Source organism: Psammomys obesus, unplaced genomic scaffold (genome assembly GCF_907164565.1).
Source record: "Psammomys obesus unplaced genomic scaffold, mPsaObe1.curated_primary_1811, whole genome shotgun sequence".
Lineage (NCBI taxonomy): Eukaryota > Metazoa > Chordata > Mammalia > Rodentia > Muridae > Psammomys > Psammomys obesus.
In genome coordinates this window covers 16,948,776-17,088,012 of record NW_026596051.1, presented here as the reverse complement: position 1 = coordinate 17,088,012, position 139,237 = coordinate 16,948,776, and the positions used below count along the sequence as shown (strand labels likewise).

At 50.0% G+C, this 139,237-nt stretch overlaps 5 protein-coding genes and 1 pseudogene across 10 annotated transcripts in view; 3 read left to right on the top strand and 3 right to left on the bottom strand.

The window, feature by feature from the left end:
- Fgfr3 (fibroblast growth factor receptor 3) overlaps positions 1–9,969 on the bottom strand; it is a 15,254-nt gene extending 5,285 nt beyond the window's left edge. For 2 of the 4 annotated variants that reach the window (XM_055623831.1, XM_055623832.1), the window contains exons 1-8: positions 9,828–9,969; positions 9,293–9,497; positions 4,029–4,298; positions 3,673–3,726; positions 1,843–2,012; positions 1,632–1,755; positions 1,360–1,550; positions 330–480 (exon numbers count right to left, since the gene is read on the bottom strand). In XM_055623831.1, the coding sequence (XP_055479806.1) occupies positions 330–480; positions 1,360–1,550; positions 1,632–1,755; positions 1,843–2,012; positions 3,673–3,726; positions 4,029–4,298; positions 9,293–9,395 (1,063 nt within the window). In that variant the 5' untranslated portion in view covers positions 9,396–9,497; positions 9,828–9,969. The remainder of the gene's footprint in view (positions 1–329; positions 481–1,359; positions 1,551–1,631; positions 1,756–1,842; positions 2,013–3,672; positions 3,727–4,028; positions 4,299–9,292; positions 9,498–9,827) is intronic. The other 2 variants (XM_055623833.1, XM_055623834.1) reach the window with 1 other exon arrangement.
- A 45,995-nt stretch (positions 9,970–55,964) lies between these two features.
- Tacc3 (transforming acidic coiled-coil containing protein 3) lies at positions 55,965–69,369 on the bottom strand. Of its 2 annotated transcripts, XM_055624000.1 has the most exons (16): positions 69,203–69,369; positions 67,032–67,194; positions 66,767–66,909; positions 63,357–63,435; positions 62,936–63,131; positions 62,471–62,905; positions 61,370–61,422; positions 60,966–61,069; positions 60,080–60,167; positions 59,899–60,000; positions 59,407–59,483; positions 59,287–59,330; positions 58,268–58,428; positions 56,752–56,858; positions 56,539–56,659; positions 55,965–56,368 (listed from the first exon to the last, which is right to left on the bottom strand). In XM_055624000.1, the coding sequence occupies exons 2-16, from the start codon at positions 67,191–67,193 to the stop codon at positions 56,303–56,305; spliced, it is 1,938 nt and encodes a 645-aa protein (XP_055479975.1). In that variant the 5' UTR covers position 67,194; positions 69,203–69,369; the 3' UTR covers positions 55,965–56,302. The 2 variants fall into 2 exon arrangements, with proteins under 2 accessions (XP_055479975.1, XP_055479973.1); XM_055623998.1 differs by having other exon boundaries at positions 62,471–63,131.
- A 534-nt stretch (positions 69,370–69,903) lies between these two features.
- On the top strand, positions 69,904–74,601 carry Tmem129 (transmembrane protein 129, E3 ubiquitin ligase). Its single transcript, XM_055624001.1, has 4 exons — positions 69,904–70,295; positions 72,114–72,588; positions 73,014–73,173; positions 73,278–74,601. The coding sequence occupies exons 1-4, from the start codon at positions 70,091–70,093 to the stop codon at positions 73,524–73,526; spliced, it is 1,089 nt and encodes a 362-aa protein (XP_055479976.1). The 5' UTR covers positions 69,904–70,090; the 3' UTR covers positions 73,527–74,601.
- Positions 74,602–75,697: 1,096 nt separating this feature from the next.
- Slbp (stem-loop binding protein) lies at positions 75,698–89,188 on the top strand. The gene is made up of 8 exons (XM_055624294.1): positions 75,698–75,896; positions 75,979–76,095; positions 78,992–79,096; positions 82,571–82,630; positions 83,011–83,148; positions 84,950–85,099; positions 86,767–86,848; positions 88,305–89,188. Exons 1-8 carry the CDS (start codon positions 75,838–75,840, stop codon positions 88,419–88,421), a joined length of 828 nt encoding a protein of 275 aa, XP_055480269.1. The 5' UTR covers positions 75,698–75,837; the 3' UTR covers positions 88,422–89,188.
- A 6,181-nt stretch (positions 89,189–95,369) lies between these two features.
- On the top strand, positions 95,370–130,134 carry Fam53a (family with sequence similarity 53 member A). Of its 2 annotated transcripts, none has more exons than XM_055624251.1 (6): positions 95,370–95,682; positions 96,032–96,157; positions 113,039–113,271; positions 118,431–118,485; positions 120,796–121,541; positions 129,613–130,134. In XM_055624251.1, the coding sequence occupies exons 3-6, from the start codon at positions 113,194–113,196 to the stop codon at positions 129,922–129,924; spliced, it is 1,191 nt and encodes a 396-aa protein (XP_055480226.1). In that variant the 5' UTR covers positions 95,370–95,682; positions 96,032–96,157; positions 113,039–113,193; the 3' UTR covers positions 129,925–130,134. The 2 variants fall into 2 exon arrangements, with proteins under 2 accessions (XP_055480226.1, XP_055480227.1); XM_055624252.1 differs by having other exon boundaries at positions 96,032–96,161.
- On the bottom strand, positions 101,238–102,036 carry LOC129689100 (60S ribosomal protein L7a-like; annotated as a pseudogene).
- Positions 130,135–139,237: the final 9,103 nt, after the last annotated feature.

The following is a 139,237-nucleotide window of genomic DNA, read 5'->3' as shown; positions in this document are numbered from 1 at the left end:
GTGCGGATGGGAAGCCAGAGGCATCAGTCAGCCAGAGACAGGTATGAGTTGATGCTCGTAAGCAGCACAGGACTCCAGCCCTGGCAAGCTCTAAGGGTCTTCTAAGAAGTACACAAGTGGGGGATGAAAAAGGACAGCACAGGCCCGGGGGGCTTTGAAGCGGGTGGTCAGCTGGGGGCTATCAGTATTGCTGGGGCATCACAAGTTCAGTGCGAGCCACAGGCAGGATCAAGCAGGATGGGGTCGTGCAGGGCATGCAGGCAGGTGCATGGCTGGGGCGTTGGAGCTGGAGCTCAGCGTGCCAGGCAGGTGTGGGACAGAGTCGTTACCTGCTTGGGGCCCGTGAACACGCAGCCAAAAGGCCTTCTCAGCCACGCCTATGAAATTGGTGGCTCGACAGAGGTACTCGCCCCCGTCCCGCTCCGACACATTGGCCAGGCGGAGGCGTGCGTCTGCCTCCACATTCTCACTGATCCAGGACTGCGGGGACAAGAGACTGGGCTCAGGCACACCCCGAGCCAGCTCAGAAGGGTATGTGGATGAGGCAGGGCAAGGGAGATCCCCAAGGATGGGCTGGGGGCTGGGCAGCAACACCTGGAAGGCTGCCTGGAGGGGAGGCACTTCATGGCAGTGGCAGACGTGGTTTCAGAAAAAGAGATCTTCTCCATGTCCACCACCACACACACACTCACTCACACACAGAGAGAGAGTGAGAACGAGAACCCACAGCCTTTAAACCCCTAGCCGGGGAGTCATACTAGGGCAACTAGCTTATTCCCATGAATGGCCACACCCACGGTCAGAGGCACACTGGACAGGACCCCAGTGATCTCTCTCAACAGCCAAGATTCCTGTTCCAGCCAGTTCCTGGTCCCCTCTACCACCAGACCTCCTTGTCTCTGAAGAGCTGTTTCTCTCTGGCCTTCCAGTGTCGAAAAATCCCAACTCCCGTGGCCCCCACCCAAGGCCACGGAACAAAGCTACAGGCACAGGAAGGCAGCACAGGGCCAGTGCAGCACTGCAAGCAGAGAACATCAGCCAATCCAGGCCAGCTGGGGACTATCTAGCCAGTCCCCTGGGGCCCAGAGATTACTAACTCGGCAGTCATTCTCCTGCCCTGGGCCACCATAACTGTCACCCAAGAGAAGATTGGCCCTGGTTGCAGACAGGTGCCCATGGCAGGGCACAAGTCACACAGAGCCTGCTTGGAGCACTGGGACTCTGCTGTCCCTTCTCCGAAACTGCAACACCTGGGCCTAAAATCCAACATCTCCCTCAGCCAAGAGGGACTTACGAACGAGAGCCAAGGCAGCCCCCGATGACCCACCTGCCCACCCGCCAGAAGGCAGCGGAGCCCACCTTGAGGACAGTGACGTAGGGCGTGCCGTCAGGGCCCACCTTGCTGCCATTCACCTCCACGTGCTTCAGCCACTGGATGTGCGGCTGCGCATCGCTATACACCTTGCAGTGGAACTCCACGTCGCTGCCCAGAACGGCTGTCTGGTTGGCCGGCAGCCCAGCCTGCAGGATGGGCCGGTGTGGGGAGCGCTCTGCAAGAGGGAGCCAGGTCAGGAGCAGTGGGCCGAGGGACCCAGGGACACCCTGCCTTAGCCACCCGGCCTGGCCCTCACCCAGCACGTCCAGGGTGTATGTCTGCCGGATGCTGCCAAACTTGTTCTCTACCACGCACGTATAGTTGCCACGATCAGAGGGCACCACACTCTCCATGACCAGGCTCCACTGCTGATGCCGAAGCTGCGGGTAAAGTTTAGTCTGTGAGTGAATGCAGGCTACACCCCGTGTCAAGGCCATATCCCCTCCAGGCCCCTTTCCCAGACCCACCTTGATGCCCCCTATGCGATGTTCCCCTCGGAATTCTTTGCCATTCTTCAGCCAGGAGATGGAGGGGGTAGGATTGCCAGCAGCTGGGCAGCGGAAGCGTACAGTGTTCGCAGCTGGCACAGCCAGCAGTTTTTTATCCATTCGCTCCGGTCGGGTCCAGTAAGGGGCCCCTGGTGGCAGAATTGCCCATGACAGCTGTAATCAATGCACTCTTCCAAAACTCCCCTGCCTGCCCACCCTCTAGCCTGTTTCCCCTTCTGTATTGAGAGTCACTTGCTCTGCCTCAACAGGCTCCTTGAAGCCTTGGACACTAAGTGTTTACAGCTGCCCTACGCTCAGATTCGAACATATCTTCTCCTTGACCTTTGGTGCAGGCCCACAGGTGCAGGTCCCCAGAAGGGAGAACCCAAAGGATGCAGATCCTGGGAGGCAGCTAGGCCAGGTCATCCCACCAAGCTAGCCTCTGCAGTGCCCAGGGCCTGGCAGGCTCCCTTAGGTCATGCTTCCCCCCTCCACTGAGCTCCCTCCTTCCTCTGGGCTAGGTGGAGGATGCCAGCCTGCTGGGACTCATGAAGCAGCTGAGGGACACAGAAGGGATTCAGGATAAAATAGAGAGGCAGTCACAGGCAGGAAGCAGAGGCAGGTGGATCTCTGAGTTTGAGTTCAGCCTGGTCCCTGTCCAGAGTGAGTTCCAGGACAGCCAGAGCTACAAAAAGAAACCAGGCCTCGAAAATAAATAAACAAACAAACAAACAAACAGGGAGGCAGCAACCTCACTGTTCTCATCATAGGACCGTGTGTACCTGTGGGAGGAGGAGCCAGCGCTCAGGGTAGGAGAGAACAGTGTGCAGACGCCAGGGGCCCCTCCAAGCTGAGCTGCCCTCCCAGGCTCCCAGTAGCCTTGGCAGAGACTGCCACACTAGGAGACAATGGTAACTTAATATTGCCCACTGCCAGGCAAGGTCCAGAAGGCGACCCTTTAGTCACCTCATAGCCTAAGGCCATGTGGGGCAAAGCCCATATAGGGCACAAACACCAAACAGAGCCTGGAAAGGTCAGGAAGACAGAAGCAAGCAAACTCAGAGCAGGGGCCCTGGCAATGTGGCTAGGGCAGGAGCCATAGGGCGAGTGGGTTAGGAATTTTGCTCTTAACAACTTGGTAGCCAAAGGGAAAAGGGAAACAAGAAGTCAAGACACTCATCAGGACAGTAGCCTTTGTTGGCTTCAGTCCCAAATTCCAAACCTGCTTCCATGTAGATTCCACACTCTCAATCTCACAGAAGTCCCTACGCCCACACTTCTTGACCCCACACACCCAAAAGACTCATTCCTGTTTTCCCATAAATTTTGTCTGAGTCCTCTCAACACCTTGTCTACTCTGTCCCAGAATTCTGCAGATGGTCCAAGTACTCAGTCCACACAGCCTAGTCTCAAATTATAGCCACCATGATGGCCCTCACCTGCATACACACACACACACACACACACACACACACACACACACACGACCCATCTGAGACACCCCTCAGCAAGGCCCAGCCAGTCTCCCCTTCTCCTGGCCTCCTGAACCAACAGCCACTGGTGCCCCTAATCCCTGGGTCTACTTGCTCCCCAGCAGCAACCTGAGTTCCATGCCTGGCTATACTCACACCCGTGACGCTCCTTCCCACCAGAGTCCCTACCAAATTCCCTGCAGACCAGCCCCACCCCCTCACCGCTCCTGGAGCACTGTACTCCGGTCTATCCACCTGTGGTAGTGTCTCCATCAAGTCTACAGAAAGGAGGCAGCCCGGCCCTCAGCAGCCCAGTGTGCCCAGGCTCTCCTCTCACCTGTGTCCTCAGCCACGTCCTCCCCATCTTCATCATCTCCTGAGGACGGAGCATCTGCAACAGTTCCAAGTGGGCAGTGGTTCTGTGATACCCCATATCCAGAGACTTGCTTCTTTCCCTATTTGGGGTCCCCACTGCTCTCCACCTTCAGGGCTCACTATTCCCTGCCTTTGGGGTTCTGGCTTCACAAGGCCATTCATTCAGAGAGCATGTACTCGGGGATGCCTCCTCCTATCTCCAGCTAGCAACACTTGGGCCAGGGACGCTGCAGCCACGCTGGCCCCTGGGATTGCCCTGACCTTCCTCACCACGAAGCCGCCCACCACACTTGGCAAGCCGACCCACCAGGTACTTACCTGTCACACGCACACTGAAGTGGCACAGCACACGCTGAGTGAGCCGCTGCTGGTAGCTATAGAGCCCTGCATCCTCGTGGGAGGCGTTCAGCACCTGCAGCCTCTGCGGCCCCACCACGATGCGGCGGGAGGCCACCAGCACGGCGCCATCCTTAGCCCAGACAGTGGGGCCTGTGGGGGTACCTCCAGGTGGATAGCAGCTCAGCTCCACGGTGTCCCCACTGCCAAAGGCCACCTGCTCCTGCTGGCTAGGTTCAGGCCCTGGAACCTCTGTGGACAAAATGGAAAGAAAGCTATTTAACAGGTTCTCTAAAGGAGCATACTGGAGGCCCAGCAATTTACTTTACAAACAGACTAGCAAAGGCTGTGGTGGTCAAGTGAGGGGTGTGCTCCTAGGGTCTGGGGTCCTGCCAGACGATATTCAAACCAGGGGTGAGAAACTGTTTTAGTTAAGAGCCCAGGTGCGTATCTCAGCTCTGTCAATGGTCGGTGTAAGGCTTCTGCTCTGCCCTGTAGCAGGAAGCTGTAAGATGTTAGGGAAGAGACACAGCAGCCCTCCCACTAACTGGAAGATCTTAACAGGCCAAGAAGGTTGGGGGATAGCTCTGTGGTATAGCACCTGCCCAGAATGCCTGAAATTCATTCCCAGCACCAGGAAAAAAGACACCAATTCTTCTTCCTCTGATCCTGCTACCATTTGGAAATGTAAAATCAATCCTTAGCTCACAGAGAGGCACAAAAGCAGGTTGGGGACAGGCTGTCCTTCGCTGGCCTTTGGCTCAAAGCGCAGAGAAGGAATAGGGAGCCCTTTCAGGGCCCTCTTAGCACCCCACCCTCATCTTGGCTTCTGAAGCAGTTTGAGTGGAGAGCCAAGGAACAGAACACACTTTAACAAGAAAGAGAAAGCTGGGTATGATGGCTCATACACTCAAAAGACTGAGGCAGGAGGATTGCCTCATGCTCAAAGCCAGCCTGGCTTCAGTGAGAGACTGTCTCAAAAAACAAAATCAAGGTAAATGAAAAGAGCGAAAACCACAGAAGGTCATGCAAAAACATAGGTGGGCATCCCTGCTTGCGTAAACCACAAGGGCTCCTTTTCCCAGGGGCTGTGCACCTCCACTAGCAGCCTAAATATACCAGGATCCTCAGTCTAGGGACAATCCGTGCCTTGCAGCTTATATGCCCATTCCAAATAGCAGCCAGTTAGCTAAATAGGGCGGACATACATCAAGGACACCAGTCTGGTCACTTGTGTCTCGTCAGTGGTCTAAGAGACTCCCATGAGTTAACAGGGTGGCTGAGGACATGGAACTCCACCCCTTCACTAATGAGAACCAGGTTTGGGGGGTGCTGTCAAGAGTGGTGGCCGTTGTGAGCCAAGGGGAGCAAGCCACCCACTCTGAGGACTAAGAGACTGGAGTAGCATAGCTTCTCCACTGGACAGCACAGGTAATACACCTCTCCTCTGCCCAGGTGCTGCCCAGCTCAGGAGGGGGCCCAAAGACCTCACCCTCAGGGACACCCCACCAGTTGGGCTGTCTCCTCCAGGCCTCCCTGCCAGGGCCTGACAATGCCCATCACAGAGCAGCTGGGCTTGGGGCCCAGGACAGGGGTGGGTGGTCCTGCTGAGCAGACCTCCTTCCTCAGATCCAGCTGGACTGGCTATAATGTCACTTGTCATTCCACCGTCGCACGGCCTAGATTCGAGGCCCAGCTGTCCACTCTGGCCACACCAGTCCTTAGTCAGGCCGAATTCCGTCCATCCCAGAGTCGGCCCACAGGCTCAAAGCCCATCACAATTCCGACAGCCAGAGGGACCCATTATGTCCCCAGAGCATCCACAAAACTCATGTCCTTCGGAGCCCCACAACTTTCAGCGGTCCTGAGTACAGGGTCCTACAGTCAGGAGCCTTCTATCCCGACTTCCAGCTCTCCAGTCATGCCACCATGTCCTATGGGGACCACCCATTGCTGGAAGCTGTTTGAACTCTCCCCCCACAGAAGAGCAAGAACAGGCTGGTCAAAAGCCTTAGCCCAGGCCTTGGCCAAAGGCCAACAGCCAGTTGGTTCCGGTTTGGTCTGGCCAAGACAACAGGTCAAGCCATTCACGTAAGTATTTGCTTTAACCTAATCCAAAAATGAACTGGAAAAGGACATAGCAGACCTCAAGCCAGAACCTTGGAGAGGCAGATGGCTGTAGGTATGGGGTGGTGAGGGGAAATGGCTCAGTCAGCTCAGAGCTAACCTTTGCCCTGTCCACCCATCTTGTCCACCAGAAGCTCGAAGAAGCCAGACACTTGGACTTTGGGGTCTCAGGCAACAACATGCCCACCAATAGCAACAGCCCCAGGTTCACAGGGCTTAGAGGAACTTGTGTCATGAGTCAGGCAGGTACAAGGGAAGGGCAGTGTAGGATGGTACTTCAAACAACCCAGAATATGGTCACGGAATATGGGACACCATATTCTGAGGCAGCAGTAGCCTATTCAGCACTGACCAACCGAGCTCCCACGTCACCAGCCGCCAGCTAACACACCAGTGCACGCCAACTCCCTAGGCCCCAGCAAACAAAAGAGTCAAAAGCAACACACAGGCATGGATATTGTGCCCATTAATGGGGCAATGTCCCCACCGCATGAACCCCACTGCACCTGTCCCCACTGCCACATGATACTGACATGGACCAGGGTACCACTCTCTCACTGGTGCAGACTATGAGACACTGTGTCCCAAGTCAGACTGTGCCGAGCCTAGGGTCTCCCAGATTGCCTCAGTTTTCCCCACTATGGCACAATGTGCAAACCTCAACCTGCAGATCTAAGGTCCAGAAAGGTGTGGTTAAGTGTCTGAGGCCTGTAAAAAGAAGTGTGGGCATGAGGGAGGGGGACCTCCGCCTGGGCCTCTTGAATCAAACAATGTCATCAGACCATATCTGACCAGCTACTGGGGGGGCTGTATCCCCCCGCCTGAGGGACCTGATACCCAGTCCTGGTCACTACTGTTGAGACACAACTGCACACCAGACCTGTTTCTGAGCTTGATCACCCTAAGGGACTCCAGGGACTTTGACTTCGAAGCAAGACCAGAATGTGGATCTGAGCAACGTCTGCTCTGGTAGTGGACTCGGCCGGGAGTGTAGCCCAAAAAAAAGGAGGGTGCCCGAAAGGGCCCCACAACCAAGGGTCTCTTGTCTTCCTCTTCCCCACTCCCCACCATCCCAACAGGAGACATTCCACTTTCGGCAGTTTCACACCAAAGTCAATAAAGAAAGTAAGTTAGGAAGAAAGAGAAGAATCCAGAGGCTGGGCGGGCTAATGAGGGTTTACCGGGGATTATCTGGTTTAATCCCCGAAACAACTCTGCCATTACCAGTCCTCTTTGGCAGGACAGGTGAGGAAACTTAGGCTCCGGGAGGACACCCAAGTCTAGGCAGGCCGAAATCCCAGGTGACTTCGCTCATAGCTCAGTCATTACTCAACCTGGCAGGCCACCTCTCCCCGAAGACCTCATCTTCCCTCTAACCCACCCCCGGGGAACTCATTTCTCTTCTAGGTACCACTGCACAAAAAGAGGGACTCCAGGACCCAGCAGGTCCCAGTTTCGGGCCCAAGTGAACCCTGAGGCCTGGAGGCAAGGGGCTTCTAGACTCGGCATAGGATCTGAAGCTTCAGGGTCTAAGACAGGCCCAGGTTAATGAACCACCTGGAGGGCCTGCAGGGCTCAAAGTCCAACCTGGGGGGTGGAGGTGGGGAGGAACCACACAGGCAACGCCCAAAATGGTGGACGGCCAGGCTCCTGCCTCCCTTTTACTACAGGACGGAGTGGGAGTCAGCCTCTGGCTCCCCTGTGGGTTACCCCAGGGGTTACCCCACCCATGAGCGCACTACCAGAGCTGGGCCACCAAAGGTGGCCAGGTTAGGCTGGGGCCCGGCCCCGCCCTACAGCCCTTGACCCCAGACAGCTCCAGCTTGGTAATTTATGTTCCCGGGGAAAGCGCCAGCCCGGACCTCTGTAAACTTCACTAAGTCTTTGTATTTTTACTACCCGGCCCGTCTCGTTAAGGAACCGGATTAAGTTTATTGGCCTATCAATTCCCTGTCTCACCAGTTCCAACGCAGAAGCGAGGGGCGGGCGCACATCCCACCGAGCCCCGGCCGCCCACCCCAGCTTCGGGTTCCCGCAGCAGGGGCGCGCCTGGAGGCACGGAGAGGGCGTGCACCCCACCCCACCGCCCTCGCTCGAGCTCACTGACACCCGACTCAAGTAATATCTTCATCTGAATGCACATGCTAATGCGGTCCCATTCGGCGTCCGGGGAGCCGGGCTATCCTAACAGGCGCTAAAAGCGCGCGCTGACCTCCCGACCGCCTCTGTCACGCCGCTGAAAGACACGCACATTCAAGCTCCCGGCCCACTTTCATTCATAAAACATTGTTTCGGGAGGCTGCAGCCGCTGAAGGAGAAAAGGGCGCGGGGGCGCCGGGAGGGGCACGCCGCCATCTGCCTCCTCCCGCTGCGCCCGCCGCGCTCGCACCTCCCCGAGAGGCCGCGCCGCCATCAATGCGCGGTCTGTGGCCGCCGGGGTACAAAGAGGAGGCTGTTCGGGCCTCAGCTCGGGTGGGGCGACAGCTTACCGGGCGAGAGCCTCCCCGCGCGCGGCCTCCGGCCAGACCGCTGCCCTGCTTTGCCACGCTGCCACCGGGCACGGCCGGGGGCCGCGCGCCGTCCTACCTCCCGGCGGCCGCGGGACGCGCTGCGGCCCCGTCGGGCGACACTCGGCGTCCCAGCGGACTTCGGCGGCCAGCCAGGACCCCGGGGCGACCGCCGCTCGCCTCCCAGAGCGCGGCCTGCGGGGCGGTCCGCGCGCGTCGCTGGGAACCGACCCCTCGGGCCGCCTGCGGGGTGAGAGGGGAGCGGCGGCCCGGACGCTGTCACCTTGTCACGTGGAAGACCGAGAGCCGAGCTCTGCCCGGGACGCTCCGACCCAGCCCCGACGTCCAGCCCCCCTCGGCCGCGACAGCGCAAGAACTGAGCCGGGGTTTCACCCCCGCAGACCCGAGAGACGACTACGGGAATCGTGGGAAGTCCCCCCGGCGCCTCGCACTTGGGCGCTGGTTCTGCGACTCCGGACACCCCCCACACCGCCGCGGACGATGACAGCCGTCTGCGGGGCGGAGGACACCGCAGGGCGCCCTGACCCCGGTGCTGCTCCTCAACCTGACAGCCCCTCCTCGCCCAAAGCGATACCTTGGCTCGGCCCTTACCTGCTGCTCTCCGCACAACTCGCTGTCCCGGGCCGGGAGGCTCGGAGGTAGCTCCGGCCACGGCCGCCACGCAGAACGCTAACACGCAGGCCAGGACTACCATGGCTCCGGAGCGGGGGCCGCGGCGTCCTCAGGCGGCGCGCGCCGGCATGCTGCACCCCCCACGCCCGGCTCCGGCGCCGGCGGGAGGGCGCCGCTCCGGAGTCTACGGGAGGAGACCAGCGAGTTACCCGAGTTACCCGGGAGGGCAACGGGGACCCCGGCCGCCCCGCCCGCCGCCTCCTAGCTCTCCCGGGCTGCCTGGCGCCGGGCGCCTCCTCCCAGCCGCGGTCCCTCCCTCCTCCTCTCCTCCCGGGCTGCCGCAGAGCCCTCCCAGGACGGCGGCAACGGCCACAAACTTTCCAGAGCGGGAAGCCCGCGCCTAGCCGGGCGTCGCGGCACTCTCGGGCCGCTCCGGTTCCAGCCCGCCGCGCGCCGTGCCTGCCTTAGCGCCCGCCCGGCCCCTCCGAGGACCAGCCGGCTCCTTCCCACCCACCTGGCGGCCGCTAGAGCCCAGCTCAGCACGCTCAGGTCCGGCTTCGGCTCCCGGCTCGCCCTCCCAGGGTCAGCTCTGTCCCAGCGGCCGGCCGCCCACCGGTGAGTCCCTGCGCCGGAGCGGACCGCACGGCGCCAGCCGCTCCCGCCACCCTCGCTGCCACAGTGCACTGAACTGGGGCTGCCCGGCGCGCAGCAGCCGGTGGGGGTGGGGGGGGGGGGACGGCCTGCTCCCGCCACGCCCCGGACACTCCCCTTCCCCGGCGGCCAAGGGGCGGGGGACCCGAGGGGGCGTGGTCAGGCGGGGGCGCCGGGCGGTCCCGGAGGGCGTGGGAGCCCAGCTGGGGCGGGGCGGGCGAGGCCGGGGTCGCACACTCGACCCCTCCAAGCAACGCAAAGCGGAGCTCAGGACTGTCTTTGCTAGCACGCTCCTACGTGCGATAAGGCTGTGCCCAGCGGCTTAGGGGGTGACCTCAGTGGGGGTCCAGGTGTTAGGGTGGCTTCACAGCGAACCAGACCCTGAGCAAAGAGCGGTAGTTCCTCAGGAGCAGAGCCTGACAGCATTCCAGGAGAACAAACGCCTGGGAAGCAAGCGGCCTTGCGATAAAGGATGGAGCAAAGTTTACACGGTGGAAGCTTGTGTAAATACTTTTTGCAGGGATTGCACCCTGAAAAAGGAGGGCACGCTGCTCTGCTGCTATATTTATCTAACCAGCCAGTGGCCCGGGCGAGCTCAGCTGCTGAGTGTCCTGCTCAGGGGGTGATGTCCACAGTTCCCCCGGAAGACACAAATTTGAAAGTAACTTACTGCGCAGCCTCGGAATAACAAGAGCTGCGGATACCAGGTGGAGGAGCCTGCCCTGCTCTAGGGCTGCCTGAACTCCAGCCTGTGGAGGTCCTAGCGTTCCACATCCATCCTGGGGACACACACCATCTGGGGAGTGTCATACTGACAGCTGGTTCCTGGAGGATCAGCCTCGCCACCCCGTCATGCTGGCAAGCCGTAAGGGCTGCCTTACAAACAGCACCCACCACGCTGGTGGCTTCTGAATCTACCCTTAGAAGACAGACGATCTAGTCTCGCTTTCAACCAAGCTCCACAAGGTCAGAGGCCTATGGGAGCCAGATAGGTGGGGTCTTGGCTCAATGCTTCTGCCCAGTCTGGCTGTGTGTAGCTTGAACTCTACCTACTGTCTCTTGTGTTGCCTTCTTTAGCCAAGCACACCTCCCTGAACACTGTCTAGAATCCAGTCCCCACAGGGGGTCATAGCGGAGGTTCTCTCCTAATCTACTGGCAGTTAAATTAAATCAACCAGAATGTGAGCTCTGACCCCTCAGTCCACCCCCTTCTGGACAGTTTACCAGAGCCCTCCACACCCGGTACCAACTAGGAGCTGAGCATCCGTCTGAACAGCGGTACTTTATTTCTGGGATGAACTCCTTGGTGGAGACATCGAGTCAGACTCCCAGAGGAGTGCTGGCAGTTCTCTGAGCCCCATGGCCCAACAGACCATATCGCCCAGGCTACCTTACATTCCATCTTCCGAGTAGATTTGGCCAATGGGTAACGTGCAGAAAAGAGGACTCCAGGCAGGGTACTTCTACTCTTCGGCTCCTTCCCCAACTCTGTGGCCTGACATTGGCCAGCTCTTGTGGACCCCTGCTCAACTTCAGTAGTGTGGGGGACTTGGCCCCCCTCCCAGAAAACTACCTGTGTGGGGTTCACAACTTGTATTCCTGTCCTGAGCCTACTGCCAGATTAAAATCCCGTTGTCTTAAATTTACCGTCACAATTCAGGACAATAGAAGTCTGAGGTCAGGATGGGCTGTCTGTGGGCCCTGAGGAGTCTTCTCCTGCCTATTACAGCTCTGGAGCCTCCAGGTGTCCATCCTTGACTGACGGCCGTCTCACTCTGGGCACCTTCACACGGCTTCTGTGTCATCTCTCCCATGTCTCCCATCTCTCATAAGGACACTTGTGGTTGGATTCAGGGCTGTCCATAATGTGTGGGATGACCTCACCTCAGACTTATTCCCACCGTTATGCTTGCAAGACTCTTTCCAAATAAGATCCCATTCATAGATCCCAGAAGGCAGCACACAGACCCACCTTTGGGGGAGCTGCCTTCTGCCCACTGCACAGCTGACAGTTTCTTTGACACATGCACATCCTGACATGGCCTGGTGGTTACAGACTCTCCAACATGGCTGCCACTGTCTGGTGGCCCTTAGATCAAAGGGGCACAGAGTTTTCGAGACTCCACTGATTCTGTGGGAGTTGGTCTCAAAGTAGCTGCACTCACGTCACCTTACCCTTGATACCAGGACATAATTTCTGGAAGGCATCATCTGTTGTCAGTGTGATTTTCTTACATGAAATCATTCTCCCCAGGTCAGTTGGCTCAGCAGGAGTCCACCTGCTTCTTAGAGACTTTCACAAGATGTGGCTGAGCCCACCATGTCTGTGCCATGATGGTGCCAACCCTTAAATCTCCATACTGCTGTCTCTGACTTATCCACCATTTTATCCCACTCCCCTCAGCTGAACTCCAGGCTGCTGCTATTACCAGGCTCTGAGGAGGTGGTTCTCTTTGGCCCATGGCAGGGGACAAGGATTGTAGCTGGCCAACAGCTAGTGCTGATGATAGGGAGGGTCTCCTGATGATAAAACCCCTTTGCCCACCTCCCGAGCCCCACCAGCTTTCTAAAGCTCACACAAACGGATGAGCATGAGTCAGTGAACGTGAGTCGAGGAGGGCAGAGGCCAAGTCAGGCACACCAGGGACCGCTCAGGGACTCAGCTCGGTGGCCTCAGCTTTCTGGGGCTTATGCTGCTGACCAACAAGGAGAGAGACTGTGGAGGGGCCCTTCCCTGACCTCCGCAGCCAGGCCAGGGCTGAGGCTGGGAAAATGGCATCAGGGCTTTCCTGGACCGACCTGGATTCACAACTCACCTCTTCCGCACAGAGCTCCTGGCATGTGACAGCTGCTATAGGCCACATGGGCCTGGAACCCAGGCAGGGGAAGCCCTGGGATCCTGCCAAGGTTGCCCTCAGGGATGTCACCTGGTCGAGCAGGGGCCGCTGCCATGAGACTAAGTAAAGGAGAAGGGAAGCTGAGCCCCAGTGCTCTCTACTGGCGGAAAGGGCCGAAGGCTTTCTGAACCCCAGAGCTGCTCTGCCTCCTCCTAGGAGTCCTCGGTCTCCCACCGACTGGGAAACATCATTACTGTGTGCTGATAACTCAGGAGCCAGTGCAGCACCGTGGGGAAGGGACTCAGGATTCCCTCTTAGAGGACTGGCCTGACCCAGCTCCCCAAAAGAAGAAAGAGCGAGCAAGTTTGAATAGGGATGTGGCTGTGAAAGTGTAGGGGTAATTTTAAGCCTTTCAAATTTATTCTCAGATTTTGAGGATTAAAATAAAAAGAACATTTGATTTGCACATTATAACAGAAATGGAATTTTAAAGAGCATGAACAAGAAGAGAAAATATTCCAAAAGCCTTCAGTCAATACTAGCTGCTATGTAAGATCCTTAATTTTAGCTGTGAGCTTCCTGGCAGGTTGAGCAAAAAGGGCAATAACATGAATCATGCACTGTCAGGAGCCTGGATACGCTGTGATATTCCAGACCAAGCTTTCTGGCCTTCTTGCCCCTTGGTTCACTCAGACCACTAGACCTCAAGCCCGAACTTTTGGTTTGGAAAATGTGCCTGGGTGAGGAAAGAATGGAGATCAGAGCTATGGAGAGATGCAGGGCAAGGGTAGGGCTACCTTGCATAGAAGAGCTTGGCAGAAAGCAGGAGGAGTTGACAAAGGGCAGCCAATGTGCCTGGGAAACCCCTGGGAGCAGCATAGGCATAGGGCAGTGCTGAGCAGAGAGGGTTAAGGCCTCGACAGCTCAAGGGGCTGGCAGGGCCAGGCCAGTAGCTGCTGAGCAGTTCAGAAATCTATTTTCCTAAGCTCTTGGCCTGAAACCTCAAGTGTATTTTCCCTAAGTTTTATTTTTTCTTTGACCCCAAACTCTGGTAAATTTAAGGGAAATTTAATTATGGTGTTTTGGGTCCATTTACACTTAAACCCTCTCAGCATTTTTTCCAGGACCCTTTTGCAGTTCAGCACGCCTTGGGAGCCTTCTAAATGAATGTTTTATTATTATTTTTTTTTTAAAAAAAGGCCTTGCCCCCCCCCCCCCCCCCCCCGCCTAGCCTCCCTGCCAAGAATAAACAAGTCCTAACTCTGCAGGCTCCGGCAGAACTAGGAATCTAGGCCCCAGGGCCCAGCAGACCTTGCCACGCCCTCCTCCTCCACCCCAGTGGGGCTCTATTGCGAGGCACCCCTTCCTCTCAGTCCACTGGCCCCTCCTGGCATCACCTATGGCAGTCTTGCTCTGTCCCCCTCTGCTGGTTGGACATCACACCCATCATCCACATGTGACCTTCAACCAAGTAGCCAGCTCAAGTCTCCAGAGTTTAGAGCAGCCAGCTTGGGTGCATGTGTGTGTGTGCCTGTGTGGCCAGGAGAATGTGAAGTTAGTAGTCCTAGTAGCCCCTCACAGCAGCCCCATTTGACAGATGGGGAATAAGGAGGCATTGTCCTAGTACTCAGTCACCAGAGATGTTTCAGCTGAGTTTGGGAATAGTAGAATGCTTAGGGAGTCCTGAGAGCAGTCAGGACCCCACCAACCCTGGGCTAAGCGGCCCCCCATCAGCCTGAGGGAGAGAACCAGCCCACCCACAAGGCCTGGTGAGACTCAGAGGATGCCGGAGGTGGAGGTGCTAGCACACAGGCTGCTCACAGCTACTTGGAAGAGGTAGCTGTTTGCAGAGAACTCATCAGATACAGGCTGCCAACTCACGACCCGCAGCCCATTCTGGAGCTCACTTTCCAGGAGTGTCCCAGCTAGGGCCCAAGGGCCATAGGCCCAAATTTCAGCACCTCTGTGTCCAGCAGAATCCAGTAAGAGGATAAGGCCTGCCTAGAAGTGGACCTGGGTCCCTAAGCTAGTCCCTGCCCCATTCACAAACTAGGCATGCTCGGCCTGGCAGTTAACTGAGGGGAAATAGATGAAGGGGTGAAGGACAGAGGCCAGCTCTCTCCAATCCACATCTGAAGGTGCTTTTGCTGCTGGACTCCACCTCTGCTTAGGTATACAGTGCTACCTGCTTAAGCCCTGCACCCCATCACAGGCGAGAAAGCTGAGGCATGTTTTGTGATCATCCCTTTTCTGTGAGAATCCATTTTCTCAGGGTCTTCTCAGGGGCTAAACAGAATGTGCACCCAGGATATTCCTGCCTAGAGGGCACCTGTAGAGTGCAAGTACGTTAAGAGGCCTGAGCGGTGGGCAGGCACCTGTCTCCACCATGGTTTCCAGCTCCCTACTGATCTTGCTAACTATTCTGGCCCCTTCTCTCTGAGTCACCACTCGCTCCCAACCCCCAGAGAATGAACTGCAGAGGATGAACAGACAGGGTCTACAGCCTATAATAGAGATGTCCTTGCTTCTGAGGCCCTCGCCTAGCCACGCCCATTGCCTGGCCGTGGCCCTGGCTGCTGACAGCTTTATTGTCCACTGGTCTGGGAGGGATAGGGACTGAGAGAGTGGTGAGTCAGCCCTCTGGGGTGTGAGAGTACCGACCACCACTGAGCAGTTAGGAGTCTGATAATGGGGTTCCCAGGCAGTGTGCACATACCCCCAATAGGCCACACCTGTGTCCCTGCTGACCCCTGCCTAAACTAGCTGTCTGTCCTTGTAGGTCCCAGCTAGGGAGTAGTGGGTCCCAAGTCAAAGACTCTTAACAGCTGGCTGGGAAAGGGATAAAAAAAAATTAATTCAGAGGAAGGCAGGGTCAAAAAGGACCTGTCTATTCCTGAGTTTGGCACACCAAACTCCTATCCTTGGAGCCTGGTGGGCCTCATGTTGTCCTGCCAGCTCGGCTTAAGAAACATGCCCCCGCTGGGCATTCCAAAGGCAGGTAGATCTCTGTGAGTTCCCAGCCAGCCTGATCTACAAAGAGAGTCCAGGACAGCCAGGGCTACATAGAGAAACGTCTCAGAAAAAAATAGGGGGGAAAAAGAGAGAAAGAAAAGAAAGAACAAAAAACAAAAACAAAAGAATCCATGCCCCAGCCTTCAGGAGAGCCTGCTCAGAGAGCCAATCACCACCTGGACCAGTGTCTCTCCAGTGCAGGGGAGAGGTGAAGCCCGGGAGGGCAGCTGGGGCCATGGCCCAGGTTCCCAAGCCCACGTTATCTTAGAACTAGGGTCTGTGTTGCCTCAGTGTGGATCAAAGCGGCTTACACAGTCTGCTACCAGAGCTGGGTTCCCACAGTCCCTTCTACCCTCCACCCCTCCCTGCTTCCCAGCAGGCTTCTTGCAGGCTTTGCTACCCCAGCCTCCTTGTCCATAAGCACCCTCCACCCTCCCCTTCCCTGGAATGTTTTTCTGAACCTTTTTTTTGTGACTTCGTGGCTTATTCCCACAAGTACCTGTCACCTAAGGGTCCCCCTCTTTAGGAAGGCCATAACTGGCTTCTAGGCGGGCGTTAAAGGAAACACCACCAGGTCTGTGGTAGAGGACTACAGGGTCTGTCTCTGAACAAGGTATCAGTTCTTCTAAAGGCAGAGGCACAGAACAGAGACTCCAAGGAAGGATCAGGTGAGATCATTGGCAACTCACTGCTGTGGGCTAAGGTACTGGCATTCCTGGAAAAAGAAAAAAGTTCTGTGAGCTCCCACTGCCCCTTGCCTGCCTGCCTGTCTGCCTGGGTGCAGAGGACTGGGTTGGGCTTGGAAAACTGGGTCAGAGCAAGGCTGGGCAGGCCCCTGTGCCAGCAGTGCCTCATCTCACCCAGCAGAGCACATGCCTACGGCAGGACAGGGACTCTCATGGCGGCAGCCCAGGACCCATACCTGTCTGGGAACACCTGGTTCTGTCCTGTGTGCGCTCGTGTACAACCATCTGGAAGCTACAAGAGCCTCAGTTAGAATTCTAGGCTTCCATCAGTCTCACATGTGCCTACCCTAGCTCAAAAGCATATCCTAGCATATTTTACTTCCCAGGCTAGCCCACCAAAGCTGGGTAACCAGAGTTTACTGGACAGCCAAAGTGACCACTGTCCTCAGGAAAGGACTCCCTGCCGAGACCCTGAACCTCTGGGGTTCCTTGAGATGAAGATAAGGTAGTTGATGGAAACTTAAGTCTTTAAAATGGCAGCCAGCCTCCTGCCCTGAGGCACATATCAAGTCAAGAACCACCCCTTCTGCCTGCCCCAGGAAAATCTATCCCAGATCCCCCTGGGGCAGCACATCCTCCCACCCAACAACTTTCTGGGTACCCAGGACAGCCAGCTTCACCATGGACACCCTAGAGAAGATGCCAGGATCAGCAAGGGCTAGCCTATGGCTATGGTACCAACCTCACCCGGGGGTCCTCTCTGTGCCCAGTGTTCATTCTGGTTGCAACCTTGGCCTGGATCACAGAAGAGCAGGGCTGCAGCTAGCCCTACCCGGTATCCTTCCCCACTTTCCTTACTCCATCTCTGGAATACCCTTTAGCCGCACAAGACCTGCGTTTTCCAGGCTTGCCTGTCTTCACACCCCACCAGAAGTCGGTCCCGGTTCTCATTGCTGGGTTCATTAGAGCAGGCAAGTTCCTCAAATAATGACCACCCATCATCCACCCACCTATCAGCATTAGAAGACCCTCCTCTAGCTCCTAAGACAGAGAAGGTCCGCCCAAGACCCTTGCTACATTCGCTCATGGGCTGTACCAGGGTGAGGCTCCTTGTCACTCTGAGGCCTCTCTTCTGATCCCAGGGGCATCCCAGACCCAAGTATCCTAGAGTAGCACCCTAACCTAACACAAACACACACACACACACACACACACACACACGTGCGCGCGCTTTCTCGTTGTAAAGGGCTTAAAGGCTTCTGCAGCCTGCTACTGTGGAGCTCACAGAACTGGTAGTGCCAGAAACCATCAGGTTGGGCAGGTGGAGACTCGATGGGTGCCGCTCCCCAAGGCCTCTCTGTTCAGCTTCTCCAGGCCTGCCCTGAACCTCCTGTTCTGGAAGGGAGGGTGAAGAGAACTCCACCTGCCTCCGCTGTGGTGGATATTGAAGGTTAGACCACCTGCTCTGCTACCATGCCCCTCCCCCAGGCCTCTACTCTGGATCTCTGAGTGTCACACACCCCCAGCTCCTTATTGGAGGCTCCTGAACATTTTTAATATGCAGGATGACCAACTCCAGCAACACCAGCTCTGAGGCGGTCCCTACTAGCTTCCAGCCTTGGCCCCCAGTAGACAACCACCTAGCTACCCATTATTAAACAGTGTTGGGCTTGAGGCCCCAGCTCAGGAGAAGTCTTAGGCTGCTCTGCTCTGCAATATTATTTACAAAAACAAAACAAAAAAAAACAAAAAACAAAACAAAAAAAAAAACTATGACTTGGGATGAGGAGAGGTCTTAGTAACTAAAGACTTCTGAAGGAGGGCACAGGTTGGATCTTGGGCACATTGAAATCACAACCATCAACCCTCAGGCCACCCTCAGCCCCGGAATAGGTGGCCCATGAGCAAAGAGAGGGAGGATTCGGAGGTGGCAAAAAGCATCTGAGGAGTGATGTGTGAAAGCAGGAGGCTAGGACGGGACAAGTTCTGAAAGGGGTAGCCCAAACCCTACCACAAGACAGAGTCAGAATCTGCAACCTCACTCTCTTTCACAAGGAGGTCAGTCCTGCCCCCCTGTCCTCTGCCAGAGTCTACCAATGTCACAGAGAAGGAGCCTGAAGTCCCTCAGACTATGGCATCTCCCAAACCAACCTGTGTCAAGAGCTGATGAGAAGGGACTGATGAGAAAACCATAGGTGAGTTCTCAGGGTTGTGTACCTTGTGATTCTAGAAGAGTTGGGTTGTCAGAATCCACTCTGGGGGTGGTACCTCCATAGTATGCATGCTACTATATGCCAGTCCCCATCCATGGGGGACATTACTAGTCAAATACAGCACAGTCTATGTGGCTGCTCCCTTGGCCTTGGAATCCTTCCCTACACTTCTGTACCACAATGGATAGAACCTTGTGGCCAAAATCTGGGTTTGTAGCTTGGTGGTGGTGGTGTATGCCTTTAATCTCAGTACTCAGGAGGCAAAGGTAGGAGGTTCTCTGCGAGTTCAAGGCCAACCTGCTCTACAGAGCAAGTTCCAGGATGGCCAGGACTACACAGAGAAACCCTTTCTCGAAAACCACAGTGTGGGTCCGTGACTTTCAGTCACCAAGTCAGTAGAAGAAAGCCTGCTGCTGGGTTTCAGCTGAGTGCCCATGCCACCCTAGGTCTCTAGTGTTTCTCTCAGGGGCTCTGTCCTTAGTTACAGACCCCTAGGTTCCCTAACCAAGGGGGATGAGCTAGAGACTAATGGCAACAAGCTGAGCCAAGCCATCAGCCATAAGCATTTTCAGAAGTGCTGAGGTCTGTGGGTGAGGCTGCAAGCTGAAGTGGAATGCCTTGGGGCTCCTAAAACTCAAGACCAGCTCATGAGATTAGTGGGCGACAGTGGGGTGAGACTTTGACAGGGCCTTACCTGTGCACAGGCCCTTCAAGAGCCAGGGTGGCCCCAAGCACAGCTGGCTAGAAGCAGGGATTAACAGGGTGAAGAGTGTGAATAATGCACTGTATAGGAGCCCCTGGGCATCCAGAAGAGCACCATATTCTGACCCAGTGTTACGTGGCAAAACTTCTCCTGGGGAGACGCAACATACATGTTTGCTCGCCCCAGATAAAGACGCTACAACAGACTAAAGCACAGATAGCACCGAAGTCCAACTTGGTGAAATGTTTTGTTGGGGTTACTTATAGGAGCAGAAATGACTCAAAGACAGCTACCTTTCCAAAGCCCATCCCAGCACAGGAGGCAGCTCAGAAAGCTGGGACCCTGGAACACAAAGTACAGCCTGCACGCAGCTCAACAGGCCAGAGAGTTTCCTTTCCACGTGACTCAGTTGGTCTAAACCTCTTCCAGGCAGTGCCACTGGTTTCTGTTTTTTTTCCAGGCCTTTGGTCTGATCTCAAGAGTTGTTTTGCAGCTTGGTTTGTCTAAGAGGGTACTCTCCTTTTTCACTGCTTACACTGGTAGGAAAGGGCCTAGTGAATTTGGTCAGTTTCAGGGACTTCCCGAAGCTTTTTGAGTTGCTTACCTTCCTGCTTAAGGAGCGTCCCTGAAGGAGGTAATGTTTCCATCTCAGAGGATAAACAACAGGTGTGTGTGTGTCCAGGATTATCACTTGAGGTCCTTTCCTAGTGTAGAGCCAGTTGCTGCACACTTGTAGGAGCTAGCTTTGCTGGAGCTTGGGGGGAGGGTGCTGAGGGGGCTAAGCCTGTTGAGGCCTTAGGCTGCCAGAGAGGAAAAGTGCTTGTTGGAGAAGCAGACACAGCTGCTGTGCAGGATGAGCCTGGCACTTCGTAGAAAATACAGCTTTTACACATCATATTTATTTAGGCCAAGAAAACAAAAGCATTCCAGAACTCCAGAGAGGGAGGATTATTGCTCTTGGGCCTAGGTGTTTTTTGGGGTTTGTTTTTCTTTTTGAGATAGGGTCTTTCTGGTATCCCTGGCTGTCCCGGAACTAACACTATAGACCAGGCTGGCCTCAAAGTCAGAGACCCTTCTGTCTCTGCCTCCAGAGTGCTGGGATTACAGGTGTGTACGCACACACACCCTGCACTCCTCAAAGCTCATTGACTAGCTTTGAGCTCCTGGCAGCCAAAACAAGGACAGGAGAACAGGGCAAGGGCTGGGATAGAGCTCAGCTAAGAGAATATTTGCCTGGAATGTATGAAGCCCTGGGTTCAATTCCCAGCACTGCATAAAACCAGGCATGGTGTTAAGTGCCCATACTCCAAGCATTTAGGAAACTGAGGCAGGAGGATCCAGAAAAGTTCCAAGCTAGCTCGGGCTAGAGAGCATGTTCCAGACCAGCCACAGCTGTATAGCCAGACCTCGTCTCAAAAACCAAAATAAAACAAAAAAGAGCCAGGCGGTGGTAGTTCATGCCTTTAATCCCAGCACTCGGGAAGAGGCAGAGATAGGTGGATCTCTGTGAGTTGGAGGCCAGGCTGGTCTACAAATTGATTTTAGGACAACCAGGGAAACACAGAGAAATCCTGTTTCTAAAAACAAACAACAACAAAAGAACAATATAGCCATGCATGTTAGCTACACTTATAATACCAGCACCCAGCACCTCAAATTCAGGTCAGCCTGTGCTACATAATAGAACTATCTGAAAAACAACAAGCTGGGTATGATGGCACAGATTTAAAGTTATTTTAAATCTAACAATGGGCAGAGGCAGATTTATGTCTGTGAGTTCACATCTAGCCTGGTCTACAGAGCAAAGTCCTGGACAGGTAGAGCTACATAATGAGACCCTGTTTCAAAATAGATGAAATGTAGAGCTCATCTCCACCTTGGTAGTCTATGTTATTTTCCTCTCCCATCCTAAACCACACATGGAGAACAGCAAGGACCTGGCAACCAACAGAAAGGCCAAAGGCACGGTGTGATCATATTGGGACACTGAGTTAACAAGACAGGTCATCCAGAGGACAGCTGAAGGACACTGAGCAGGGGAACCTGTGACTGGTACTTGGCCATAGGTAGGATGGAATTCCCCTCACAGAGCTGTTGGCTACTGCATCTGCCCCAAACCACCTGATGTCCTCATGGCTTCCTGACATCACCCTTTAGCTGTCAGGCAGTCCTGGAACCTATGCAGCTCTGAGTGGGCTTGTGGCCACTCTCTGACAGATATGTGGCTCTTGGGCTCCTCACTAAGCCAAGCTGGAGTTTCTCTCTGCCTATACTCCCACCACAACCATAGCCACAGCTCCTTAGACCACCTCAGGCCTAGTCTGCTGCTGCTCTTCCTGGAGCTTTCCCCACTCCCCAGCACCCTCTCTCATTCCTTTTTTTTTTTTTTTTATGGTTTCTTGAGTCAGGGGTTCTCTATGTAACCTGACTGTCCTGGAGCTCACTTTGTAGACCAGGCTGGCCTTGAACTCATGAGATCCACCTGCCTCTGCCTCCCAAGCGCTGGGCTTACAGGCATGTACCACCACCCAGCTTCCTCTCTCATTCCTGCCTCACTGTCATCCCTAGGGCAGAGGACGGATGTGCCTTGGGCTTGACCTCCTGATTTGGGGCAGAGCCTGTGCTTAGACCTGGAATTATCAAAATGACCCAACGAGTAAATGGCTAAGCCCCAAGGCATGATGGATGATGTCCTAACCTAGCACATGAATACCTAGCTAAAATTAGCATCCTCAGGGGGTGGACAGTGCCTAGAGCGTTTACCCACAACTTGACTTCCTAGTATGCCTGGCTGTTGCTTGGCTCCTACCACCAGCCCAGACCAGGCAAACTATGAAGGATGATGGCCTAGAAAGCGGCTCCTGAGCCCAGCCTACCAGAAGACACCACATTCCACTCTGCTGGTCCAGCTGACCAAGGGCTTTTTTCCAGAGACATGTCTGATGAGGTGTTCTTTGAAGTTGACCATATGTGGCCACCCACACACAGAGGCCTGGGGGACTAGACTGGGTCAGGGCCTCCTCGCAGGGGCCAGGCTAATGCCTGCAGCCTGCTCTAGACCCTGCTCTAGACATCTTGTTAGCTACAACTAGATGTCAGTTACTGCCCAGAGAGAGGCAGAGAGACAGAAGAGGCAGAAACAGGGAGAGATACAGATGGGTGGATTTGGGTCTTGGGCTTCTGACAAATTAGAGCAAGGGTGGCCCAGGCCTGGGGCTTCACTGGCCTGTATTGCAGGCCTGTTGGGCACCTGCTTACTAGCTCCCTTCGCCCCATCTCTCTTTACTCTAGCTGTATGATCAGCGGTCACTCATTTATTTGTTCGTGTCCACAACCACTGCACATCTGTCATAGCTGGGTTCATCTGAGCCATACAGGCTAAGGCGTTGTCCTTCAAGCCTGAGAAGCATGGCTAACCTGAAGCTGGGTTCCAGACATCTTGTACAGGGAGGCTGGCTCAGCGATCCCCAGCAATGCCCCCACCCTGTTTTTTTATTGTGCCACTCTGAGTTAGGATGGACAGCAGGTAGTTCTACAGAGTCCTGCAGGTGACGCTAGAGCTGGGGGTGGTGATGGAATGGGGTGCTGCCAAGAGCTCCTTATTAGTTGCTCCATTTAGCCTGCCTTTTCAGCCTGTTATACTTTAATGTTTGGGGACCACTGATACTGCACGAGTAGCTGCCATGTGTCTCTGTAGGATGGGTGACAGACTGCCTGTCCTCAGACCTTGCTCAGCCTCTTATCAGAACCAGGACTTCCTGCAGCCCTGCAGAGCCTCTGCACTTCCTGGTAACTGCCAGTCCCAGGTTCCAGTTCCCCGATACCCTCCTGGTGCTTTGGCCCTGGCTGGCAGGAGAAAACAGGCTGTACACAAATAGACATAACCAGCACTGCAGTCAAGTCCTGGGCTAGCCCAAGCTCCGCCTGGGGCAGTACAGAAGTTGATGGGCACAGCTCAGCTTAGTGCCTGGTCAGTGGTGGACCACAGGGCAGGATACAGAAGGCAAGTCCAAGCAAAAACTGGGGTTCAGGCTTCTTAAGCCTCCAGCCAGCCTCACAGCACTGACCTCAAGCCACAGGGACTTAGTGGGGCTGATATAGACCACTCTGCCCTTCCCTATATAGCTGCCTTGAAGATACCATGCCTTGTCTGGGGTCTCTAGGTCCAGGGACCTAGAGGTCCTGGGAAATATGGGCAACGGGGTTGGCATTCAAACCTTGAATACTTAAATATGTGTTGGTGTCCCTAGTGCTAGGCAGGAACAGTTACTACACAGAGAAAGGGGCCCTGGTTTCAGAGGGGGCTGAGGGGGGAGAACACGCAGAGCAAAGGAAAGCAGGGTCAGCTAGCCTGCCTTCAATAACAGGCTTTACTCAGGGGCATGACATGATATGATTAAGGCTTCGAGAGTTCCCTGGCTGCTGGGTAGAAGGGGCCAAGAGGGCAGAACCTGCAGTCAGCCAGATGGACAAGGCCCATGCTCGCTCAAGGACAGCCACAGGAGGTATAAGTGGGGTCCCAGGAGCAGCCCACATCAGTAACACCAGGGAGAGAGGGTGGGGGCAGAGGAGGGGTCCTGAGTTGGGGGGGGCTGACAGCTCAATCCTGCCCGTCACTGTTCAATGGGCCCTTGTCCCCCTTCCATTGAGTGCTGCATTCCCGGCCCCCTGGAGACGGCCTGGCCACGGCCATCTCCGGGGAGGCAGGAATGCGGCAGGCGGGGCTGGAGCTGGGGGTGGGGGCTCCTGTTCTCACGCCCGGGGCCACTCTGGCCGACTCAATTGGAATTTAAATGCTGGCCATTGTTGTCCCAGGAATGGCCAGGAGTCAGCTCTGCCCTAGGGGCTTGGCCAGGCCAGGACTAGAGGGGCTAGCCGGCCCCACAGCCAACCTGCCAGCTCTTACCAGACCCAGCCAGTCACTCCTGCAGGCTGGTCCCCCCACTCCTCCAGGCAGCCCTCCAGGACAACTCCTGCCATCTTTCATGGCTTTCCAGCTTTGATGGGTTTGGGACAATGGGCTAAGGAGGTGCTAACTGTAGGATGTGCTTTCCCATGCCCTACTATGGTCCCTCAGGGGGACAAGGATGAGTGGACAGACTACAGGACTACACCAGAGACTTGACACTCTGCTTGGCAGGAGGTTGAGATATGGCCACCTGAGGATCTGATTCAGGCTGAGCTGAAATAAACCCAGGTTCTTATAGGATGTTCTCATGATCTGGACTCAGAGGGGAGGGGCATAAGAAAAGAGGTAACATTCCGGCCTCTAATTCTGGAAGGCATCTCACTGAGGCCTCCAAGTCCTGCTGACTCATCCCAGCCTCACCTCTAACAGCAGAGTCACCCCCCCTTCCAGTTCCAAATAGGGACCCCCAGGAAGATGTGCATGGCTTTGAGGGACACACCAAGCATCTTATGCAGCCTTGCCAACCCACTTTACCATGATTGGGACTGCTGTTTTTCTGCTCTACATATCACCCAGGGTGACAGTGGCCACACAAACTCCAGGCCCCCGCCAGGGGCCATCCCTCTGTGGGTGAAGTTCCTGTCTGTGCCTAGGCCTCACATTCCAAACCCTCACAAAAGCAGCTTGAGCCTCCAGAGGGAGAGCACATCCCTTTATCTCTGGGAACCTCTGAGAGCTGGGCCAGTTGATGGGAGCCTGGGGCTGCCTGGTCCCTGCCTTGCCCACCACCTCGTTCTCCTCTTCCTCCCTTGGACTTTATTCATTTATTTATTTGCTGAACCTCTGACGTCCCTGAAAGGGGCCTTTGTCCAAGTAGACAATCATCAGCACAAATAGAAACGGAGTTGTGTTTGAGCAAAGTCTGGTGTGTGTTTGTGGGGGTGGGGGAGTGGTCCAGGCCAGAGGTGGGGCACACAGCCAGTGAGCAGTCTGCCAAGGGGGTCCTCCAGAACACTAACACATGCCTGACCCATGGCAAGCTGGGAGCCTTATAGAAATGACCCATACTCATGAGCCCTACCACAGATCCATGCTTCTGCTCCTGTCAGTCCAGTGAATGAATAAAAGAGAGAAAATCCCAGAGGATGTGGCTGCTACACTCCCAGACGCTGGACTAAGCTTGAGGCTCCGTCCTCACGAGATACGGTGAGTGGAGAAGACACCGAGGAAACGATCCCATACACTGCTGTTTCTAGAATAGCCCCTGCAAAGGCCCAGAGGCCTTGGCAAGTAAGAGGAATAGCAAGGAGAAAGGAAAAAGCCGCCCCACCCCACCCCACCCCTGCCACCTCATCAAGTTGCAATTAAGATTTGCTGGAGGACTGGAGAAAGAGATAGCTCAACAGTTAAAAACACTTGCTTGTTCTTGTGGAGGAGCAGGGTTTGCTCACAACACCCACAGCCTTCTTTAATTCCAGTTTCAGAGTGTCTCTTCTGACCTTCCAATGCCCCTGAATGCATGTGCTAGACATACATACTCACTCAGGCACACATATACTCATAAAATAAAATATTAAAAAACAAGAAAACTTGCTGATGTAATGGCACATCATTTGCAAAGTAGAAGCTCGGGAGTTGAAGCACAGCCTCACACCTGAACTGCATGAAACCCTATCTCATTGTCTCAAACACACACACACACACACACACACACACACACACACACACGCACACAAGTGTGGGAGGTGGGGTAGGAAGACAGACTTGTTGTATTGGAGTGAGGAAGGAACCCTTGGGGGGTGTCTGAAGAAAGACATGACCTAACAATTTGATTTGGGGAAGAGGGACAGGGTCTCAGGTAGTTCGGGCTCTTCCCCGATTTGCTACATAGCTGAGGATGGCCTGGAACGCCTGCTCTTCCTGCCTCCACCTCCTGAGCACTGTGCTGCCATGCTCGGTTTATGTGGCCCGAGAGATAGGCGTCAGGGCTTCCTGAATGCCAGGTAGTCACTGGACTAGCTGAGTCACATCCCCAGACCCCAACCTAGGGTTTTTAAAAACTATTTTTTGGAGGGTCTCACCACAAGCCATGTGGTAAATGCAGGGTCTCACCACAAGGAGAGGGATCTTGACCCAGGAAGCAGCCAGGGAAGGCTAACGGTCTTCCAGTGTGTGGGTATGGCCTTTTATTTGCATTTGTTTTAGTTGTTACTTTTTATGGACAGTGTCAAACAATGTAGCTCAGACTGGCCTTAAATTCAAAGCAATCCTCCTGCCTCAGCCTCCTGAGTACTAGGACTACAGTGTGATCTACCACGCCTCTTCCAATGTGCTTTTGAATTTTTATTTAACTGCCAGGCAGTAGTGGTGCTCGCCTTTAATCCTAGCACTTGGGAGGCAGAGGCAGGTGGACCTCTATAAGTACAAGACCAGCCTTGTCTATAGAATGAATTCCACGACAGCCAAGGCTACAAAGAGAAACCTTGTCTTGGAAAAAAAAAAATTAACTTCTTTAAACTCTTTATTTTGGTACTGCCCTCTTAAACCCAGCCTGGTATCTTGTAGGCAGAGTGTGCGAAATTGCTGACAGATTATCTAGTATGAGGCCAGTGGAGGTACATTCAGGAAAAGGATTTGGGTACAGCCTAGCTGGCCCCTAAACAGACATGGCACATAGTCCCTCCTGATAGCACTGGGCTGCTTGGGTCCCAGAGTCTATCAGCTGTAGGCTTGTCTGGCCCGGACGCCCAGGTAGTTCTGATTCCAGAGAACTTTCTGGTGGAGGTACACTGTGGATAGATGCAGAGCACAGCTGACCATCCAGGTTGAATGGTTAGCTCCCTCCCTGGCATAGTGAGGCCAGTGCTATGTCCTGGGCCCCAGGCCTAGGGCTCTGGGGAGAAGTAGGGGAAGCTTCCTGTCACTCTCAGGCCAAGCAGTGCTGACCCAGCATTGGCCACGTTACCCCAGCCCTACTCTTGCTACTGCCAGCACTCACACACACAAACAGGGCCCTTTCACAGGCATCAGAGGCAAGGTGGGAGAAGTGGGTACAAGCTTGAGCTGTCTGTTCAGTGTCTGTGTGTCTACATCTGATGAGATGAACATACCACTTCAAGGCGGGACTCTGGGGTCCTCAGTCTGTGGCTATAGTCACTATAGCTGAGGCAGCAAAGACAGGAAGGGTGGCACAAAGCCCCCAAAACCGGTCTGCCTGTGCCCAGAAACCCCCAAAGTAAGCCCCAAAGTTATCTTCCTCCATTTGATGCCATCTAGGACCTTCGGAGCTGAGCCCAGATGTGAGAGACTGCTCAAACATGCCGTCACAGTGTCCCCTGGCAGAGTCTTATATTCTGCTGCCCACAGATCTGCTTAGCTAGCATATTTGCAGGCAGTAATTTCTGCTTCAAGCTGTATTCAGCCGCTCACTCCAAAACTACCAAAGAGTTCCCAAATCAGACCTGGGATGGAGGCCACAGTTCCCACAGCCTGTAGCAGCAGCCTCAGCCCAGGGGGCCCTTTCACGAACCCAAAAGCCACACGGCTGGCACGCTTCTGGTTGGTGTTGGAGAAGGCACAGGGTCTCTTCGGAGACACTGATACACCTATTCCTCCTCTGGCCTCATTCTGGGAGTCACTCCCCTTGGTGCTGGAGAGGGCCAATGTGACCCTGCTCCTGCAATTCTGGAACATGACAGGAGAGCTCCAGGGGCACCTGATTAGCCTCCAATGTACCTGTGGCTTTGGGCTCCTTCAAGTATCAGCTCTGGTTGCAATGGGAATGAGAACTGAGTACAGGCCAAGATCACACAAATCCTGCTGAGGTGGCTAGGGCACAGCTCCCAGAATGAGCTGTCCCAGAGGAACATCATGGACAAGAGTGGAGAGCCAATCAGGTAGAGAGAACAGAGGCTAGATGTGGGGTTAAGAGTATCATTCCACTCAAGAGAATTGGGCTAGAGGATCTCTTGAGTCTGGGTGTTCAAGACCAACATGATGCACAACATGAGGAGACCTCATCTCAAAGAGAAGAGGACGGGAGGAGGGAGAGGGACGCAGGGTGGGTGAAAGATAACAGTATTTCCCAGTAGCTATCTGCAGAGGTATGAACACAGAGGTGAGCTTGTGGGACACTGGAGGACATGGGGGGGGGGGGCTGGGTAGCACAAAGTCCTAGGACCTGTGGTACTCAACTCAACTCCCAAGGGCCTGAAGTGAAAATCAACTGGGTTTTGTGCTTTCAGTAAGAGATGCTGCAAACGACCAGGTCCCCATTGCTACCTCTCACATCTCCTGTCCCCAGAGCCAGCTCTGCTATATGTGTGAGGGGGTGGGTAGCACGTCACCTAGACAGCTGCCCATACCCCACCACCACCACCAAACCAAGACTGAGATGCCTTCCCTGTAAGCCCAGGCTGGGCCAGCAGGATACTTGCAAGATGAGCACCTAAGGTCATCGAGAGGTCCGATCTTCCCAAGCGGTCCACATCTGAGTCAGGGTCTAAGTGATGAAAACCATGTGGTTAGTAAAGGGGGGTTCAGGATACAGATGGAGGACACTGATGAGCAGAAACCCGGCTGCCCATCTGTAAGCAACGTACTGTGGCTAACCCCTGGGGACAGTCTGGGTCTAGGATGCCCAGGGGGAGGCAGTGTGAGAACACCAGGTAAGTTAATACCGGCCCCAGCCCTGTCCCAGATCTACTGCCATCTGATCAGGAAGCTTACCCCCCTGGGTTTTGGGAGTGTGGGCCACAGTGAGATCAATCCCTGTCACCCCCCACCTATTCCCTCTGCCTCCAACCCAGAGCCTTCCTCCCCAGGGCTTGCTTGTTCTGGAAAGTGCTCCAGGCCCCTGTTGCTATCTGGGACTGATCGGTTTTGGGAGAGGCAGGGACAAGGGTCAGGCTTATCTCTGTGTCTCCCGGGACAGCCCTCCAGTTTTGTAGCCAGTGAGGTCGGATTTCTAGTTGGCCTCTTCCCAGGCGCCGACACCTCCTTTGGGCGCGACGTGTCCATTCTGTTGCTGCCACAGATAACACCTCTAGCGCTCACCGGCTGTCCAGGGAACAAGGGCTGGCACCAGGCTCCAGTGAGGCAGAGCGGAGGCACCAAGGGCCAAGGCCCAAGGGAAGGACGGCTGGAAGCCAGCAGCTTGTTCCTCTTCCTGTGTCCCAGCGGCTTTTCTCCAGGGCTCAGACTGATCCTGTCTCATGAAGGTCCCAGGCACCTCCCTTGCTTGCTTTCAGCTCAACAGAGTCTGGTGGCCCCAGGGGACCCATGGGGAGGGGGTGCTGACCTAAGGGTGAAGGCACCGCTTAAACTCTAGAACACAAAATGCCCTTGTACCCACTGGCTTTCCTCTCCAGACACACAGAGTGTCCAGAAAGGAGGCTATATAGATATACTGAGGCCTGGGCCAGCTCTATGCACTCCCATAGCTTCCAGCCATGGCCTTGTGCCCACAGAAGGTGACCAGGAGCATCTTGTGCTGACCTAACGTATTCTCATGGCCTTGCTCTCACAGTTTGAGATGGGGCAGGAGGGAGGGAAATAGATGTACAGGCCAGGAACTAGTCTGGGGATGCACCTCAGGTCTCAGGTTCCAGTGGTCTTCCCTGGGTCCCCATCACTTCTGGGTCTTCGGGCATGTGTGAGAAGCACTTAGGACTCTGTGTGCCCTGGCGTTGGCTTCTGTCAACCCCTGCCTTTGCCTGTGCAGCTCAGGCTCTCTCAGTAAACTGGGTCATCCTGTGGCCTCCAAATCTCAGCATACAAATTTGGTCTCCACTGCCACACACCACAGATATTTACTGAGCCCCAACCCAGCCAGAGCTGGGCCAAGACACCCCCCCCCCCGCAACACGCACACCACGGTCCCAGGCATGAGGCCCATGCTTTCCTGGGAGCTGCGTGTTCGTGTGTGCTTTTGTGTCCGAAGTCTTTAACAGTGTCCCTAACAGACACTGGGCTCCAAGAAAGCTCCAGGTTAGCAAGGTCAGGATTCTGATACAAGTTGCTGGCACCTAAAAGATAAGGTCTGTGTTTTCAGCCATATCCTAGCCTGCTTGGAGGCCCCAAAGCTGCCTGTTGCTCATCTGCTCTGGTTCACTCTTTTTCAGTTTAGAGCCCCAAAATGGCAGTGTATAGGTGGAGGAGGCTACCAGAGTACACCACAGTTCAGATTTGGAGGCCCTAGGAAAACCACGAGGCACCAGCATTAGACAGGGCAAAGAGGACAAGAGTCCCTGACCATAGTGCTGGCTCCTGGGGCTCAGCCTCTAGACTTCATCTCAGAAAAAGTGGCACTTCAAGACCACACAGGACAATATAGCTTGTTGGGGGAATGCTCCTGGCACACACAGCCGTTTTGCCAGCATCCATCAGCCATCTATCCTAGTCTGGTAGCATTCAGTGTCTCCAGGGACCATCCTAGAGGCCTTCCAGTGTCCTCTTCACTACATTAACTGTGAATGCTGGGCCTTACCCTGGGGCTCAAGGCCAGGCCTGGTCCCTTGCCCAGACCTCAGCCCCCAAGAGGCCAGATGATCTTGGACTAGAAGGAAGTTTGCAAAACCCACCAGTGCTCTCAGGAGCCTCCCAGTCTCAGACGGGCATGCCAGGTGGGCCTTAAAGCCTTTGGCAAATCCGTGGTCTTGCTCCTCTGTCTACAACTATTGAAGGGACTCTGAGGGTACGCCTGAGGCCCCAGAGTCCAGCCTCTCACTGACCTAGCAGCCCCTACCCTGCTGTGCAACCTGACTCCCAAGCACAGTTCCCAAGGCCTTACCCAGACAGGCCTTTCTCTTGGGGAGGGGCAAAAAGCTCATCCTGCTTGCCCATCCTGCCAGGTGGGCTAAGTGGGGGGTGTCTTTTGAGCCTCTCCCTGGGAATGGACCCAAGTCACCCTTCCAGGGCCGACTCCAACCCCCACCCCACCCCCGCCCTGCGCCCCCTGGCGCTGAGCCCAGCAGCCCACAGAGCTCATTAGCACAGCAGCAGCCCTGCGGAGCTCGCTTTAATTGGGGCTGGCTGGACGTGAGAACCCGGGGACCCTGTGCCCGGCCCGCAGGGGGAGGGGGCGCCCGCCTGAGCTGCCCACAGAGGAGGCCCCAGATTAGCAAGAGCTCAATGGGCCCAGCGAGAAGGGTAATTAAAACTGCCCGCCTGGGCTGTAGCAGTTGAGGGGGGGGGTCTGTTGCTGGCCTGTCTTGTATGGTGTGTGCCCTGGTGCCTAGGAGTCCTGTGTGGCCACCTCTATCCCCATCCTCCATGCCAAGATGACAGACAGGGTATCTGTTCATTGAGGTGCCTTCTTCAATGTTCCCTTTTAAAAGCTGGGTTCACAGGGCCCTGTCTCAGGGTGCTTGGGGATGGTGGGTTAACACTGTACAGAAACAGACCTTGGTTCATGGTGGGTGAGAGGGCATGGGCAACCACTCCAGATCCCCTAGGACCATCTCTGTGCTGGCTCTCTGGGGACTGCGGAACTGAGTAGAAGGTCCAGGCCCAAAGCCACCCAGCTACGACCCTGGAGCTCTATAAACAGAGTGAACAACCCTTCACACTAGGACTCTTGGGCCCTTAGCTGATCTGCTGCTATTTCTGGTCCTCACCTAGACCAAGCAAGAGGGGTCTAGGTCAGGACCTACAGGTTGACGGTCTGTGTGGCCAGACACCCCACCCTAAAGGACTTACAAGAACAGTCTCAGCTGACCCAGAAGCTTCAGAAAGTTGTTTGGAAAACAGGCTGGACTGGTCATAAGGGAGGCCAGCCAGGCAGACTGAAGATGAGAATTTGGGGGACAAAGAGGGTCCAGGCAGGAAGCCTTGAAGGACAGGGACGTGAGGGTCCTCAGCGGCTGATGGTGGATGGCTCCTCTCGGTCAGCTGCTCCACACCAACCCTATCATTACTTGATCGGGTTTCCAGAAGAAACCCCAGGCTCCTGTGGTTTCCCCAGGATCTGGCCAGGCCTGTTCTTGTCATAGCTAGTGGGGGCCCAGTAGTGGGGGCCCAAGAGGACCTAGCCTTCCTCACTCTGCTGTTCCAGAAGTTGAAGGGGTTAGAGCTAGTCACAGAATCTTCCCTGTTGGCAAAGGCGGGCTTCCAGGCTCAGAGTTGCCCTGGTGGGGCCCAGGACAGAAGGTACCAGCAGATTTCTGTCTCCAGCAGCGGTAGGCCCTGTGAGGCATACCATGGCTAGGTTTTTCTCCTAAGCCCCATACAGGTCTTCATAGGGTCCTAACCCTTCTGTAGAGACACAGAGCAACATAGGTGGCAAATTTTACATTGATTATACAAGTAGGCCACACCTGGCTTCTCTGGACAAAATTGCTGGGCAAATGAGAATGTAGATGGGACCCTCCATGCTCCAAGAGAACCTACCTCTTCAGGAGGACTAGGAGCAACCCGCTTTTCTGTGCACACACCAAGTCCTACCCTGAAAAGGGTGCCCACCTACCAGACTCTAGTACCAATATGGGTGCCAGCCCACGGTGGAAGGTGGAAGGGCTGCCAGTGTTTTACCACCAAATCTGAGAGGCCAGCATAACTCTGTGTTGGTGCAGAAGTGGGGGCTGCCAGCTCTCTACAGCCTGCCTGGGTCAGGTTTGGCCACATTTTTTCTCTCAGAGCCTACTGCTTCCTCAGGTGAAGGTGTTTACTCTCCTGGGGCGGGGGCACTTGGAGCTGCAGGTGTGTGTGGGGGGCATGTGGGGGCATGTGTGCCCATGTCTGTCAGACTGGGTGGCTCAACAGATCCCAAAAGGCAGGTGGGCTTTCAGGCCCGGCGCCCGCGCAAGAACAGAACGTTGGATTAAGGAGAGGAGGTCCAACCAACCCCTGGTGGAGCCCGGGGAGGAAGGTGCAGGACCATTTGGAGGGCAACCCTGCCCCCACCCCTCCTCAGAAGACAGGTGGCTGGAGGGAGCTGGGCCAGGTAACCATAGAGGGAGTGCTGGACAGTGATCCTGGCACTCCCTTATTTGTAGAAAGTAAGAACACCTCTTTTCCCTACTTTAACCCAAGACCTGTGCCCAGCATAGAAACAGCACTCAGAAAAAGGGAATTACCCCTGAATTCTGTCTGGGGAAGTGTCCTCCTAATAGGAGACACTGCCTCAGAGCCCCAAAACTGAGACAAAAAGTTCAAACCAGAGTAACGAAGAGGAAGTCGAGCTAACCTGCCCATATACCCGTGAGTCCAGGTTGGTAGGGAGGGAAAGAAGAGGAAAGGGCAGTAGAGCTCGGAGCTGAGCTTGGAAAATCCAGCCGGCTACCTGGAGGAAACAGGGCGTCGAAAGGTGAGGAAGATGGGAAGCCAGAGGCCTAGTGGGCAGCACGCATCTCCCCCAACCTGGAGGCCAAGGGGCTTCAACCCCCTACCCCTCTGGCAGCCATGGATGATCAAGGTATGGCGAGCCCCTAAGATTAGCCCTGCGGGTGGGCTGCCAGGTCGCGGAGTTGGCTGCACTTCTTGCCTGCCACGCCCCAGAGGCCGCGAGCGCTCAGTCCCAGGGGGCGAGGGCTCGGCCGCGTGGGGCGTGGCCGGGAAGGGGCGCCCCGGGCGCTGCTCAAAGGCCGCTAATGTTCGCTAATCCCGGCCTTTCAGGCGGCCGCGGCCCGAGCTGTTGGCCCAACAACAGGCGGCTGAAAGGGGAGCGCAGGGCGCGGGGGGCCCTGGCCTCGACGGCCGCTCCGCCCACGGCCTCCCTGCCGGGGACTGGCCCCCGAGCAATGCGCGGGGACTCGGCGCGAAGTAGCGCGCACACGAGGCCGGGGAGGCCGCGGGGCCCGGACTGAGCCTCCTCTCCGTGCTCTGCGCTCAGGCCTGGCCCGGCGCTGGCCCCCGCGGCACAGACGGCGGCCCCTCTGGAGCGTGACCCCAGCTTTCAGCGCCGCCCCTGGCCCGGCCCCAGCGCCTCGTTAGGGATTTAATTAAGGAGCCGCCGGGGATTTGCATAATCTCCGCGCCGGGCTGGGAAGCCCCGGGAGGGGGCGACTAACGGGGGCGGAGCGGGCTGGGCATGTCAGTGTGGGCTGCGTGCAGGCCTCCCAGCCAGGGCCCACAAGTGGTCGGGTGCAGGCAGGAAGAACCCTTTTGTGTCCAGGTCTTTGGCCCTGGAATTCCCCATCCTGGCCGAGGGTCCCTGTGTCTAACCCTGGTTGACCGAGCTGTAGACCTAGCTGGGCCTCCGTGCCCTGAACACCCCCGCACCATCCTCCCTCCCACTCTGCTTCCCCCGGGTCGCACCCCCCCCCCCAGGACAAACATTGAGCGCAAACATTCCAATACCAGCCCCACCCTAGGAACGACAGGCCCCGCCCCTGTCCTCAGGTCCTTGGGAGCCCGCGCCCACCCCATCCCTAGAGGCAGGCAGGATTCAAGCCCTCACTGGGCTCAAAGCCAGGGCAAGGCTAGAGGCAGGGACATGATTCCCAGGCCAGGGCATCCCCATACATACGGCATGGCCTAGGATATGTTTCTCTACTGGCCAGTGCAAAAGCAGGGGCTGGACCCTGGATCTGTAAATAGGGTGAGCCTTCTAGGGCTAGCCTTCTGGGTCCTGTGGTTTTGGCTGAGCCTTAAAGTCCATGTCATTCAGGACAACGACTGGAGGGGACCAACCATGTACTGCCACATTCCTAAGGTCTCTGCCAGCCTATGGGATTTGGAGACAGAAGCGCTGGTTACGGGGTTTGCCTTTGTAGCTGAGTCAAGAAGGATGGCTCTTTCTGCCCTCCTCTGCCTGCTGGCATCTCAGATGGGTCACAGCCCCAGTAGCCCCCCTCCCTGTGCCCAGCATGGTCTGCCCTGTGGGCATTCCCACAGCCTTCAAAGGGCACTGTGGGGCAGACACTTTCATCTCCTGGGTGGCAGCTGGGGCTGGAAGATCCCCAGGGGCATAGCCGCCTCCCAGGCCCTGCCCTCTAGTGTCCTGGTAGGACCTGCTCGGACCCCTACAGCCCACCTGGGTTCTGCCTACCGCATTAGGAAGGGGCCTGAAGACAGGGTAGGAGACTGTAGTCCAGGAGGAGCTTCCTAAGGCCTGAGATTCCTCACCTCCTGGTGTGGGAAACCAGCTCTGCCTCAGAACTTCTCTTCCTTCCCTCTGGCTGCTCCCCTGCCTGACCTGTGCTAGAGAGCCTCTCAGCGGCAAAAGAGCCAGCCCTCCTTGCCATTCCTATACCACCGTGGACCTGTCAGGGGCCAGCTTCTCTTATCTCTTCACCAGGGCTAGAATACCTCAGTGCTGAGCACCTAAGAGCCACCCAACCCTAACTTCTCATCCCTGAAGACATAAGAGCCTCTTCCTCCCAGAAGCCCTCCTGGACATTTCTCCAGGAGACACCCTCTCCTGGCTCCATACTTTTCACCCAAGTTACAATAAGTAGCATCTTAGGCCATAGTCTGTGTTCCTTAGGAGAATGACCCAAAGCCCCAGGGACAGTGTTTCTCCAAGACACTCTGGAGCCTAGAAGGGGATACAGTCTCCTGGGGGCTGTGGAGAGGTGAGTTGTTAGCTATAAACTCTAAGGAGGCAAGCAGGTCACATTTAGAGTACTGGACACAAAACCAGCAGCATCTTTGACAAAGAGGCCCCATGCCCTCCCCTCAGTGCTGAGCTCCTGTCCCTTGCTGGGTCAGGAGAATAGCTCAGGCTTCTGCCCCTGCAGTGGCACAAGCAGGGGCGGGGAGGGGGGCAGCTTGCAAATGAATGCCACCCACAGTGGGACCAGCTACAGGCAGATACTACGCCACTGTAAGTTGTAGGACAGGAAGGATGAGGACAGAGGCAGATGGGCACAAGACTGGCTCTCGCTCTGTGAGAGCTGCTGAAGAGATCAATGCTGGGGTTGGGATGAGGACCATCTTATCCTGGGCCTGGCCCATGCTCTTTCCTGGGTCTCCTCTACCCACTGGCTCACTGGATCTTCAAGACCCTAGGGCACACCGGTCATCACAGGAGGACTGGGGATACATCTCCTAGTTCCCCTCACTTCCACTTAAACTGTCCAAACATTCTAAGTGACCAACCCTCGCTTTCCTTCCTCTGTCCCCCTTGGTGCCTCCATATGCTGGGACAGTCAAATGCTTGCTCTCCTCAGCAGGGCCTGACCCCACCAGGCTGAGCTATCTAGGCTCATGTCTCTCTGCATTCTTGCCAGCACTCAGAAGCAAGACACAGCAGATCCCACATCGGCTGTCCTAGGACCCCATCTCTGGTCCCAGATGTCCTGGCCAAACATAGGTTGGTTTGAAATACTGAAAGACCCGAAGAAGGTCTTTCCTGTTGGGGCAAGGGTGAGGCCGTGGGCTTGTGGGGCTGTGGTGCAACAGCGAGCCCCCCACTGGCCCTCTTTCGAAGCCTGCCGCTCCTGAAGGGGCCTTTCTGTGAGGCCCCGGTGCGGCAGGAGCCCCCCGCCTGCCTGGTGCCCAGTCTTACTGTCGGCGCCTCTCGGCCTGGCGGCCACAACCCTGATGTTGCTTTAATAAAACAAAGTTTTTCTTTCGTGCGAGGCCTCCAGCGGTGAAAGGGCCGATTTACAGAGCCTGAGCCCCCTCCCGGCTGCCCCGCCCGCCCTGCGGTGGCGCTGGCTGAGGCCGTGGGTAATTTATAGCTTCAACTTAGCACACTCGCGCTGGGCCAGCCCAGCAGCATGACTGGGGCCCTTTATCCTGGCCCCCCAGCCAGCCCCAGGATGGCTCACAGGCTCCATTCACAGCAGCACGCTCCCTCCTGGGCCACGTTCCTTATTCGGGCTTTTGGAAACCCCTCGGAACCCCGTGGATGAAAACAAACCTGACTGTTTGTGCCTTGGCAGCAGTCAGCCACACCCGTGAACCTACGGGCCCACTGTTAGCCCTCTCCCTCTGTCATGGATGCCCCTGGCCTGTTCCACTGGAGAGAAAACTTGAGCTTTGCAGTACTGCTTCCGACAGTGGGATATCCTGAATTAAGCTGTTTGAGTGGTAAATGCAGGCTTGCATCTCCTGGGGGGCCACACCCCATTTCAGGACCTCCCACCCCAAAGAGGAAGGGGTGAGGTGCTTCTCTTAGGGCCAGAAACCTGGAAATGGGCTGCAGTGGTATCCAGAACTTGAGGAAGCTCCAGGGAAAACGAGCGTTGTGACCTTTTACGGCCATTGCTCACCTCCCAAGTACACAAAAGGCACCGTTGAATATTGTTGCCCTAAGCTGAGGATTGTAAGTTCGAGTCCCACCCAGGGTAATAAGCTAGTGTTTTAGGCCCCTTTAAACACCTGGAAAATGAAAACTAAAATGGAGAAGCAGCTGTTGAATGTTTTGCCAGCCACCAAGACCTATCCTGATAGCATAGCTCACAGAGGCCCAGATCCATGTCATTTGGGCACACAACTGTGTGTGTGTGTGTGTGTTTTTAAAAGATTTATTTATTTATTTATTTGACATTTATGGGCAGTCTATCTGCATATATGCCTGGATGCCAGAAGAGGGCTTCAGATCATGTTACAGATGGCTGGGAGCCACCATGTGGTTGCTGGGAATTGAACTCGGGACCTCTGGAAAAGAAGCCAGTGCTCCTAACCACTGAGCCGTCTCTCCAGCCCCCACAACTGTGGTTTAACACAGACACCTGCAGGCTCCCCTTCTGATGCAGACAAGCATGTCTGTCCGTGCCGCTTCTGCACTCGGATCCCATGAATGGTCATCAGTTAACTTTTTTTTTTTTTCATTTAGATTTAAAAAATAATTTTACTGTATGTGTATGCGAGTCTTGCCTACGTGTGTGTGTGCACCAAGTGTGTGTCCAGTGCCCATGGAGGTCGGAAGGCCGCACTGGATCACCTGGAACTGGAGTTACAGATGTGAGCTGGGAACTGAACTGGGACCCTCTGTGAGAGCAGCAAGCGCTTCTCTGCGTAGCCCTGGCTGTCCTGGAACTCACTCCATAGACCAGGCTGGCCTTAAACTCGGAGATCTGCCTGCCTCTACCCCCTGGGTGCCGGGATTAAAGCCCATCTCCCAGCCTACTTCAAGTGCTCTTGGCAGCTGAACTCTCTAGGGCATCTCGACTATGTATGCCTCTGGCCACATGTACTTCTGCTACACTCATCCCAAACTCAGCCACCGACAGATCTGTTCTCCCAGCTCTCAAGACTCTTCTGATCTTGCCCACCCAAATTCCCAGCCCTCTCTCCTCCGGCTGGCTTCCTCCATCCTCCACTTATCTTGTCTACCCTGATTGCCCGTGATCTGATCCCCTACTAGACCTGGGTAGGGCTCTCCCTCCCACGTCCAGTGCTCTCCAAACTTCCTGGTTGGGGTCCTGAGGCCAGAGGTCCTTTCCATAATTCTACCCTCTACTTTCTGCTCAGGCCTCATCATTATAGGCCTCTGATGCTCAAACCACTTTGGAGAAGCTGTTGACCAGAAGAACGAGGAGTCAGAGCTCTCCCTGTTTTCTGAGTCTGTGTGAGTACGTGCCTAGAGGGAGCAGGCAGATTTAGCAATCCTCTTGAACAGGAACCTTGAGCCTGAAGCCAATGCAGAAGAGAGAGGGGCACACTACCCTGTCTGAGCCTTCATCTCCTTGTCTGCTCTTGATTTCAAGGCTCCTGGCTGGGATGCAGCCTTGGGGATGAGGAGATCAGCACTCCACTCCGGAGTGTTTACCCAGTGAACAGTTTTTACTCCCTTCTCCATAAGGCTCCCCATAAGCATGGCCAGCCTACCCACTTGTGTCTGGGGAAGGGCTACTCCCTTTAGTCCGAGTGCTGTCTATATACTACCTCATGCCCCTGATGGAACTTTCTGCTCCTCCCTTGCTCAGGCAGGGCTGTTGGGATCAGCAGCGCTGCTGCTGCTGCTGCTTTTTCTTCTCCCTCCTCTTCCTCTTTCTTCTGTTTTTTTCTGGGACAGGGTTTCTCTGTGTAGCCTTGGCTGTCCTGGACTCGCTTTGTAGAGCTTTGTAGAGAAGGCTGGCCTCGAACTCACCGTGATCAGCCTGCCTCTGCCTCCCTGAGTGCTGGGATCACAGGTGTGTGCCACCCAGCTTACCAGTGCTTCTTGTACCCAAGACTTCACCCTGTCACCTGTGCCATCAACCCTACACTTGCGGTTGACTATTTTCATTAATTCCTTAAGACACCTGCCTGCTCCCTGGCCACACGCCCCTGTTAGAGGTGGGTGGGGAAAATGAGGTAGGGCCTGGAGCCCTCCTAAGGACATAAACTGGTGGCTAGCACTGGTACTTTCTTGAATCCAGTTCACAACTGGCTCTGAATTTCTTCTACCTTCCAGAGTTGGATATTTCAGGGATGGGAGAATGGAGACAACATTCAGAGTCCGACCCAGGCAGGCTCTGCCAGGGGTTTCAGCCTGGAGGAGGGCAGGTTCCCACATACAGGAGACACCCAGGCTGGACTTGAGTTCCAGGGTCAGGAAACGGGAAAGTCACAAGTGTAGAAGGAAATGATGGCGGATGGGTGTGCGGTGTTCTGGGCCTGGGTCCAGCCATGACCCACCCACTTCACAGCCTGCTCTGTACTGGGCAGTGGCTGGGAAACACAGGGTGGGACCCTGGCCTTGTCTCTGGAGGTAAAATTTGCACCTTATTTCCTGAGTCTCCTTTGGTCAGTGATGGGCACAGCAGAAGGGCTGGGTGGGGGGCTGGCCAGCCTCAGGTGGGCCCAGTATGAGGGCCCGACAGGGTTAACGAGCTGCCTTTGCTCCCACCATTATAGCGTGGTCATTAAAACTCCATCTCCTGCCTCTGTCCCAGCCCTCCCAGGGCCTCCCAGGGCCTTTGTCTCTCTTTCTAAGGCTCTGACAGGATCAGGCGGGTGGGGGCCCCAGGAAGAGAAGGGGCTGCAGCATACAAAGCCCCCGGCCCCTGCCTTTGGCGCCTTGTCTGCCAAAATGCCAGCTAGAGCCACTCCCAGGATGCCCTCCTCAGGGGCTGGCACGGGCCAGGCTGGGAGGGAGTCCCTAGAGTCCAGCCCTGGATGGATCCGCCCTGGCCGCACCCCATGGCCACCCCCGCATCGTTCCCAGGCCTGGTGAGAGCCCCCAGCCCTTCTGAATTTGCCCATGCTTGGCTGCAGGTTGCTAGGAGCTGGGTAGGGGGTGGGGGCGTGCGGCCTGCCGCCAGGCCAGGCGGAGGATCCGGGCAGGGGGGCCGGTGCCCAGGGACAAAGCCCGACTGTGATTAAGTCATCTGCCCAACGGCACCATGCACACCGTGCAGCCAACTGAGGCTGGGCCTGCCCACACCCTGTGGCCAGCGTAGCCTCCTGCCGTGGGTCCTCAGCTCTGTCCCCTTCTCTAGGGTATCTGCCTCCCCAGTGCTCATGTAGCTTCTTTGCCCCAGTGCCCATTAGGTCCTACCAATGCCTGTCATCCTCCCTTGGGCACCGGACCCATGTCCTCAGGCCTCAGGATGCATGTTGGGCTGGGAAAGTATCTGGCTCTCCCCAAAGTCGTAGGTGTTTGCAGCTCTCTGGCTGCACTCTGTAGACCTGCTGTCTCGACAGCTGCCACCCCCAGAGCTGGAGGGCTGAACCGGGCAGCTGGTGGGCACACGACCACTTTGTTCAGGTATCTAGCCCGATCTGTATTTCTGTAGTCCTGCCTGTCCACCTCCAGGGCCTGGAGGGTCTCCAGTTTCCCCAGTCCAGATTCTTCGGGCAGATTCTTCCCCGCTGCCCTGCCTCACTTGAGGGAGCCTGACACGGCAGGAAGCAACCTGTGACAGAGACTGTCGCTGCACTACAGGCCAGCCATGCAGGGCCGGCCGTAGTTGGGATACTGGGCACTTTTTGTGTGTTTTAAAGCAAAGACGGGACAGGTCAGTTCCTGCCTCATTTGGTTCACCTCTATAGTAAGTCTGCGAGAGGAGGGGGTGCTAGAGGCTGAAAGCTAGCAATCAGGATGATGACAATGAATGGAATTATGGTAGTGAGTGGAAGAGATGGGGTTTCAGGATGGGGTGGAAACTTCCTGGGATTTGCAACTAATCAGGCCCGGGGCGGGCCACCAGTTTTTTGTTTTGTTTTGTTTTGTTTTCTCCCTCAGACCTTATCTCTGAGCCTGTCTTCTGGCAAGAGTCTTGGGAGCTGGGGAAGGGAGTAGAGTGGGCAGGGGTGTGGATGGGTCCCTAGAGCCTCCAGCCTCTCTGTGGGACTGAGTCAGTCTGCCAGTAGTGAAACTGGAGCCAAAGCCCAGCAGCTCCTTAACAGGACCCTGGAGTTCAATGGTAGAGCCCCCCATCTCCCAGGATGCTAGCTTAGCTTGACCTTGCCCTCTGTGACTTATCTCCAGGGCCTGGGAGACAGGTGAACATGGCTGAGATGCCCAGGGAAGATGAGATGAGGGGAGAGTACTGGGTTAGGCTGGACCCTGCTTGCCATCCCAGATGGGGGCGGGGCACTGGGACGACTGTGGAGGACTATGCTCATACTCTCTATATTGCCAGCTTGAGAGCAGAGGGCTGGCCAGCTCACGGAACACATACTTACCTGATGCTGATGTCCTAGGAGGACCTAGCCACCAGCGGTACACATGGCTCCTTAAGGAGTGAGGGCTTTCTGAATTCGTGCAAAGCTGTTCTCCATGGCCAAGGCGGAAATCCAGTAGCAGGTTTTCAGTGTCACGAGCTGTTTAGGGATGACGGGTTTCCTGCCGAGAAAAGGTGCCAAGCTGGAGGCCATCAGGAGCAGTAGGCTGCAGTGAAGACACCATGTTGTCACTCGCTCTTGAAGGCCAGGGCAGATGGAGGTGAGTGTGTGGATGTGACCTGCCACTCCACCTGCATAGTCCTGAGCAAAGGACTCCTTCAGTGAAGCCTCCTAGGCAGACCCACCAGAGTGCAAGGCCCCTCTGAGTTCTGTTCAGTGTTTCTGCCAGAGACCCAGAAGCTTTCAAATAGGCCCTCAGATTCATTCCTGGGAGCCCTGACTTGAGGTATACAGTGAACACTCAGGAGTTCTGCCCTGGGACTGTCTCTCCAAGCCCTTCCCTTTATGGACTCCCTCCTTGACACCTGCTGTCCTCTCTAACTCTCCCACCATACCTACCCATAATAATCACCAGGACACCCATCACTGCCAGCTGGTGGCCACTCCATTTGGCTTATTTATTGACAACATCACCCAGGCAGGGCGCGGGGGGCGGGGGGCAAGCTCCATGAGAACTTGGCTCCTTCCCAACAATGCAGGGACAGTGTACGAAGTTGGTAAATGTTTGCCAGCAGATAAATGGACAGACCACCAGCAGCAGATGGAGAGAGTGATCTGGGGGGTGGGGTGAGCAGGATAGACATGCACAAGGTTGGCTAAGAGTGGGGACAAGGGGAGGACATGGTGGGTAGGCTCCATAGAGAGCTTGGAGAGTACAGGTGGGGTGGCCGGAGGTCTAGAGGAGTGGTAGACTGCAGATGGCTACATTGTCCCTAAGTGTGGGCTCTAGAGTGAAGGGAATGAGGCGGTGGGGTGAACTCGTGGCAGGGGTCAAATAGTGGGAAGGGAGGACCTAGGAGGTTGATAGGGGGAGCACCTGTTAGGAATGGTATGGAGAGAGAGGTAGTAGGATAAGGAATGATGGGGGTGTGGAGGACAGAGTGGAAATGGAGTTGGCACTTTTGGGGATCCTGAGAGCTGTACCTGAAGGTGTGACAGGGCTAAGAGGATGGGTGATGGGGGCGTGGAGGGTGGAGAGTGGAAATTGATTTGGCATCTCCAGGTACGTGTGGGTTTCTGAGCTGCTTGCCATGGGACAAGGATAGGTGGGCGGGCCCTGCAATCCAAGTGTTTGCCGTCTTCTTCCTGGGCTGTCGGTATTAGTAGAAAGGGGCCTCAGCTAAAAAGTGGCTAAGTCCCACAGAGAGACAGTGAGGGTCTGGCCTGGGGATACCCGGCACAGACAGGCTTGGGGCCTTCGGTGGGTGGAGAGAGATGAGTCATTGCCTTGGAAAGCCCATGCAAACAAGCACCCACGCTTGCCTGCTTGCCTTGGTGGGCCCATAGGTGCCCCCACCTCTTCTTCACCCAGCAGGCATGAGGCCGAAAGAGGATGAAGTCATGTCTGTTGTGGGTGCCCCGGGCCTGGCAGTAAGAGAGTGAACTGGCCTGGAGCCCAGGGCGCAATGTACCTGTGCGTTGACCCTGGCAGCCTGTATTCACTCAGGTCATTTGGGGGTCACAAGGAAGGTAGAGCCTTGTGAAGGAGATAGAATAATGTCTGCCTACCCACCCAACAAGCCAACCAACGGCCTTCAGGCTGGAACCCCTATCCCCCAAACCCACCGCAGGCAGCTCTAGGCACCTCTGAGCTCCTCACATTCAGCGCTAGGTTGTCCTGCCTACTGTGGCTAAATGTTCCCCATTCCTCTGGTCGCCTGGTAGAGGCTTGTAAGGAGCCAGACCAGGAATGAGTTTACTTCTGGGTTGCTAGCTTTAGCCAAACATGGGCAGCAAGAGCTTGCCCCATGAGCAAGGCCATGACCTAGATGTTCTCGTTGGTGACCTGTGTGTCTATAACCTAAGGACACCACTGGATCACCTGCACCTTCTCTCTAGCTGTTCATTTCACATGATCCCTGATCTGAGGTAAGGCAGGACTGTCTGCAGCGCTGGTCCACCCCACCTGGGGAAGCAGCATCGGGGTTGGGCCAAAGCTAAGGATGGAGCTCTTCCACTACCCAAGCACACTGTAGTCATACCCCGGAGACCAGACCAGTTCAAGGCCTTGTGGCTCCAGTTCTCCTCTACTCTTCAAAGCTGTCCTGTCCGCCTTAGCCTAGCTGCCCTGTCCACCTTAGCCTCGCTGCCCAGCCTCTCTTGGACAGGAGTTGGGGTAGGGTCTCCTGGAAGCCCTTCTGGTCCCTTACTGCTCATCCATCCTCTGTGTACAGAACTGGGTCTGTGCCTAGCCTCAGACCTATCAGGCTGGAGTAGGGTGCAGCCAGGCAGGATGAAGTATCTCTAGACTGTTCAGCAGGGAAGAGATAGGAAGACAGAATGGGCAAATCTTATTAGCTGGCGGACTTCTGAGGTCTCCATCACTGATTGCCTAGTGATCTTCCTCCTTGCCGCCCAGCTGAGATGAGAACTGGAGACATTCACCTTGTGTGTGGAACCCTTGGGTCAGCTTCTAAGCAGGTTGCATGAGGTGTCATCCTGGGCCCTGCCCCACTGTTCTGGGGTCTGGCTTCGTTCACCCCAGCAATCTCCCAGCCTGAGGTCATGCCACCAACTGCCATATCTTACTGTGTTGTCCAGACAGGTCAGCTTCTCCAAACTTGATTCTCTGAGCCTCAATTTCCCCTGTCAAATGGAAAGTATGACTGAGAGTAACAGCCACTCCTAGCCAGCACAGACTTCTTGGCAAACACTGGGGCAAGCCCTGTGCCAGGGGCCATGGTCAGTGTGGGGTGGGTCTGTGGTCTGTGTCCCCTCCTCTACCCTAGTTTGCTGGGAAGAATGCCCATTCGGGGTCCCCATCTGGAAACAATTGTACTGGTGGTGTTCAAATATATAATTAAAATATATCGAGTTGTGTGCTCCACTCTCCACTGGGGCAGAATTCAGACTAGTTATGAAATCAGATCATGCTGACATCAAGCATGAGGGCACGTGGACCTAGAGAGCTTTTCTGGCTTAGCTGGCTTCATGGCTGTCTTCTACTATGATGCCCCCTGGGAGAAGAGCCAGCTCTTCTTGGTGACAAAGGGACTACCCCAGCAAGCTGGTGTTCGTGGGCAGGGACAAGGGCGAGGATTCATGCCCCCAAGACATCCACAGATGCCGCTTCCATGGGAAGCCTGTGTTCTGAGCACCAGGAGGGCTGTCTGCCCCTGCTCTTAGCCGGGCTGCAACATCTTCTGGCTTTTTTCCTGAGGGGTGGTGGTGGTGGTTCTTCTTCTCTTCCTCTTTTCTTCAACTTATTTATTTATCTATCTATCTATCTATCTATCTATCTATCTATCTATCTATCTATTATTTCTACAGCATTCTGCCTGCATGTATGCCTACACTCCAAGAAGAGCACACCAGATCTCATTAGAGATGGTTATGAGCCACCATGTGTTTGCTGGGAATTGCTTTGGAAGAACAGCCAGTGCTCTGAGCCATCTCTCCAGCCACCCCACCCACCTCCAGGTGCTTCTGAACCACTGGCAGTACCTGCCGGAGGAGCCCAAGGAATGGGCTCTTGGTAGGATCCTGGCTTGTGTCTTATGAGTCCCTCTCCTGTTTGGAGTTGCCTATCTGCCCTAAAGGTTCTTCCCATTCTCCAAGCCCACAGTGTCCCCATGCCACCCCTAGCTCAGGTTTCAATGTCCCCTGGTCCCTCATAACCTCATGCCGTGACCGCCTCCAGCCCTCAAATCAGTGCAATGAGGGAGTGACCCGGAAGAAATCACCATTCTTGCTGGAGGCAGCTTTCCAGTATATAGTCTTTTCCAAAATGCCCCTCTCCACAGTTTTGTTCCCCTTGGTCCTGTGTTCCTCAGACAGTGGCACCTGACACACTACATACCTCAATTCCAGAGCCCCAAAGAGAAAGCTATTCTGAGTGCCTACTGTGTACTCAGGCATCTATTGTATAGATTAAGTCCCTACTGTGTGTCTAGGCATTTACTGTATACAGGCTGTATACTGTGTGTGCCCTGCTAAGTTCCTGCTGTATGACCAGCTGGAGCCCCTCCCCCACCAGCCTTCCTCCCCAGTCAGCTGGCTCAGAATCAAGTCCCTAGTATGACTATGATCCCTTTCCCACTGTCTTTAAATCAGAGAACTGGTGATAAACCCTCAGTGGCCATGTCCCCTCCCCTAACCTCCCAGCCACACAAGGCCTCCTGATCCTGGCTTTCCCTCACAGGAAGAAGTCCTTGAGTGGTATAGTACTGGGCAGTCCTCTCCAGAAAAACTGAGGTGAGGACACCCACCTCCCCATCGGGCTGGGGCGCCTGCTCTGTGTGGCCAGGAGAAGGGCTCCACCTAGTGTTTGAGGCTCAGAGCTTCTTGGCAGCTGCTGCTCTCAGACTCAGGACTCCTTTAAGAGGGCACAAAGAACCCCCCACCCCAACCTCAGCACCAAATAATCCAGGCCTCAGAGACCACTGTAGGCATCCCAGATAGTTCCCAGAACATCCTTACCCATCCTGGGAGCTCCCTGAGGCCTATCACTTCTTTGGACTTCAATCTCCCTGTTTGAACATACCTTTCCCAGCCTCTATGACCTGTGCCAGAAAGCTCACCATCCACTGCTACCCTCAAGTTCAAGTTCCAGTTGTAGGCTATTCCTGACCTTGTTTCAGTTTCTGGTCCCCCTGTTGGAAAGTACTTGTGCATGGCTAGGAGGAGCCCACACACAGGTTCCTGAGCAGGAAGTGCTCTTAGAGCCTGAAGTTATCAACTCTGCCAGAGAGAAGTTTCTGGACTAAGGCTCCTCCAAGGGCCACCCCCTCTATAGATGATTACATGGCTGGGCAACCTATCAGTGTGCCGGAAGTACAGGGCAGGGCTACTTCCTCATCCCCTGGAGGCTGGTGACCAGAAGTGGGTCCAGCCTCACAGTGATTGCCCTGTGTTTTCTGGCTCTTCTCTCCACGTAGTGCTGTTGCTCTAAAGAGGCTGCATATTCCCTTGTGGTTAAGGTTAAGGGTTTGGATTTCGAAGTTCAGGATTGGGGTCTTTATGAAAAAGGGGTACAGAACATGGCTATACCAGAGGAACTGCTAGAGAGAATAGTGCCCCAGCTTAGGCCTAGACCTTCCGCCACCTGGGCCTCATCTTTGGCTTTCTCACCTTTCCTTGGGATGTATACCTCCTCACTCTGGCATCCTTTACTGGCCCAGCCCACACCTTTCTGTTGGTGGAGGTTTTTCAGCTATTTTACTTGGGTTCTTGTATCTGTCATCCTCCTCCACCCCAATCACTTCCAGCCCTCCAACACTAGGTAGTGGAGAAAGCTTAGAGGGGAAAGGAAGTGTAGATCTCTTTAGACCACTTGCTGCCGATTAGGGCCCGTGGGTTCCCAAGGGTAAGTCCAGTCTTCCTCAGAATGTCTTCAGCTTCTCCTCATTAAACCTCAACAACAGCGACCAGGAACCGCAGGGAGAGCAGGAGCCTTCTGCAGAGTACCCCCGGGGGTGGGGGTGGGGGTGGGGGTGGGGGTGGGAGTTCTCTTTAGTGCAGGAGGCAAATCCTGATCACCTGCTGTGAAGCAGCCTCTTATTCCACACACCTGGGATTAAAACAAAAACATTCACATAACTTTCTATTTATTTCTTTGTTTATTTATTTATTTATTTATTTATTTTTTGGGACAGGGTTTCTCTGTGTAGCCCTGGCTGTCCTGGACTCAATTTGTAGACCAGGCTGGCCTCAAATTTACAGAGCTCCACCTGCCTCTGCCTCTGAGTGCTGGGATCACAGGCGTGCGCCACTGCCCCCGGCTTTGTGAAACTGGGTTTTTAAAGAAACAAAAACACTTACTGCACCTCTTCTTGGTCTGAGGCTCCCTACTATAGGAAGCCTTCCCTGCTGGCTGCTCTGGCCTCACCCAGTTGTCCCCAGCTTGAAGGAGGGGACACTGCAGTGGGGCTTGGTGGGACACCTGGAGCCAGACAAGCCTAGACTAAGGGCAAGGGTACATTCCTGTTTTCTGGGCATGTGGGGAGGGGGGTTCCCAGAAACACCAAGGCGGCCTGGCTGTCAGCCCGCAGGGAGAGCCCCTGGCACTTCCTGCTTGGCTAGCAGGAGCAGAGGCCAAACATGTCAACAACAACAACCATAACTGCCGGCTTGTGCTTGGACGGAGCCCCCTCCGCACTTGGCCTGGAGTGGTTTTGCTGGAGCCTGGGCTCCCCCCTCTTATGAGGCCTGGATCCAAAGGGTTCTGGCGTCCCATACCTTGCATGGGACATCCTGCCTTCGCGTCTTTTGGTGTCTTGAGCCAGTTGGTAGGGCTCAGTTTACTGAACCCATTTAGTCTGGAGGACCCTCCCTGATATCCCTGGCTCCCTGTCAGAGCTGGCAATATCACCACACATGTGAGGCCAGGACTTCAGTGAGAGACTAACAGGTTCAGGCCCCCCGGGGTGTTCCAGGAAGTGGCAGAGGTGGGTAGCTAGGGCAGGGTGGGGAGCCAAAGAGATGGCTTTGTGACCTCGGGCAAGTCACGTTGCCTGTAGGGTGGGGATGCCTCTCCCATCCTGCCCCAGGGTTGAGGTGAGCTCATGTTCCTGGCAGAGGAGCAGCACCTGGTGCATCAGGCCTCCTGAGGGAGCAAGCAGGCACGTTGGGGCAGCACATACCTGGCCCAGCCCTCCTGCCTTTGGCAGTCCTGGTGCCAGGCAGGGCCTCTCAGAGACACAGTGGATCCCTTGGAGACTCAGAGGTTGGACAAGTGAGGCCTTTACCAGCATTTGAAGCCTCTTCTAGATGAAAGGCCCTAACATGGGAGGCCTCATTCTCTCCACTCTAGGAAGTCCCCTACTGCCCCCAGGCCTGCACACACTAGTCTGGCTCATAGTGTCCCCTGCTCAGGGTGGGTAAAGAAGAGGCTTAATTTCTGCCATTGGTGTTTCATCTTCACCATAGAGAGGCAAGGGTCTCTTAACAAAATGCACAGGGTATAGAGACTCCAGGCCCAGGTCCTCTAGGCCAATGCAGCTAGTAAGACTAGCTCAATGATAGATGGGCTGTCCTGTCCCTGGTAGACAAGGACTGGAAGACTGGAAGACCCAGCAGTCCCTGTCACATTGGGTCCCACCCTTATGTGTCTGTGGGTAAATTGCTCAAAGGCTGGGTGGGAGACACTGCTGGCCATATGTTTCTGATTTCTGGTGCCTCTTCAGTGAGGCCCAAGTGCAAGAGGCAGTCTGACTCAGGCCTACCCAGTGCCAGGCTGCTTTGTCGGCCTGGCCTGGTACAAGATGAGCCACTCAGCGGCCTCTACATGTCTAGGGTGGGGAGTAGGGATGGACTCTGGTCCAGGGAAACCTAAGTGTCACATGTCCCAGGGCAGAGTAGGAAATGGGTAGACCCTACCCAGTTGACCTTCCAGATGGAGAGTAACTACCGTTCCTACCCATGTGCTGGTTGGACCCTAGGCCAATTGGGGCTGTTGTCTCCTTGCATGGGAAGCTGGATCTTGCTAGGTTCCCCCGCCACTCTCTCCCTCTCTGGGGAAAAGTCCCTTCTGTGCTCTAGTGTTCTGGTCTTGAATACCCAGAGACCTTGAGGCCTGTGTTGGCTGGTACAGGTGGGGAGTGGAGAAGTGATGAGCCTCCATTGGTGAGTGTTGGTCGGGGTCAAAGACACAATGAGGAGAGGACTGGGGGCCACAAAGGGAGACCTAGAACTCCCCCTCTTCTTTACACCCTGGTCCTTAGAACATATCCCAAATGTGTCTGCTTTTCTCTTCTGTTCCCTTCACACTTTGATGGCCAGGAACAGAGGGGGTGCTGACACATGACATGGGAGTGAAAGGTCAAATATCCCAGGACTCTTAGAGTCTTGGGGTTCAGCCCTCATTCTATGATATGAACCTGGGTTTCTGGTGAGGGTCTAAGCCTGGCGCTGCCTGACTCCAGCCCTGGACAAGGAATGTTATTTTCTGATCTTTAGCCAGATCTGCTGTCTGGACATTTACCCTGGAGCTTGGGGAGGGTGGGGAGTCTGCCTGAAGACTCCAGGCCCAGGTCCTCTAAGCCAGGGCAGCTAGTCGGACTAACTCAATGGTAGAAGGGCTGTCCTGTCCCTGGTGGACAGGCACTGGGAGACTGGCAGTCCCTGTCACTGGGTCCCACCCTTATGTGACTGTGGGTAAGGTGTTTAAGGGCTGGGTGGGAGACATTGTGTGGGCGGACAGCCCCAAGGCCTGGACAGATACCCCAGGCAGAAGGGTTAGCCCCATCAGGCTTCAGAGTCCCCTGGGGCGCACCTGAAGCATGTGCAGCGCTGGCTTCATGGGCTCGGCTCTGGCATTACCCTGTCAGACGGTGTATGGTGTACCAATAGGGCTCAGAGTTTCCTCTAGGGGGTTCCCACAGATGATCTGTAACCCAGCTCTGCCCTAGTTCATCCTACTCAACTCCCAAGATGCTGTCAGTCTCTGTGCCTTGGTAAGCATTTGTAGAGCGCCTGGGGTTCTGCCCACACTGCACTTCTTTCGAGATCAGCCCCCAAATCTCTCCACAAACCACTGGTCCTCCAGGAGTGATATGCTTTGGAGACCTAGAGGCCAGATGACACACCTTCTGGCCTTGAGTACCCTCTTCAGGCAGGGGTGGGCGTCAGCACCAGCATTGCACAGGTCCCCTGCCGGTGGCTTGTCTACCACACGGGGTCCTTTCTTTTCTAGAAGGGCCCTGGTGAATGTCATACTGAGCTAACTTGCTCTGTCCACAAATTCATCCTTCCTCCCACGGCTCTGGCTGTACCTCTGCCACTATTTTTGTGTGCATGTGACAGCGGCTCCTTAGCCCGAGTGTAGCCCGGATTGGGGCTACTGGCACCAGGAGGGTTTGAGGAGTGGGCAGAAGGGGTGGAAGGCTACAGGAGTGTGAGGGATCCTGCAGGTGGTCATGGCAAGGAAGTGACCTGCGAAGAAATGAGAATGAAAACTCGGTTCAGAGTGACTTTGTCAACCTGGGTCAGACTGACGCGTGGTGGTTGTCAGTATATTTAAAACAGCAGTTTGGGAAAGTCCCCAGGCCACAGCCATTCAAGTCTAAGTGCACAGCAAAGCTGAAGGTGGGATTATGACCGTGAGGGTGGGTTCTATAGGTAATAGGCCTGGAATCTAGTGTGGTCACATGGACTGCAGGGTGGGTTCTGCTAACTGGAGCTAGGGAGGGAGAGACTGGGTTAAACATTCAGGGAAGCTTGGGTGATGTCCATCTCTATAGCACAAGGTGGGTGAGGTCTGTCCCACGGACAGCAGGTCACCAGGTATAAGCAACGTCCGCTCTTAGCCTTCTGGGTGGAATACAGGCATTTTTCCTTCCCCACTGAAGGGGCAACCCTGTGTGACTAACATTCCTGAATGTCTGTGGGTGCTCCCCGCACAGAGGGCCCTTAGGATACAGGGATGATGGCCTTCAGGGGGCCACTTGTAGGAGTTGGCCCTGGTGGGCCATGATGTTCTCACCCACTCCTTGCTGGCTTGAGTGGGAGAGACAAGCTTTGGGGTGTGACTGTCCTAGTTTGTGCAATTCATTCATCCATTTCACATACACTGTGATCTTTCAGTCTTCTGGGGTTTCTGGTCTGCTACTTCAGAATGTGAAGGAGCACAGGGTAGCAAGGACTGTGTAGATGACAACGATTAGGTTAGTTTGGGGGACACAATATCCACATCTGCTCAACACTGAGCCCGAGGCAAGGTTTCCCATAGCTTATGGACTCCCAACCGTGCCTGCTGTGACTAATTCCCACCCTAGGGCCTGGAGCCTCTTGCTGTGGCCTGGCATTCTGACAAAGGGGGAGTTGGCGAGGGCATTCATTATCAGAGTGACAGTTAGCAGCTGGTCCAGGTTCTGATGGGATGGCCAGGAGGGTCCTCAGTGCCCTGAGGTATGAGACCAGAGGCCCAGGTACAGGAGCCTGGGAATATAGGGCTGGCTTGGGAGATGGCTCCCATGGGTCAGGCCTGTCCAATGGTGCCCCCTGCAGGCCGCTTTACCTGATGGTTGATAAATGCAAGCTTGAGATAAATTCCCAGGGTCAGGAACAGAGGCCACTAGAGTATCAGCACAAATGTGCCTGTCCATATATACATAGGGCTACCATGGGGATTCCCTGTACCCCTCAGACATAGCTCAATTCTGTGATCTATCCTTGAGCACACCCCAGAAAGGCAGAGTCCATCTCAGATATAGAGGTGGATCTACCACTCCAGTGTGTTCCTATTTCCAGGTGGCCATCTCATACACCCTGCCTCTTTGAGGCCTTCTCCAGAGAGACAACAGACATGGATGCAGCCCACATCAGACAGAGGAGGATTCAGAAGAGGGAGTTCAGGGTAAGGTTTGGGTGTCAAGGCTTACAAACACCACTTTAGGCCTTCCAGAGACTGGGACTTTACTCGTCAGGACTCTGAGGGGTCAAGAGTGTTTGGTGTTCATTCTGGGCTGGGTGCAGCATCAGGAGGAGGCAGTTTTGGAAAGCCAGGCATGTGGATGGGGTAATGATGGTTGGCTCAAACATCCACTCGGAGGGTCCACTTAGCTGATGGTTGGCTCAAACATCCACTCGGAGGGTCCACTTAGCTCTCTTTATTATGTATACAGTATTCTGCCTGAATGTATGCATGCAAGCCAGAAGAGGGTACCAAATCTCATTGTAGATGGTTGTGAGCCATCATGTGGTTGCCGGGAATTGAACTCAGGACCTCTGGAAGAGCAACCAGTGCTCTTAACCTCCGAGCCATCTCTCCAGCCCCCCACTTAGCTCTCTTTAAAGGGTCTTGTTTGGCCCAGGGAGACAGCTTGGGTCCCACATTCTTACATGGTCTTGAAACTTCAGAGGTGACTGGGCTTCCTCTGGTGGGGTTCAAGCTTCCAGGAGCCACAAGCCTGGCCTGGGACTACTGATTAAAGGGGGGGGGGGTCTGTGGCTAGGCTATTCTTCTGGCCGTGAGCTTATTTTACTAGGCCTGTGAAAATAAAGTCACCATGAGCTGGGGAGAGGACTTAACCAAACAGCAATCCCCGAGGCTGGAGGCTAGGTACAGCTCACCTACTGTCTGGAAAAGCAGTTTCCTTGGCCTGTACTACCCATGGATTTTTGGGGGGTGGGGTGGGGTGCAGTGGTTTGAGACAAGTTCTTACTCTGTGACCTTGGTTGTTCTGGATCTATGCAGACAGTCACAAGAGATCCACCTGCCACTGCCTCCCAAGCGCTGTGCCACGCCTGGCTGACTCTTACTGTCAAGACCCCAGACACCAATTACTAAGGTCTCCCCTCCTCACACCGCCCTGCGGGGCTTCAGCACATACATTTTTAAGGAGACTCATTTTACCTTCGACAGCAGAGTTTGAGAGCTAGCTGGGGGAGCTGTGGCTTGGTGGGAATGGCCTCGGTGATGCTTCATTTCTGTGCACTGTGATAACTCCTTTCTTCCAGTTGCCTCAGGGCTTTTCCTGTTCCCATGTTCTGCTCTGGCAGGAGGCCCAAAAGCACCCACTGTGTTAATGTCAAGGGACACAGGGCGACGGAAGTCTGTCTCTGATGCTATGTGCCCAGCAAGGGTCATGTTTACTCATGGAGGACCAGCACCAGGGCCTCCTTCAGCCCCCAGGATAAATGCCCATTCAGCCATACAAGGCTCCTTTGTCCTAGAGTGGCTCGGCCCAGGCTGCTGCTGGGCTGCTGGTGTCCTCAGCATGGCCCCAGGCCAGGCTGGCTATCCTAATGCATCCAGCTGCCCTACAGGACTTTCTCTGGATAGACTTTGGCTTGGCTGGAAGAGGCCCCAGCAGGGGATAGGGCAGTTCTGGGAAGGACTGGAGAAGCCAGGCAGAGACAGTAAGGAGGCCTGGCTACAGACCTCTACCTCCCAAGACCTCCTTAACAGTGGCCCCAAGCAACAAGAAACCCTTGCAGCCATATTGCTGCCCCGCTTGTGGGTGAGCGCAAAGGATCCAGACACTGCCGGCCGGGCCCTTAAACCCAGGTGAGAAGCGCTGCCATGTACTCCATCTAGCTAGCCTTTCCCAGGCAGTGTGATTTCAATGAGCCTTGTCTGTGAAGTGAGCCTGGTTGGCTCTGCCATGCTCAGCAATTAAGAACCCTCTGGATGGAAGTGTACCTGCCCCACCTCTATGTAGGGCTGCTGTGGGGTGGGTCTTTGGCAAAGGAGTAGTAGCATGGTCCCAAGAGACCAGTCAGGAGGTCCCATGGATATGGAAGAACATGGTAGTGAGTCTGGGGGACTTGGACTGAGGCGGCCTAAAGCTCAGGTCTACCTGGCCCCAAAAGGCTGGTCAGGTATCTGTCCCAGTAGTGCCTTACCCAACTCTACTGGCTGGCCTTCTGTCTTAGCAAGACACTATCCTCCAAATATGTTTAACACAGGCCTCCTCTGGGCTTCTGAGCCTGTCCTCCAAAGGCCCTCACTTACCTCTATGTAGCTCACCCATATTCCTGGCCTCAATTCTACCTACGCTGCACAGCATCATCCTTCTTGTCCATGTACCGTGGTCCATGACTGGCTTTTTAACTCCTGCTGTAACTGAGGACCTTCAAAATCCCGCTGTAGACTAGTAAGTAGTCTCCGAAGCAGGCCCTGTGACTGTGGCCTGGTTAAGGGCTGCTTACTTCTGGAGTGGGGACTTAGCCTGGGTCTCTCTCTGGTTGGGACCTACACTCACTCCCTATTGAGAGGAAACACTGCTTCAAGTTCAGCTACAGGCCTAGGCATCTGTGCCCACATGCTGAGCTCCAGCCGCTACAGCAACAGTACTGTTTTTTTTTTTTTTTTTGGTACTATAGGGCCAGGCTAGCATATGATGGGTTCTTTCTTGTGAGGCACTAACCCTGATTGCAGCTTGACTTGAGATGGTCTACTTAACCTCAGTTATACACTGAGCTTTTATTGTCTGTGCTGGTGTGTGTTCCATGGTCCACAGATGCCTTTATTATCAGCAGGGCAGTGGAAGCTGGAAACCAGCAGGAGCTGCCAGCTTGAGACAGTACTTCTTTCTCAGTGAAGTGTGTTTGGGCTTCTGCTACATGGAGTCTCTATTCCATAAACTGTTTGCCTTAGCAGCCAGAGATGTATACCCTTCTATACCCTTGTGGTACTCTAGTACCTGGAAGACAAGCTGTCAGGCCAGGACCAAACTCATCAAGCCCTGGCTACTTAGCTTTTGGTTTTAAGTAGGAGCTTAAAAGCTTATTTAGCTTTTGATTTTATAGTCTGAAGGTCTCAGGGATAGGGTGCCTCTCACCCCAAGCTATGTGGCTGAGTAGATGGCTGAAAACTGGGTAGGACTATCAAGGCCCACTATCTCCTATGTGCTCATTCTCTAGGGGGAAGAGCTAAGTGGGCTCATGAGGTGCTGCTACAGCCACGGAGAAAGGATGGCTGACAGGCCTAGTGGTAATGTCTTTCTTTAGACTCAGGCCAGTGCTGGGCTTTGTGTAGCTAGTTCTTCCAAGAGATAACTTTCCATATCGGACAGAAGCTCCTTAAGATACAAGATGTTTGGCTAGAGAGATGGCTCAGAGGTTAAGAGCACTGTCTGCTCTTCCAGAGGTCCCCAGGCACCACATGGTGGCTCATGACCATCTATAATGAGATCTGGTGCCCTCTGCTGGCATGCTGCCTCACATGCAGATAGAATGCTGTATAAATAATAAATAAATCTTTGAAAAAATCTATATAAGAAAAAAAAATACAGGATGTTCTAAAAGGGGGCGAAACATTACTTTCTGCAGGGAACCTCCTTAAGCTAAGTAACTAACTCAATAGCTTCAGGAGGTCTCAAACTAACCAGATTTTCTAGACCCTGCCTCCCTTTCAAAGTTGTATAACTTTGTATAACTTCTCAACCTCTGGGTGCAAACCCATTGGGTCAGAGGATTCCCTAATATAGGAAAGCACAGATATTTACATCATGTTCTTAACAGTAGCAAAATGACAGTTATGAAATAACAACAAAAATAATCTTATTGTTGAGGGTCAGTACAATCTGAGGAACCATATTAATGGGGCACAGCATTAGGAAGGGTGAGAACCACTGTTACGTAGGGACTGCAGAGAGGCACTTTCAAACAAGCTGAATTAACTGGGAAAACAGACACAAAAATGAACTTGATTTAAATGACAGGACCTGGGTTAACTCTGAGTTTGAAATTAAACTTTAGTCTTTTCAAAATAATGTGACTTAGAAATAGGGGTTAAAAGACAACACAAAAGAGAGAACACAGACAGACAAAGACAAGGACAGACAGACAGAAGAGGGCTGGTGATAGGCTTTGCTTAGATCTTCTCCATCTTAGAGATGAGGTCATCACAGATCCTGGTCAGCTCATCATTTTCTTTAGTCTGAAGGAGAAAAGATGAGGCTGTAGGGAGTGGTAACTGGCTAGGAGGGTCCCACCCATCTCAATTAGGAAAGGAGACCAGAAAGGAAAAGGCTGGCCCTGGACTTCCTGAGAGATATAGCCAGGCAATCTCTGTATCAAAGCCAGTTCCAGAGCAAGGCCTTGCCCTACCTTCTGCTCCACAGTCTTCTCCAGTGACTGGATCTGCATCTGTGCCTTCCTCAGGCTTGCCTGGAAAGCCAGTGCCTCTGCTTGGGCCTTGCTGCGTACTTGGGCAATCTCCTCATTTGCACTTGACGGGGAGAAATAGACACAGGGTAGGCCTAGGCCAGGAACAAGCTAGCCAGCCCATACTCCCTCCCAGGATGGGTATCTGGTACTTACAGATTGAGCTTTTCTTCTGCATGGGCCTTCAGCGCCTGATACCTCTGGCCTTCTTTTCCAATCTTCACTATATATTCTTCAACACACTTCTTCAGGGACTCTTCATTCTTGAGAATGAACAGATAGGAACATTAAAGGCACATTGTTCCAACAAAGCCAGAGCCCTGTCCAGGCTTGGCATATGGGGACTCTCAGAGTCTGGGTGCAGACTGGACACTTAAGGCTTTTGGGGACATTAGTGATAAGAACCTGGCATTTTTCCTTTAGAAAAAGCCTTTTAAATTGGGTGTGGTGGCACATACGTTTGAGCCCAGGAGGCATCCCTGTGAGTTCAAAGCCAACCTGGTCTACTTTACACAGAGAAATCTGTCTCAAAAACCCAAAAAGAGAACTGGAGAGAGGGCTCAGCCGTTAAGAGCACTGGCTGTTCTTCCAGAGATCCTGAGTTCAATTCCCAGGAGCCACCATTATAATGTGACTGATGTCCTCTTCTGGCATGCAGGTGTACATGCAGATAGAGCACTCATGTATATTAAATAAATAAATCTTAAAAAAAAAAAAAAAAAAAAGGAAAAAGCCTCTTGATATCCAATTATAGTCTATCCCACCTTCAAGTGCAGAGCTTCTGGAATTCCACCTTTGGGAGCTGGGCCTGATGCCCAGACCCTATATCAGGCATCCGCTACTGCTCGAGAGTATAAGACATGAAGAGAACCACTCACGCTATGAGCTGGTAGCAGCACAATCCTGAGGGATATATGCTCCCCCACAGCATTCTTTGGGCCTCTCAGACTCACAGTTTGACTGTGGAGGGTCATGTAGCAGGGGTACTAGAGTTCAGTAGCTGGCTTCTGAAATGACGTGTTTTCTATACTAGACAACATGGGGAAAGTCCAGACTTTCCCAGTTTTCCCTTTCTTGCAAGATATCCCTGAGTCAATCATCAACTGTACTCCAAACTCCACCTCTCAAGAGCACCAATCTCTGCCAGTTTTTTTTTTTTTTTTGCGGGGGCGGTGATGGTTAATGGAGATTGAGCCAAGGGCCTCATGTATGCCAGACATACTACCACTGAGTGGGGAAACCCTGTCTCCTCCCACAAGCCTTGGAAACCTATGTCTCCCAGAGCTGGCTGCGCTCTTCCACCAGAATCTACTGGGTGCAGCTTGTCTTGTTGCTAGGATATCACACAGCCTGGTGCCAAGGACAAGTACAGTCAAGGACCCAGGTACACATAACACAGCTCATGGCTGCACAGCATGGACTATGCCCCATAAAAAAAGAACCCTTGGGCTGGAGAGACCAACCCTTGGGCTCAGAGGTTAAGAGCACTGGCTGCTCTTCCAGAGGTCCTGAGTTCAATTCCCAGCAACCACATGGTGGCTCACGGCCATCTGTAATGAGATCTGATGCCCTCTTCTAGCCTGCAGGCACACATGCAGACAGAACATTGCATAATAAATAAAATTTAAAGCACATAAACAAAACAAGGACCCTTAAAGGGGATATAACACACCTTTCGGTAGCCTTCAATCACTTCCTTCTGCTTCTCAAAGCGCTTGAAAAGGTCAGAGAAGGATTTCTCCATAGAGCTCAGGTCTGCGGTGAGCTGGTCTCTCTCCTTTAGGACCTTCTGGATTTTGTCTTCAGCCAGTTCCTTCTGTTTCTCAGCCTCCTCTTAAAAAAGTTAAGCACCTGGGATTAGGAAGCAAGCACTTCCATGGACCAGAAATAGCACTAAAACAAGGGGTTAGACAGAGCAGAAGGAGAGATGGGTAACCAGGAACAGGTGCATTAGGTATGGACACTAGTGATCTGTAACACCACAAGCCCGTAACCCCACTCAGTGTAACACAGGCCCAGAACACAGTTGCTTCTCCCATGTCAGCCTCATAATGAACTTGGCCTAGGACCCAGCAGTGAGATGCTCCATAACATCAGCAAGACCTGGAAGAAGCAAGTACCAGTGTGGAAGACTTTTTTTTTTTTTTTTACTAATTTATTTATGTATATGAGAGCATTATCTGTATGTACACGTGCATGACAGATCACAGCATCAGATCCCATTATAGATGGTTGGGAGCCACCATGTGGATGCTGGGAATTGAACTCAGGACCTCTGGAAGAGCAGCCAGTGCTCTTAACTGCTGAGTGACCTCTCCAGCCCCAGTGTGGTGGACTTAAGGTCCATGTGAGGGCATGGGTCATATGGTTTATGGGTTTTGGGGAAAAAGAGCAGGAAGAGACCCATCACTGTTGGCATGATAGAACCCTATAGGGACACCTGTATTTCCACTCTGATACTTAAATTATCCCTGGGAAGGGAAGGCAGGACAGGGCACAGTGTGACAAGCTGCATGGCATCTGTCCCTCATTAGAGTTTTGGCCATTAGCTGTTCAGTGAACATCAGTCACATGGGTACCTCACACTCCATTAAACCCTCACACCTTCAGTGGCTGCGGAGCATGGCTTAGAAGAAATGGACAGTACACGGTTACCTCAAACACAACAGGAGGGACGCAGCTGGTACTCACCCATTGACTTGTACACGATCTTCTCAAACCCGTCCACAATCTTCCTATAGAAGGAGAGAAGGTGAGTATCCGTGGCTCATTATGCAAGCAGACCTAGGTCAGCATTGGTGCCTGTCTTACCCCATTTCCAAGTACTTTGCGTTGAGGTCCTCATACTTGCTTTTCAGCTCTAGGTTCTCCTGTTGTGCTGCACTCACCTACAAAAAACCACACACCCCTGGCTTGGCAGGTGGGCCACAATCACAGGCTTTGGGGTATTTTTCCTACTAGGGGTTGTTTCAGTCACATCCAAGGTGCCTGCAGACATGTTACTGAGTTATAGGGACTCCAGTCATTAAGGTACGTGGGGCTGCTGGCCATGCTCATGAGGAGAGCTTCTTCGGTGGAAGCTCCTCCTCCCCACCCAGGGATTATCTCTTAATGTGTGACTCTATAGCCACAAGGGGGCTCCCCAAACCCATTCCAGTTGGCTGGATATAAGCAAGTACCACAGGCCCAAGATCAGGGCTCTCCCAGTGCTGGTCATTGACCTCTGAGACAGGAGGATGTGGGAAATGCCTGTAGGCGGGCTGTGGGCCAAGTTTCCCAAAGCAGCTACAGGCCTGTTCTCACCGCTGCATCCAGGTCTTTCTGGCTGTATTGCAGCACATCTACAATAGGCTCAGCAGGAAGCAGACCTCTCGGTTCAAGGACACATAGGGGTGGGCCGGACACCTGTGTGGTAAAACATAGGCTCTTATGATCTCATCTCTTTAGACAACTAAAAATGCTCCAAAGATATTTAAATGCTTACAGCAACATCCAGAGTGCCCACGAAATCTAAATCCACAAGCTTGCCTTCCATCGGATTTCCCGAGCCAGACTCATTTGTATCCTGTGTACTAAAACCGAACAAGCAGCAAGATTACCTCATGCTCTGAGTATTGAATAGGGCATAAAAGTCAGTTGTGTTGTTTACTTAAGAAGCTTTGTATTTGGTCTTAGTCTAAAAACAAATAGGCTTAGAGTTACAGACCAGGGCCTGGCAGTTACTGTCTCAAAACCCCCTTCCCTCCCCATCCCTATGTGCCATGCCTGATGCATAGCAGGCTATGCAGACATGGCAGACACCTTACTAGGTGTCCTCAAGAGTGCACAGGGGAAAATACCTCGTTAGAGGGGGCAAATCCTTCCTTCCTTGTTTTTAAGAGTTTGGTGTTAGATTTAGCAAGTAATTCTCAATATTACGTGACTACATTTTCTTTCAAAATAGTAGTTTTCTCACAAACATCAGATTTGAAGGCTCTATGGCTTCTGTCACAACTATTCAGATCTGTACAAGCTGTCATTAAGAAACAGGCATAACTGTGAAACTAGAATTCCACTTAGAAAAACAGACTGTGTAAACCAAACCAAACCAAACCCCAGACTGTCTGACCTGGGCCAGCCTGAAACCCCTAATTGTGCATTTACTGCTTATATCTTCTGGGTGGCCTGTGTGAACAGAGCATGGCAGAGCTCCTTAGTAAATCACGGACTACCTGATATGAGGCTGGCTCTAGGCTCACTGTCCTGTTTGTCTACACCATTTAGTCTGGTTGTGATTAGCCCTTTTCTAGAAGTTTTGAATCAGTACACTTAATAACAGCCACTAGACTCCTTGGCTCATGCTAACAGCTTTAAAGAAGGGAGGGACATACCTATTTGTCACCGGGACCACTGGCATTGGCCGCAAAGGGCTCTCTTTCAGGAGGGGGTCAAATTTCAAGTACAAAGACTGCTTCCTCCAGGCTGACTCCTTAAACTGAGAGTTGGAGAGATGGACAAGGAAAGTCATCAGGATTCACCACTGCTTTAACAGATACATCCCCAGGAGCCAGGGTAATCTGGTTGAGCAAAGGGGGCTGGGAGACCACAACACCTTGATGGGTCCAGGATTATCTGGGAGGGGCACCTGGGTCAGGATTCTGCTGCAAAACAGGGCTCTTAGACTCAGACATGACCAGTCACATTACAGGAACTGCAGGATGCTCCCGACACCAAAGATAAATGGCCCGGGCTGACTGGGTTACACATTAGTTGTCATAAAGGTCTAAGGACTTACCGAGGAGGTTCCAAACTGCTCCAGATAATCAAATTCCAGGCCAGTACCTAGAACTGAAACAGTGAATAATAGGAGCCATCTACCTCAAATACTGTAGGCCCTGAGGACTGTATAGCAAGTGTTGTTTGAAATAAATTTAGAGATTGTTTCCAGCAGTCAAACTAGCAGCTTCCCTGCTTCTGTAAGGCCCAGCCAAGGCCCTAGTTTTGGACAGGAAGAGCAGTCCTTTCTTTCTCACTTCATAGTAACGACACTTAAAAAAATTCTACCCAAGGGGCTGGAGAGATGGCTCAGCAGTTAAGAGCACTGGCTGTTCTTCCAGAGGACCTAGGTTCAATTCCCAGCACCCATATGGCAGCTCACAACTGTCTGTAACTCCAGTTCCAACCCTCACACAGACATACATTCGGGCAGAACACCAATGTACATAAAATAAAAAAATAAATAATAAATTATATATATACATATATGTATATATATAAAACTTCTATCCAAGGCTGATTGAATGTGAAGATATGAAACCCACAGAGATCCAACTGTTACTTTTCTTTCTGGAGACTGGCTCTCTACTCCAAGCTGGCCTTGAATTAAACTCCCTATGTAGCCCAAGAGGACCCTGAAAAAAAAAAATTTTTTTTTTTTTTGGATACAGGGTCTCTGTGCAGCCCTGGCTGTCCTAAAACTTGAGCTATAGACCAGGCTGAACTCAGAGATCTGCCTGGCTCTGCTGGGATTAAGGGCCTATGCCACCATACCAGGCTGGTCAAGGTGTTTCATCACAGCAATAGTAACCATACCTAAGACAATACCCCATCTTTTAAGGACCAAAAGGTTTGTATTTATTTATCCAACCTTCTTAAAACAGGGTTTCTCTGTGTGACAGCCCTGGCTAGACTCAAACTCAAGGAGATCCTCCTACCTCTCCTACCTCCCTAAGTGCTGTGATTAAAGATGTGCACCACCATGCCTAGCTGGGACCAAAAATTTATATGTGAATTAGCCAAGGAACAGCCTGTGGGATAATTACCGCAACCTGCAGGTACATAAGCATGTACTGGGGACTTTCGGGGAAACCTATATTGACACCTTAGGGCCACATACCTTCTGCTGGGTCTCTGAAGGTCTCTTCCTTTGGGTCTAAGATAGGCTCTGGTCCCTGATGGGAAGGTTTCAGCCCTGGCTCAGCAGGATGAGCCATCTGTTCAGCATTCAAGATAGGCTCTGGTTCCTGATGGGAAGGTTCCAGCACTGGCTCAATAGAAGGGACCATCAGCTCATTGTCCAAGATAGGCTCTGGTTCCTGATGGGATGGTTCCAGCACTGGCTCAATAGAAGGGGTTATCAGCTCAGCATTCAAGATAGACTCTGGTCCCTGATGGGAAGGCTCCAGCACTGGCTCAATGGGAGAGGCCACCAGCTCACTGTCCAAGATAGGCTCTGGTTCCTGATGGGAAGGCTCCAGCACTGGCACAATGGGAGAGGCCATCAGCCCACTGTCCAAGATAGGCTCTGGTTCCTGATGGGAAGGCTCCAGCACTGGCTCAATGGGAGGGACCAACAGCTCACCATTCAAATTAGGCTCTGGTCCTCGATGGGAAGACTCCAGCAAAGGCTCAGTGGGAGGGACCATCAGCTCACTGTCTAAGATAGGCTCTGGTTCCTGATGGGAAGGCTCCAGTACTGGCTCAATGGGAGGGGCCACCAGCTCAGCATTCAGGAAACTTGTAGAAACTGAGGTGCTTGAGGAATTCAAGATTCCCTCCTAGAGGAAAGTCAGTATCAGCATGCAGTGAGGTTCTAGGTGATGCAGAGCCCCACCCACTCTCCTTAAAATAAACCCAGGTAAGGAGGCAGCTCTAGGGAAGAGATAGTAGTGTTGTCTCCTACCCTGTCACCTGACACCTGCTGGCTTCTGCCATATTTATTTTTCTTTTTCTATACAGCATATACTAATGGTGACAGCACCTATCCATACACACATACATACCTGTAGCTCGCCTTCTGCTCTTAGGATCTCAGCTGCCAACTCAACAGGTGTGTCATCCACTGGGGCTAGAGGTGGCTGACTGTAAAGACAGAGTCATCAGAAGTAGGTCTTCCCATGTTCCCTCTATTATTTACCTCCCTCTTACATTGGTTCACTTGAGCAGTAGCTCATGCTAAAAGGTACATGAAAGTTATGAGACAGTTTCTCTGGAGGTAACAGACTATTTGGCTCCTATAATGACAGCACCTAATTTCAGTTAACAGCTGCCTCTTGGAATACCTAAGGACAGTGGCTTGCTGTGGTACCAACTGGCTTTCACCTGAGTGGTAGCCGATGCTCTTCCCCCATCCCAGTGTCGGGGGCTGGAGAGATGGCTCAGAGGTTGAGGACACTGGCTCCTCTTCCAGAAGACTCAGGTTCAATTCCCAGTACCCACATGGCAGCTCACAACTGTCAACTCCAGTTCCAGGGGATCACGCAGACATATGTGCAGGCAAAACACCAATGCACATACACATAAATAAATTATTGGGGGGGGGGGTCTTACTACAGACAAATCTGGCTTCAAACTCGATCTGACTTCCTTGGCCACAGTGTTAGGGTTAGAGGTAAAACTACCTGTACTGTTTTTGTTGCTAGTTAAGCTGTGCATATGCTGTTGTGCTTCAAGTAAGAATTCCGGAACACCTCTCCCATGGTCTTGGAATAAGGACTCTGAAGTTGTGCCTCTGTAGTTTTGGACAAACATGAGACCTGTTGCCTTCAACTATGAAGGGAAGTAGTATTCTGGCTACATAAAAAAGTAAGTGGCATTTCTGGAATTAGGCCCCAGATCACAAACACCATTAAGCAGCTGCTCCTGACACGACAATGTTCTCCTTTCCTATTTACTGGCTTGGAGAGTTCTCCATGTCTGTAGGCCCAGCACTCTGCTATTCAGACACTGCTATTCAGACATAGGCAAGGCCAATCTGTTCCTGGGGCTTTCTGGGAGCTTAGCCTAGCCTTTTTACCAGTATATTTGGTGTTACCTCCAAAAGGATTAGTTTGGGTCATCCAACTTTTCCCAGGTAAGGTGGTAAGAGCCCCAGGAAGGAGGCTGGGGACATTTCATCTCTCTCTATCTGGTCCCATCTTTTTCTTCTGCTTCTTTGGGGGCCTGCTTCTGGCTGGCCTCTGATTTTCTCAGGAGAGGCTGGAGGCCAAGTCTCTTTGCCAGTCTCCTTGGTGAAGACACCTTTGTGTTGTTAGTATCATCAGAGAAGTCAAATTCTAGACTATGGAATCACGACTTGAATGGATAACTATTAGGCCAGTGGCTTCTTCTTGAGCACTTAGTTCTGTGGCCCCATCTGCCTAAAAAGGGCCAGTTGGGATTGAGTTCTTAGAACTAGATGAACACAAACGGAAAAGGGTCAGGGTGCCTGCTGCTGGCTCAAGAGTGTCTACAATCTTGGGGCAGGCTGAGGCCTATACATCAGGTCTGAGGTGTTATGTTTAGCTTTACTAACTAAACTGGTTCTGTGCTAAATAAACTCCTACTTAAGCTGCCTATATCTCCCTTGATTGAATCCATTCTTTCATAAGATAAGAACTGCAAGATGCTACTCTACCTCCTTGCTGTACTTGGACATACTAACTAGAGATACACCCTGAAAAATCAAATACCTAGCCAATCACTGCTCTTCCCCAAACCCTCCATCAAATAAGCTCCATGAGTTGCCACCTGGGCATCCCATCCTTAGTATATAGGCTTATCAGAGTACTTTAAGAGCACTGTCTACTCTTCCAAGCGTGCTGAGTTCAGTTCCCAGCAACCACATAGTGGCTCACAACCATCAATACTGGGATCTGGTGCCCTCTTCTGGCATGCAGATAGAGCAGTCATATATATAAAAATAAATAAGTAATCTTAGTGTTGGACTTAAACATCAATCTCATTGAATTTCAAAAAGCACAAAATGAAGTTGTAAAGTAACAAGGACAACAGAAAAGACAGGTTTAGGGGTGCTTTGATAGGAGAGAGATGGCACACAGCCCAAAGAGATGTCATGACATTAAAGTCAAGAGAACAGGAATGATGTTTTATTCCTTATACTTTTCTCTATATGTAAAATAAAACATTAGAAAAAAGCTTCAACAGCTGAATGAGTAAAACCAGAACAAAATCATAATAGAGCCCCCTTCTGCTCTGGATAAAGATGTATTTCTTGTTTTTTATGTAATTGACTTTTACTTTACATGCATTGGTGTTCTGCCTGCATGCATATCTGTGTGAGGGAGTCAGATTCCCTTAAAGTGGAGTTACAGACACTTGTGAGCTGCCATGTGGGTGCTGGGAATTGAACCCAAGTCCTCTGGAAGAGCAGCCATGTCTCCAGTCCTAAAGATGTATTCTTGGAACCAGACTGGTGAGTGCTAATTCCAAGGACCCCCTTTCTAGGTAGAATGTTAGCATCTGCTTGTTGTTTTAGTAAGATTCCTGCCAGAGAAATGCTAATATAGCTATGGATGAAGCTTCTCATCATCCTTTTAGCTACATGTTTTTTTTTTTTTTAAAGTATTTTTACTTCATATGCATTGGTGTTTTGCTTGCAAATTTATCAGTGTGAGGGTGTCAAACCCCCTGGCACTGGAGTTACAGACAGTTGTGAGCTGCTGTGTGGGTGCTGGGAATTAGAAGAGCAGCCAGTGGGCTCACCACTGAGCCATCTCTCCAGCCCCACACTTGTTCTCACTAGTTCCTCTTTTGTGTGTGTTTTGCATATAGATATGTGGCTGCACATGCACAGAGTGCATGCAAGGTATATGTACACTGTGTGTGTGTAAATGTATAGGAAGCCAGAAGGCAACACCTGATATATTTCCTCAAACATTCTTCACTTCATATCTTGGATCTCACTGATTTGGCCATAAAGCCCAAAGATTCTCCTATCTCTACCTCACTAGGACTAGAATTAAAGGTGTACAATGCTGTTCTGGGCTTGGGAGCCATCTCCCAAGCCCCGATTAATTGGTTGTATGATAATTTCTCTGCCTATGAGTTCTGTTTGCTCTCTCCAAGTGCTGAGCATGGGAAGGAGGCAAGTGCTAATTTCAAGCAGAAGGGAGAGATAAGCAGAACTCAATAGGAAGGAAACAATAGATAATTTTTCTGGAAATAAGATCTCATTATCTCATCAAGTTAGAGAAATAAAGACTGGGTAATAGAGGCACAGCAAGAGCGAAGGATGGAATTAAAACAATCCAACTACCTGATGATACCTCTCCACTGACAACTGTACCAGATATTGCGCTTAAGGACAGTGTCAGGGAAAAAAAAAAAAAAAAACACCTCCAGATATGACAGGATTGAAGACTTTTGCAACAAGCCTCAGAAAGGATTAGAATCAAATGTCATCGACACTTACTTCTCTTTCTGTAAAAAGACACAGCAAGCGTTTTCTAATCCGATATTGTCATCCAAAGCAAAAGGAGTCTCAAGTTTGCTGGTCATTTTAGGACTTAAGATCCTGTGTGTCTGTGGATCCCGAAGAGGTGTCTGAAAAGTCACCTAGTGAAACACGAGGAAAGTGCACATGCTCCGTAACACAAGCCCTCACAAGCAAGCCAAAGTGCTACAGCTTAAGGTTCTAAGAAAGCCAATCCCACGAGTGCCCATGAGTGCACACATACCTTGGCTGCTTTAGCCTGGTTCTTGGGTGGTACATTTTCTTTCTGTGACAGACAAAGAACAGAGGATCTTCCGGTAAGCTCTGGTTGTGAAAACAGGAAGTCACAGCTTTCTGAATTCTTTTCACTGGGGACATTTTCGTCATTTAAGATATGCAGACTCATTCTGGAAAGACAGACTATGTTTTAGTCACTAGGAGGGTCCTGCAGGCCCTGTGCAGGAATGCCCCCCAAGTAGAGCAGGGAGATGTGCTCTTCCTGAAGAGGGGTAGCCAGTACCCTTCACAGGTATGGTTACTTCAAGTAGGTGTCACCTGTCAGAGCTCAGAGTCCCTTGTATTGCATCAGGTATACTGCCACATCCTGAGCCAACTGCTAAAAAGGGGCAGGTAGAGAGAGAGAACCAGGTATGTGGAGTGATTCCCATTAATGTATTACACTGTAGGGCAAGAGCTAGGGACTATGAGGCTGGCTTTAAGAGAACCAAAGAAGCCGGGTGGTGGTGGAGCACACCTGTGGTCCCAACACTCGGAGAGGGAGAGGCAAGGGCAGAGGACCATGGGTTCTCAGGCGTGAGACCTTGGGAGCTCTGGTTGAAGAGTTAAGAGGAACTGACAAAGGTCATAGAAAAGAGAAGCTATTGCTGACTGCTTTAGGAGCCATGAGGGAAGAGGGAAGGGACAGAACCAGAGGGTCTTGTAGCCAGAGAGGTATGCTGGGTTGCTCAGCAAGCCACACAGGTTTTGGGTAAGGAAAAAAAAAAAAATCAGTAACAATGGTTAGGATTTTTGGCCTGAAGCACTGGCTATCAGAAAGCATGGGGAAAGGGCACTGGAATGGCTGTGGCACTCATGAGCATAGGCCTTTGGACTGTATGGCCTTAGGTGAAGTCTTTCAGGCAACAAGGTGTAAACACAGCTGGTTCAGCTTTTTGTTTAGGATGGGATTTTTGGGGGTGGGAGGGGAGTGTATATGAAGCGGAGGCCAAAGGTTGACATGAGGTGTTTTCTTCACTTGTTCTCTACCTTATTAGCTTCTCTGTCTGAACCTGGAGTTCATTCATTCGGCAAGACTAGCTGGCCAGCGAGCTCCAGGGATGCTCCGGCCTGCTTGCCCAGTGAGTGGTAGAATTACAGGCAGGTGCAGCCATGCCACACAGTCTTTAGGTGGGTGCTGAAGACCTGAACTTAGGTTCTGGTGCTTGTTCGACAAGCATGTTACTGACTGAGCCATGTCCCCAGACTCTGGACAGAGGTCTTGGGTACAAAACTTGACAAGCCAGGTTTGGGTTCTGATGTGTTCCTGGTGCAGGAGTGACTGTGGGGTGGGAGAGGGAGCATTTGGAAGCTTTTGATGTTGCTGCTGCACCTATTCCCATGAGATTCACAATGGAGTCAATGCGCCTGTGGGAGACGATACACCTGACGTTGATGGTCTCCCAGGTGGAGTACTGGGGGTGGGAGGAGAATGAAGGATGAGATATCTCCCAGCTGGTACAGTGAGTTGGGAGGTGTGGAAAATCAAACAAATCCAATTGTATAGGCATAGACATGAGGTCGTTCTGGTAGCTAGAGGAAAAATGTCTTAGCCTTGAAGGGCCCTGTTCAGAGAAGGAGGCTATAGAGAATGGAAACCCATCTGGCAGGACCATCTGTGGTGGGGAAGAAAGAGTTTCCAAAGAGAAGCCGTTTATGCTGAGGTTGTGTGGCCAGGCTGTATAGAAGAACGACTTAGAGGCACCGGCCCAGAGACAAAAAACTGTGCCCTGGGACAATGGGTTCAGGAGAACAAATGACAGTTCTTCAAAAAAGGTGGAAGGGGAAGAGACATGGGGCGAACGATGTCCTGGCTCTGAGACACGAGTCTTGTACACGACACACTCGACAAGAACAGGAACCTGGGGAGTAAACAGTCACGCGCGGCCTCTTTGGAGGACATCAGCTGGGTTAGACCGGGCAGCAAGGCCCTGCCCGGAATGCAGCCCGCGGGCGCCAGTGCCGCCTGGGAGGCTTGGTGGATCCCTTAGCTTAGAAAAAAGGACCCCGGAGCTAGGGGTGGGTCTTCAACAAAGGGAGAGAGCAAAGCTGCCGACGGGAAAAAGAGCGGCAACCGAGCCTATAGGATCCGCGGGGCTGATCCCCCAACCCCCGGGAAACGTGAAAACGCCGTTTTACCTGTGTACTGTGGCCAGGCCCCGGACCCGCGTCGACGCCCACCGCAAGGGAGGAGCGCCGCGCCTACCCCGTGCTAGAAATACGAGCTGGAAGAAACCGGGCCGCAGGAACTTCAACAAGCTCAGCTCTCGCAGGACGCGACCGTCGTCCGCTGCGCCCGCCCCAGATTCAAATAACGAGAGTTGGCTTGGCGCAGCCAATCAGCGCCCGCAGGAAAGGCCCGCCCAGCCGCCGGCGGCCCGCCGCAGGCCACACTGGTCCCGCCCTCACGCGCAGGCAGTTCCGTTTCCGGGATTGAGGGCACAGTGGGAGCGTCGGGGCGTGTGGGAACCGTAGGCTAGCATCGCAGGCCGAGTTAGTTTGTCACCGTGGAGCCTACCGTCACCCAGACGATCTCAGGGCTGGCCGCGACTGCGGTCGGAGAGTAGTTCGCCCTGGCTCGGCTTTTCTCAGTTGTTAAATGGGACCAGCTGCAGTGTCTCCTCCGAACTGTTTGTAAGGGAGAAGCTGTACCCATGCGGGGGCGTCTGGGCGGCTCACAGCTTTTGGGTCAGCGCGGAGTTCCGAGAGTCCCCCCCCCCCCCCCCCCCGCCAAGAATGCCGGGGCAGCCTCACGAGACTCTGTCTCCCAGAGTGCTCTTCGGGTCACCTGACCGGGATATTGTCTCCCACAGTGCCCCGCGGGCAGACTGAGGAGGGACTCCATCTCCTAGAATGCTTTGCGGGTGTCTTGGCTAGGGTGGGCTTTCCGTCTCCCAGAATGCCCCGCGGGCAGCCTGACGAGGACTCCGTCTCCCAGGGTCCTTCGCGAGTGTTCGGTGGCAGCTGCGACAAGCTACCAACTGTCCAGGACTGGGCGCCGGTGTCTCTGCCCGCCGCTGAGGCGCGATGGACAGCCCTGAGGTGACCTTCACTCTGGCCTACCTGGTCTTCGCAGTGTGCTTCGTGTTCACGCCCAACGAGTTCTATTCGGCCGGGCTCACGGTTCAGAACCTGTTGTCGGGCTGGCTGGGCAGTGAGGACGCCGCCTTCGTGCCCTACCACCTTCGTCGTACTTCCGCCACACTACTGTGCCACTCACTGCTGCCGTTGGGTGAGCCTCCTGCGCTCGGGACGGTAGTTGGTGCTTAAATGGGCTCTTGGAGACTCCAAGGGTGAGGAGGCTCCCCGACGGAACCGGTGCAGAAGCCGGTCAAGAGCAGGTGCAAGCGAGCGGGATCTCTGCAGCCCAGGTTGTAAGCTGAGCGCTCTAAGGCAGCCTATGCGCTTCCGCGTTGAGAGGCGGCCGCCCAGGCACTGGCCTGCGAGTGATGCTCGGCTGGGGCCGGGATCCACTGTGCAGAATCGTTCGGCGTGTTTGCCATGTTGGACGATTTCCAGGAAAGGGCTCCTGTTGACTCATTGCAACAGGAGCTGGGGGTCTATCTGGGGAAGGTGGGTGTGGGGAGAGCAGGCAGAGGTTGAATACGTTCAAGGTTGAGTCTTCTTTGCCAGGCTAGGTCTATGGCCCTGTCCTGTGCAGCGGTACGTGGTACCCCATGGGCCAGTGGGACATCTAAGAGGCCCATTTGTCAGTCTCTTCGGAGGATAGGTTCGGGGAACTGCTGGGGTCTACCAGTGATTGAAGTCTAGGAACCCGATGAAGGAGACCTTTGGAGGATACAGGGACAGGGAAAGACAGGTGTGAGGGAACAGATGTCTGATGGCCTGTCATATTTGCACCTTTGGGCACGGCAATGATTGGTCCATGTGAGGACCTAGGGTCCTAGGGTCCAGGGAGATTGGAGGCAGATGTGGTGAGAGAAACACTCAGGTCTGTTTTGAGAAGAAGGTGTGTTGAGAATCTATTGGAGAACTGGAGATGGAGCTGGCGTGAGCAGTTGTTTGGTTTGGAACCTAGTTCCCTGCAAGGCAGATAAAGAAAGTGGAGCTCTGAGGCAGGACTCACTGACCAAGGGCTGTCTGGTTGGTTTTAAAACCCCCCTTAGCTGTACTCATTTCATGGGCACTCCCATGCCTGAACAAGGATCCCAAAGTTGCTAAGCACAACCCGCTCAGGGAGGTCATATAGAGAGCAGGCATAACCATAACAAGGTTTTTTTTGTTTTTGTTTTTGTTTTTTGTTTTAAACACGGATGAGTTGGCTAAAAGAAAACATTTATATTGGCTTTTGCAGATTGGCGTGTGCCCAAACACTACCTTGCTGTCTACTTTATAGAACATTTTGATGTCCAGGTTGTTCCTTGTTGGGCCAACAGGGCCCTAAAATCGGTTTCATTGTCCTTGCAACATGCCCTATCATTGAGTACTTGCTTTCTTGTACAGTGCCCCAGCTCTGTTGGGCTATGTTAGAGGAGGCAAAATTGAGACCAAGATATAGCCCAAGGAACTGTCTCAGGTAGGCCAGTGGTCAGTTCTATGCAAAGTCACTGTGCTTCCTTTTGTTTTTCTAGGACTTTTTTTTTTTTTCCTAGACTTGTTTTTGTGTAGCCTTGGCTCTCCTAGAACTAGCTCTGTAGTCCAGGCTGGCTTCCAATCCACCTGCCTTTGCCTCCTGAGCACTGGGATTAAAGGGGTGTGCCACCACCACCCAGCAACTTGAATTTTTTTCTACTTGGCTATTTCTGTGAAGTTGGTAGTAAATTGAAAACATTTCCTCTAGTATTTGGTACCCCTGCTGTGGCTAAGGGCTGAGACAGGCCTGCTGTGGAGGTGCAGGAATAAGAGCAGCCTGTCCTGGGAGCTGACTGCCTGAGGTGACCAGGGCAAGGCTCGGGGCTGCTAATAAAAAGGAAGTAGCTCCTCCCTTTCCCCAGCACAGGGATAGCATTGTGCTCTTTATATGGGTCACCATGGGAGAAAGATAGCCCCAGGAGTCTGGATTTGTCCTGAGATGTCTTTTCTTCTGCAGGCTACTACATGGGGATGTGTTTTGCAGCTTCAGAAAAGCAGCTCTACTCCCCTAGTCAGGCCTCAGAGGCCTGGCAACTTTTCCTTCTCCTGGCTGTGACCCTTCCCCTTGTCTCCTGTACTCTGATCTACTACTGGTCCTGGGATAAGTGGACTCGACACCCACTGGCCCAAACCCTGGCCCTCTATGCCCTTCCACAGTCGGGCTGGCAGGCAGTTGCCTCTTCCATCAACACAGAGTTCCGGCGGATTGACAAGTTTGCTACAGGGGCGCCTGGTGCCAGAGTGATTGTGACAGACACATGGGTGATGAAGGTGACCACATACCGTGTGCATGTGGCTCAGCAACAGGGTGTTCACTTGACTGTCACAGAGTCTCGGCAGCATGATCTCTCACCAGACTCAAACCTGCCTGTGCAGCTTCTCACCATTCGTGTGGCAAGCACCAGCCCCGCTACACAGGCCTTTGATATTCAGTAAGTGCATGGTGGTTATGGAGGGCAGAAGACGGTTAGGAGGTGCTGAGGGTAGAGCTCTGAGGCACTCCTGGGGCCTATACAACATTAGTCAATTCACCCCTTTAGTGTCATCTTCCTTCAAGACCCCTCTTGCCTTCTGCTCTCTCTTTGTTGCTCCTTCTGCTCTATCATTGTATGCTCATTTTCTTGGGATGGCGTAGGAATGTAGTTTGGTGGCACCTTAGCTCCAGGCTCTTCCTATCCTCTCTTCTGGGGAGGAGTGAACACTGAGTCTGTGGACTTTGCCTTCATGGCCATCTTTAGTGGCTACTTCACTGAGGTGGTTTGTTTTACCTGGCCCTGCCTGCTTTTGGTTCTGGGTGTCTTTAGGTTGTGGACCCACGGGCAGATTGGCTTAGCTCATCAAGCCATGCCTCTTGCAGGCTGAACTCAGCGGAATATGGTGAACTGTGTGAGAAGCTCCATGCCCCAATCCGAAGTGCAGCCAACGTGGTCATCCGCCAGAGCCTGGGTGACCTCTTCTTAGAAACGTTTGCCTCCCTGGTGGAGGTCAACCCAGCCTATTCAGTGCCCAGCAACCAGGTGGGGGCTAGCCCAAGTGTGAGAGTGAGTGGTATTCCTCCTTCTCCCGGGACCATCTTTTAGGCCTTTTTGTAACCCCCTTTGTTTCAACTACTTGTCAATAGGAGCTCGAGGCCTGTATAGGCTGCATGCAGACACGGGCCAGTGTGAAGCTGGTGAAGACCTGCCAGGATCCAGCGGTGGGCGAGTGCCAACAGTGTTACTGCCGACCCATGTGGTGTCTCACTTGCATGGGGAAGTGGTTTGCCAGCCGCCAGGATCCCCAGCACCCTGACACTTGGCTGGCCAGCCGTGTGCCCTGCCCCACTTGCCGTGCACGCTTCTGCATCCTGGATGTGTGTTGTGTACGCTGAGCATCATACCATATTCTGTGTTTCTACTAGCCAGTTATGGGGAGCGGCTAAAGCTCCTTGACCTCTGCAAAAGGTTCTAGTTAAAGCACACACTTATCTATAGCCACTCTCTGCCTTGAGTCTGTGGTCAGTTGAGGAATTTGATTTGGAAGAAATTCTTATGGAAATGCCCTATCCCTGGACCTTCCACATCTTCCACATAGAATGCTCCAAAGCCCCAGGATATTGATGTTTGGCCTAAGAGCCTTCGTATGGCCAGTTTGCCTTAATTCTATTACAGAGCATACTTGTCCCTCAGTTCCAAGCCAGACCTACATCTGTCCAGGCCCTATGGTGTTGGGTGGACACTGACAGTTGAGTCACCAGGGTGACACTAATGTAAAGTCCTTTTCTAGAGTATCCTGGTGGCTGCAGCCAGCCAGGGACCACTTCTGGGTAGAGAGCCAGGTACCACAACCTAGGGCCAGGCCAGAGTGCTCTCCCAAGCTACTCATGAGCGTTGCATATGGTTTCAAGGGCCCACAGTGCTTTTGGTGTCTTGTCTTGCTTCTCTGGGAGGTGGGGGCAAGTCGACTTCTGGCCTTGGGAACGGTTTTAGGGAGCCAAGGACCAGAGAGCTGTGGCTCTATCTAGAAAGAAACCCATCAAGGATGCAATACAGGGTTAGCCATAGCCCTTGTGGGTTCCCTGGATGAGGTGAGGACGGACATACTTATCTATGGTGCAGATGGGAGGCTGCCTGTTAATCTCATCTCTGACACAAGTGTAGCTGATTTGGGGAGGACCACTCCTTTAACGTGTGGCCCTGAAGCACCTACATTTGGCTGTTGAAAGCAGTAGCGACCAAACTTACCCCTTACCCAGCCATCACTGCACCTAATCCCAGGGACTTGCTAGCAGAGTATGCCCAGCTCTGCCTGTCCCTGAAGTATGGTCAGGAGTCAGCCAGTTTCAAGGGCTGCCTGCCTAGCAGAGGCCAAGTAGTTTGAGGTTATTTTTATTAACCACAGAGGAGTTAATTTTATACAGATAAGTGTAAATGACAGTATTTAATAAAGTGTTACTTTCCAAGTGATGTACTTCATTTTGTTTAACCTGGTCGTAAAAACAAACTTGTATTTTGGTTTTTCGAGATAGGGTTTCTCTGTGTAGTCCTGATTGTTCTGGACTCTCTTTGTAGATCAGGCTGGCCTCCAACTCACAGAGATCTTGCTTGCCTCTGTCTCCCCGAGTGCTGGGATTTATAGGCAGACATACGCCACCACTGCCGGCTATATAAACCAAACTTTTGCAATATTTTTGGCTGGAGGATGCTGGTTAGGTCAGATGAGTATGGTCGCAGACTAAGAAGCTATACTATAAACTCGTGGCAGCTGGGCGCAGTGGCTCATGCCTGTAATCCCAGCACTTGAGGCAGAAGCAGGTCTGCCTTGAAAACAAAGAAGGAGAAACTAGTGTCAGTGCTTAGGGCGTTCAGGACAAGCCCTTAGACGGTTCCACACAGTTAACTGCCGCTCCCGCTGCTGCCGTTCCACCTCTCCTGCTCTAGTCCACATCTACCCTTGACGGGAGTGCGGACTAGGACAGGTGGAGGTCTGCAAGGAGTCCTGCCTTCATGTCGTCACTCAAGCAGAGGACAGCACCAGAGACAAGGCAGAGAGCCTTGCAGGAAAAAGGCCACCACCTGCGTTGTCTGCTAAGGGATCCCTCGCACTGCTTAAGGATGGATTTAAAGTACAGGCCAACCCTCGGAGAGTACTGCGGGGCTGGGTGGGAGGGGCTAGTCCAGAACTTAGACTGCACCGGGGTGTTCCGGCCGGCACCAGCGGCGTGGCCACGCCCACTTGCTTTGAGTGACAGTGGCGCGCACTGCCCAATCTCCCGCCAATACCCCGTGGGCCCGCGAAGGGGCCACCAATCAGAGAGCCAGCCGCCACAGCGCCAGTCTCTTGGAAGGCCGCCGGGCGCTGGGGGTTGGGGGTCGCCAGTCCCTTTTCGCCCTAGTTGGGCTATTCCATTTTTCCCGTCCTTCTGGGCGGCTGCACCAGGCGTTGGGGCTTGGCGACCGCCTGCGGTTCCGAGGTGTAGGCTGGAGCCGGGCCCGCCAGCGGGGCGCGCAGAGCCCAGGAGGGCTCCCCTACAGGTGCGTGCCGGATGGTCTCGCCCTGCCCCGCGAGCGCGCGCGCGGGAGCTGCTTTGGGGCGGGGCCGCTGCGCACTTAAGGGCGGTTGGGAAGGCGAGCGCAGACCTCGTCAGTGCCGTCGCCGAGCGAGCGTCCCGCCGGTGAGCCGCCCTTCTGCCCTCCGCCGCCATGTCCAGCAGACCTAGAAGCCCACCCCGGTACGGGAGCCGCCGCGACGGCGGCGCAAGGTAAGCGGGCCGTGCGGGGCTCCGGGGTCCGGTCGTTTGTGAGGGAGGGTCCCCGCCCACTGACCGCGGTCTGCGTCCTCAGCCCGCGGTCCCCTGCGAGATGGAGCCTCGGACGGAAGCGCAGAGCGGACGGGAGAGACCGGAAGCCCGAGGACTTCGAGGAAGGCGAGCGCCAGACTGCGGACCCTCGACCTGAAAGGTGGGCCCTGGCTCAGTGGGAGCGTGCTGGTCGCCCGGGGGCTCTGGAGGTGGGCCGAGGAACCCTCGTTCCATGCACTTGATTTTTAGGAGCTGCTGGCGTAAATTCGGTTACTCTGGAGATTCCCTTCCGTTTTGCTCAGTATTAGAAGCATTATTACCAGTGACTGATAGAATGCAGCAAAACTGGTTTTATCCGGAGTGGGTCAGCGTTTTATATTCGCGTATAATTTCAGGGACTACTGTTTTGAAAACTGTTAAAAGGTTTCGGAACACCCTCACCCCCGGAGGGGTGTGTGTGTGTGTGTGTGTTAGTGAGGGTGAGAGAGTAATTGGGTTTTATTAATTGCGTGAAAGCCAGATGCAAACTAAAATTGAATCCCCAGGTCACTCATCCTCCGTGATGGTCCTAGGTCCTTTCCTACTGATAAGCTTTTGTCACAGTGTTTAGATGAAATCTTTTTTATTTTTATCTTTTTAGATAAGGCAGTGAGCTGGAAAAAAAAAAAAATTAGGTCTCTTGGCAGCCTGATAGAGGCGGGCCAGCACTCAGAGAGACCAGGAGTGCCTGAAGAGTCAGCTGGTGCTGTGGTCTGCTCAGGGAAGTGCTCTCTTTGGGGGACCTTTGTTAATGATTGAAGAAGAGGAAGGTGATCGCAGGGTTTTTGATCATGCCTTCCTGTAGGGCTACGTGCTCGCTAGACAGCTGACTAGAAGAGAAGGTGAAGACAGGGCGACTAAGGCCGGTGAAGAAGGGTCTTGGTGACTTAACTCAGCGAGGCCGTGAAGGTGGTGGGGAATTCAGGCTTCTGAATACACAGGCAATGCTGATTGAAGACAGGAAAGTCAGACTGACTCAAACCCTTGAGTACTCTCTGTTGAGTGCTGTCATTCCCTATGGTCGCAGCAGCTACCATGGTGGACGGATTTTTCTTGAGAGGGAATCTTGTTAAGCTTGGGGAGGCTATCATGTGCAAATGTGAGTTGCCAGTACATATTTTAAGATTTTGGACTAGTTATGGGATTATCGGGGAGGCCAGAGACAGCTCTAAGATAGATAAAAGGGAAGGTGATAGTGTATGTATCAGCAGTCCCAGTAGTGCTCAGGAGTTAGAGGCCAGAGAATCAGAAGTTCAAGGCCATTCTTTACTCCAAAGTAAGTTTGAGACTACACTATCTTTTCTCAATGAAAACAAAACCAAAACCAAACAAACAAAAAACCTTATTGAGATAAAACCTTGAACCCTTCATAGTCTCAGTTATCTGAAGATAAAATGTTGTATGTTTTATTGTTTGTTTTGTTTTGTTTTGTTGAGACAGGGTTTCTCAGTGTAGTCTGGCTGTCCTGGACTTGCCGGCCTGAACTCACAGAGATCCACCTGCCTCTGCCTCCCAGAGTGCTGGGATTACAAGTGTGTTCCACCAAGTCCACCCTGTTTGTTTGAAGACAAGGTTTCATTATATGACCTTTGCTGTCCTAGAACTCATTAGGTAGATCAGGCTGGCCTTGATCTCAGAGGTCCACTAGTGCCCCCCGCCCCCCCCGCATGAAAGGGGTACACCACCGTGTCTGGCTAGATTAATTTACTTTTATGTGTATGAGTGTTTTGTAGTATAAAAGCGTACCACATTGTGTGCCTGGTGCCTGTGGATATGAGAAGAGAACATTGGATCCCCTGAATCTGTATTCATGAGTGACATGAGTGATTGTGAGTTTCTGTGTGGGTGCTAGGACTGAATCCATATCCTCTGTAAGAACAGCAAGCGTTTTAATTATTGAGACATCTCTTTAGTCCCCAGTGTTAGATTCTTAAATTCTCTAGGTCTGGTGTCTGGACTCCTCTGGCTCATAGGTTACCACATAGCCACTTCATTTTGCCAATGACAGGAATGCTTGTGTGCATTGGCCTTTGTACTTTCTTTTCCTCTTTTTTTTTTTTTTTTTAAGACTGGGTCCCGTTTTATAGCCCTGGCAGACCTTTAATTCACTATATAGGTCCTCAGGCTGGCCTTGAACTCAGAGATTCTCCTGTTTCTGACTCTCAAGTTCTAGGATTACAGGCATGTGTGTATCATTACTCTGGACAAGAATTAGCTTGTCCAAAGATTTACTTGAGATGAAACCAAACCCTTTGATGTTAGATTTAACTGAAGTATTGGGGATATACTTTTAAGGTAGACTAATTCTTAGTACAACAAAAGTTAAAGCTGTCAGGCATGGTGCTATACGCCTTTAATTCCAGCACTCAGGAGGCAGAGGCAAACACATTTTGAGTTCAAGGCCAGCCTTGTTTATATAGGTCTTATTTCAAAATAAAAAAAAAAAAAAACTTGAGATCCACAAGACTCATATCCTCATTTTTTTTCCACATTGTAATTTTACCTATTATGTTATGAGTCTTGTGCATTTAAAAGATAAACCTCATCTGTTTTATTGGATTCTCAATGTGGGTTGGTTAGTGTTTAGCACTGCATTTTTGTTGTCTGGAGTCTTTAAAATCCTATCATATCTTGTTTTGCGACTAAATGAGCCCGTTGAAGCCTGGTATAGTGGCTAACACCTGTATTCCCAGCACTTACCAAGTATCTGAAGCATAAGAGTTTTCAAGACTGTTTTGAGACTCTGACTTAGGACATAAAGCCAAGTTCCATAGTAGATGCTCTTTGTGGCACTGACAATATTTGGCTGATTTTTGCCTCTTCTGCCTTCTCAGTAGTAGATTGTTCCCGTAATCTAGCACTGATTCACAGTAGGTAGAAGTTGTCTAATGATGTCCAGCTAGGCTTTGAGAGATTATCGAAACACCTGTTTCATGTCATAGTATTCCCTAAAAAAAAAAAAAAAAAAAACTGAGATAAAACACTCATGGTTTAAATGCATTTTCACTCTATTGTAGCTTTACAACTCCTGAAGGCCCTAAGCCTCGTTCTAGATGTTCTGACTGGGCAAGTGCAGTTGAAGAGGATGAAATGAGGACCAGAGTTAACAAAGAGATTGCAAGGTACATATTTTGTAATTTTTGTGTGTGTGTTTCTCAATTACTAACTATATTCATAGAATGTCTTCGAATATGGTTCGCAAAAATCTGTTCTTTAGGAGATTGGGATTATTGCTCAATGGTAATGAGTTTGCCTAGCAATCCCTGAGTTTATTGATCCCTGCACAACAAAAAAAGGGGGAGACAGTTAGTCCTTAGGAACATCAGCATCCCTTGTTTTTGGGACAGTTTGTCTGGGCAGCTCTAGCTGTCCTGGTATTTGATTTGTAGATAGGCTATCGTCAAACTCATATCTACCAGCCTCTGCCTCCTGAGTGCTGGGATTACAGGTACATGGCACTACACCTGGCCTCTCCAACCAGGTTTTTAAGTAGGTGGCATAGATCCAAATCCTGTTCTTTACATTTGTGTGGAAAAAAATAAAAAACGAAAAGTTTATTCATGGATTTATCTCCCCAACTTTAGAAGCTTTTTATTTTGTCTTTTTGTCAATGCTGAAAGTTGAATCCAGGGTCTTGGTATGCTAGCTTACATTTTCACCTGCAGCAGCCTGAGGAGTTGCTTATCTTTTAGGGACTACCACTCAGGTAAAGCCTTGGCTTTGCCAGAGAAAAGAATTTCAAGGTAAGCCAGTATGAAGCAAAGTTGGAGATTATTAAAAGACATTTCTAAAGACATAGATCTTAAGCACAGAGGTTACTAGAAAGAAATGCTGGGGAAGAAAGTAGAATACTCCAGAGTTTGGATATGGGCTTTTCAAGATCCTACTTTGTTGTCTTTTTTTTTTTTTTTTTTTTTAATTTTATTTCTTTTAATTTTATGTGAAGTTACATTTATTTCTGTGAAGTTACTATATCTCCTGGAACTGGAGCTACAAAGAGTTGTGAGCTGCCATGTGGGTGCTGAGAATTGAACCTAGGACCTCTGGAGGAGCAGACAGTGTTCTTAACCACTGAGCCATCTCTCCAGCCCCCTTTGTTGTCTTTATGGCAGTTATATATAGGATTTTGGTGACCTGGAATTATTTTCAAGGGATTGCTAAGGAATTTAAAAAGATCATAGGGTAGTGCCTGACAGAAATTAAATTAATAGTGTAAAGCTGGATCGGGCAGGGGCGATGGTTCAGTGGCTGTGCTTACTTCACAAGAATGGGCCTGGAGTTGGCTTCTTCAGTGCCTGCTTCAAAGCTGGGTGGATTTGGTGGCTTGCCTTTAATTCCAGAACCCTTGGGAAGCAGAAATGGAATTCCCAGTCGTAAACAGGCTAGACTAACCAAACCAAGGCCAGAAATGGCTCCATAGGAAAAGGCACTTGCTGTGTAATGACCTGAGTTCAATTCCTAGGAACCAGCTCCTACAAGTTGTCCTTCTGACCTCTATAAATGTGTGATAGCACATAAGAGCCAACACACAAACACAAAATTTTAGTAGTCTAGCTGAACTCTGGGTTCATGAGAGACCTTGCTTCGTAAAATAGTGCCCCTGACAGACAGCTGGCACACTATGATGTAGTCCTCTGTTTATAAGATTTCCAGAAAATAGCTAGCTGTAGTTGCATATCTTTATTCCAGCACTGGGAAGGCAGGTGGATTTCTGAGTTTAAAGCCATCTTGGTCTACATAGTAAGTTCTAGGGCTATTCCTAGAAGTTCTGTTTCCAAAAATAAAAAAGAAAGAAAAGAAACTTTGGAAAATATCTGGAAGAGTGAGAACCTACTGAAGCGTCTCACATAAGCTTTAATTACAATTTCGTGTTCATGTGTACACACGTGGGTGTGTGCTTTTTAGGACAAGGAACAAGGTTTGACTTTGAACCCCAGATCTTCCTTCCTCTTCCTCCTGAGTCCTGGGATTTCAGTCACATCTCAATGCCCTGTTTATGTGGAGCTAGGAAATGAAATTCAAGGCTTTGTAGATGTTAAGCAAGTACTTTACAACTGAGCTACATCTGCCAGTTAAAAAGATTTTTTTTTTTTTTTGAGACAAGATTTTATTATGTAAACTAGGTTGGTCTCAAACTTTGGGGGTACTTCTAATTTCCCTTGATTCTATTATGTTTTATTTGTTTTGGACTTTCTCTTTGAAATGTATGGTCTATATATCTCAAGGTCATTTTTGATTAGTTGAAATATGTTGTTGGAACACAGGATTTAAACCAAGAAGTAGCTAGGAAGTCAGATAGGGTTTGTTAGCTGATTCTGAGGAAGATATGTGGCCTAATGACAACCAAGTTTCTTATCTCCATCTTGGCAGTAAGTGATATTTGGATTTTGCTTGTTACGTTGTCAAGATTCCTTAGGGCACACCTCTGCGTAAGGTGATGTGCCTGAGGGCATAAGAACAATGTTTTCTCATTTGGGTTGTTTTAAGCAGCAGACTAAGGCTCTTGACAAATCTTTCTCTTCTGAAATGATGTTTACTGAGAAATGTTGAAAATAGACCAGCTGGCATCAGGCCAGCCTAGGCAACTTAGATCTACCTTTAAAAGAAAGAAAGGAAGGAAGAAAAGGCAGGGCTAACTAAGCTAGAGCTTCATAAAGTGTTGCTTTGCACATAGGACATGAGTTAGGTCCCCAGAATTATGTAGAGAAGCCATGTGAGGTGGAGTATGCTTGTAATCCCAGTGCTGGGGAGGCAGGGATAGGGGAGTTGCCAACGAGCCAGCCAGTCTAGCTGAATTGGCAAACCCTGGGCCAGTGGGAATCTGTTCTAGAGACAATGTGGGCTGGCTGATACCTGAAGTTTTCATGACCTCCACAAGCATGTTCGCACATGAGCATGCACTTAAACACAGGAATGCAAAGACAAATGTTTGGAACAGTTTTTTGAATGTAAGGATTAACATTTATCTGGAGCAGAAATTATAAAGGAATAGACTTAAATAATGCTGGGCCAATGAGATGATTCAGTAGGTAAAATTTGTGTTCAAGCCTTTAATGACCTGAGTTTGACTCCCAGAACTCACATAATGAAAGGGAAGAGCTGGCTCTCAACAGTTGTCCTCTGTTCTCTGCCCATCTGCTGTGACATGTATGCAGTCTTTTTTAATAATTTTATAGGGCTGAAGTGACGGCTCAGTGGTTGAGAGTCCTCACTGTTATTGTAGATGTTCCAGGTTTGATTTCTAATACCCACGTGGTAACTCAAAATTTTTGTATATGAATGTTTGCGTGCTTGCGTGTGTGTGTGTGCGCGTGCGTGCGCCCCCTCCCCCCATGTATGCCTGGTGTTCATAGAAGCCAGAGGAGGACATCAGATCTCCCTTGAGCTGGTGTTAGCCACCATGTGTGTGCTGGCAGTAGAACCTGGGTCCTCTGGAAGAAAGGACAAGTGATCCTAACTGCCAAGCTATGTATTGTCTCCACCCCCCCAAATGTTTTTAGAAATTAAAATAGTCTTCATTCTTGATTTTGAAACAGTATTTTTTTGTATGTTTTGTTTATACTTTTAAAAACAGCAGTATTTTATTTTGTTCTCAGATACAAAAGAAAACTACTCATAAATGACTTTGGAAGAGAGAGAAAATCATCATCAGGAAGGTACAAATTAGAAATGCTTCTAATTTGCTAATGGAAATTGTAAGGGGCTTATTCTAGTAGCATTTATTGGTAGTTTGTTCTTTGTTGTGTACTGGAATTCCTGTAGTACAGATTTTGAATTTTTTTTTTTTCCTAGAGGGTTTCTCTGTGTAGCCATGGCTATTTTGGAATTTTCTCTGTAGACCAGGTTGGTCCTGAATTCAGAGATGCACCTGCCTCTGCCTCCTGAGTGCTGGGACTAAAGGTGTATGGCATCACCTCTCAGCCAAGATTCTGGATTTTGTAAATCATTTAAAATCGAGATGGGTGACTGTTTTGGTGTTTTCTTGGCACATAGTGATCTTAAATCTAAGGCTTGTTTAATCTTTCGTTCTTTTCAGTTCTGATTCAAAGGAGTCTATGTCTTCAGTGCCAGCGGATGTGGAAACAGATGAAAGTGTCTTGATGAGAAGACAGAAGCAGATCAATTACGGGAAGAACACTATTGCCTATGATCGATACATTAAAGAGGTCCCCAGGTAGTCTTATCACATAGGCCTGTCTTAGTTCTACCCCACAACCTTGTGCCTGTTAAGGAGTTGCTTATATTAGACACACCTGCTAGGAAGTTTTTGTTTATCTTGTTTTGTTTTTTGAGACAGGGCTTCATTGTGTAGCCCTGGCTGTCCTGAGACTTGCTTTGTAGACCATACTGGCTTCAAACTCAGAGACCTGTCTGCTTCTGCCTCCCAAGTGCTGGGATTAAAGGTGTATACCACCACTACCTGGCAAGGAAATGTTTATTAGGGAATCATAAGAATTTAAGTGCAAACCAAGAATAGATTAGCATCTGAAGAGCCAGGGGCATGAAGATTAACAACTTTCAATGTTAGAATTTTATCCTCAGGACTTACAAAGTTACAGTTTTATAAAATATGTAGTTATTAAATTACACAATAGAAAAGTAAAAGTCAAGTTAAAGAATGTAAGTATCTAATTGGAGAGCTGGGCATGGTATTGTATCCTTTTTTTTCTTTAATATTATGTGTATAAAGCATGTAGTGGCACATGCCTTTAATTTGCTGAAATTAAAGGAGGCAGAGACAGGTGGCTCTCTATGAGTTCAAGGCCAGCCTGGGTTTTTTCTGTGTTTGCCTTACAGCTAAGGATACATAGAGAAACCCTATCTTGAAAAAAAAAAAAAAAAAAGATGTGTATGAATGAATGTGTTTTTTCCCTGCATTTATTTATAGTATACCATGTGCATGCTTGGTACCTCTAGAAGCCAGATGAGGGTTTCAGATCTTTTGTAACTATAGTACAGATGTTTTTGAGCCACTATGTGGATACAGAGAGGGTCTTCTGAAAGTAACAAGTAGTCTTAACCGCTGAGCCATCTCTTTCAGTCTCTACATGGAGAAAAAATTGCCATTACCTTGCTTATAAACAATATATTCTTTTTTTTATTTTCTCTTGTGGTTTTTTTTTTTTTTTTTTTTTTTTTTAAGACAGAGTTTTTCTGTGTAGCCTTGGCTGTCCTGGAACTCACTCTGTAGATAAGGCTGGCCTCAAACTCAAGAGATCCACCTTTCTCTGCCTCCCTAATGTTGGGATTATAGGCATGCTAACAGCAGCTTTATTGTCCTCTTGAACAGATACACAGAAGGATACAAGAAGAGTTGAGCTTTTTTGCTGTTTTTGTCTTTGTGTGTGTGTTTTGGGCAGAATTAGGTTTAAAACATGTTTCTAGAAGGTTTCCAAAGAAGTAGTAAGATTTTAAAGAAAGGGTCTATATAACAACCCCCTGCCCTTTTTTTTTTTTTTTTTTCCCTTCTTCGAGACAGGGTTTCTCTGTGTAACCTTGGCTGTCCTGGACTTGCTTTATAGACCAGGCTGGCCTCGAACTCACAGAGATCTGCCTTTCTCTGTCTCCTGAGTGCTGGGATTAAAGGCTTGTGCCCTTACATCCAGCCCTTGGTTGCCCTCATTTACCATTTTCCTGCTCCAGCCACTCAAGTGTTGGGAGTACAGGTTCATGCCTGCTTTTAATGCATTTCTTTGGTCACTTTATAGAATCTCAGTTATTGGGTGTGGTTGTGCATGCCTTTAATCTCAGCTCAGCACTCAGGAGACAGAGACGGGAGGAACTCTGAGTTGAGACCGCCCTGGTCTACCTAGCCAATGCCAGGCCCACATAGAGAGACCCTGTCTCTAAAAAGCCAAAAAGAAATAAAAAGAATCTTGAGTTATTTGTTAAATGTTAACCTCAAAGTGTGCTTAGTCTTTTAGTTACTGTGCAGGTGTGAATGGCCTGTGCTGAGGTGATCTTATGTCCTGCAGACATCTGCGACAACCTGGAATCCATCCCAGGACCCCCAACAAATTTAAGAAGTATAGCCGGAGGTCGTGGGACCAACAGATTAAACTCTGGAAGGTGGCACTGCATTTTTGGGATCCTCCCGCTGAAGAAGGATGTGATTTGCAAGAAATGTATGTCTTTGTTGCTTTCTTTATCTGCCACAGTGACAAGATTACCCTGGACATGGTCAAGAGAACAGAGACACTAGCCTTCTGGCTTGTTTTACTGCCCAGGATTGTGGGTGGCAGGGTGGCAGTGCTTGATTTAGTCTTTGGTGCTAGAAAACAGTTCAGTCTAGGACAACTGGCTGTGTGCGCAGGTTGGAGACAGCCTTGGGCATTAGTTCTTACTTTCTACCTTGTATGAGACAGGGTTTCATATTTGTAATGTTTGTTGCTGTGTGGGCCAGGTGGCCTGTGAGCTTTCTTTGACATGGATTCTGGGATTCCAAAATTAGGACTTTATGTCTATGTGACGTCAGGTTCACTTTCCCCCTGAATAACCTCCCCATACCTATGAATGCTTTGTCTGCATGTACACCTGCACACCAGAAGACACTGGATCCCATTAGATGGCTGTGAGCTGGGAATTGAACTCAGAAATTCTGGAAGAGCATTTAGTTAGTGCTCTTAGCCACCAGGCCATCTCTGCAGCATCACACACCCCATCTGACTCCTTCCTTCCTTCCTTTTCTTTCTCTCTTCTTTCTCTTTTAAATTTATTATGTATACAGTGTTCTGCCTGCTTGCCTACACAGCAAAGAGGGCACCAGATCTCATTGTAGATGGTTGTGAACCACTGTGTGGTTGTGGGAATTGAACTCAGAACCTCTGGAAGAGCAGCAAGTGCTCTTAACCTCTGAGCCATCTCTCCAGCTCCCCCCATTTGATATTTTAAAGTTAACACTCTGAAAGGTTTTTGGGTGTCCCAGGGCCCCGTGTATGCTGGGCAAGAACTCTGCAGACTGAGTCACATCCCTAGCTATATATTTGGTGTTTTGATCAGAGTCTTAATTCTAGCACACAGGCTCAACTTGAAGTTCTGTCTTAGAAGGTATTAACACACTGTCATTCCCTCACTCCAGAGGTAAATTGGTCTTGCTACTGCTTTTTAAGAATCTTTATAGGACCAGGATTAAGTCCCAGGACAGCCAGAGCTACATACAAAAACTTTGTCTCAAAAATAAAGGGCTGGAGATATGGCTCAGAGGTTAAGAGCACTGGTTCCAGAGAACCCAGGTTCAATTCCCAGCCCCCACATGGCAGGTTACAACTTTTCTGTAATTCCAGTTCCAAAGAATCTGTCAACCCTCACAGAGACATGCGTGGAGGCAAAATACCAATACACAAAATTTTCTTTTTTAGATTTATTATTTATACTGTATTCTGCCTGCAGGGCAGCAGAGGGCACCATATCTCATTATAGATGGTTGTGAGCCAACCATGTGGTTGCTGGGGATTGAACTCAGGACCTCTGGAAGAACAGCCAGTGTTCTTAACCTCTGAGCCATCTCTCCAGCCCAACATGAAATTTTTTAGGATATTTACAGGTGTGTATGAGTAATGGCACAGATTGTCAGGTTCGTATCCTCTGTGAGTTGGGCAGGTGTATCACTTGTAGTTGCCATCAGTTTTCTGTATTGAGTAGATTGGTCAGGAATTAAATTAGACAACTGTGACAGAACTGACCTTGGGGGACAACGTACATGTACTGTGTTTTGGGTGGTTAAATAAACTTAGAATTTTCATTTTCTGATTGTAGCAGGTGACTGACATGTTTGTTTTATTTCATTTCTCAGAGAACCTGTAGATCTTGGGGAAATGGAGACAGAATTCACAGAAAGCAGCTCTGAGTCCCAGACAAGTTCACAGGATAACTTTGTAAGTGTTTATTTTGGGTCTCTCTCAGCTTGGGTGTTTTAAGTCACTTGACAATATATACCACTTCACATAACTGATGTTAGAACTGAAGTTTAATTATAACGTGTATGCAATCCACTAATAAATACCAAATTGAGCACAGGTTACAGATTGGGTTCTGAGCAGTTGGCCTCAATTTGGGCTTTTGATTCATTCTACCTTTAGTCACTTTCATTGGTGAACTGCTAGTCTAGGGAACATCTCCTGAATGCTTCTTAAGGGAATAATTGGTCTTTTTTTGTTTTGTTTTTGGTTTTTGATTTTTCAAGACAGTATTTCGCTGTGTGGCATAGGCTGTACTGGAACACACTCTGTAGACCAGGCTGATCTCAAACTCTCAGAGATCTGCCTGCCTCTGCCTACCAAGGGCTGGGAGTAAAGGTGTACGCCACCACCTCCCAGCATTTTTAATGGTTTTTGAAGACAGGCCTTCTCTGTGTAGTATCATTACCTGTCCTGGAACTGGCTTTGTAGACCAGGCTGGCCTCAAACTCCTAGATCCAGCTGCCTCTGCCTCCCCAAGTGTGAGATTAAAGGTGTGCTCTGCCACTGCCTGACTGTACATAGTCTAGCTGTTCTCTTTATAGTCCTAGCTGTGCTGAAGCTCAGTGTGTAAACTAGTTTGACTCTGAGCTCACTGAAGTCCTCCTGCTGCTGCCTTGTCATGCTGGGATTTGCCTGGTCCAGGGAGTAGTTGTAAAAGTTGTGTGTTTTAAAGGCAGGTGTGGTGATCCATGCTTGTAACCTCAGCACTTGTGATGTGGAGGCAGGGAGATTAGAGATTCAACACTAAGTAACCATGGGTTTTGAGTGGTTGGTGGAGTATTTCAGTCCCAGCACTTTAAAGCAGAGGCATATAGATCTTTTTAAGTTCCAGGCTAGCCTGTCTGTGTGGCAATTCCAGGCCTGCCAGGTGGCTAGGGCTACATGCATAGTGAGGGTTTCCGTCACCCCCAGGAAACTGAGCTATACAGAATTGCCTTATCAGTGATTCAGTAGTTAATGACCATTTGTTCATATGTGTACATTTATACAATTTACAATAAAAAAGATCCCTTTATTTTTGTGAATGAGACCTTCCACTGTTTTCATATATAATGCCCAGCATCTGAAGTAGCTAAACACAAAGCAATTATGATCTGTTCTCAAGCCATATTTGAATATGTAAACAAATATGCATTGCCTTATTTTCCCATCTGTGTCACCCAAGGTGTACTCAGGTTTATTGATCTTTTTCACAGCATACAATGTGGTTGTAACAACTGGACTTTACATGAATGTACACTACAGAAATGGCAAGATGATGTTAGTCTTCTTGGCTTTGTCTTGCTGCTGGGCAAGTTCGCTTGTGCTCAGGGTAACTAAGAGGAAGCTTGTGTGATCAATTGATGTGGGTGTGACTGCCTCTGTTTTCTAGGATGTGTATGCTGGCACACCTACCAAAGTCAGACATGTGGACTGCCGAGTGGAGGATGAGTTTGATTTGGAAGCTTGTTTAACTGAACCGTTGAAAGACTTCTCTTCCATGAGTTAACTGCCACCTGGTGGTTACTCTGGGAAACACTTGGCTCTGCCATCTGGAAGGCATGAGCTGCTGTGCATTTGTATTTTTTTCCTCTGTAAAGAGTTTATTTTCTCATGATAAATTGTTTTTCTTGCCTTATTTTTATGTATGGTGAGTGTGTTACGCATGTTTTAAATTGTAAATGAAGCTAAGTCCAGTGAAGATTGAACCCTATTATCTTTCCGCCTACCAAATTAGACAACAGGATACTTGTGGTTTTCCACAAGAACTTGAGACTTCAGTTGCTACTCTTCAGATGGGTTGGCAGTGGATTTTAACCATGTGTTTATAGGACCAATCTAGAGTCAGCCGTCTTTACAGGTAACTGATAAAGTATTCTCAGTCAGGCAGCTGCAATGGCTTTGTAAAAACTTATTTTCTGGTCTTTTATCAATGTGAATGTAGTTTTTCCTCATACAAAGCTCTGAACAAAGATGTCAAGCTGTTATATTAATGGGCTTTTATGTAAGTTATATAATCTTAATTTTTGGAACTTGGAATAGTGTTAGTGTGAGGTAGGATCTTAGCACATGCTCTGAGAGTTGAGGTAGAAGAGAGGAATTTAGAAACATTTTTTTAAATGATCAGTTAATTTACCATGTAATATTGCTGTAAATGATAATGTGTACAGATACTCTGTTCATGTATTCAATTGTAAACTTGTCGATATTTGCATTTCTATTGCTTTTGTATGGAATGATAATTGCAAAAATAAAGATGCTTTAACTGATTTGTAACATTGCTCTGTACGGTCAGGGCAAGCTGTTCTTTTTCCACCTGAAGCACTTGCCTGGCATAAGGGAATGGCATGTCCCTTTTGTGAGATCTGCTGGGTACAGCCAACTACAGACTACTGACCTGTTAAGTTCTCACCCATCCCATCTATAAGGAGGCCTTGATAAGTATGATGGACCCTGCTAACATGTCAGTGTAGACCCAGCATCCTCATGTACCTAAGCATAACGAAACACAAGCCAGCATGCTCTCCTACCTATGTTCAGTTCTTACTCATTTGCACTTGTGATAGTACTCTTGCACAACCATGTCAGGCCCTGGGTAGACCATTTGTTGGAAGGATTCATTGGAAGTGATGGACTTGCAAAAACAAGAGCTGGATAACGCAGGCAGCTTCCTTCAAGGAGTTTCCAAAGGGCCTTTTTGTCTACCTGTAGGTTCTATGACAGCCACAGTAGATGTCCCTGAAGGGTGTCTTTTTTTTTTTAAAGCAGATTTGAGACCATCTGGTCAGGTTGTGATAAGTGAATAGGGTGAGGCAGGGAACATGGGAATTGCCACTTTTTCAGGGAGTCTAGAGATTCCTGATAGGTGACATTTGAGTCATGCCGTGAAAGGCAGCAAGTACAAAGGCCCTGAGGTAGGGGTGTGGATAAGTTGACTATATTGAACCTAAAATGTGAAAGCTGGGAGGATATGGACCAGGTAGTGAAAGCTAGAAGGAACTGGGAAAGCTGCCTTTGCACCTGCTGCCCTTGTGCAGGGTAACACTGGGTAGCCAGCTAAGGAGCTGTCTGCGTTGTGCACGGCCAGTACCTCCTGGCTTTGCTATGGACAGAGTGGTTACTGATATGTTCAAGGCAGACCTGTTGAGCCCGGAGTGGAATTTGTGTAATTTTCGTCTCCTAATGGCAAACTGCTAAAATTAAATGCCTTCCAGAAAACAGATTTTTTTTTTATTAAAGTTAAGATTTAGAATATTGAGAACTCTCTAAACCATAGTGCTGCTGATCTTACAAACCTGTTCCCCAGCAGAAGCTGGGGAAAAAAGGTCTTTTCAAGAGCACATACATATACACACGAAGGTTAAAAAACTTGTTTTTAAAGTTTGGCAGAAACATTACAGGCTGGGCTGACAGGAATAGGCAATGAAAGTGAAACTGGCTTTTGAGGCCCTTGGAATCTTCTAAACAGGAAGTAGGCTCAAGAATCCAGTGGCATACGTGTTATTAGACGTGGACAAAGTAGTTTTGAGTGTTGACCTAGAGAGCAAAGCTGAGTTGGATGCACAGCCAGGGAAGACTCAGGTTTAGCACTGCCTGAGGCTACTAAACCTTGCCATGAGTTTTAGAAATGCTTTTGTTTTTCAAGTCTCCCTAGACGGCTCTGGCTGGCTTGGATCTCACTGTGTAGACCAGGCTGACCTCAAATTCAGTGATCCACCTTAAAGGGCATTACACCTGACCCTGCATTTTTCAAATGTTCTTACACAGCAGGGAGAATCAATCTGCAGACTTGCCTCTCACTGCTGGTAATATAACCTAGTATTTTCTATTTGAAAATAGACTTTTTTTTTTTTTAATGTGTGTGTGTTTGTGTACATATACTCTGGAAATATGTGCCATTGTGTCCAGGTGGAGGCCAGAGAAAACCTTTCAAGGGTTGGTTGTCTCCTTCCGCTCTGCACTTTGGGGATTGAGCTCAAGTCATCAGGCCTGAGCAGCAAGTGCTTTTATCCGCCCTAGTTTTCTCCCTAGCCCTAGTTGCCTTGACTCTTCGACATAGAGCCACGAAGTGTCAGAACTAAATTAAGTTGGTCCCAGCATGATTAATTCTTCGAAATCCCAAGCTGATTTGCTATCTCATCTCCCTGCGTGTCTCAGGGTGGATAGGTCAGCTTATCAGAGCTGTCATCCCACAGCTTCTGGCTGGCGCTCTTTGTTGTGACACTGTCCTTGTTTCTGGCTGCTGTCAGGGTCCTGTCTTAGTTCTGCTGCTGAATTGCTAACTTCTTTGTCTCTCTGCTGGGAGACTGTCAGTGGAGACTCCCAGGTGAGTCATCAACCCTCTGTCTGAACCTAAGGCGTTTCTGAGCTCTGGGTAGCTCATCTGATGAACTCATGAGGCCCAGGGTCATGGGATGATATTACTAGTCTATGGGGCAATCATAACTGGGCAAATAACATCTCTTGTAAATTGGCATGTGGGCTTGTCTACTTTGAGTCCGCAGTGGGGCACTCTGCATAACTCAGTATATTTAAGAATGTTGAGGGTTTCTTTGTTTTAAACTTTTTTTTTTTTTTTCTGAGACAGGGTTTCTCTGTGGAGCCTTGGGTGTCTTGGACTTGCTTTGTAGACCAGGCTGGCCTCAAACTCACAGAGATCCACCTGCCTCTGCTTCCCTGAGTGCTGGGGTTACAGGTGTATTCCACTGCACCATGCTCAGTTTTAAACTTTTATTGATTCACATGGTACACAGACATGCATGCGGACAAAACACTCATACACATTTTAAACTTTATTACTTGATGTGTATGGGTGTTTTGTTTGCATGTATGTCTGTGTACCCTGTGAATTCAGCACATTTGAAGGCCAGAAGAGGGGATCAGGAGATAGAGATGGCTGTGTGTGCGCTGCCATGTGGGTGCTGGAAACTAAACTTGGGTTCCTTTGTAAGAGCAGCCAGTGCTCTTAACTATTGAGCCGCCTTTCCTGCCCCCACTGTTTGATTTTTAATGTATAGACTTTAGATATATGCCACTTTATAAAAGTCCTATCTCAAAGATGCATAAGAGGGCTGAGCATATTGGTATATGTCTGTAATTGCAGGACTTGGGAGGTAGAGGAAGATCAGGAGGTCTAGGTCAGTTTCAGATTCATTAGACAGTGTCTCAGTAAAACAACAAAGATGCCTTGAGATTTTCAAAAGGAAAAAAAAAAGCCTCTAGGTAACAGTAAAAGAAGCAAAGCTTCCAATGTGGATCCTAGGGATTTGATGGCTAACGTCTAACACAGGCTGTGCTCAGTAATGAGTGTCAGTTCTGGGCCTATCATACAAGGGAGCTTTCAGTGTGATGAGAGTGGGAAAATGAATGCAATGCAATGGGGTGATAATGGCCAGAAGGGCTACATTGGTGCCTCTGAAGCACCGTGCTCAAGTCAGAACACTGAATTGTAAAGTAGTGTGAGTACCTGGTAGCTCTCCTCAGATGAGTCTGCACTCTCCATGTGTCTCTTCCTCACAGAGAGCTCAGTGGTCTTGGCACTCACTATCCAGTCTGAGGTAATGTGTGAACTGATAGCAGTAAACATGCTTCCACTGTGTAAGTGGTTGCTCATGTGCCACCACCGCCTATCTCCAGGTTCTTGAAGAAAACCAGCTCATGAGGGCTTACAGCCATCTTAACTCCAATTCCGGGGGCATCTGTTGTCCTCTGCTGGCCACTGTGAGCACCAAGCATGTAGTGCATATGTATACATGCAGACAATTTATAAATAGAAAATTAGAAATTGAAGATGACCAAGACAGGGAAGCTAAGGCAGCTGGATCTGAGTCTGAAGCCAGTCAGGTTTACCTACAAGTTCCAGGCCAGCCAGGGATACACGGTGAGACTCTATCTCACCGTGTATTTCAATGGTCTCTATTTCAATGGTCATGTTTCAGTGTTCCCCCCTACCCCGGGGTGGTTGAGACAGGGTTTCTCTGTGTAGCCAATGAAGGTAAGCGCACCATCATTGCTCAGCCACACTTAAACTTTTTTTTCTCTTCATATTAAGAACCAGACATATCTATGATGTCTGTCCTGGATGATCCTTCCTATACTACTCTGGGTCTGTGCTACACTCTATCCTCCTGAACCTGGGGACTGTATCAGTGTCTCTCTCTCTCTCTCTTTTTTTTTTTTTTTTTTTTTTTTTTTTTGGTCCCTGAATGGTGTAGACAGACACCTGGAATGCATATCAAAGGAGGGAGGAATGAAAGGTTAGGCATGGCCTCATGTGGAGGTGGTGTCTCACCACAGCCTGGTAGTTGCTTTTCATCCAGTCCCTTTTGAGCGGATAATTACAGGAAGCTGAGGCAGAGCCGCTCTCCCCCTGTGGTATCTCCTGCAGTTGAAAATGTTCTGTGAAGCTGGGTGTGGTGGTGCACGCTTGTAATCTCAGCACCCTGGGAGGCAGAGGCAGGTGGATCTCTGTGAGTTTGAGGCCAGCCTGGTCTACAAAGTGAGTCCAGGACAACCAAGGCTACACAGAGAAATCCTGTCTCAAATAAAAGAAAAAGAAAATGCTCTGTGGACTATCCTGACTTTTAGGGCTCTATTTATCCCCTAGACCTGCCTTTCTAACCTCTGACCTATCTCCTAGATTTTCTTGGATACCCAGAATTTTAGTTACATGCTAAAAGGTATCCAAAAGTCTCTTGATTCTTGTGACTTATTTGGTGTGTTACTTCTCTGGTCACTATGACAAAACACCTGACAACCATTTTAAAAGAGAGATTTGGGCTGGAGAGATGGCTCAACGTCAAGAACACTGGCTACTCTTGAAGAGGACTGTAGTTCAATTCCCAGCACCCACTCGGCAGCTCACAAGTGTTTATAACTGTTGTATTAGTCAAGGTTCTGATGAGGAACAAAACTGATAGTAGTATGACTATCTATCTATCCATCCATCCATCCATCTATAGAGGATTTATTAGAATGGCTTACAGGCTTTGGCCTAGCTAGTTCAAAAATGGTTGCCTATCAATTAAAGGTCCAAAAATTCAGTAGTTGTTCAGTCCACTAGGCTGGATGTCTCAGTTGGTCTTCAGTGTACACCAGAATCTTGAAGAAGTAGGCTCAAATGCCAGTGAAGGTATGGATGTAACATCTAGAGCAAGCAGGCAAAGCAAGCTTCCTTCTTACAAGTCCTTTACACAGGCTGCCAGCAGAAGGTGTGACCCAGATTAATTTGGTGGGTCACCTTTAAAGATCTGGATTGGAAGTGGTGTTCCCACTTCAAATGGTTTAGTTAAAAAAAAAAAAAAAATCCCTTGCAGCTGTACCAGCTCCTTGGGTTTCAGTTAATTACCTATATAGTCAAGAATAGCCATCACAACTGTAGCCCCACAAAGTGCGCATTTTTTAAAAACAAAAGCCAAGAGGAGATTTATCTTGGCTCAACCGTTTCAGAGGGTTGTCTTTCTCGACAGGATAAGAATGGTGGCTGGTTCAGCTTCTGTCCTTGTCAGTTTGAGCTTGCACAGCTTGTTAATCTCTGCAGATCATGCAGCAGATACTAGGCCAGAACCTGGGCTGTATGTCCTTCAAATATTGCTATATCCTCCAGCTGGGCCGCACGTTCCAGAGGTTCGACCGCCTCCCAAAATAGCATCACCAGATGGGGACCACATGGTAAACAATCCTGTGGGGACTGTTTTTTTTTTTTTTTTGGATTCATACAGTGTTTGGGGAAAGGGATTCTGCAATGTAGTTAAGGAGATTGAGAGGATTGAGCTACTCAAACGATCCCTAAACCCAATAACCAGTATTCTTAAAAATTACCAAAGGGAGGCCGGCACGCCTTTAATCCCAGCACTCAAGAGGCAGAGGCAAGGCAGATCTCTGTGAGTTTGAGGCCAGCCTGGTGTACAGAGCGAGCCCAGGACAGCCAAAGTTACACAGAGAAACCCTGTCTTGAAAAACAAAGAAACAAACAAAAAACCAAAAACAAATTACCAAAAGGGCTGGAGAGTTGGCTCAAGCAGTTCAGGGTACTTATGCTCTTCCAGAGGATCCAGGTAAGAAAATGAAATTAAAAAAGGCATGGAGATGGGGAGATGAAGGTGGCCACATCAGGCTTTGGAATCAGGAAGCCACTGGATCCCTACCCGCAGGCTCAGGTCGCTAGTGCTGTCCTTAACCTCACAGCCTGTGCGCGCCAGCTCACACAAGGGGGCGGTACTCCCGGCGGGGGCGGGACCAACAGCGGCGCACACTGCGGGTGAGAGGGAAGTGAGAGAAGCGAAGGGCGGGGCGCCGCGAGGCCACGCCCACAAGGCAGGCGGTGACGTCGGCCCGCCCGGCGGCGCGGCTGAGGGTGGACTGCCAGCGGCGGCTTCCGCGCGCTGGTACGCGAGCGGACGGCTGACGGCTCGCAGCGGCGGCCGCGGCGCGGCGGCCAATGAGGGCGGCCGGAGGGGGCGGGGCATCGGCTGCGGTTTTGTTCCGCGGTGCCTGAGGCGCACCGTCCCCATGCGCGGAGCGCGGCCTGCGCGGCCGGCGCCCCGCCCCAGGTACGGTGCCGGGCGCTCGCCCGCCGGCCGGAGAGTGCTCCCGGTCGTCGTTCGCATGCGCCCCGCCACGAACTCCGGCCGCCGGAACGCCGTGTCCTTGCGCTGTCAGTCCCGAGTCTCCGCACGTCGGCCGGCGCCGCGCAGCCGCACGTCGAGAGCCGGGTGCATCGCCGCAGCGCGCGGAGCCCCTCCGGCCAGCCGGCGCCTCGGCACCTTAAGGTCCCCGCGCGCCCCGGGCCCAGCACCGTCCTCGTGTTCCGTGTCCCCTACGCCCTAAGACCCCAGGGGCCCAACACCTCAGACCCCTGGGCCCCAGCTTCCCAGAGCCCCGTGGGCCCCCTGCTCTCATATCTCGTCCCGAGTCCCGGGACCCCTCCAAGCTGACCAGGCCCCAAGCACTCCTGTTGTGCGCGCTCCTGCACGCCGGGCGGTAAGGCCTGCCCGCAGCGCCTGGGGCGCGCTGCCACTTGTTGAATCACTTTCGTGTAGACTTTGAGACCTGTTGTCGCCATGCTGAGCCCGGGAACCCGCTGTTTCTGAGACTCAGTGATTGTTATTTTGTACTCAGGAAGCAGGAAGTTTGACGAGATATGATGGTCCCTTAAGGGAATCCCAAGAACAGATCCTACCCAACGACCTGTGGAAGGTGACTTGGAAGTGTCTTCCGAAGCCACTTTTCTTCGTAGACTGAAGGGTGTGTAAGTCCCTTTAAGACTTCCTGTGAGTTGGAGGATGGAATGTACGATGTACACAGTGTATTTTACCGCTCCTGATTGGCCATTGCCTTACTTTGTACGTTGGATTTTGCTTTCCCTTAGTCTTAAGTACTTATCTGAAATACATCACTTCAAATTAAAATCACGGTTGAATTTTCTGCACTTCTAAGTAGTTCATCATTAGGTATATCTTTAAGTATGATTGTGAGCTTCCATAATTTTTTTTTTTCTTTCTGGTGTTGGGACTCTCTCCATGGGTCTGGCATACCTACACCTCCAGCCCCATTACTTACTTTATGATCATGTCTCAGCTCTTGAGAATTTTAGAGGAGTAGTTTAACTTCAGGAATGTACTTTAGTTTTTACATTAAGAAATTTGACGTGCTTACTGATGCTGTTTCAAATTCATACTTGGTCACTCTTGTGTCTCTGATGAAAGTAGGTCTTAGAAGGGAAGTTGAGCGTATCACTCAGAAGGCAGGACTGAGGATGGTTTTCTTGCCAAATTCTGAATGTTACTCCCAGAATGGAAATTGAAATTGTCTAGAAACAGTGGATCTTCTTTACATGGGTTTGGTTAGCGCTGGGCTGCCTGTGGCAGTTATTTCAGGTGATTCTCTCTTCCATACTCCCCTTTGTGTACTGGGCATAGCAAACCTGGTCCCTTCCCGCGGCTTCCTAAGTGATTCTGCTGGCTGTCCCTGGAGCGTAGATCTTGGTTCTGGAACTTTCTCCTCCGATTTGAGAGCTTGTGACTTGGACTGGAGCCATACCGAGTTACATACATGGCCTTTCAGTTTTTCTTCACTTAGGTTGGATTTGACAACCATAAAAGAGACAGTTTTAGTTGCTACTCTGAGACAGAGAAAATGTTCTTTTGTTGTTTGTTTTTTGGCTTTTCGAGACAGGGTTTCTCTGTGTAGCCTTGGCTGGCCTAGACTCACTTTGTAGACCAGGCTGGCCTTGAACTCACGGAGCTCTGCCTCTGCCTCCCTGAGTGCTGGGATTACAGGTGTGCACCATAGCACCAGGCTTTTTTTTTTTTTTTTAATTACAAAATGGATTTCATGTGTATGGCAGTGTGCTTTGCCTGATTGTCTGTATCACGCCCATGCTTGGTGCCTTGGGAGGTGAAAAGAGGGTTTTGGTTTTACATGAGCTGGAGCTGCAGGTGGTTGTGGGACATCATGCTGTTGCTAGGGAGTCTAACATAGGTCCTCTGCAAGAGCAGCCCCTGCTCCTAACCACTGCGCTGTCTAGCCCTCTAGCGCAAACAATCCTCTTCTTTTTTCTTTCTTTCTTTTTCTATTTTTTTTTCTTTCGAAATATGGTTTCTCTGAGATCTGTGTGCCCCTGGAGTGCTGGGATTAAAGGTGTGTACCATCACTGTCTGGCTTCCTTTTTTTTTTTTTTTTTTTAACTAGCTGTATTTCCAACTTCTTGTTACAGAAATTTTGTGTATACACACACATGTACTCAGAATCCAGGAATATCTAGGAGAGAGAACATGATTTTACTGGTATAGACAAGGTCAAGAAAATCCTTAGATATTTCCACTGGTGCTTTGGAAACACTGAAAAAACTTTTTTTTTTAAATCATGGAAAACTTTATTTCTGGGGTGTCAGTGCCTTTAATCCTAGCTCTTGGGAGGCAGAGGCAGGCAGATCTCTGTGAGTTTGAGGTCAGCCTGGTGTACAGAGTGAGTGAGTGAGTTCCTGGATAGCCAGGGCTACACAGAGAAACCCTATCTCTAAAAACAGAGCAAAACAAAGAAAACAAAAACTTTACTGTTTTTGAGACAGGGTATCTCTGTGTAGCACAGGCTGGCCTGAAAATTGTAAACCTCCTTTCTCTGTCTTTCAGTGCTGGAATTATAGATGTGTGCTACCATGTCTGGTAATATTTTTTGGGGGGAGCAGTTTTAGGTTCACAGGAAATTGAACTCTTCTCTTCCCTACTTTACTTAGTCTATGCTGTTATCAATATCCCTATTAGAGTGTCGTATTTGTTACAGTTGATAACTGGACTTTTATTTTTTAAATCTCTTTAAAAAAAAAAGATTTATCTATTGCATTTTTATGTTTTTGAGTGTTTTGCTGTGCATGTATGTGCCTGGGGCCTGCTGAAGTCAGAAGGGGCCGTCAGGTCCTCAGGAATTGGAGTTGTGGATGGTTGGGAGTCTCCATCTGGGTGCTGGAAGTTGAACTCTGCTCCTCTGCGAGTGCCATATCCCTAGCCCGGATGCTGGGCTGTTTTGAGTTTTGACAAATGTATAATGGTATGGATTTAACCATTATAAGCAGAGTAGTTTTAAATAACCTAATAATGGCTCTTTGCTTCACCTGTTCATCCCTCCTTCTCATCCTTTTTTTTTTTTTTTTTTTGGTTGTTATTGTTGTTTGGTTGTTATTGTTTTCTTTCCGAGACAGGGTTTCTCTATATAACCCTGGCTGTCCTGGAACTCACTGTGTAGACCAAGCTGGCCTCAAACTCAGAGATTTGCCTGCCTCTCACTTGCTGGGATTAAAAATTTGTGCTACCACCGCCCCAGCCACCACTCATTCTTTTTACTTTCTCTATCGTTTTGCCTATTCTAGGATGTCATACATTTGGCAGTCTTTTCGTATTGGCTTCTTTCACTTAATATGAGGTTTACTAGCATGATACCTCACTCTTTAAATGTTTATTTTAATTATGTGTATTGTGTGTGAATGTACACGTGTAAGCACAGGTGCTGGAGGAGTCCAGGAGAGGGTGTTGGATCACCTGGAGCTGGAACTAGATGTGATTGTGAGCCATCCAGTGTGAGTGCTGGAAACTGAATTAAGGTTCCCTGCAAGGAGGTATAAACTGCATGGTGCTTAGTTTTTTTGTCAACTTGACATAATGCTAGAGTCATTTGGAAAGAGGGAACCTCACTTGAAAAAAATGCCCCCATTAGATTGGCCTATGGGCAATCCTGTTGGGTATTTTCTTTCTTTCCTTCTTTCTTCCTTTCTTCCCTCCTTCCTTCTTTCTCTGTTTTTTTTTTTTTTTTTTTTTTTTTTTTTTTTTTTTAAGATTTTATTTATTTTATCTGTGAGTGTTCTACCTGCATGTGTGCCTGCATGTTAGAAGAGGGCATCAGATTCTAGTATAGACGATTGTAAGCCACCATGTGGTTGCTGGGAATTGAACTCAGGCCCTCTGGAGGAGCAGATAGCTCTCTGGATGAACCATCTCTGCAGCCCCCTCGGGCATTTTCTTAGTTGATGTGAGAAGTGCCACCCCTGGTGCTAGTGGTCCTGGGTGCTATGAGAAAGCAGACTTATGCACGCCTGTGATCCCAGCACTCAGGCAGAGGCAGGTGGGTCTCGGTGAGTTTGAGGCCAGCCTGGTCTACAAAGCAAGTCCAGGACAGCAAGGCTACACAGAAAAACCTTGCCTTGGAAAAAAGAAAGAAAGAAAGGGAGGGAGGGAGGGAGGGAGGGAGGGAAGGAAGGAAGGAAGGAAGGAAGGAAGGAAGGAAGGAAGGAAGGAAGGAAGGAAGGAAACGAAACGAAGCAAGCAGACTTACCAAGCCATGAGGAGCAAGCCAGTAAGCAGAGTTTCTCCATGGTTTCAGTTTCTGCCCCAGCTTCCTTTCTTGATGGACTGTGGCATAGAATTATAAGCTGAAATAAATTCTTTCTTCCCTAAGTTGCTTTTGGTCATGGTGTTTTATCACAGCAGTAGAAAAACCCTAACTAAGACATGTTTGTTTGCTTGTTTGCTTGCTTGCTTTTTAGCAAGCTTTGTAGAACAGGCTGGCCTCGAACTCATAGCATCTGCCTGCCTCTGCCTCCCCAAGTGCTGAGGTTACAGGCATGTGTCACTGCTCTGGGAGACATGTTCCTAACTGCTAAGCCTTTTATCCAGTCCCCAGTGTCACATACTGAAGAGCATTTTGGCTATCTATCTATCTGCATTGAAGTAGGGTCTCATTATATAGCTCTGACTGGCCTGGAACTTACTATGTAGATCAGACTGGCCTTGAACTTTCAGCAATCCTCTGCCTCTGATTCCCCAGTGCAGGGATTAAAGGCATGTACCACCGTGCTTTGTTCATTGTACCTATTTAAAGTTATTGCCAAAGTTAAGGACATAAATATTATTTAGGACAACCATTCAGTTCTCAACCTGTGGGTTTTGACTCCTTTGGGGGATGAATGACTTTCACAGGGATTGCATATCAGATATTCTGCATATCCGGTATTTACATTGTGATTCATAGCAGTAGCAAAATTATAGTTAAGAAGTAGCAACGAAAATAATTTTGTGGTTGGGGGTCACCACAACGTGAGGAACTGTATTAAAGGGTCACAGCATTAGGAAGGGTGAGAACCACTGGGCTGGGAATTTACAGACTTTACGATTTTTAAAAATTATTTTGGGTGTTTTGCCTCCCATAATTATGTTTGTGCATCACTTAAGTGCAGTGTCCTTGGAGGCCAACTGTCTATAACTTAGGGACGGTTGCTGCCCTGTGGGTGCTGGGTTCGAACCCAGGTCCTCTAAAAGAGCAGCCAGTGCTCTCAACCTCTGAGCCATTGCTCCCACACCGTGCGTGTTTTATGGTTTTATATTTCACACTTAGGTCTATGATCCTTTTGAGTTACTTTTTGTGAAGGGTATCAGGTCTAGATTTTTTTTCCTAGCCTCTAGAACTGTGAAAAATAAGATTTTTTTTTTTTTTTTTTAATAAGCCACCTGGACTATGGTATTCTCTTTAAAAAATACTATTTTATCTGTGTGGGTGAAGTTTTGCCTATGTGTGTGTCTGTGAACCACATATATGCAGTGCCCAAGGAGGCCAGAGGAAGGTGTCAGATCTCCTGGGACTAGAGTTACAGATAGTTATGAGCTGTCATGTGGTTCTGGAAATTGAACCCAGGTCCTCCAGAAGAACAGCCAGTGCTCTTAATTACTGAGTCATCTCTCCAGGCCCCTGTGGTATTGTTTTAATTAATGGTTTTATTTTTAATTTTTTTTTAATTTTGTAATTGTATTTTATGCACAGAAAACTTAGCAGTGTACATTTAACCCAGTTTAGTGGCGAGTTCTTTAGCCTTTGCCTTTTCCAGCTTGGCAGTATGAACCACAGATTTAGGACCCAGGACGTGCCCTCCCCAGTGGTGCCAGATCTCATCATATCTGTTGTTATAATCCGTCCTAATAGCCTTCACCAGCTTAGCCAGAGCACCCTTATCTTCCGAGTTAACCTGTGTGAAGGCAACAGTGGTGCAAGTCTTCCTATGGGCCACCACCCCAGCCTGGTCTTTCCCTTGATGATGCCAGTAGGGGACCACCATCCTTCAACACAGGTCAGGTAGGAAAACCACCAGCTCAATGGGGTCTACATCATGGGCAGTCAACACCAGCTGAGCCTTCTTGTTCTCCATCAAGGTGGTGACTGTACTGACCCCTGCTCGAAGGACAGGTGCTCTCTTAGTTGGGACGTCCCCTTTCCCAGCAGCTTTCTTCTCAGCGCGGACCAGTAGCCTCTGCTTCTTCTCCTGCTTTGTCTCTGGCCTGTACTTGCTGGCAGGCTTAAGCAACTGTGTAGCTGTTTGCTGGTCCAGGGCCTGGGTGAACTGGTTAGTGGCAGGAGGTACTTTGAGCCACTTATAGAGGATGGCCCTTTGCCGCCACAGCCTAATGTAGCGGGGCGATTTGACCAAGCATGTGAGATCTCTTTTGGGCTGAATATCCTGTGCGACGCTGAAGTTCTTGGGCCTTTTCTCAAACAAAGGATTGACCACCTTTTTGGCCTCCTGTTTCTTCACGACAGGGGGCTGGGGCCACCTTCTTCCCCTTGGCTTTCTTTCCTTTTGGCATCTTGTTGGGATGGAGGAGAGAGCTATTTTAAAATTTTTATTAGATATATTAATTTTATTTTATATGAGTGTTTTACCCACGTGCATGTCTGTGCCTGCAGAGGTCAAAAGGGGGAACAGATCTGGAACTGGGAGTGTAGGGATGGTTGTAAACCATTATGTTGGTGATAGGAACTGAGCCTGGATCCTCTGCAAGAGCTTCAAGTGCAACAAGGATGACCTTGTTCTTATAGGGTAGAAGGGAAGGCTGTGTCTTCTTGTGGTGGAAGGGAGGGAGAGAGCATATTCTTGTAGGATGGGAAGGAAGGCAGGCTGTAGAAAGAGGTTCAGTCCTCATGTATTAGGAGGGAAGGAAAATGCTGTGGTCTTATGAGGCCCAAGAGAGATGTTTCTTCATGTACTGGAAAGGGTGAGCTGTAGAAGCCTTCTCTTTCATTTCATTAGGGAAGAGATCTCATGATGGAACATCCAGACAGTAACATCCTTTTTTTTTTCCCTCTCTTTTTTCCCTCCTGGTACTTGGGAGTGGAACCCAGATCCTTGCGTGTGTTAGATAGGTGTTTTGCCATGGAACTATCCCTAGTTCATCTTCTGTTCCTGTGGGTTGTTTTGTTTGTTTCAAAATGGGGTTTCTCTGTGTAGCTCTGACTGTCTTAGCACTCACTCACTGGACCACGCTGCCTCAAACTCAGAGATGGAACTGCCTCTGCTTTCTGACTTCCTGGGATCAAAGGAGTGCACCACCACCACCACCGGCCTTTCCTGCTTTTGTATGTGTGTGTCTGTGTGTTTACCACAAATAGGTTGTTTGTTGCATTTTGTCAAATGCTTTTTGGCATCTCTGGATTCCAAAATGTGTTTTCTTTTTTCTTTGTTAGCCTGTTAGTGTGATGGATTGCATGAAGTGACTTTTACTTCTGTTTTAACTAAACATCTTACTGTCCAAATCAACTAGTTATGGGTTTTAGTACTATCAGGATGTTGGTTGTTAAGTCAGGGAATTTTTGTCCTGTTCGCATACTTTTTAAAAACTATTTTATAAAAGCCAGGTGCGGTGGTGCACGCCTGTAATCCCAGCACCTGGGAGGCAGAGGCAGGCAGAGCTCTGTGAATTTGAGGTCAGCCTGGTCTAGTAAGCAAGTCTAGACAGCCAAAGCTACACAGAGAAACCCTGTCTTGAAAAACCAGAACAAACAAATAAAAAACTCTGAAGTATTTTATTTACGTTTCTTATGCCTCTTTCTCCCTTCTCCACACCAATACCTTTCAGCACTCCAACACCAGATAGGAAAGAAAGAAGGTCAGTGGGGAGAGGAGGCAGAGTTCTCTTCAGCTACTTTCTGCTGGTTAGGGTCCTTGGGGCAAGTCCAATCTTAGTTTCAGGATATCTCCAACTTCTTATCAAACTACATCAACAGCAACCAGGAGTAGCAGGGGGGAGCAGCAGCAGCCTTCTTTTCTCAGAACCCCCTTTTTTCCAGGTTCCAGCATTTTTTTCCCCTCTCCAGAGTCCTCAGATTTAAACTCTCTGCAGCTGGGGAAGGGACCCTCTCAGAACCTGCAGAGGCAAATTGCCTGCTGCTATGGGCAAACCAAATCAGCCCCATATCTCACACCTGGGATTAAGACAAAAACATGTTTACATAACATGGCTGAGTTTTTAAAGACACCACAACTTTCCACTACATTGTCCTTTTCTCATTTTGTTTAAAAAAAAAAAAAAAAGATTAAAAAAAAAAAACAACCTTTTACATTATCGGTAATACCAACTTTGTGGCACCCAAACAAGTCTTTGTTCCAGGCTTTCCAGAATCAGTATAACATTTATGTGTGGCCTTTTAAAAGGATGACACCTAAATAAGGCTATTCCAGTCTCTCTGGGAATCAGTGTATCTAGATGTAACATTTTCAAAAAAGGGTTGAGCCCCAGCTGATCAGTGACTACCAAAGAAGGACAGCTTTCTATGCTGGTAGTCTGCCCTGGTCTCACGTGCTTGACTTGTGTAGCACATGAGAGTCTAGCCTTCCATCCTCCCTAATTTCCTGCAGGAGTGGTGACTGGCCCCAGGAGAGGAACAGGGTATTTGGCTCCATTCTTTGGATTAAGTGTCATTGTTTGGGCTGCTATGGCAGCATAACAAATTACCTCCACAGTTGGTAGCTGGAAATAGTAATAGTTGATTTTTGTCTATGGTTGCTGGGGTGTGGAATTCTACAGCAGCTCAGTGGGTTAGCCCATGTGTAGGATCTCAGGCAGGTTGATCAGGTGGGCCTGGCTGGATCCCACATACATACAGGGGTTACCTAGGCCAGTGTCACACGTCTTCTGGTTGCTGCCTTCGGGGTATGTCCCTAAAGAACCTGGCAGGTGAAATACCCTTTTCATTTTAGTTAAGTCTGTACTGCCTAGCTTCTGTCCACTGTCAAAATGGTAGTAGATGCTTTTTCTGAGAAGAGTCTCTCAGGTGTTTTCTAAAGCCTCTGCTCATGACTTGACAGGTTATAACTGATGTGGAGTCAGATTATTAGTTATTTTTCAAGTGCTCTACATTAAAATTATTATTATTGAGTATGTGAGTTTGTAGGAGTCAGTTCTCTATTTCTGTTCTAGGGACTCAAACTCAGGTTGTCAGGCTTAGAGACAGATAAGCCTTTTTTTACTCACTGAGCCATCTTGCTGGCCCTCCTGCATTTTAGTTTTAAACATTTATTTTTATTTTATGTGTGAGAGCATTTTGTCTGCATGTCTGTATGTGCACCAACTGCATACTTGTGCCTTGCAGGGGTCAGGAGAGGGTGTTGGTTCTTCTGGAACTGGAGTTACAGATGGCTGTGTGAACTGCCATGTGGGTGATAGGTAATAGGTCCTTTGGAAGATCAGCAAATGCTCTTAACTGCTGAGCCATCTCTCCAGTCCTATTCGTCTCCCTCCCCCCTTTCCCTCTCTCCCTCCCTCCCCCTCTCCCTCTTTCTCTCTCTCCCTCTCTCCTCCCACCTGTCTGGCTGTCTCTCTGTCTGTTGCCCAGGATAGTTTCCACTCACTAGACTTGATACTTTTCCTGCCTCAGCCTCTTGAATAGTTGAGATTACAAGTTTGTGCTTAACTTTCAGATGTTTTTTTGAGTGAAAACTAAATAAAAAAGAAACAGAAAACCTGGCATTGTGTGCCCATGTGTTAGCTGCCCATTGCTTCTTGAATTTGGGATGACTTTGGCTTAACAGAATTGATGGTGGGCCCCTCTGTTATCTCTTTCTGTTAGAACTATCTCATACTTTGTCTGTGAGTGGGAGCAACACAGCTACCAATTCTCTGCTGGCCAGGTTTTGTGCTTAAAGGCAAGCTCTTTAAGCAGGACTTGAAAGTTTTTCTTCCTGTGTAATATGTTAGGAGTCGGAGTGGAGGAGATGAAGCAGCTTATCAAGCTTAGATTTGAACTTGGTGTCAAGGTCTTTGTTAGCTGGGTACCTGCTCTGAACCTGCTGCTCAAAGGTGACTTCCACCAGCCCTTGCTATTTTCAGGTTTTAGAGTCTGGTTGTTCACAAATCCCAGTGTGCTGCAAATCCTTATTAAATCCTATGTCAGGTGGCCTGCCTGTGAGGGTGCCAGGATGAGTTTTTCCCATTCAAAGGGATTGTAACCCTGTAAGCCTGAGACCCCCTGCAGGATGGTGGCAGTGGTGGCTTCCGTTTCATAATGACAAACATCAGAGGAAATTCCTGCCTGAAAGCCAAGGAGACCAGGAATTCTGAAGTGTGTAGAATGGGAACAGAGTAGTATTAGTGTGAAAGGTTAGGTGATGTGTAGGCTGAGAGAGGAGAGATACCAAAGCAGCAGAGACGAGGAAGCACTGTGGAGGCCAGGCATACTGGGAGCATATGTCATGAATCACTAGAAAACTTAGAGGAGGAAGCTGAAGGTAGCCTTTAGAAAGTAGATTAGTGGCAGTCCCAAAGATTGGAGAGGTGACAGGAGAGACAAGAGATGGATTCTGAATAGGAGCCTGGGACCATTTCCAGAGACGCGTTGAGGACATTCAGTAGCTACCAAGTATCTAAGGTCCCAAGGGACCTGGGAGATACCTGAAGTTCTTGCTCATTATTCTAACACTGGAGAGAGAAGATGCTGAAGCCAGACAGGAGCCAGAAGTGTAGGCTTCCTGCAAGCAGCAGGAAAGCAACATTGTGTGTTTCAGGATCACCATTCCTAGGAGGCTGCAAGATGAGGTCAGTCACAGTGGGTAGGAAAGCATTGCTTCCCAAGACAACGTGGGTGACATCTATGAGCCAGCAGGACTCACCGTAAGAGTTTTATAGTCTTGCAGGAGACTTTCAGGAGAGACCTTTACTAGGCAGAGACATTGTACTTGGGGTGGGGGGAGGGGAAAAGGACTTAGAGGTAGATCTCAATGTGGAACTTATTCGGACCAATTTTCCTTTCTTTCTTTCTTCCTTTCTTCCTTTCTTTCCCTTCCTTCCTAACTTCCTTCCTTCCTTCTTTCTTTCTTCTCTCTCTCTCTCTCTCTCTCTCTTTCAACAGGGATTCTCGGCACACATGGCCTTGGCTGTCCTGGACTCGCTTTCTAGATCAGGCTGGCCTAAAACTCACAGCAAGTCTGCTTGCCTCCGCCGCCCAGCAACCACGCCCAGCTTGGACCATTTTTTTTATAGGCATTGTGGTGTTGAGAATAGTTTATTGGAAATGTTCAGAGGGGTCTGCAAAGAAGGCTCAGTAGGTAAAGGTACCTTTGAGCTTGATAACCTGAGTTCAAGCACCAGCACCCATAGTGGAAAGAACCAATTCCTACAAGTTGTTTTCTGATCAGTCTCTACATGTGATGGTCAGACATATGAAATAAATCCATTAACACTTTATTTTCCCGGGTGGTAGTGGTATATGCCTTTAATGCCACCACTCAGGAAGCAGAGGCAGGTGGATCTCTGTGTGTTTGAGGGCAGCCTGGTCTACATAGTGAGTTCCAGTACTGCCGAAGCTACATACACAGAAACCCTGTCTCAAAACCCTTGATTTAATGTGTGTGTGAGTGGTGTGTGTATATGTGTGTGTGCACGTGCGTGCATGCATATGTTCACAAGTATGCACAACTCTTCATGAAGAGGATAGAAAAGGGTCCGAGGAAGCCAGAAAAGGGCGTCAGATTTCCCAGAACTGGAGTTACAGATGGTTGTAAGCTGCTATGTGAATTCTAGGGACTGAACCCAGGGCCTCTGCAAGAGTAGCAAGTGCTCTTAACTGATAAACCATCTCTCCAGCCCCCAAATAAAGAAATCTTAATTGTTCATAGTCAGGCATGCTGGCACATGCCTTTAATCCCAGCACTCAAGAGGCAGAAGCAGATGGATCTTTGTGAGTTCCAGACCAGTCTGGTGGTCTACAGAGAAAGGTTCAGGCCAGTCAGGGGGTACACAGTGAGATCCTGCCTCAAAAATAAATAAATAAGTGAATAGATGTGTACACAAGCAAATTAATAAAGTTCACTAAGCCCTCAGAAAGTGAAGTATGGGCTGCTACAAGGGAGCTGGTGGCTAGGGTAAGAAGTATAGTTGTGGATGTAGTGAGTGGGACCGCTGGTATAAAGTGAGGATCCCAGGAAGACTCCTGGGATGTAGCTTTGCTGATGTGTCTCAGTCCCAGGTCCAGAGCTGAGGGATGCACTATATCCGAAGAGAGGCTAGTGGGCAAGTCCTTTTCAGGTTCAGACACACACAGTTGCATGGGCTTTGAATTTGTGATCTACCTTGCCATGGTAAGATAAAATAGGACTTGTTGCGGGTTTAATGGAGTATCCCCAAATTGTATGTGAAAGTCTTAACCCCAAGACCTCAGAATTGTGAGCTACATTTGGAAATAGGGTCATTTTACATGTGGTTAGTTAAACCATGCTGGAGTGGGATGGTCTCTAATCCAAAGTGTTATGTAAAGTGAGACGTTGGACACAGAGATGTGGGCCATAGAGGTCGGGAGCCAGAGTCATGAACACGTTCACAGGGCCTGGGGAGGGACAGTTCAACAAAGGTGGGACTCTGTTCCTGCAACCAAAGGTCGCTGGTTGTGCTGTCATGCACTATCCAGACAACTCCATGTGATAGACTGAATTAACCAACTAAAACCACAACAACAGAGAACCTACTTTGATGCCGTTTTTGAGGGTAGTTCCCCAGGTAATGAGGAACTACCATTGCCATTGTTGGAGCTCCTGTCCTGCCTTTGTGGGTACCTGTTCAGGGTGTGCCACTCTTGAGGTACTGTCATGGCCGTAGTATTGGAGAAGAAGATCTTGGCTAGAGTGAGGATTTTGTTCTGTATCCTGGAGCCCTAGAAGTGTGACTTCTATAACCTGTAGAGGACAGTTCTCCTAAGAACTGTCTTAGGAGTCAGTCCTCAGGCCCTGAAGGTGTGGCTGAGTAGGGTAGAATGGCAGGGAGCCAGTTAGACGGTCATCCAAGCTACTGGCCTACTTGCAAAATCGTTTTGGTGACTGAATTGTAGAGGGAGAGGAAGTAAGCTGACTGTAGCCTGTCCATTGTGGCATGTTCACTCCACAGGGGGAGTTGACATTCAGGAGGGGCGGATGCGGGGCTCCCTATGTTTCCCTGAGAGCCAGCACTTACAGTCCTTTCTTAGCTCTCATCAGAGCACCTGTCCCTGGTTTGTGAGCAGCCCTATGGTCAGCACTGGCCAGTTCCATCATCTGAGCCAGGTTTCTCTGATTTGACTGTGTCTTCCCTATGTCTACCTTGGTATCAGTCTTGGCCTTTGTCCCCTTTTTCTCTTGCTCAGCTGTCAGTCTTGCTTAGCACCAGTGTCATCCATCAGAGAGGGTGCTCTTATTGCCCCTCTAAATAGGACTTTGAGCTATGTCTTATTTTGTGCATTCAGGTTCCTGTAAGGGTAGATTCACGTGGCATTGTAGGTTGAATTGCATGCATCCCCCTGCAAAGCTATATTCAAGCTGTAACTTCAGGATCTGTGAAGTGACCTTATCTGGAAATTGGGTCTTTTTAGGAAAGGCTTTTTTTTCAGCATCTGGCTAGTCCATTCCACACGTATACTGCTTTGTTTGTTTTGCAGTGCTCAGAGCCTTGAGCACCTAGGGACAGCTGCTTCCTTTGAGCTACACCCTGATCCCATGACCTGCTTTTGAGTTGCCAGTCCTTGTGAACTGTGCTATACACACCTCCCTCAGCAGTTTCCAGAAGCTTCTTTGTTCCGTGTTTTAAACATCTGTGACTATGACAGGGTGACAGTTTCATACTTATTTATCCATTCCCCTATTTAGCAGCATGCAGACCCTCCAAATATCCATACCTTGCCTCACACAGGACACAGATAAAATTAGGAAAATAATGCCAGTAATGTGTTGTCATCAAACAGCAATTAGTCAGACTTTGGATGCTGTCCCTTTGAGGATCATTATTGCATTTGGTGCCCTTCAGCCTGGGTGAGGTCTTGTTCTGCTCTTTCATGACCCAGCATTTATTATAATTTTTTTTCTGGGGGGATTTTTATTTTTGTTTTGTGTATAGGGTGTGTTGCCTGCATATGTCTGTGCACATGTGTGTGCATTGCCTGTGGAGGCCAAAAAAGCCATCAGATTCCCTGGGACCAGAGTTACAGAACAGAAGGTGTGAGCTGCTGTGTGAGTGCTAGGCATATGATCAGGGACCTGTGGAAGAGCAGCTAGTGCTCTGAACTGCTGAAATATCTTTTCAGCCCAACTCACTGCTTCTAAAGGATCTGCCAGTTATTTTGTTGTTTGCCTCACTGAGTTCCCCTGACATTTCCTCCTGAGTAAATTGAGGTTCTTTGTTTTTGTGTGGAGTCCCACAGTGGGCTGTGACCTCCTTAATGTCCCCTTAGGAGTCTTATGGTGTCGGTATGTCCTGTCACTGGCTGTGGTCACTTTGATCCTGTGGTTCAGGCCAGTTTTTGCAATTTTTTTCTTTGTAAAGTGTCTTGTGAGAAAGTACTTGGAGACACACATGTGCTATTCACCTGTGGAATTCACAGGTGATCCTTGGAGGAGGCGGTTAGGCTATTTGTAAAACGGGACTTTTAGCTTTTCTGTTGTTCTAACCCTGTTAGTAGTTTTCACTGTGCTATAGGGAAGAACTTTCACTTTTGTTGACTGACTTTTCCCAGACACTGACTCATTCATGTAGATTTGGGACTCCTACTTCATTCTGTGGATTGGATTGTTCCTGTGCCTGTTCCATTAGAAGACCTTCATCCTCCTTGGAGTCATACATTGCCTCCTAAACTCTCAGAGCTCCAGCTTTGGAACCAGCCATTTCTCTAATGACTTGTATGGCTTATTTCAGAATATAAAATCCTAGGGGTTTTTTGTTTGTTTGTTTGTTTGTTTTGTTTTTAAGTTGCACTGTACCCTTTCTAGGTTGATGTGTGTTCTTTGTGTGATGAGGTTACAACAGGTGTGTGAAGGCTGCAGAGAAGGCTCCGGTTAAGAGCAGTGGCTGCAGCTGGGTGATGGTGGTGGCCATGCACACCCTTAATCCCAGCACTCAGAAGGTAGAGACAGGTGAATCTCTGAGTTCAAAGCCGCCCTGGTCTACAGATCGCGTTTGAGGACAGCCAGGGCCACACAGAGAAACCCTGTCTCAGAGCAGAGGAACTCTTCCAGAGGAATGTGTTCAATTCCCAGTACTCATGGCATCTGAGTTTGCAGCTCCAGGTCCGGGGAATCTGACACTTTTTGGCCTCAATGGAAACCATATGTATGTGCACAGGCAAAATATCTACATCTATCTGTCTCTCTCTATAAAGTAAAAATAAGTAAATCACAGCAAGGTATGTGAGAGCCCTTCTGGTGGCACATGGGCCAGGAGCGGCCATTTGTTATCATCACTGATGGAAGACACTGCAAAACCCTTGTCTTGTTAGGGCATGGCTCAGAAGTTGGGGATTTGGGAGCTTTCAGTTTAGCTGATCAGTAAGGCCAGGCTGCCCATGGCCCTGTGTCCCTGCTGGCTCTGAAAAGCTTATGGAGTACCAGTACTGCTTCTGTCATGGAGCATGTGGAGAACATAGCTGGTTCGGATTTAGGTTGCTTTATTTGAAAGAAAGAAAGACAGGCCCTGCCCTGGCTGCTGCTCCTCTGTGGTGTAAGTTGGAGGTGGTGGTTACCCTGCTGGGGCTGAGTATACCAAATGCTGTGCCTTTAGGCATGGTGGATGGAATTTCACGTCCGACTAACAGGAGTGGCATGTGAATGGTGCAGTAAAAACTGGCCGAGAACAACCCCACGTGTTGATGGCACCTTTATTGAATTGAGCTCACAGATAGGCCTGAGCTAGGTTACCTGCTTTCTGCATCTACTAGTGGAAACTCCTGGCAGGCTGTAGGCTAGCCAGTGTGTGCTCAGTGTGATGGTGACATGTAGCCCTGATCCTCTTATCCCCGTGCTTGCCACATGCCAACCTTGCCCTGTTTAGTCACGTGCTGGCTTCTCAGCCTCATATTTCAAAGTCACAGAGGAAGTATTTGCTGTTTCTGTTGACAGATTGTACATATACTTTCAAGAATGGAAAGTAGGTGTTGGATCTTGTTTGAGATGTTTCTGATATCTTTAAGAATGTTCATATGACTTTCTCCTTCTATTGACGATCTTAGGCTTGGGTGCATTGTTTTGCCAGTGTGATTCCCACCTGGCTGTGATGTTTCTTCCAGCAGGTGTGGATCCTATGACTCATACCCAAGGATCTTGTGTCAGACACTCCCAAAGGTTGTTCCACCTTACTGGGTGGAAGGAGGTGGTCTGAGCCCCAGGGTGTTTTGTTGTTTGTAGATACACACTGCAGAGCCCCTGAAGTGGTTCTTTTGGGCTAACTCAACTTCTAGGAGCTCTACTTTCTTTTTTCTGCATTCCTCTTTTTGAGTAATGTGCTTGTTTTGATCTGTTGCATGACAGATTGTGCTGAGGGCAAGGCTGACTACCAGGATAGTTCACCTTGATACTTTTTTTTTTCAGGGCTGTGATAGAACCCATGTCTTTTTGCACTGTAAGCAAGTATTCACCATTGAGCTCAACTCCCAGCTCTACTTGTTGATTATCCCAGTTTGCCATGTTTCCCCACCTTCTGTTTTGGTTACTTTTGTTTTGGTAGCCCCCGACTGACGCTCCTGCTCAAGTCCGCAGTGAGACACTGAAGAATTAGAGCTGTATGGGTGCAGTGGGATGACAGCTGCAAAGGGTTCAGGGCCTTTTGCATGTTCTTAGATGCTTACTTCTGGAAAGCTGAGAGCCCATGACTCCGCACCACACACACACTTTTCATCATTACCACAGTCATCCTGCCTTAGGCTAGACCTGTTAGAGAGCTCTGGGCTTGCCTTTGGTACCCCACCCTTCATCTTCTGTAGAGAGACCCATTCCCCTCCTTCCCCAGCTTCAAGGGCTGGAGTTGGAGGCCAATGTGGCCACCTGCAGAGCTAGCATGCCTCTGGTATGGGGCCCAGCAACTTACTTCTCACTGGATGTGGCTGCTGTTGTCTCTTCTCGTGTGTTCATTGCCCTTTGGGGACAGAGCCTGCCATGGGTTTTCTTGCTGCTTCAGGAGAGGCCTCAGCGCCTGAACAGTGGTTCTCAGCGTTCCTAATGGCTGTGGCTTTTTATAGTTCTTCATGTTGTGGTGACCCCCAACCATAAAATTTTCATTGCTACTTCATAATTAATTTTGCTACTGTTATGATTAGTAACATAAATATCTGTGTTTTCTGATGGTCTTAGGCAACCCCTGTGAAAGGGTTTTTAACCCAAAGGGGTCATGACCTACAGTTTGAGAACTGCTGGTCTAGAAGATGTTACTAGAGGTTTCAGGAAGGAACAAGTTTGTTTTTATTTTGTAATTGGGAAGATATTTGTCAAAGAGGGATGCTAGGAACATTTTGTGAACACAGGAATGCTTTGTATATAACAGAAATATAGACTGAAGCATATGGTCATGTGGTGATTTCTCTTTACAGAGACACAGCACTGAAAAGTCTGGAAATGGGTCAGCATCTCTAAATCAGAGCTCTTACCCTGAGTTTCAGCTCAGACCTGATGGCTTGAGCCTGCTGATGTCCAGTGTTTTGGAAATCCAGAGCCCATAGATGTGGACTAAGGAAGAGCCCCGACCATGGTCACTCTCATCACGGAGAAGCTGCAGAACCAGAGTTTGGATGACCTTACCCGAAGGGCGTGTGAGGCTGGCCCGGTGAGTCAGCGTGGGGGTCAGAGGTGGGCACAGTCCACTGTGCAGAGACATAGACATGGAGACAGCACACTGTAGGGTGGAGGCAGAGCTGAGTAGGGGCATGGACAGGGGCCAGTGTGTGTCATAACCATCACTACAAACCAAATCAACTCTAATGCACGGCTGACCTACATAGAATTCTGTTGGCCTGCTTACCAGATCTGCCAGGGTAAGTGATCCTGTGATCCTGCTACTACCCCTTTCCAGGAGCCTGCCTCAGATTTATCAGTACAGATTCATTCACCTGCTTTAGCTTAGTGGGTGGGTCGTTTTTTTTTATTAGGTATGGTGGGTTTGTGTGTGTGTGTGTGTGTGGTTTGTTTTTGTTTTTTTTTTTTTTTTTGAGACAGGGTTTCATTATGTACCCATGGCTGGCCTAGAACTAGCTGTGTAGACCAGGGTTGCCTTAAATTCACAGAGATCCACCTGCCTCTGCCTCCTGAGTCCTGGGATTACAGGTGTATGCCATCACATCTGGTGGTTATTTATTTATTTAGATTTTTCTAAACTGGGTTTCTCTGTGTAGCCCTTGGCTGTCCTGGAACTTACTCTGTAGACCAGGCTGTCTGGCCTCAAACTCAGAGATTTGTCTGCCTCTGCCTCCCAAGTGCCGGGATTAAAGGTGTGCACTACCATGCCTGGCTGATTATTTATTTTTAATGTTTGTAACTTATGACTTACCATCTGATTTCCAGGTGCACTTCAATGTTTTGTCTTTGGCTTTTGGTGCCGTGAAACTTGAAAGCTAACACAGATACACTCTGAGCACAGCTAGGGATTCCAGACACACAAAGAAGAGAAAGCGCACAGAGACCGTAGGCAGAAGTCTTTCTGAGTTTGGATGCCTACAGGGTGTTTATTCTTCCCAATATATTTTTCATAAAATTTATTCTTAGAAAAGTAGATTCACCTATTCAAGCTATCCTAAACAATTAAGAACTTTCTTTTCTTGGCTTTTTGGAGATAGAGTTTCTTTATGCCGCCTTGGCTGACCTGAAACTTGCTCTGAAGACCAAGCTGGCCTTAATCTCAACTGCTCATGCCTCCTGAGCGCTGAGATTAAAGGTGTGCATTACCACCACCCAGTGACAATTTTCTGGTAACGAAACTGAGTATCAGTTTTTTAAAAGTGAAATTTTAATAAAAATTAAAGTCATTAAACATTCAGTGCCTCCATTGCTGTGGCTCTGATGCTAACGTGGGTTGGTTGTTCTACCTGCTTGAGACCCCCATGTGGGGGGTGGGGACAACTTGTGTTGGCCACAGTTCTGGCACTTGGGCCACCAGATTGATTAAGCTTTTGAATCCCAAGGGCAGCAGAGCTGGAGGGGAATGCAAGAGACCTCACTCAGGCTTGGGGCTCTATTGGGGACGGTAGTGGATGTCTGCTACCATAGGCTTCGTCATTATGGACTCACAGTGTGTCCTGTGAGTCCATACCTCTGTATGGTCCTGTACCTCTGGCCCTCTAAAGCCAGGGTACTCCAGCCCTCCCCTGACTCAGCAGGACTGGCTCCTCCCATCTCTGCCTGTCTGTTCACTTTATTTGGTCTGATCGGCACCTCTTTTCCCAATTTCTACACCCTGTACCTGAGACACACCCAGGTTTTTTTCTACTTTGCTTTTTTGTACTTGGAGGATATTGAAGAGTCCAGCTGTTACAGAAAGAAAAATCCATGATTGTACCTGACTCATTGCTACCTTAAGGGAGGAGAGGCGCAGATAGTTTGTGACCACAGGTGGAAGATTGTTGAAGGCAGTGGCCTCGTGTGTTGCTGGTCAGCCAGAGCAACAGTGAAGATCTGGGGTGTACATTGAAGATGGACGAGTGTTTTGTTGGCAGGGAAAGTGAAGGACTTGGGGGGGGGCAACAAGGAGGAAGAAATTGACAGGTAGTTGGGCCCAGCCATCACGTGTGTTTAGGTTTAGAGTATTCTCAGACAGGAAGGGACATTGGGACCTTTTTTTTTTTTTTTTTTTTCAATTTTCAAGATTTATTTATGTATTTGAGTGCTTTGTCTGCATGTACACCTGCAAGGCAAAAGAGGACACCAGATCACACCATAGATGGTTGTGAGCCACTGTGTGGGTGCTGGGAATTAAACTCTGGACCTCCAGAAGAGTAGTCAGTGCTCTTAACCTCTGAGCCATCTCTCCAACGCCTGGGACCTAAATTTTACATGTGCATTTCAGTTGTGCATTGAGGCTTCTGATGCAGAGCTGGACTTCTAGAGAGGCAGGGAGCTAAGGAGCCAGTGTTGAAGGAGGAAGTAGACTATGAGCTTTCCTGGTTGAGGGCTTGGTGGCAGCAGGGATCATATACTGTGCTTGTTGGTTTTTGTCAGCTTTACACAACCTAGACATATCTTGGAAGAAAATGTCTTAAATGAGGAAATATGATTATAGGCATCTTCTTAACTAATGATTGGTGGGAAGGGCACAGCTCAATAAGGATAGTACCATCCCTGGGACATTGGCTCTGTATAGTATAAGAAAGCTGGCTGAGTAAGCTGTGGAGAGCAAGCCAGTTAACATCACTCCTCCATAGCTTCTGCTTTAGTTCCTGTCTCAAGGTTTCCGCTCTGATTGAATTCTTGCTGTGGTTTCTCTCAGTGGACTGTACTCGGGATATGTAAGCCAAAAAGTCCTTTCTTCCCTAGGTTGCTTTTAGTCATGGTATTTTATCACAGCAATAGAAAACCTAATTAAGACATGCCTTGGTCCTGGGATTTGACTTTTAGGTACCAAAGTCTTTTTTGGTTTTTTGAGACAGGGTTTCTTTGTGTAGCCTAGGCTGTCGTGGATTTGCTTTGTAGACCAGGCTGTCCTTGAACTCAAAGCAATCCACCTGCCTCTGCCTCCATGAGTGCTGGGATTAAAGGTGTGAAGCAGAAGGACCATGATTCAGATCAGGATAGCAGTACCCTCTAGTGATGGGCGAGAGGGTAATGATGCCAGGGTAAGCAGAGAAAGAGAAAGGCCAGCCAAGACCACCAACATTAGTGTTAGTCCAGGATAGGTATATTAGAGCTAGATTAAAAGGCTATGAGCTAGGTGTCAGGGGAAAAGGAGGGAGGAAAGTGTTATGTGGATAAGCTCAGAGCAAGAAGTATGGAACATCATGCTACTGAGTTAGATGAATTTAGTATGGGTTGTTGGTGCCCTGTGTGTGTTCCCCAGCCATGTCCAGTTGGGCAGATCCAGGCTTGGGTTGGCCCAGTAGGACCCTGCTGTCTCAACAAATCTACTTTCTTGAGTATCACCTGAGGAAACTCAGCAGCTGCCCACTTAACAAGGCCCTGGGATGTGGTATGGTATAGAGACTGATCCCTGCAAATGGATGCACTCAGCCCTCTGCTCTCTTGCATTAGACCCACTGTCCTGAGTGTGTGTACCTGTGTCCTTGGGCTGTTCCCCTCTTCATCCCATCTCTCACACAGCCAAAGCCTTGTAGATACCTGCTATGCTGCACCAATCCTTGAATGTGCACTGAGTACATCTGGTTAGGTACAGGCCCACAGCTCCTCAACTACCCCAGGAACCATTTCTGTTGGCTAAGAAAAGCCTGTCTTTCGTGGAGTCTATTGGGTTCTTGTGGTGGGTGTATTATGCACATGGGCATGCAGACCTAGGGAAGCAGGGCTGTGGTAACAGTGCAGTTACTTGCTCTTGGGAAACGTTGGACTTCAGCAGGAGGACTGCTGGCTGTGGGAGTGGCTGCCAGCCAGGTGGAAAGGGAAACCAATATGCTGGGGCATTTGTAGCTATTGAAAAGGTGTGGGCAGCTCACTAATTATGCACAGTGGTGGAAGGGCAGTATCTATGAAGCAGTTTTCTCTTTCCACTTGAGCCTGAGATTGTTCAGTGCCCACAGAGCCCAGGTGTTCACCACCCCCATTCAGCTGTATTAGGGAAAACATAATCCACTGCAGAGGAAGACCTGTCCAATCTGAAGACAGGCTACCTGTTGTTGAAGGTGCCTTTTCTGAATCTCAACCCTAACTTTTAACTTACTCCTTTTAGCTTTATTTTTTTGAAAATGGAGTTTTACCTAGGCTTTGAACTTGTTATGTAGCCAAACTCCTGATGCTCTGTTTCCACCTCTATGGAGTCCCAAGTAAGGGATTACAGGCATGTGCCACTGTGCGTGTCTTGTTTATTGATGGGCTGGTTGATTTGATGGGTTGATTGAACAGGGTCTTGCTAAGTAGCTCAAGCTGATCTGAAACTTGGAGTATTCCTCTTGCTTTGGCCTTCCTGAATGTTGGAATCATAAAGGTATATCAGTCACCTGGCTTTCTCTTTATGTGAAGCAACACAGTTCCCCAAAAGTTCTGATGCAGTTGCTATGGCATTTCCTGCCAATCTCTGAGATTGCCGATAGCTTATCTGCCTTCCTGGATGGGGTTCACCCTGGGCTCTGAACCTTTCTCAGGACTGGGACAATCAGGCTAGGGCTTGGATCTTATTTGGACTGTCATGAACAGTAAAGGGCCCTGATGTCTTATGTCTTTGCTCAGTCCTTTTTTAAGATTTATTTTTATTTTCTGTGTGTGAGTATTTTGCCTGAATGTATGTACACCATGTCTCTATGTAGGGCTCAAGTAGGTCAGAAGAGTGCATCAGATTCTTTGGAATTGAAGGTGGTTATGAGCTTCTGTGTGGGTACTGGAAATTGAACTGGGGTGCTCTGAAAGAGCAGCTAATGCTCTTAATGGAACTATCTCTCTAGCCCCTCAGGTCTTTCTGAAAAGTAACTATGTGGTGAGGTTTGAAAGACCATTAGCAGAGACCATCCAAAAGGAGAAGGCCAGAAGGAGCAATATGAGGAAACCTGTAATGGCTCAGGATGATATCCATTTGTTCAGCTGGATTTTGTTAGGTTAAAAAAAAAAACTTGTAAAAAACTTGTACTGGGCCAGTGAAATGGCTCAGTGCGTAGAGGCATTTGTTGACAAGCTTGAGTTTGATTCTGGAACCCACATGGTAGAAGGTAATAAGAAAAAGGTATTTTTCAGAGGTCAGTTTTATTTTAAAACACCAGTGGGACAAATAGGGTTACTGTAGTGAACTCTTGAGTTTTCACATGAGTACTGAGACTTCTCTCTTGTCACTTTTAGTATTCTGCTGAGAAACTGAACAAAAGTGGCCATTTGTTCCCTTTGGAGATTGGCGGTAAGTGTCTCAGAAGCCCAGGTAGGGTCTTCCTAAGGCTGAGTGAAGTAGGTGATAATGGAGCAAGGTGGCATTGGGCCTTTAGCCAGGAGGGGTCTTGATGCTGGACTGAGTCAGATATTCACAGCAAGGTTCAGGGAGACCTTTGTGGGACCTATGTGTGGGACAGGAAGATCATGAACCACCACCCTCCCTGCTCATGGGCCAGGAGTCAGAATTGGTCTCTAAGCAGGGTGGGCCAGGGTCAAGGCTCAGCAAAGCCTCTGTTTTTGCTGCTGGTGATGATGTGGGAGGAAGCTAGGGACTGCTTTACCTTTTATGCAAGACACAAGCCCACTTTGTGGCTTCCTTCAGCTATCGGGAAAAGGATAATCAGGTGGTATGTGGTTTTGGGTGCCATTCTGCTGTGGTACACACTGGCTGAATGAGTATTCCTGGACCTGTCTCCTGTCTCACTTCCTAGAACATTGCTCTTTAGTAATTAGAATAGTGCGGGGAACCCTTCTGATAAATTTAAGTAAAGACTCTGGGTTTGGAATTGCTCTGTGTTGACCTTGACAGTTGGAACACCTTACATGGTAGAACCATGTCCAGTTCACCTTGACCACCAGATCACTAAAATAGAGGTATCGACCAGCCTTTTCACTAACAGTTGGAAGTAGGACGTGAAGTCTCCATTTGTCTGCATCTCACCTAGCTTGTATCACTCCCACTTGACTTTGGCTCTTCCAGTCTATCCTGCATATGGGACCATGTTAACTACCTCAGTCTCTGCTCAGAGTTTCTGAGGGCCTCTAATGCATTCCTTTCTTCTCTCCTCCCCTCAGCCCCCATCTTACCTCCTTGCTGTCACCCCAGGTGACAGGTCACTCCAGAGTCCTTGATGTATCTTTCCCCAGAGGTGACCCTGGCTGTGTCGTGTTGATCTCTGTGGCCTCTACTCCAGTATTATCTTAGCTTGACAGTATTTGGAAGCAGCAGGGAGAAACCAAGTGACCTGTTGGAGGCCCTCCCATTAAGAGTGTCCAGAACATCCCTTGGTCAGGTTTTTTGGATATTTGGGCTTTATCGCTGGACTGATTCCATTTGAAGACACTCACATACCTGACTTTGCTTCTGTGAGGGAGGGCTGGAGCAGGTGCCTGCCCTTTACATCCAACAGGAGGAACAGGAGCTAGGGCCATGCTAGCTCTGAGAAACTTATCCATGGTCTGCGTGCCAAATTGTACTAAGTGCATGAACTGAGCAGAGGGGAGCTGGACTTGGCTGGACACATATGTGGAGAGCTGTCATGTGGGCCTATGCCCTGGGAAAAGTAGATTAGATTCTGGGGTGCTTGGTCTTGTGAGCTACAATCTGGGCTCAGATGTTTTAAGGACTCCTAAGTCCTCCTCAGTGGGTTTGATGGAAGGGGCAAAAGAAGTGCCCTTATGCTACACTTACCTGTGATGTCTTGGGCACATGGTGTTACAGGATGACCAGCCACCAAGGGGTCATTGCCAGCACCTGCTCAAGGGATGAAGAAATGGTGGCTTGAGGATGTCATGGAGGTCCTTGTCCCAGTCCACTGTCCAGATGTCCAGGCCAGGTCTTCTTTTGTTTGAGACAGAGATGCACTGTGTATCCCAGAAACAAAGTAAAGCCCAAATGCGCATCAGTCCTGCATTTGCCTCACAGGCACTGGGATCACATGAGTGAGCCACGACACCCCGCTTCAACTGAAGCCTCTTATCTGTCAGAAGATTTGAGACTAGCTGTCCACTTGGGTCATTAAGAAATGAGGCTGTTTCCAAGAAGTAGCTTTATTTGGCTCCTGGCTGTGAGAGGTCTGTCTTTAGAGGCTGGCCAGGGACAGCGGTAAAGTATTTTGATGACATGGTGTACTAGTAAAATGGGGGTAAGATCAGAACCAGATTATTGTCAGGAAGCACAGGTGGAGAGATAATTCCTTAAGACCAGCTGAAGGCAGGTATGATGGCGCATGCCTTTAGTCCCAGAACTCAGGAAGCAGAGGCAGGTGAATCTGTGACTTTGAGGCCAGCCTGGCCTGTCTAGTGAGTTCCAGGACAATCAGGGTTACATAGAGAGCCTCTGGCCTGAAAAACACACACACAAAAAACCTAGAAACAAAATAAAAATGGAACAAGTGCTACCTGGTTATTCAGATGCCAGGGGCTCCTGAAGTAGTACTATCCATGAAAACAGGGGTGTTTTTTGTTTATGTATGTCCATGAGCTTGGGAAGGGAGGCTTCAGGGTGGCTCCCTATTGCTCATCTGCCTTTTCCCCCCACACCTTTGTGTTTCCTTAGTGGACAAAAGTCCCTGGAAGGCCTTACATGGAGGATGGCCCATTGGAAGCCAGGCGGTCTCAGGCCGCTTTCCACTGGGCCCACATGGTGTGTCTCAGACCGAAGGTCTCAGGTGGCAGCTGGAATCCCCAGGGCCCATGGCTGTGGGCAGCTTCTTGGACCTCCATGAGAGCACAGGGCCACCTGCAGCACCACCAACCAAGAGACACTGCCGGTCCCTGTCTGAACCAGAAGAGCTGGCTCGATGTCGTTCCCCATGGCGCCCTGGTAGCTCCAAGGTGTGGACTCCCATCTCTAAAAGGAGATGCAACAGTGGTGGGAGTGCCACCCTGCAGTGCTGCAGTGGCCTTGGGAACCCTGCCCTGCAGGGGAGTGTGGGTCCGGGCCTACCCAGGAGCCCTGTGTCACCGCTGACGCCCCGGCCAGCGTCAGCCAGCAGCGGCTTTGTGGACAGCAGTGAGGGCAGTACAAGCTCAGGTCCATCCTGGCTTTCTGCAGGACCCTGCGCATTTTCCTCCAGGCGCCGACTGTCCCTCTCACAAGAGCACCTTGTAGATGCAAGCGTTTGCCTGCCGTCAGCCAGCAGCACCCCCACGTCCACACCTGAGCTAGGCCGGCACCATGGCCTGCTCCGGTGCCGCTCACAGCCTTGTGTATTGGATGGGAGGAGGGTCCGGCGCAAGCGGAGACGGGAGGAGGATGCCAGGTGGACGCGCCCATCCTTGGACTTTCTGAAAATGACACGGGTGAGGCCACATTTTTATTCTGGGGTGCTTAGGAAGCCTATGTTTTGCCTTATATTGGTTTTGGAGTGAGATTGGTTGTGGCCAGCAATCTTGTAGTCTTACTTAACTAGGGTCTTTTGAGCCTACATGCTGTGTAAGGCCAGCTTGTCAGGGAACATGGCATAGCTTGGGTTGGTGGGAGGATGGTCTTTCCCGCTGACCTCCCAAAACCTCAGTCATACCTCATATGCAGAGCCCCCACATGTGGATCTGAGCTCTGCCTGGGCTCTGAGGAGGCAAGAAGGGATTGAATGGATTTTCAGCTAAGCTGTTATATTTGGTGCATCCTTATTTCTTGGGAGCCCTATCTACATTTTGGGGTTGCAGTTGTTTATAAGGTGAGAAGCCATTCCTGGAGGCAGAGGCAGAGCTTGGCACCACTGAAAAGCCAGTCCCTTGGCTTGTGATAACTATGGGAGCCAGAGCTGGTGCCTTGGCTGTGCCACAGAGACCAGCATGTACCTGGATGTGTTGTGCTTTCATGCCCTGACATCCCTGGCACATTCTGGAGGTGTCTTGTTTTGAGGGAACATTTTATCTAGTGTGGTAGACCATTGTGTCTGGCAGTACCACGGTGGCCTGCATTCATGTGGATCCCAGAGAGGTGCTAACTTCTGGCCATGGGGAGAAGGAGAACTGTGAGAATGGGTCCTCACTGTGCCTAGGAGAACATGTTCCCTTGGATGCATCTGGGACCTTAGGGTTTCTTAGCCACTCTGTGAGAGCTGGAGTCGAGCCCAGCAGCTCTGCTCCACTCTGGGCTGTTAGGGAGGAGCAGAAATAATAGACTCCTGTTGTTTTCCAATCCCCCTCCCTCCCCCAACCAGTGCCTCATTGTGGAGCCTTGTCTGGTTTGCAACTCATGTAGACAAGACCAGCCTGGCCTTGAAGTCATAGAGATTTGCCTGCCTCTGCCTCCTGAATGTTCAGATTAAAGGCATGGTCCCCTGGTTCTTCATGTAGGAACCAGGACTTGAGGGTGTTGGGAGGAGGCAGGGTGGTGCCTCTCTTCTCTTGGTGACTGGCATTGGCAGTTTCCTGACTCCATTGCCCATTCCTGTCCCAGGGCTTCAGGCCTGACTTGCCTCCTGTAGGCATCACTGTGGATGCATGTCAAACTCTGGGTGTTGTAGGTGCCAGGGCTGTCCTGAATGGAGCTGCTTTAGCATCTGTTGAACCCATATTGGGGATGGTGCAGATAGGACAGCCACTGCCACAAGGTTTGGGAGAAGCCTTTCTGGCAGTCCCAGTTTTATGGCAGGTAGCCCAGGTCCTGTTGATGCTTATTTTGCATCCTGCTGATGTTACTGTTGACTCTGTCTGACAGGTTTTCCAGAAACTTCTTCTTGGTGCCAATGAGGGTTGAAAGCCCACATATCTGGTGTGATTATAGAAGGCTGATAGAAGGGAAGTGGTGGTCATTTTAGTGCGGTGTTGACTTTTGGAAAGTTGGCAGCAAGACCTGGGCACCCAAACTTTCCATGCTAGCCAGTGCTGTGGGTGTGGTATGTGGCATCACTTTATGTCTGCCAGGAGGACAACAGCATAGGATGAGGCTTCCAGTAGAGGAGTCCTTGACCCATTGCCTTTTGGGGAGGAAGGTAGCTTGTAGCAAAGATGGATGGATGACCAAGGGATAGTCCTGTTCTTGAGATGGTATGAACACTCTGGGTTCCTTAGGAGGTGGAGGAAAGTAACTGGTTAGGGTGGTGCTGGTGCTGGGACATTATAGATAGGCTCATTGTGGAGGAAGGTGTCTGATGGGCCCCACCTCATCTCTGCTCCACTATTCAGTCCTCCTGAGCAGTGGCTGTCACTTGGGTGTTCTCTGGTCTGTTCCTTCTCCTTCCCTACCCCAGTAGGGACATCAGGATTCAGATATCCTCTGTTCCTGACACTATTCTTGTCAACCTCCACTTAGTCCCCACATCCCATTGGGACTTAAACTCAAAGGTCAGGATCACTGTATAGTTAGCGATTGCTCACTAACAGGTGAGCCCGGTTCAGCTGGGGGCATCTGAGCTGTGTTGCCTCTCTATCCCTTCAGGGCATTGAACAGGAAGCTCAGCAGGAAGGTTCTGGTCATGCTTAGCTGCTAACCTGCTTCCCAGCTCCTTCCTGTGGCTCTTGATCATTGGCTTTTGTAGGACACATTAATGTTCTTAGTCTTTCCTGAGTGGATGACCTGAAGCGGTGACAAGGAGACACTGCAGTGTCTCGTGGGACCTAGTTTCTCTGAGTTCCATGTAGTACATATGCACTGCTTAAAGAACTGGCTTGCAGACCATTTGCAGTGACTTGCTAAGCCCTTTGTACTGAGCAGGCACTGGCTAAAACCCAGAATTGTGCAGACAGATGGTGTTGTAGGGACAGGGTGAGTAGTATAGGATGCCAAGTGAGAATAGCATTGTGGGTTTTGCTTTTTATTTTTATTTGTGTGTATTTGTGTGAGAGTGTGTGTTCATGTGAGCAGTGCATATGGAATCCAGAGGTTAACCTTGGTAATGTCACCCACTTTATTTTTTAATTTATTCTTTTATTTTTGAGATTATAATTACATCATTTTTCCCATTCTTTTTCCTCCCTCCAAAGCCTCCCATGTACCTCTTCTTGCTCTCTTTCAAATTCATGGCCTCTTTAATTAATTTTATGTGCATACATGCACATGCGTATTTATTTCTAGAGTTCTTTGTGTAGGCATGAGGCCTCAAGGTCTTTCCTTGATCCACTTTGGCATCTTGTCCTTGTTGGTAAGACTTCATGGCTTTGATGTAAGTAGGAAACACAATCTCATAACAAACTCCTTTATCCCTTGGCTCTTACAATCTGTCTGCTCCATCTTCCACTATGTTCCTAAGCCTTAGGCGAGGGAGTTATTTTGTAAATGTGTCCATTGGGCTGGGTTCCACAACTCTGTATTTTTTATTGGTTGTGGTTTTCCATCTTTCCTACTTTGTTGTAGGGACATTCTTAGATGAGGGGTGAGGACAACATTTATTTGTGATTATAAGGGCAAATATTTATGATGAAGTTAGGGATTATGTTAGTGTAATAATCTGTTTTTTTGTTCTTTGAGACAGGGTTTCTCTGTGTAGCCTTGGCTGTTCTAGACTCTCTTTGTAGACCAGGCTGGCCTCAAACTCACAGAGATCCGCTTGTCTCTGCCTCCTGAGTGCTGGGATTAAAGATGTATGCCACCATGCCCGGCTACCACATTTTTGTTTGTTTTTCATAATTGAAACATAATTTGGGACTTGGGCTCACCAGCTTGGCTAGGCCAACTGACCAGAGGACCAAGGACTCCCTTGTCTCTGTGTTCCCAGTGCTGGGGTGATAAGCATGTAGCAGCATACTTGGCTTTTTATGTAGGTGCTGGAGGTCAGACCCAGGTCCTCATACTTGTGTGGCAAGCGCCTTACTGACTGAGACATCTTCCCAGCCCCCAGACATTCTTTTTTAAGTGCCTCCCTCACAGTGACTTTAAACCTTTTCCCTAGATTTTGATCAGTTAAGATTTCTTGTGGTGGAGTCAGTACCCTGCTGGTTAGGGCTGAGACTCTGCTCTCTGTCTGACAGGCACATGTGCACACTTCTGCTGTTTCGGACATTGAGCACATTCTCAGCGCAGACTCTTGACAGGGTAGCCAGCAGAGGAGAGGTGCAGGCCTGTGTGTTTGTGTTGTTGAAGCTTCCATCCTCTTACTCTTACTATCATAATCTCTCCAGTTAAAATAATTAGCGTCTGAGACTACTAAAAAGCAATGTAATGGATGATTGTGCCTCCCTCCCCGGGAGTAAATGAGTAACGCTTTACAGTGCTTTCTTTAGTTGCCTTTGTAATGAACAGAGGGGCACTGGCACCTCACAGGGCCAGACCCTGCCCGTAGCTCGGGTCACATAGTCTGGGCATCTTTGACAGCCATAGAGTACCATAGGCCCATGATTAGTCATCCCTGCTCTCTTGTCTATAGCACCATTAATGTTATAGGCCCTCAGGGTCAACATTAAGAGCAGGGCTTGCTTTCCCTCAAAGTAGGATTGCATGCAGACTGACAGGCAAAAGGTCCAGCAGGCAGACAGTATGTTCAGACCCTGCCACTCATGTCAGGGTGACCAGGCCCGTTTACCGTACTTCCCTTACCTGTTTGTTAGCTGCCTCCTCATCAGCCGCCTCCGCGTTACTCCTTGCCCTGTCGTCCGCCTGTTCCTGTCTCTGTCCCTGTCAGATGATGGTTCCTACCTCCCCATCCTTGCCTGCTGTTGTTGACTTCAGGATCGTCTGCTAGGTTTTTCTGCTTCACAGTTTTAAGATTGTTTAAACTGTGTAGTGATGTTAAGCATCTTTAATCCCTCCCACTTGGTAGGCAGAGGCAGGCGGATCTCTGAGTTCCAGGACAGCCAGGGTTATGTAGGAGACTCTGCCTCAAAAAAAAAAAAACAAAAAACAAAAAACAAGCGCGGGGGATGGGGGGAGGATCAGTTATAACACATATTTCCCATTTTGCAGAGTGAGGTTTCTGCCCATGACACCATGGCACCAGTGTGTTGGGTTTATGAAGCAGCAGCTCATTGCAGGACAGACCTGGCATGTTATTTGCTGTACCCAAGGATCCACCTCTTTCCCTGTCCTTTTTTGCTTTTGGATGCTGGTCTCCTGGATGCTAGTACATTGTTCTGAAACAGCTGTTCCACTGAGGAAAGTCCTGTCCCATCATTTGCCCTTCCTTGTGCTCTGTGGGGTGTGGCTGTGGGTAGGGCACCAGCCTTGCCTTCTCCCCAGGTCGTAGTGGGGCATTGTGGATCACCGTGTTCTGGGTGGGGAGTTTTTCTGTATACCTAGTGTAGAGTACTTACATCCCCTTAAGGCCACTCTTCCATCTTCCTGGGACCTTGACCCACCTTATATTTCTGCTTGCTGCCTGAGCATCCACTTCTGGGTGTCTAGTCTGTTGGCTCTGTTCCATCCTGACTTTGTGACCAGTGCACCTCACTATCTCTGATTTCTTCAGTGGGGCCAAGGTGCTGGGGCCTCTCTGAGCCCCCCATACAGCTACTTCCCCCCTGGGAAGACTGGGGAAGGGTGTGGCTCTCTGGGGGCCTGGGGCTCTCCATTTGAGGCACAGGGGTTTTCAGTTTCCCTTATCCCCACTGTTCTTAAAACCCTTATCCGTTTTTTAAATTCACTCTTCCCTGAGAGTAGACCTCTCTTCTTGGGCAGAGCCGGGGGCAGACACTGTGGGTTCTGGATATCTTTGTCATCTGCCAAGGCAGAGATGCTCTGTGTATCACCTGAGGCCTCTTTAACTTGAGACAGGCTGATCTTTCCCTTCCTGGCATTGCTTACTGCACTCAGCTAGGACTCTGGCTCCACCTTGGGCTGTGGAACAGCTTTGCTGGCGGAAGGTTTAGGTGTCTCCGTCTGCCATGCTTCCTCAGCATGTGAAGAGGAAAACTCTTAGATGCCTGTGGCAGCAGTGTCAGGATAGTTGTAGGGGGTGCTCCCCCTGGCTTTGACACGGCCGAGGAGGCTTGTGGTGGGAACTGGATACAACAGACTATGTCAGTTTCTCTCAACTCAGAAGATTCCTGGATGGGCTGGAGCAATGGCTCAGATAAATAAGAGCACTGGCTCTTCTTTCAAAGGTCCTGAGTTCAATTCCAACAACCACATGGTGATTCACAACCAACTATAATGAGATCTGGTGCCCTCTTCTGGCGTGCAGGCATATTGTAGGCAGAACACTGTATTTTTAATAAAGAACTGTGCATACTTAAAAACAAGATTCCTGGCATGTACAGCATTGCCCCCCTTTAAAAAAACAATCCTGTGGGTTTGTCTGCCCAGATGCAGATCATCATCGAGTGGCAGTAGGTGCTGAGACTTCCCTTGGGGACATCCTTTGGGGGTGGTGTCAGTTCAAGTCAGCATAGGTGTGGGCTGTGGCCCACATTCTGATGCTTGGTTTCACAGTGGTGGTGTTTTTGTGTCAGGTTCTTTGTTGAGTGGCAGTTATTTCTGTGTGAATAGAGGAGTGCATCAGAGTGCTGCTTCCTGTTGTGCTGCCCAGAGGCCAGTGCAGTCTAGTAATGTTTTCTCATACAAGTCAGACGGGTGTGGAAGTCCTGAGGCTCCTGACTGCAGTCCCAAGGCTGTCTATTGTTGGGCTGCTGGTGCGAGCCCAGGGCCTACTGTCCTGCATCTGGATGCTTCCACTGTCTAGCAGCTCCACAGGAAATAAGATGCCACAGAGTCCTTAAGCTGGTACAGTGACATGGATGGTCAATTTATCTTGATTTGAGTAAAAACAAAACAAAACAAAACTATTTCTTTATTTTGTGACCAGAATCTAGCTGCTTATATCTTTAAGGGTTTGCTTTTTGGAATATTACTTCTCAAATTGGCTCACTGTTTTTGTTTTGTTTTTTTTGAAACAGTTTCTGTGTACCCTCCCAGTAGCCTAGAAAGTGAGATCCTCCTGCCTTCCAACTCTTTCTGAGCACTAGGATGACAGCTGTGTGCATAGCCAAGTGCCATATGCCTAGCAGAGAGTCACCTTTTTATAGTTGAACAATAAAAACAAGACACATTGTAGTATGTCTTGTGGAGACAACTGATTCTCATAAAAGCACAGCTCTGAGAAGCTCTGTTCTCCCTTTGGGCTTATGTGTCTATCTTTGTGATGGGCCTGTTTCTAGGGATCTTTTAGTCAAAAAGTAGATTTTTGGTCAAGAGTGGTAGCACATGTCTGGAACTCCAGCATTCAGAGTCCAAAGGTCAAGGCTGTTCTCAGCTACATAGCAAGTTTAAAGCCACCCTGGGCTGCTCTGTCTCAGCGCAGAGAGGTTTTAGGGTGGCTTTTTCTGTTGTTTTGTAGCACTGGTTAGCTCATGTTCTAAAGGTCAGTGTTGCTTGTATGGTGTGTGTCTTGTCATCTGTGTTGCTGTCCTGGTATTCACATACTTTCTAGAGTACTCACCTCTGTACTGCTACATGTAAGAGGCCAGTTTAAAGGAGCTTGGTGGAGATTGTGTTAAAGTCATGGACAGGGTGTGTAAAAGGGACTGAACATTGCAGGAAGGAAATGCAAGGTCAAACCAGGGAAAGTGGTAGAGAAACAAGGCCTAGCCATGTCAAAGGCAGTTGGTATGTTGTAGCCATAACACATGTGTCTCTCAGGACATAGGTGAATTCCAAGAGAAATATGCAGCAGTCTAAGTGGCCCTCTGGGTAAGCAAGGACTTTTGCAACTGGGAGAGCTTTGGTTTGGGGCAGAGCTGGTAGTTGAATTCACAGAGGACACGCAGAGAGCACAGCCTCTCAGCCAGCCCTTATGGCTCTGTGCCCTGGATATGCCTTGGGAAGTGTTGTGGAGGCAGCCTAAGATGCTGGCAGGGTTCAGAGTCATGCCTAGACAGGGGTAGTCAGAGGCCCCTTCGGTGTGTATGTGTGCTTTTGTCTTAGATGTTTTAGGGTGAAAACACTCTCCACATGTTGTGTTTGAGGAAAGTCAGCCTTTAGAATATGAGAGAGAGGAAGGTGGGAAGCAGGACTGAGGCAGTTAGGAATTGAGGAACGAACCACGTGTGTGTGGGGATATGATGAGTTCCAACTGGCTTACCTTGCCTGAGGCCTTTTTTGAATAATTAGGTGTTGTTGGCGATGTGGTACACGGGGACCTTCCTGGATAGTCTGTCTGCTGAGAGCAAGACAGGCTCTGGGATGCAGCCCTCTTTGAGGTCTCTGGCATCTGGAGCTTCCCAGGTATTAAGCACTCACATACCTGGTTTCTTTGGTTTGGGTGGGTCCATGCTGGGCTTCTGAGAAACAGCCTAGCAGGCGCTATGGGAACTCTGTGGCCCTGGTTTCTGATGAGGCCAGGGATGGGATAATCAGAGTCCAGGAAGCAGCCCAAGGGCTGTGACTGGTACTTGGTGACTGGAGAATGGGCTAGACACCCTCTTAGGCAGACAGAATGTTGTCTTGTACAACACCTATCAGAAATGCCTTAAGCCTATGTCTTTTCTATTGCAGACTCTAAAAAACTCGAAGAGCCTTTGCTCCCTGGACTATGAAGATGATGAGGACGACACCCAGGCGAAGACTGTTGTGTCCTCCCCGTGTAACTCGCAGGGTCTTGTGGGCATCATCACACCTGGCTCTAGCCCAAGGATTCCCAGGCCTGGCCCCACCAGCCCTAGTGCCTGGGCTTCAGGGGAGCCAGAGGCCAGCACAGGCGAGGGTGGGAGCAGTGGGGACCCCAGTGACTGGGACAGTGCAGGAGAGGAGGGCATCTTCCCACTGGACCACGGCGACCTAGACCTGGAGCAGATTGAGAACAACTGACTTTTGACTGAGCAGTGGTTGCTGTTTGTCACCTTGGTGCCTGACCAGTGGAGATAACTTGTGTGTTATTTTGAAAATTGAGGCGTAATTTTGATTCAGTTTTTCCTAAAGAAGTATTTTGCATTTTTATGGCTTCTACAGTTCGGGAGAGCTTCTCTATTTTGAAATGGGTTTTCAGAGGGCATTCTATTAAACATGATTCTGCCTAGATTCTGGCCAGTTCTGTGCTTTTTGTAAGGACCCTGCTGTGAAAAGCAAGTGTGATTTGCTTGGCAACATTGGGGCTGATGGTCTGCAGGCTCCACAGGGAGGGATCACAGCCTGAGAGCTTGGGGCGATCTACTCCCTTGGCCTTTGATATCTGTGGTTGGCAAACTGCCAGCTTGGACCACCTGGCTTTCTGATGGTTTGGTGCTGGCTGGGTTGGGCTGAGTCTCTTGAGGCTGCTTTTCTCTAGTCCAGTGGCTTCGGGCTTCTGGGACATGAAGTGGCCATACCAGTCCCCATAAGTGATGTCCATTAAGGAAGCACCATTATGAGGAAGGGCTTTGTGATAACACAGGTAATGATCATCTCTGGAGAAAATTTCCTTATTTTTTCTTCTCTTTGAAGAAAATTTATGAAAGATGATTGACATTAGTCCTGCTTCCTTCTCAGATGGCCTGGAGCATACATCAAGTTGAGTGGGGACTGGCTTTCAGGGTGTTATCCTTTTTCCTGTGACTGGGAACCAGCAGCTCCTACCCACACACCCATTAGCAGACAGTGGCACCCATGTGAGTCTGTGTTCGGTGGTCCTTGACTGACACATTCACTTGTGTAGCTGTGGCACGACCTTAAAGCTTTCCTTTCCATTGATGTCCCATAGGTTTTGTTGTTGTTGGAACCTGGACTGCATCTGAGAAGCCCCATGAGGCAAGCAGTGGCCCAACTAGTTCTTATGGCCACACCAAAGCTTCTAGTGTTTTCTAGAACAGCCTGCTCTGTTTAGAGGCCCTCATCACAGTGTGTTACTCAAAGGTCTCACTTAGGACAAGGATTGCTCAATGTAATTTCATAATTGTGCAACCAGTAAGTTGGTCAGCATTGATGACTGGGCTGATGAGTTTCCGTTACTACCAGGTACTCAGAGCTGCAAGGCTCTTATTGCTGTGAGGGGTAGAAATATACCCTGCCAGCTGCTCTTGTCCAGCCTGCTGTGGACCCTGACAGCCTGCTCAGGCTCTCAGCTTCTGCTGAGAGCTCCTACCTTTTGAGTGCCATTTTGAAAAGGCATGCACATCCTCTCCTGGGGCCAGCACTCCTGCCTTTCCCTGTGGGGCTCAGGTGGAGTAGGTCCTGCTCATGGATCCCAAACAATGTGGCCCCGTGGCCTGATACTCACCCAGGCTTGGCAGGCACAGACACCTCTCTGGGCTCATCAGAAAACCTGGTCTCAGGTGTCCATATACCCTGTGCTATTACCTGGCTGGGCCCTGGGGGACTGGGTGCTGCTCATGACTTGTGGGGAAGCATCTGAGGAGGCATGTTCTGCTCAGGGAGAAAAGATGCTAGCGCAAAGGTCCTGGGCAGGGACAAGCAGGGGGTGCTGGTTAATAAGCAACTTCAAAGGAGAGAACAGAATGGGGCACAGCAGTACGGTACAAATTGGTTCAAAAACACATAAGTGAAAATAGACTAGAGTGTCTTTTGGGTAGGAAGAAACTGCAAATGTAGCTGTTCTCAGAAGCTGCATGCCATGACGAAACTAGACAGACCACAGGGAAAAAGATCACCAATCTCCTATCCCAGCGGGTATTCTGGCCAGCGCTAAGAAAGACTGAGCTCAGATGAATCCCCTGGTGAAACTCCTCACAATGGGACGTCAAAGAATTTCAGGCACAGGGAATCTGTCAGAGTGTGTTCATCAGTAGGTCAGGAGGATATATCAACACATGTCAAGGAATTGATATCTGACTATAACTTTGTTACAGCAACAACAACAAAAAACAAAACCAAAGAATCTTCTTTTTACAAACAACTTGATTGTAAAAAATTTTTTTGATGAGAAGACTGAGAGATGGCTCAGCCACGAAGACCACTTGTTGCTGAGTTCAAACCCAGCAAAATACGTGGCTATCAACTACCTGTAATTCTGGCTCCTGGGCATCCAACACCTTTTTCTGGCCTCCACAGGCACCCACACAAGTGCCATACATAGGTGTACATGCACACACATAAAATAAATCATAAAAATTCACAAGAAATGTATTTATGTGATTCATAGGTCAAAAAAGAAATAAGAATTAGAAAAGGCATTTAGGACTAATTGCAAGTATGGCTCCATGACAGCTCTTGCCTAGACTCCTCCAGTGAAGGTCCAGGGCATTGCTTGACCGTAAAGTTTTGACCTGTAATCTACCAGTAAGAGGCAGATGGCATGGCTTGACAATAGAGTACTGGCTTAGAGCCTACCAGTGAGAGACGTGGAGGTGCGGCATGGGGACGGAGTCCTGGCTAGAATCCCCCACTGAGCAGCGTGGCTTAGCAGCAGAGCATCTGCCTGGCATATGTGAGGCTCTAGGTTCATTCCTAGCACCGAAACTAACAAACAACCCCCCAAATTAAAACAACCCCCCCGACTCACCCAAATCCCCCAAAATCTTTAAGACTAGGTGCTGGAGGAGAGGCTATACACCAGAACCCTTGAGATGTGTAGAGTTTTTTTGTTGTTGTCATTGTTGCTCCTGCTTGTAATTCTAGCCCTCAGGAGTGAACAGGTTTGTCACCAGTTCACTGCGCGAGGAGTTCCACGTCAGCTTGAGCTACACACTTTAGAAAAGTAACAACAATGACAACAACAAAAAAGTCCTGTTCTTAGCTCCTGGTCTGTACCCAGGAGACATTTAGCTCGATGTAGTCATTTGCTTGATGAGAAAGAACAAATAAATATTGAAAAGAGAAAGAGTTAGAGAGGTGGCAAGGTAGGTGGTTAAGAGCTCCTCTTTTCTTTAGAAAAGATTTTATTTAGTTATTATGTATACAATATTCTGTCTGCATGTACATCTGCATGCCAGAAGAGGGCACCAGATCTCATTACAGATGGTTGTGAGAGCCACCATGTGGTTTCTGGGAATTGAACTCAGGACCTCTGGAAGGCTCTTAATTTCTGAGCCTTTGGATATCAGCACCCACAGGGCAGCTCACAACTGTCTATAACTCCAGTTCCAAAAGATCTGTATCCCTCTTCTGGCCTCTGTGGGTACCTTACACAAATGGTACATGCATGTAGGCAAAACACCCATACAAACAAAATTGAAAAACTTTTTTTTCTTAGTTTTTAAAAAGATTTACTTAGCCGTGCATGGTGGTACACACCTTTTATCCCAGCACTCAGAGAGGCAGAGGCAGGCAGATCATTATGAGTTTAATGAGTCTACAGAGCTTATCCAGGACAGCCAAGGCTACACAGAGAAAAGCTGTCTTGTTTATAGGAGTGCTTTCTCTTCACGTACAGCTGCACGTCAGAAGAGGGTATCAAATCGCTTAGGTTGTCAGGCTGGTGGCTAACACCTTTTTCTGCTCAGCCATCTCACCCACCCTGCTCTGGGTGATTTTTATGGGCCAGCTCTTCAAAACAAGGAAAGTCTGATCATTTACAATTTCTCTTTTTGAGACAGGGTCTCATGAAACCCAGGCTGGCCTCGAACTTGACTTATAGCCAAGGATGACCTTGAATTCCTAATCTCTTCCTCCAAAGTGCTGGGATTACGGGCATGCATCACCCAGCTCAGCTAAGATGGTGGTTCACAACCGTCGGTTTAGTTTCTGGGATCAGAGAAAAAGAAGATCCTCTCAAAGTAAAGCACAAAGCGTATGTGATCTCCACGTGAAACCAGACAGAATCTGTGAGCTGAGTCAGAGGGCTGGTCCTCTCTCATTGTTGTACTCCGTGTATAGCTGGATGGTGTGAGGGCACTCATGGCCCCATACTCAAGTCCAGCGGGGACATGGGTAGAGCTTAGACGGTAGCTAGAGCCTCAGCTGGTCCTGGGGATGAGTGACCCTCTCCATCTTGCTCTCTTCCCAACACCTGAACAAGGCTTCTGGTTGTACAAAGAAGCTCAGGTCCCTCCCATCATCCCCCAATATCAAGGCCACGGGCAGGTGGTGCCACCATGGCCTCCGGCCCTTAGCCTCCAGCCCAGCCCTTTACACAGCCAGGAAGAAGTCCCATCCCTCACAGCAGCCACCAATCAGTGGCTCCAGAAGGGGGTGTTGAGCTGGTCCATCAGCCGTCCACCCCTCCACTGCCAGAGAACCTCTCTCTGGTCCCCCCAGCTGGCGGTTTGCCCCTTGAAGTGTACTAGAACCTGCAGAGGTCTCTCTGAAGGGTGGGCTCCTGCCCCTGGGCTGTGCCAGACGGAAGTCCTCCAGCTGGAGCCTCATAACACACCTTTTCCTGTCGTTCTGCAGTGTGGACTTGTGCTTTTTTTTTTTTTTTTTTTAAATCTTTTAAGTTAATTTTGGTAATTTATATTGTCTTAAAATTGTCAATTTTGTCAAGAATATCGACTGTATTAGCTTGTCACTTTCAATCTCTCCTTTGCTGTTCTGACTTCCCTCTCCATATCCTTGCGGGCCTCTGTGTGCGTCTCTCTTTGCTGATTAGACTGGCCGGAGGTTTGCTTAGTTTATTTATTTATTTAGAGGAGCCAGCTTTTGGATTTGCTGACAGGCACTCCCATTTTTCTTGTTTCCAATTCATTAATCCGCCTTTATCTTCACCCCCTCCTGCCTCCTGTGGATTTACTTTATTGTTCTGTTTTTCCCTCCTTGTGTCGAATGTTTAGTTCATTTATTTTCAGTCGCTCTTGCTCAGTAATAAAAACATTTAAGGTTGTGAATTCTCTGCCAACTCCCTGAAGCTGCTCCGTGAACGTGCAGTTGCTCTTTCGGTATAATTGTAAAATCTCCTGTCACCCGAATTTTATTAACTCTCTGGCTTAGGAATAATTTAGGAGAGCATCTCCGAATTTCCAGACCATCTGGCGTTAGCTTTTAGACCTTCTTTGGAACTTTTAGGTAGGTTTCTTGCATTGGTTTAAATAATGCTGTCTGTAGAGAGCTGTGTGTGTGCACGGAGGCGGTCCTCATACACATATGTACATGCATACATAATGTGCATATATCATACATGTATCTACACACATAACCACAAAGACCTGCCTAGATGATGGCTGTGTGTGCTTGCCTCTGTCTGTGTGCGGGCTACAAACTCATATGTACTTATTTGTGTGTGTGTGTGTGTGCGCACAGATATGTGCGTCTGTGTACCCGTGTGTTTGCATGTGGGTCTGTGCGTGTGTTTCTGTGTATACCAAACACTACGTGCTTCTGTGTGACTCTGTAGCTGTGTACATCCTCAGGCGCAGGCTGCATCCGTATCCAAGCTTATGCGTGTGCGTACATGCCGAATCAACTGTGGCTTTGGGTGAACATGCCATCTGTGGGCACAAGGATCTGCACCCATAATAGCTGCTCGGTCAAGGACATGTGTGAGAGGGCTCACTCCAGCTTCGTTCTCTTGATTCAGGGTCTCTGGTGAAACCCGTGTGTCATCCAGGATGGCCTGACGACTGGCTTTCTCGGCAGGGGGGGGGGGAGCTGGAGTCTGCGTCTGCGCTCATGACGCGTGTCCCAGGCTCAGGGGCGCTATGGTGATCCAGGGCGAGGATAGGACTACCTGAAATCTCTAAAATCAGAGTGGAGGACAGACACCTTTGACCGTGTCACTGGGACCACCCTGAAGGGACCGCTGAGGAAAGTGGGGTCTCCTGCAAAGAATGTCTTGGAGGTGAGCTTGTCCCGGGACCTGGGCCCTTCCTCCAGCCCTGCAGGGGCCTCATGTGATTATACCACAGAGCTCTATGGAGGGGCCCTGGGAGGTTTCAAATACAGCAGTTCAGTCTCGCCTGAGTTTGCTAATTAAAAGTATGCCTGGAGCTGGGATTTCATTTGTCGTCTGTCTCCTGAGAGCTGGATTAAAGGCGTGCACCGGCACCGCCACCACCACCGCCACCTCATCATTTTAACCACTCTTCAGTGTACAGTTCAGTGGTGACAAGTACACACAACTTGTGCAGCCATGGCTATCATCTTTTCCAGCTTCCCAAGATGAGGCTGTGCCCATTAAAGACTGGCTCCCCGTTTCCTGGCCGTTGGCACCCCATTTTACCGCCCCACTCTATATCACTCGTGTATTTGTCATACTCGCAACTGGTCCATTTCATTTCACCTAATGTCTCAGGGGTTATACAGGTTGTGGAGGTGTCTGAGTTTCATTCCTTTTTGAAGCGGAGTAATATCCCATCAACACAGGTTTCTTACCCACTGTTGGTAGACCCTTAGGCTGACCTTTTGGGTTATCATGAATAATATATCTAGAAATAGTGGTGCCCGTGTATCTTCTTGAGACCTTGCTCCATTCTTTTCCATCTGTACCTAGAAGTAGAGTCGCTGGGTCACGTGTGATGGTTAAGTCACCGACGGCCTGATGTGCCGTACAGAGCTGCCCTCTGGGCAGAGTCACCATCTTTACAGGACCAGCTGTGTCTGCCTAAGAAATGACCATCACAGACAGGCTTGTGACTTGTTGACATTTCCTGAGAGAAGGAGGGAGCATGGAGGGTATTTGTACCCTCTTCTGATGATTTAGCCAGTCCCCCTAGCCAGTTGTATGCAATTCTGCCTGAATTGCACCTGGCTGTCTTGTGGAAGCAATCCAGTACACAGCCTGGGGAGGACTGGAGCGGATCCATCTACACAGCCACAAGAGAATCGTCCACGCTGGGTATGGAAAGTGTAGCGTGGCTGGTTAAGGTCGCACTTGTTCCTGTCAGTGGCCAGCCTCTCACCTATGCTCTGAAGTAGCCTAAAAAATACACTGCTTCCCCAGAGGGAGTGCCAACAAATTAGCTTTGGTTCGTCATTGGAACCGCAGAAGGGCCTGGGGGTAAGTGCTGCCCAGTCACCCCACCCCAGGAGAAAGTTTTTGCAACTGGATTTGGAACAACCACGCAGGCACATCTGGTGTGTCCATGAAGGTGTTTCCAGGAAGGTTTAACTGAGGAAAGGAAACCTACCCTGAATGTCAGTGACGTCATCTCATGGATTGGGACCCTGGACTGAATAACGAGAGAAAGCAAGCGTAGTTCCAGAATTCATCTCCCTGCTCCCTGACGCAGACAGTGTGACCAGCGGCCACGCTCCTGTTGTTACGCTTTCTCCTCCGTGATGGAGCAGTCACTTCCAACTGGGAGCCAGAATAAACCTTTCTTTAAGTTGCTTTTGGCAAGTATCTTGTCACAGTGTGAAAAAAAAAAAAAAAAAAAAAAAAGGAAAGCTGCATCAGCAATCACATATTTTAGTTTCTGAGGCCGCAGCTGTTTTCCGTGGTCTCTGGACCACGGTGTATGCCACCACTGAACGTGAGGGCTCCGGCCTATTCATTCACGTCCTCCCTGCACTTAATGGGCTCTTTGTTTTGTTCTGTTTGGCATCCTTATGCTCGCACACATGGCCTGTGAAGATTTGCTGATACCTAGCTTACTTTTATTACAGCAGCAAATTGATTCCAACTTTATGTGGCAATTTCTGTGGACATTCTGCATGTGCTCAGTGTCCTAGTTTGCTTTCTGTTGCTGTGATAAACGTCGCGACCCAAAGGAACTTGGGGGAGTAAAGGGTTTATTTGGTTTACGGTTCATCACTCATGGAAGCCGAGGCAGGAACTCAAGCAGATGGAGGAGGATCGTGGCTCCCAGGCTCACATTCAGCTAACTTTCTTATACCTCCCTTGACTACCAGAGTCTGCTCACATAAGTCAGCAAACAAGAAAATATCTCACAGACATTCTCTGCACATCTGTAATAGTTAATATTGTACAAATCTATATCCCTACTTTTTAGGTTACTCTTTTATTTCTGAAAAGGTCTGTAGACCAGGCTGGCCCGCAACTCACAGAGATCCTCTGCCTCTGCCTCTGCTGGGTCTAAAGGCATGTGCCACCATTCTTGGATCTTCATGGATCAATCTGTGTAGCTCATTCTTGACTTCAGCTGTTGTTTTCTATGCCTACCTCCTGCTGTATTGATTGCTGAGTTAGATTCTGAACTGGCTGACTTTTCTATTCCTTCCTGCAGTTTTGTTGGGACATAGAAGTTTAGAATTATAAATTTTTATGGATTGGAACCTTAAGTTGACTTTTTTCTCCTAATATATATGTATATACCTATATATATTTTATCTAAATTCTGTTTTGCTAGAGGTTAATGCAGCTCACCACCTTCCCTGTGGCAAGCCTTCCTGGCACACGCTTATCATTCTTTTGCTTCTCACTCTCCCCAGTAGCCCAGCTCCTCTCTGCACTCATTTCTCTTCAGCCTTGGTCACTTTCTTTGAATTTACTGTGCTTATTTCTGACAGCTCAGCTCTTCACTGATCTGAAAATGCCTTTGTTTGCCTCAGTTTTTGAAGGTTGTTTGCTATATAGAGCTTGTCTCTTTATGAACTTAAAAAATTACACATATTTATTATGTTTTGGAGAGCCCATGTATGCCACAGCACACAGATGGACACAAGAGAACAGCTTGTGGGAGTCTGTTCTATCCTTACACCCTGTGGTCCTGAGGACTGAATGCAGCTGTCAGAAGACCCCTTTCTGTGATTCTTTTTTGTCTTTTTTCTTTTTTGAAACAGGGTTTCTCTGTGTAGCCTTGGCTGTCTTGAACTCATTTTGTAGACCAGGCTGGCCTTGAACTCACAGAGATCCGCCTGCCTCTGCCTCCCAAGCGCTGGGATTATGTGTGCACCACCGCATCTGGCCCCCTTTCTGTGATTCTAAGACACGTTCCCATTGTATAGGCTTGCATAGTTTTGGTAAGTTATAAGCTAATTCTCACCATTGCAACTTTGTGTGTGAGGGTCTCCGTCAGGGGCTTCACACTGCTTGTCCTCATGCTTCATGCCCCTTAGCTGTCATTGGAGTCCTTCTCACTGAGCCCCTGTGGGTAGCTCCCTGTGTTGCTTTGGCTGTGGATTTGGCTAGACAACTCCTATTCTTTGGACTTGTAGATCATGCTGCTAGCCAAGCCTGGTTCATTCCCCATGCCTACTGTCTCCCTGCTATGTGTGCTCTGCAGCCAGGAGCTCTTTTCCCCCAGAACTTGCTCCCGAAGACATCCCTTGATCCCACAGCGAACTGGCCTTGCTGTCCTCCGGGCTCCAGCCCAGGGCAGAAGTTGCAGCATGCATTCTTTAGATGGGGCAGCCA

Bases quoted from the DNA above. Each gene is read 5' to 3' on its own strand.
- Tacc3 (XM_055623998.1), bottom strand. From the start codon at position 67,193: ATGAGTCTGCATATCTTAAATGACGAAAATGTCCCCAGTGAAAAGAAT. The intron at 61,070-61,369 runs GTAAGTCCTTAG...TCCAACTCTCAG, and splicing joins AGCAGTTTGGAACCTCCTCG to TTTAAGGAGTCAGCCTGGAG. The intron at 59,484-59,898 runs GTGAGAACAGGC...GGTTTTTTGTAG, and splicing joins AGAAAGACCTGGATGCAGCG to GTGAGTGCAGCACAACAGGA.
- Tmem129 (XM_055624001.1), top strand. From the start codon at position 70,091: ATGGACAGCCCTGAGGTGACCTTCACTCTGGCCTACCTGGTCTTCGCA. The intron at 70,296-72,113 runs GTGAGCCTCCTG...TTTCTTCTGCAG, and splicing joins CCACTCACTGCTGCCGTTGG to GCTACTACATGGGGATGTGT. The intron at 73,174-73,277 runs GTGGGGGCTAGC...ACTTGTCAATAG, and splicing joins ATTCAGTGCCCAGCAACCAG to GAGCTCGAGGCCTGTATAGG.
- Fam53a (XM_055624251.1), top strand. From the start codon at position 113,194: ATGGTCACTCTCATCACGGAGAAGCTGCAGAACCAGAGTTTGGATGAC. The intron at 113,272-118,430 runs GTGAGTCAGCGT...TGTCACTTTTAG, and splicing joins GGGCGTGTGAGGCTGGCCCG to TATTCTGCTGAGAAACTGAA. The intron at 121,542-129,612 runs GTGAGGCCACAT...TTTCTATTGCAG, and splicing joins ACTTTCTGAAAATGACACGG to ACTCTAAAAAACTCGAAGAG.
- Slbp (XM_055624294.1), top strand. From the start codon at position 75,838: ATGTCCAGCAGACCTAGAAGCCCACCCCGGTACGGGAGCCGCCGCGAC. The intron at 75,897-75,978 runs GTAAGCGGGCCG...CTGCGTCCTCAG, and splicing joins CGCCGCGACGGCGGCGCAAG to CCCGCGGTCCCCTGCGAGAT. The intron at 83,149-84,949 runs GTAGTCTTATCA...TATGTCCTGCAG, and splicing joins TACATTAAAGAGGTCCCCAG to ACATCTGCGACAACCTGGAA.